At 40.3% G+C, this 144,179-nt stretch overlaps 4 protein-coding genes across 7 annotated transcripts; 3 read left to right on the top strand and 1 right to left on the bottom strand.

Annotated features, from left to right (window-relative positions):
• Positions 1–12,675: 12,675 nt before the first annotated feature.
• On the top strand, positions 12,676–34,386 carry LOC113024645 (arf-GAP with dual PH domain-containing protein 1). Its single transcript, XM_026171861.2, has 11 exons — positions 12,676–12,905; positions 15,838–15,968; positions 16,872–16,963; positions 21,192–21,271; positions 21,358–21,470; positions 22,871–23,017; positions 24,729–24,812; positions 25,002–25,064; positions 27,853–27,924; positions 30,267–30,498; positions 33,102–34,386. The coding sequence occupies exons 1-11, from the start codon at positions 12,818–12,820 to the stop codon at positions 33,128–33,130; spliced, it is 1,131 nt and encodes a 376-aa protein (XP_026027646.1). The 5' UTR covers positions 12,676–12,817; the 3' UTR covers positions 33,131–34,386.
• A 1,067-nt stretch (positions 34,387–35,453) lies between these two features.
• uts2r4 (urotensin-2 receptor 4) lies at positions 35,454–38,106 on the top strand. Its single transcript, XM_026171862.2, has one exon. It carries the CDS (start codon positions 35,596–35,598, stop codon positions 36,667–36,669), a length of 1,074 nt encoding a protein of 357 aa, XP_026027647.2. The 5' UTR covers positions 35,454–35,595; the 3' UTR covers positions 36,670–38,106.
• A 232-nt stretch (positions 38,107–38,338) lies between these two features.
• Positions 38,339–42,024, bottom strand: lgals2b (lectin, galactoside-binding, soluble, 2b). Its single transcript, XM_026171864.2, has 4 exons — positions 41,865–42,024; positions 40,380–40,453; positions 40,082–40,241; positions 38,339–38,752 (listed from the first exon to the last, which is right to left on the bottom strand). The coding sequence occupies exons 1-4, from the start codon at positions 41,865–41,867 to the stop codon at positions 38,606–38,608; spliced, it is 384 nt and encodes a 127-aa protein (XP_026027649.1). The 5' UTR covers positions 41,868–42,024; the 3' UTR covers positions 38,339–38,605.
• Positions 42,025–63,023: 20,999 nt separating this feature from the next.
• gtpbp1l (GTP binding protein 1, like) lies at positions 63,024–78,747 on the top strand. 4 transcript variants are annotated; one of them, XM_026171867.2, is made up of 15 exons: positions 63,024–63,103; positions 63,388–63,578; positions 64,084–64,195; positions 66,435–66,615; positions 72,143–72,326; positions 72,661–72,825; positions 72,949–73,072; positions 73,664–73,778; positions 74,469–74,613; positions 75,673–75,855; positions 76,191–76,326; positions 76,458–76,636; positions 76,752–76,898; positions 77,665–77,715; positions 78,476–78,747. In XM_026171867.2, the coding sequence occupies exons 2-15, from the start codon at positions 63,390–63,392 to the stop codon at positions 78,581–78,583; spliced, it is 2,019 nt and encodes a 672-aa protein (XP_026027652.2). In that variant the 5' UTR covers positions 63,024–63,103; positions 63,388–63,389; the 3' UTR covers positions 78,584–78,747. The 4 variants fall into 4 exon arrangements, with proteins under 4 accessions (XP_026027652.2, XP_026027653.2, XP_026027651.2 ...); XM_026171868.2 differs by having other exon boundaries at positions 63,062–63,171; XM_026171866.2 differs by lacking the exon at positions 63,024–63,103 and adding an exon at positions 63,239–63,260.
• The last annotated feature ends 65,432 nt before the right edge of the window (positions 78,748–144,179 follow it).

The following is a 144,179-nucleotide window of genomic DNA, read 5'->3' on the forward strand; positions in this document are numbered from 1 at the left end:
TACAAAAGTGATAAGCGAAGTCTGGGACGCTTGTTATTCCATAAAAACTGATTAAACAGTTTTCTTATTTTAAGGAAAAAGTCTGAGGGGGGTGGCAAGGGGATATTCTGAAACAGATACAGAAGCTTAGGGAGCACGTTCATCTTTAGTATATTTATTCTACCAATCAGTGAAATTTGGAGACTCGACCATCTCTCCACTGATTTGGATATGTCAGTCATAATTGGACTATAATTATGGTTCACCACCTCTTCCAATTTCGGGACAATCTGAATACCTAGATAAGTAAACTGATTCACATTTCTAAAATGGCAGGTGTATTTAGGTGGATTCATCCTTTCTTCTGAGTTCAAAAGCATTATAGAAGATTTTGATTTATTGATTTTATAACCAGAAATATGTCCAAATTTTCCAATTAGGTCTAAAATGGCTGGAATAGATTTTCCCAGATTTTTAAGAAAGAGGATCACATCGTCAGCATAAAGAGCTATTCGATGGTCGAACCCTCCGATCTCTATACCCGTGATCACACAGTGTTCTCTTACAGCAATAGCAAGTGGTTCAATTGCAATTACAAATAAAAGGGGGGATAGGGGGCAACCTTGTCTACAACCTCTTCCAATCTCAACTGGTTTTGAGATAACATTATTGGTAATTATTTCTGCATATGGGTTATTATATAGAAGCCTGACCCAGTTACAGAATCCCACTCCCAAACCAAAGCGACCAAGAACCTCAAGCAAATAGGGCCATTCCACCCTATCGAAAGCCTTCTCGGCATCTAGTGCCAAGAAAGCTGTATCTGAAGACCCCCCTTGCTCGTGTAAAATATTTAACACTCGTCGAACATTGTGGAATCCCTGACGCCCAACCATGAACCCATTTTGATCTTCCTTGATGATGTCTGGCAAAAGGCCCTCCAGTCTCTTTGCTAGAATTTTACAGAGTACCTTTAAATCTGAGTTTAAGAGGCTAATTGGCCGCAGGTTTTCACATTTATCATTAGATTTTCCAGGTTTGGGAAGAAGTGTAATTAAGGCCCCTCTCAGAGTGGGTGGGAGTATCCCCTTTTGAGCAGATTCAGAAAACATTTCCAAAAGGGGTGCCTTTAATTTGGATACAAACTTCTTATAGATATCAATTGGCAGACCGTCTGGCCCTGCAGCCTTTCCAGAATTCATACTCATTATTGCCTCTGAGATTTCGTCCAGAGTCAATTTAGCCCCCAGTCTCAAGGATTCCTCTTTTTCTATTCTGGGGATATTCATATTGTCAAGAAAAGAGAAAAAATTGGGGTCTGGTTCACCTGGGTTTAAGTCAGAACTGTATAACCTTTCATAATAGGCCTTGAAAGAGTCACTTATTGCAGCAGGGTCAGAGATCGTTTCCCCTTTATCATTTTTAAGTGCAGTGATTGATCTTTCCAATTGGAATTGTTTTATACGCCAAGCCAGAATTTTACCTGATTTCTCCCCTTGATCAAAAACGGACTGCTTAAGTTTTAATAAGTTAGCTGTAGCTTTTGAAGCTGAGATTTCATTATATTGGGTTCTTAATAACAGCAAACTTTGGTGCAGCTTGGGACAGGGGTTCTTAAAGTACATATCCTCAGTAGCTTTAATTTTTGATTCCAATAATTTCAGCTCTTGTCTGGCCTTCTTAGATTTTGAGCTTGTGAAGCTAATTATTTGGCCTCTAATGAAGGCTTTGAATGCTTCCCATCTAATACACGGAGATGTTTCAGAAGTATTGAGCTCAAAGTAATCAGTAATTTGTTTGTCAAGGTACGCCAGTAGGTCTTTGTCCTTTATCCATTTTTGCTGAAATTTCCATTTTGGGGGATCTCGTACTAGCCCTGGATCCAAATAGACCAGACTGGCTGGGGCATGGTCTGAGATAAACCGCACCGGTTTGTCCTCGTAGAGTATTTGCTTTTTGATTTTGGTCGCTTTCAGCACCATTGCCTTATCCCTATCGCTCAGGAATTTCATGATCAGTGTTCTTGGGGGGGCGTTTGGGTCGTTTCTCGGGCCGATTCGATGCGCCCTTTCCAGGAATAGCTTTGATTTCAGCAGAGGGATGTCCAGCGTCTCCGGGATCCAGGTTTCCAGAAATGCGCAAGCATCCGTTCCCTCCACCTTCTCCGGTAAATTCACCAGTCTCAGGTTAGCCCTCCTGGCCCTTGTTTCCAAGTCCATTACTTTGTCCTCCATATCTCTGGTTTTCTTTTCGAGACTCTGGACTTTTCTCTGAAGGCTATCGACCGTGTCCTCAGTGTCGGAAATGCGTGTCTCGACATTTACAATACGCTCCTTACACTCTCCGTGTCAGGCTCAGGAGGGACTCGGAGGCAGACCGTCACTTAAGTTCGTGATTTATTTACACACACAGACACCAGGTGCGAATATATACAGGTGAGGGGGCACAGGAAGAGGGTCTCCGGGAAGCACAGGCACGGGAAGAAGAGGGCTATGTACAAAATCCCCTGAAGCTCAGGTAGCTCGGACTCCGGTTTTAGCTCACCAACGGCGGTCCTCAGGCTGGCGAGAATCCTGGCACAGAGAGGAAAGGCAGGTGAGTAGTGGCACGACAGAAACTCGAAAAACGGCTCAGATAGATGATGACACTGACTAGTGTTACACAATAATCCAGCGAGGAAGCACTCTCAGCAGCCGCCTTAAGAGGTGAGTGAGATGATTGCTTGCAGGTGTCCGAGCCAGGGGCTGGAGCCGTCATGACTCCGCCCCGGTAGAGCGCAGTGCAGGGGAGAGAGAGAGATGCAGCACAACAAAAACACTTGTAGCCGTACAGAGTCAGCCGAGAAGGCACAGGGTCATGACACTCCGACCTCGTTTCTCACTCCCTCAATTGCAGCCATTATTCCGTCAAACCTGTTGGAGAAGTCGGTTTTCAAGTCTTTGATAGCTTCAAGAATCGGAGCGTGACTTGGTCCTTCCTCTTCAGCGCTAATTGACTCTTCCGACATGGCGCTAGCTTTAGCTTTTCCACTTTGTTTAGTTGGTCCGAAATCAATTTTAGGTTGTGAGGGTTTACCACGACCCCTGCCCGATTTACCTGGTGCAGACGACATAAAAGAGTCCTAAGCGCGGATACCGTTAGAGTTTAACTTCAAAAGTTGATTTTACGTTAGGTGTCTTGGCAAAGATTCACGGAGGAGGGAAGTGTGCGTCTAGCTAACGCGCCGCCATTTTAGGAGTCTACTTTTTGCTATTGTAATTGAACCCCTATCTATAGCTTTGAAGGCTCTTCCTCATTTTCGTGGTATTTCCCGGTCAGGCCTTGACGTAAAATTGTCTTTATATGCAGATGACCTGCTTCTATATGTTTCTGATCCCTTATCTAGCATACCATCGATTGTGTCTCCATTAAACAAGTTCGGCTCTCTGTCAGGTTACAAAATAAATCTTCTTAAAAGTGAATGTTTCCCCATAAATTCTTTAAGTCTTACACTTAAACAATCTGACATTCCTTTTAGACTTAGCCCTGCCGGCTTTAAGTATTTGGGAGTTAACGTGACTCGTACTTTGTCTTCTCTATACTCTTCCAATTTCTCCCCTTTAATGACTCAAATTCAATTGGATTTTCAGAGATGGAAATCGCTACCTTTGTCCCTAATTGGTCGGATCAATGCTGTAAAGATGAACATTTTGCCTCGATTGTTATTTCTGTTTCAGAGTATTCCTATATTTTTACCTAAAGTTTTTTTCAAAAAGTTAGACCAGCTAGTTACATTGTTTTTGTGGGGAGGGAAACACCCCAGGGTGAGGAAATCATTATTACAGAGACTGACATTTGATGGTGGTCTTGTCTTGCCTAACTTTTTATTTTACTATTGGTCCTCTCATGTTCACAAATTGACCCATTGGCTTGAATCTCAAGATCTGCTGTGGTGCAAACTGGAACGCCTGTCGTGCACTTCCTCATCCTTAGAAGCTTTATTGTTCTCTCCACTACCACTTAAGCCTTCTCATTTCACCCAAAATCCCGTGGTACAGTCTAGTCTAAGGGTCTGGTCACAATTCAGGAGTCATTTTAAGTACATCTCTGCGTCAGTACACATGCCCATCACGCAGAACCATCTGTTTACTCCTGGCCTCATTGATGGTACCTATGTACAGTGGAAGCATCATGGTATTAATACGTTTAAGGATCTCTATAAAGATGGTACTTTCTTAACTTTTTTAGACCTGTGTTCAGAAACAAATCTTCCGGCTACCAATCTATTCCGTTATTTTCAGGCACGGCATTGCACTTCTGCTCTCTTCCCCTCCTACCCTCTTCTTCCAAATGTCCAACCGTGGGAGGAATTCTTATCCCTTAAACCCAATAAGAAGTCAATTATATCTTTAATATATAAACAACTTATGGATTTAAATGTCCATTCAGTTGCTAAAATTAGGGGGGCTTGGGAGCGGGAGTTAGGAGTAATTTTTTCGGATCAGCAATGGGAGAAGGCAGTATCCAATGTCCGTAGTGGTGGGCCATGTAAAATCATGGCAGAAGGTTGCAGAGGTCACAAACTTTCTGCAGAATCAATAACTACAGACCTCTAAACTTCATGCGGCCTTCAATTATAACATGGCGGCGCGTGTAGACGCAGCGACCTCACGCTCTCCTGAAAATGCGATGTTTTGTTCGTCAAGTAAGTGTCTTTCTGCAAGTGTTTCTCGCCAGTCCACGTCGGAATATGTGTACAGTCGTCAGGCTCTCTTACACATTCGGAGAAGCAAGATTTGCCAAGTTTTGAACACTAACGTTGAGATGCTAAGGGAGATAGGACTTCTGCGACAGCCTGCTAGCTGGCCTAGCAACTCACCGGACTCGCCTGTTAACCCTCCCCGGGCAAGGAGGTGTCGAAAGCGGTGCGCTAGGACAAGGAAGCGGGGCAAGCGCGGAGGTGTCCGAGTCAGGCTTGAGGCTAAGCCAACTCGCCCAGCCATACCATCGATCCTCTTAGCCAACGTACGATCTCTGGACAATAAAATGGACAACATACGACTTCTGAGATCAGCGAATCGCAAAGTAAGTGACTGTTGTGTGCTAGTTTTCACCGAGACATGGCTTAATGACAACATTCCGGAGTCGGCCATACAACTGGAGCAGCTAGCATGCTACAGAGCCGACAGGGCTCTCGTAGACGGAGGCAAGACCCGAGGTGATGGGGTCTGTGTTTACATCCGTGACGAGTGGTGTCGTGATGCCACTGTAGTACGCAAACACTGCTCATCACTGGCGGAGTTCATGATCGTGAAGTGTCGCCCTTTCTATCTGCCCAGGGAGGTAAGTTCGATCTTGTTGGTCGCTACCTATATACCTCCATCTAGCAACAACAGCGATAGAAATGCGGCGCTGAACGAACTGTATCAGGCCATCAGTGAGCAACAAACAGCACACCCAGACGGTTTCATCATCCTCGCAGGAGACTTTAATCATGCTGATCTTAAAACTGTTCTCCCAAAGTTTCATCAGCATGTACATTTTCCAACAAGGGGAGACAACATATTGGACTTGGTCTACACACAGGAAAAAGGAGCATACAAAGCCATCCCCCTCCCCCACATCGGCACCTCTGATCACCTCACTGTTATGCTAATGCCAGCATACAGACAGAGAGTGAAGGTCATCAAACCTGTTATGAAAGAGGTAAGAGTGTGGCCACAGGAGGCCACCTCTGCTCTTCAAGACTGCTTTGGGTCAACTGATTGGGACATATTCAAGGAAGCAGCCACCTACAATAACATCATAGACATCGAGGAGTACACAGACACGGTGAGCTCATACATCACCAAATGCATTGATGATGTAACACAAGTGAAAAGTATCACAACTCGAGCCAACCGGAAGCCATGGCTAACAGGAGATGTCCACAGGCTGCTGAAGGCCAGAGACAAGGCCTTCAGAGCTGGGGATGAAATAGGCCTGAGAACAGCGAGAGCCAACCTGTCCCGTGGCATCAGGAAAGCGAAACAGGACTACACACACAAGATAACCTCCCACTTCAATGATAGCAAGGATGCAAGAAGCCTATGGCAAGGCATCCAGGCTATTACAGACTACAAGCCTGTAGCGCATAGCTGTGAGAGCGACACCACTCTGCTCAACAACCTGAACAGCTTCTTTGCACGATTTGAAGCACAGAACAACACACGCCCACAGAAAACACCACCACCTCCACACGACCAGCCTCTGTGCCTGTCTGCTGCCAGCGTGAAGAGGACACTCATCACCATCAACGCCCGGAAAGCAGCGGGTCCAGATAACATCCCTGGTAGTGTGCTGAAAGACTGCGCAGAGGAGCTGAAGAATGTCTTCACAGACATCTTTAACACCTCCCTGAGGCAAGCCACTGTCCCATCATGCTTCAAGACTGCCACCATCATACCTGTGCCAAAGAAACCATCCCCAGCCTGTTTCAATGACTACCGCCCCGTGGCACTGACACCCATTATTATGAAGTGCTTTGAACGACTAGTCATGTCACACATCAAATCCACCCTACCTCCCACCCTGGACCCACACCAGTTCGCATACAGAGCGAAACGATCCACAGAGGATGCAATCTGCTCTGCCCTCCACCCGGCCCTAACTCATCTGGACAAGAAAGACTCATATGTGAGAATGCTGTTCATAGACTTTAGCTCAGCATTCAACACCATAATACCACAACAACTCATCTGTAAACTGGACAGACTGGGCCTCAGCACCTCCCTCTGCAACTGGCTGCTGGATTTCCTCAGCCAGAGGCCTCAAGCGGTGCGTGTGGGCAACAAGGTCTCAAACAGCATCACCCTGAGCACGGGGGCTCCACAAGGCTGTGTGCTCAGTCCTCTGCTCTTCACCCTGTTGACACATGACTGCACACCAACCTACAGCTCCAACCACCTTGTGAAGTTTGCGGACGACACAACGCTGGTGGGGCTCATCACCAAGGGCGATGAGACCCACTACAGGAAAGAGGTTGAGCTCCTGACCACGTGGTGTAGAGACAACAACCTCCTGCTAAATGTCAGTAAGACCAAGGAGATTATTGTCAACTTCCAGAGAGGCCACACCTGTCACCCCCCATTGACCATCGACGGCGCTGCAGTGGAGAGGGTGAGCAGCACCAAGTTCCTGGGGGTGCACATCAGTGAGGACCTCTCTTGGACCACCAACACAGCATCACTGGCCAAGAAAGCACAACAGCGCCTCTACTTCCTGCGCAAACTCAAGCGGGCAAGTGCTCCACCACCCATCCTGACTACATTCTACAGAGGAACTATTGAAAGTATCCTCTCCAGCTGCATCACTGTGTGGGGCGGTAGCTGCACTGACTATAACAGAAAAGCTCTACAACGCATTGTGAGAACAGCTGAGAGGATACAGTGGGGCAAAAAAGTATTTAGTCAGCCACCGATTGTGCAAGTTCCCCCACTTAAAATGATGACAGAGGTCAGTAATTTGCACCAGAGGTACACTTCAACTGTGAGAGACCGAATGTGAAAAAAAAATCCATGAATTCACATGGTAGGATTTGTAAAGAATTTATTCGTAAATCAGGGTGGAAAATAAGTATTTGGTCACCTCAAACAAGGAAGATCTCTGGCTCTCACAGACCTGTAACGTCTTCTGTAAGAAGCTTTTCTGTCCCCCACTCGTTACCTGTATGAATGGCACCTGTTTGAACTCATCATCTGTATAAAAGACACCTGTCCACAGCCTCAAACAGTCAGACTCCAAACTCCGCCATGGCCAAGACCAAAGAGCTTTCGAAGGACACCAGGAAAAGTATTGTAGACCTGCACCAGACTGGGAAGAGTGAATCTACAATAGGCAAGCAGCTTGGTGTGAAAAAATCAACTGTGGGAGCAATCATCAGAAAATGGAAGACATACAAGACCACTGATAATCTCCCTCGATCTGGGGCTCCACGCAAGATCTCATCCCGTGGGGTCAAAATGATCATGAGAACGGTGAGCAAAGATCCCAGAACCACACGGGGGGACCTGGTGAATGACCTGCAGAGAGCTGGGACCAAAGTAACAAAGGTCACCATCAGTAACACACTACAACGGCAGGGAATCAAATCCCGCAGTGCCAGATGTGTTCCGCTGCTGAAGCCAGTGCATGTCCAGGCCCGTCTGAAGTTTGCCAGAGAGCACATGGATGATACAGCAGAGGATTGGGAGAATGTCATGTGGTCAGATGAAACCAAAGTAGAACTTTTTGGTATAAACTCAACTCGTCGTGTTTGGAGGAAGAAGAATACTGAGTTGCATCCCAAGAACACCATACCTACTGTGAAGCATGGGGGTGGAAACATCATGCTATGGGGCTGTTTTTCTGCCAAGGGGACAGGACGACTGATCCGTGTTAAGGACAGAATGAATGGGGCCATGTATCGTGAGATTTTGAGCCAAAACCTCCTTCCATCAGTGAGAACTTTGAAGATGAAACGAGGCTGGGTCTTCCAACATGACAATGATCCAAAACACACCGCCCAGGCAACAAAGGAGTGGCTCCGTAAGAAGCATTTGAAAGTCCTGGAGTGGCCTAGCCAGTCTCCAGACCTCAACCCCATAGAAAATCTGTGGCGGGAGTTGAAAGTCCGTGTTGCTCGGCGACAGCCCCAAAACATCACTGCTCTCGAGAAGATCTGCATGGAGGAATGGGTCAAAATACCAGCTACTGTGTGTGCAAACCTGGTAAAGACCTATAGTAAACGTTTGACCTCTGTTATTGCCAACAAAGGTTATGTTACAAAGTATTGAGTTGTATTTTTGTTATTGACCAAATACTTATTTTCCACCCTGATTTACGAATAAATTCTTTACAAATCCTACCATGTGGATTCATGGATTTTTTTTTCACATTCTGTCTCTCACAGTTGAAGTGTACCTCTGGTGCAAATTACTGACCTCTGTCATCATTTTAGGTGGGGGAACTTGCACAATCGGTGGCTGACTAAATACTTTTTTGCCCCACTGTAGTTGGTGTACCACTCCCCTCCCTGCAAGACATTTACACCACTCGCCTCACCCGCAAAGCCATCACAATTGTCAACGATGCAACCCACCCCGCGCACTGTCTGTTCAGCCTCCTGCCCTCTGGAAAGAGATACAGAAGTCTCCACTCCCGCACTACCAGGCTCACCAACAGCTTCATCCACCAGGCTGTGAGACTGCTGAACTCTCTTCCCTCCCGGCTCCCAGCCAGCAGAATCACCAGATTGGCAGAAGTATAGGAAGACAGAATTGGACTCTACCCCCCCCCCCCCCCCCACCCACCCACGCACACTCTCCAACAAGGAAACACTCTCTGAACCAAGAACTGAAAACATTCCTGACTTGCATTGCAATTGCACACACCTGCTGCTATATATATATTTTTAGTATTTCTTTTAGCACTATTTATATTATTATATTAATATTTATTACTTTATTGTTAGGGCTGTTTTTGTTGTGCATCTGCACCTTATTGTTGTCAATGTCTACGCATGGGACAGTGTGAAACGTAATTTCAATTCCTTTGTATGGCAAGTACATTTGAAGAAATTGACAAATAAAAGTATTCTATTCTATTCTATTCTATTCTAATTAGCTCAAGAACAGTGCGTAGAGAGCTGCATGGAATGGGTTTCCAAGGCTGAACAGCTAAATTCAAGCCTTATATCACCAAGCTCAATACAAAGTGTTGGATGCATTGATGTAAAGCTCACTGTCACCGGAATCTTGAGCAGTGGAGACGTGATCTTTGAAATAACCGATACCACATCTCCATCTGAGTCTGGGTTTGTCGGTTACCAGGAGATCGGTGATTGTGCAACTGGATGTGCCAAGTGTAAAGTTGTGTGGAGGGGGGATTATGGTGTGTGGTTGTTTTTTAGGACTTGGGCTCGGCTCCTCGGGTCCAGTGAAAGTAACTCTTAATACTTCCGCATACAGGGACGTTTTGAACAATTTCATGCCTCTAACTTTGTGGGAACAGTTTGGGGATGGCCTCTTCCTGTTTCAATATGACTGCACACAAGTGCACAAGTAAGGTCCATAAAGACATGGATGAATGCGCTTGGTGTGGAAGACTTGAGTCCTGACCTCAACACCTTTGGGATGAATTGGAGCAGAGACTCTGAGCCAGGCCCTCTCATCCAACATCAGTGTCTGAGCTCACAAATGTGCTTCTGAAGAATGGTCAGAAATTCCCATAAACACTCTTAAACATTGTGGAAAGCCTTATAGCTCCAAAGAGTTATAGCTGCAAAAGGTGGGCTGCTGTCATTGTAAATGAACTAAGGTGGGATGTTACTCAGGTTCATGTGTGTGAAGGCAGCCAAGTGAATAATTTTGGTAATATAATGCAACTTGAGATTAACAATAATAATAATAATGTTTAACTTTTTATGAAAACTAAGAATTTTTAAAGAAGTAATAAGCAAGTATTTTCATGGAGATGGTGTTCTGTCAACTCCTTTTTGGAAAAAGGAAAGAGTACAAGTAATAAACACTGTTGTATAAAATACAATGACAAATCACAAATAACTCCAGAGATCTTTACTATACTGTGACTGGGTCAAAGAGGTATCAAACATAAAAATAACAGATACGAGACACAACTGTCACTGCTTTCACTCACAATAACAAAATCATCTCCTTAATTAATTTTTATCTGTGAAAAAACATTTGATTGAAGTTGTTCCTCAACACATCTTGTCCTTCACTGACACCAAGTTTACTCCAAATCAATTTGCTGCTGCAAAGCAAACCCAAAACTTGACAGCTTTCAGATTCCAACTCAACAACTGGCAGAAGAAAAAGAAGATTTAGGGACTGAGGCATTAGAAAAATAGACAAACGACTCACTGCTGGAGTGGTGTTGACAAATGAGCTTGGTAAAGGGGCATTAGCCTTTTGCTGTCACAGGGAAAATCCGCCAGTGCAAAATGACATCAAACCCTCACTGACTGTCAAATCGGCCTAACCATTATCTGTCTCACTTAGGGAACCAAATTAGGAGAGTGAACGTTTGGGTGCAAGGGAACTTTTTTTTGTTTCCTGCCATTATATTTCTACAGATTATCATTTCCTTGGGAAGTAATGGGAAGACTACCGAGGTGCTGATTAGTCGTGTAATCAGGCACCCTCCCACTAGCCTAAGCATCTAGCAGGGCTTCACACTCTCTATGATCCAGAGAGTAGGAGAGTGATATTTGATGACATTATATGAGGCTACAAAGGTGCAGCACTGACAGGAGGCATCCTGGTGCTCATATGTGCAGAAGAGTAGTGAGCTGTTGCCATCTACAGGCCAAATACGGAGCTACAATAAGCTATAAAACAAAATGGATGCAATGATAAATGTGTCCCATATATAAATATTAGATGCACATGTTGTTGCTGACTTTTAATTTGCACATGTGGGGATAGACTGTCTGCTTTAACAGCTTTTTGGTGCTTACCTTTTACCAAACCTGGCTGCAGAAATTTCCGATATTCAATTGCAACAACATGAGTGAGAAGACCATTGGTGGTTAATGAGGGTCTGGTCAAATTCTACACATATCTTTATGTTTTTTTCTATTTTTTTTTTAAACATATGAAGATCTGTTGAACAAAGTCAAAAGCCCCTCTCCCCCTCCCCCAAATAGCCACTTGCCACAAACTTAGTCTTTGTATCGTCTTCTCTTAAATAGAATAAAGGGGCAGAATCATGGTTCGAAACTCCTGCTTTCTGTGTTTCCTGTCAGAGACAAGACAACACTTATCTAGAAGGTGAAAAGGTGTTAAAATCAGCTGCACTTTGCTGTGTGCACTAACAACCCAAAACCTATATTCTAACCACATCCTGTTATCTCTACTCTTTTATGCTGGAGTAAAGATAACAGCATGCTTTAATATACATTTAAACTACAGTCCGCAGATTGATCCAACTACCAATAGTGTTGATACCAACTTACGATATTGGTATTTTAGGGGGGGGGAAATGCCTGAACCTTTTCGTGCTAACTGTCAAGTTTATTTTATTTACTGCCTATAGCAGATTTAAACAACAGAAGCTGACCCAAAGACCCTTTAGAGACAGGCACAGTTATATTCCATGTAAGCTGAATTGTGTGTTTTGTTGTATTACTCAGTATTTTGGAAAAATCACAGTGATTTATTGGTCATTAAAATGTGTGTGAATTGATACGTTAATGATGATTCATCTCATAAATCACAACACATTGCTTTTCCATACATAAGCTGCCATTATTAGTATCGGCAATACTGACTCTGTATTGACTTGACATCAGATCCAAATCTGCAGTGATTTACATTATCATTATTCACCGGGTAGGCCTATAATAGTCCGACAGGCGCTTTTTAAGTGAATAAGCCCTGTGTAGTTGGCGCCGGTGCGGTATGCAATCTAACCTCGAATTATGCGGAAAAGCAAGTTTCAACAACCTCTGTATTTCACTTCCTAGTGTAGAGTTTCATGCCATCCGCTCCGCTCAGCCAGTCCCAGACTGAAGACGCACCTGAAGAGTGCCACTAGTGGGCTTTGGGCTCAGCAAACAAAGAGAGATACTGGGACTTTTTGCTGTGGAAACTTTGTGAAGGACATTGAAGTTCACGTTCTTTCTTTTCTTTTTTCATCCCCTTCAATGCGAGGCATACCTCTGCGCTGAGGAGGCCACCTGTGCGGACTTGTCCGCACCCCGAGTAGGGGCGTGAAACCCAAGCAGACACACCTTTCCCTGTTTTTTTGGCTATTCGCCGCCCCAACCCAGTCTCTACCGCTCTCTGAAAGCGGAGGAATAACAGATCAGCTCGCTGAAATGTCCGCAAATGAAAGATCGACCCGAGCTTTCAGAGAGATCCTGCAGAAGCCTGGAAATGACGCCTGCGCAGACTGTGGCGCACCAGGTAGGTTGGGGGGGGGGGGGGGGGGGGGGGGGGGGGAAGAAGAAAGTGGAAAGTCAGACTATGCGGGATCTATGATAACGTTGCTGATAAAGCCGTTTTTTAAAGTGCACCTTAATGTCTCCTTCGTTTTATGCTACAGTCACTACGGCATAGGATTAAATGCTTGCTTAGACCTTTAACATATTTCAAAGGGTTCCAGGCATGCTCGGCGCTGTTCTGACTGTAAGTGTAACAAGGTGAGTTAGGAACGGAGGGAGGAGTTTCCCTGAAGGTGTAGAAGATCGCAGCTGAAGCAGTGAAGCGATGTGGTGGAGCCAAGAGAAGAGAAGTTCAGCGCTGATCATGTCTCGACATGCAGTACAAGGGCCTGCACACACCCTTATCCACTCGAGCTCAGCAGTGGAGGTCTTCTTCGTGATCTTTTTTGTTTTAGTTGGTTATAGGTTTTTTAATAGAAACTACTTACACAATGGGGACATATGGGGAACTCCATTATAAAGAGGCCATATCTGTATATAAGATGTGTAGATAGTGGATAATTAATGATAATAATAACAATAGGTTTTCTTTTGGGCTGTTGTAATGGACTTTTCTTTGTTAAATATATATTTTAGGCTGATTATTTGTGCTAAGAAATGATCAGCAGACAATGTAGGTAAATAATTACCTCTGGCCTCTGCCTTTGGATGATGCAAATATAAAGGTATCTATGAGAAAACCAAGAGAAACTGAAGGCCTGTAAGGCCATCTTCCGTGATTGACAGATTATCTAGTCAGTGTGTGGAATGTGGAGCAGTAGTTTAGGTTATACAAGCTATCCATGTGTGAAGAAATAACCTGCTGTGGCAGTTAAAATGGCACAAAGTTATTTTTGCCCAAACATGCTGGCACTACATTTTGTATGTGTTACAGTATGCTGAGAGCCGTCATGCACAGCACATAATGTGTTTCAGTACATCAGAAGGAAAAAAACCAAAATAATCACTGAATGTATGCCCTGGAGACATGTAAGAGAGATAGTATCTCGCTTCCTAATCTTTGTATAGTGAAAAAAAACAACTATTGAGAAGCCAGGCATGCATTGCTGGAGAGGAACTTCCTTGCTCAAAGACAGGTTTTACCGATTCCCAGCATCGGCTCTGGCTACGTTCAAGCATATTTACTATGTGTCCTCAGTTTTAGAGACTAAAGGGAATCCCTTTATGTTTCTGATGCCCCGTGCGCACGTGGGCTGGTTTCGTTTTACTCTGCTGTGTCTGCCCATTGTGAAACATTGCAAAAAATTAGGCATGAGTATTAACCAGCCAGGCACATTGTATTCCAATCTGCCTTCTATGGTTGGGAAATTAAACACTGCCCTCATTGCTCAGACATCTGTGATTTATACTGATAAGACCAAGCCTCCCTCGCGCTGGTTACTAGGAAATTCGAAAGGTTCTCAGAAAGATAAGACAGGTGTGGCCAGAGCAAAGAAAATGTTTCTCGTATCTTTGAGTTTAGAGGTGAGGCAGATAAATTGCCCTTATAGGTTTCAGGCTTGTCGCTTTGTACCATTTATCTGGTTGGAAGCTCAGAGATTTCAATATGCTTGCCGACATAAGGCTTGTATTGATTTGGACAAAATGCTTTCTCCTGTTTAGTGTGAGCCTTAAGTGTGAGGCATGTTGTAGTGATAACTGGTTTGTTATATGTTCAAATTTTCCAGCTGTCAGCTGTCTAGGTCTTGCAACAGGTGTTGGCTGATATTTGCAGAGTTTATGTCGCCTATGTTTAAAGTGCCTAAATTTACAGTATTTAAAGAGCCAAATATGACTGTAAAACAATGTCTACAGTCTGGCACAAAAGAAAGGGTCTGTAAATTTTCTTTCCTAGCAAATTAAAGGTGGCAAATTCTATTTATTTATTTTTAATAGCTCACGTATTTAGATTTTCTTAATGATTAAGTTGAAGAGTGGCCACATTGAGATTACAAGTGGATGCTGACACAGGCTCTTGTAGCTAATAGCTGGCTGCTAGGCTTTACCTCTGCTAATCTGAGTCACTGAACTGAACCTTACATCTATATTTTGTGCTTTTTGATTTCTTTCTTTCTTTATTTGTCTGTTACTTAGGTAGATGTGTGTACCTGTGAAAAGCACACATATACTTAGAAGCTTGCTAATCAAAGTCTGCTAGCATTAGCTAACTTAGCGCCCCCAAATTAGATTATTTCTTGTCCCAAACCCCCCCAAAAACTACATGGCAAGGCTAAAACACTAATACTGGGGCATCAAATGTCCATAGATTTTCAGGGTGACATCACAGTGGCTATGTTAATCTTTAAATTACTATTAAAATGTAGCAACGCACTGCTAGCTTGTGTTGGTACCTTGAAATATAGTCTGCACATTGGCATACTGAGAATCTATGTCACAACAAAAATGAAAAGGAAGCCCCATCTTCTTATGCTATTAAGCAGTGATGCATTAAAAGTTGTTTGCTACGTTTAAATCTCAAGGAGATAAAACATAAATTATCAAGCTGGAAGAATGAAAATCATGTATGAAAACATTCCACAGAAGACAACTTAAAGACGTTAACCTGGATTTTTAAAATAAATATTTTTTTAAATTTAGCTTTCAAAATGTAAGAATAATGTGCATTTTGGACTGGTTTGTTTTTTACTAGCCTTAAGGCTTCTATTCATTTTTCAGTAAATGTATTGGTTGGAAAAATTGACAGACAGCTAGTCAAGAAGTCATACAAGTCATTTAAAAAAGCCCATGCAGAAAACAAACAAAAGAGCAGTGATGCTGTGTGAATCCAGCTTATCAAATATAGACATACTGTCTCTTTTCTTATATCTGATGAAGCTTCAGATTCGGTCTGTTGTGTCTGACAAAGGTAGTGCCCTACCATACTGTAACTGTTCTCTCCATCTGTCTCTCTGCAGACCCTAATTGGGGCTCCTGCACCCTGGGAGTGTTCATCTGCCTGGCCTGCTCTGGAATTCACCGCAACATTCCTGACATCAGCAAGGTCAAGTCGCTGACCCTGTCCCGCTGGGAGGACCATGAGTTGGAGGTTCTTTTTACTTGTTTTTCTCCAGCCACGGCTGGTCAACCACCTGTTCTCAAGAAACGAAAGTTACCAAGTGGTTTCCTTATTCCTTATATGCTTAGACCAGAGCCTAATTATACATTATTTGTTGTTTTTTGTTTTGTACTCGTGGTTTTTTTTTCCCCCCATGTATATCTCCATGTATCCTGAAACGATCTTAATAATGATACAGTGATTTTTGATCATACCAACCAAGATATCACCTTTTAAAATGAGCAATTGAGGGTTTTATTTACACTGTTTGTGCAGTTATTTGTAATCCTTAATGGAAACCAGTCATTTTTTTTGTCAGAGCTAGGTCGATGCCCATTGTGAAGTAAGGTGAACTTACCTGTGTAGTCTTTTTTCTTAGAGAAGCTTTGGCCTCCAGATCAGGTATGATGCCACAAGTCTTTGATGGGCTCACCTGTGGGCTTTTCACTTTGAGAAGAATCTAACATACACATTTCACAAACCTAGACGACCAAAAACCACATTTTTAAATAGACAAAAAATTAGCTTCAAGAATTTTGCTTCAAAATGCTTTATTATAAATCACTATGATAAATCAGTCCTCGGGAATGTCAAAACACTGCATTCCTGCCCACAACATTTTTATACTGGATTCATGGAAATCAGATAATTAAGGATGTGGGTTCTCTGAACATCTTTATCTTAAAATAGTTGCCACATCTGTCATCTTCCCATAACTGAAATCGGTTCCCAGTAACATCAGTGAAGATTTATTCTAGGAATTCAATGCTTCTGCTGAGGAGATGAGAAAATGTGTCCTTTAGCCGTAAAACTGTCTATAGCTCTGCCAAGATGTCATTCATCCTCAAATAATATGTCTATGTCATGTATGTGTATGTGTGTGTGTTTTCATAGTTCATGGCACAGAATGGCAATGAGCTCATGAAGAGCAAATATGAGGCCGCTGTTCCAGTCTATTACTACAAACCAACCCACAAGGACTGCCAGTGAGTAACCATAGTAACACATATATCACACTTACATAACTTATTTTGGACAGGTTTTTGGAAAAAATGTGCATGCAATGAGTTATTTTTTAGACCTAAGTGTGTTTTTTTTTTTTCTTTAAAGAAAAATCTCCTGTTTTCCAGCCAAACTATAAGTATTAACTATAATTAATTAACTATAATTGACTAGAAGGGGAACACTGATATGCTCAAAACACTCGCCCGTGATTGGATGCAATAAACTTGATAATTACACAGTTTAAACGGTTCCTCCCAATAAATACTTTTACATGGAGCTGACTGTTTACATCCATGTTCTCATTTCCCTGCAAAGCTGACGTGTTGTTACGTTGCACTTTATCCCCACACGCTCAGCTTTGAAATCTTTCAGTGTAAAGTGAACAGCTATTCACTTCCTGTGGCTGAAATCTACAGGAGCTCTTGCAGGGCTCTAGAGTGCGACCAAATTTTTCAGTGGTGCGACTAAAAAAAATATTTGGTTGCACCTGTGCGACCAACTGTTCGGGTAGCAAAAAAAAAAAAAAAAAATCTGCAATCTTCCCTGTGGTCAACAACAGACACACATTTTGCCCCTATCGTGGACTAAACCAATCAGAGATAGTAAGGGGCGGGACCTCTCTGATTGGCCGTGGTCCAGTTGAAAGTGCAGGTGGAAGTGGGAGGTGAGTAGCTTGAATAAAGCGATATCAATTCATTAAATCCTGAATCGACTTTTAAATATAACTGTGTTTTGCCAGAAACGCCAGATTCTCAGATTAAAGCTCACAAAACCATTTCAACAACAACCAAACAGCAAATGAGAGCACGTACACGGATTCCACACGAAGACGTAAACACAGAACGGACCCGACGCATCAGAATCAGCTTTGTCTTTCTCGGGCGGCCCGTAGACGGACACGCTGTCGGAGCTTAGCGATTCTGATGCGTCCGGTCCGCGCTGTGATTACGTCTTTTTGCGCTGATTCTGAGCTGCAGGTTTTGTCTCTCTCCAACCAAAATTCACCGAGCCAGCAGCAAAAGAAGCAGCAAACTGCGCTTCACATTCGATCAATGTCGTCATGAATTTTGCTGTTTTGCTTCCACGACTATTAAAATCACACTTCATGCACAGCTAGCTCTCTCTCTATCTCTCTCTATACTTCAAGAACAGTTTCCTGTCTCCAATCTCTGTTTTCTGTATTATTCATTCGCTTATTACCCACCAGTCTACCGTTGTTTACAGCGCTGCTGTCTTTTTCTTTTCTTTTTTGAAGTAAGTTCAGTACTTAGCTTATGTATAAAACTCAGGCCAGATATTCAGCCTTTAGTTTGACCCTGTTGAGTCATTTTCCTGCGACATATATGGGGTTAAATTGATTTATTTCTTGGACCGGTTGTAATTATCTAATCTAGCCTTTGCTCTGCAGTGATAATCCACAGGATACAGAGAATCCTAACAGCATTTATTTTTATTAGCATAGAATAAAAGTAGGTGGAGAGTCTAAATCCATTTGATCTGTTTCGGTGAATTGTGTAATTGTTTCAGTCAGCACTGCATCAATGTAATAAAGTTATTATGCAGGGTGGTAGTTGCATCAATACTTTTATTTACTTTTGGCTTTGTTATGTTTTTGTCGGCTTTCTGCTGTGAATCAGTTACTCTTGACCAAAATATTGCTCTGTCCTCAGCCTAACACAGACAATATCTCTTAAATAGGTGGTAAATTATTTCCACTCTTTTTGCTGCTATCTTTAAGACGCCTGCGTTTACATATGTTTTCTTCTGTGATTCTAATGTTACAGCGCTTAGTTCTTCATGGGTATCCTTTGACAGTGGGATCTTTGCAAATTCATTATGTCATTTAGAATATAGTGGAAGATAGCGGCTGGAGACCAATCTGTGACCAAATTACTGAAACTCTTGCAGTCTCCTTGCCTTTGAAATGTTGCTTTAAAGATGGAGTCCAAGTCTGAGACCACTCATAGTCAGTTGCTGTCGTCAAACTGACTTTGGTGGGTCAAGATGACGGTGAAACTGGAATAACATGGCAATAAAATGGAGTTAGTCTGCTAGTTTTTAAGTGAACTGGTCAACTTGGCACTTACATTCTGTTCGCAATTATTCTGCAATTAACTAAGAAAAAATGTGTTGCCTTCTGTTCGAATTCTGTTGGCATCTATATCTACAGTCAGTAGCGCTTTACAGGAGCCGGTATGGACTCGTCGTCAGTGGTTATCCACGCTCATGTGTGACTTTCTCAGCCACAGGCTGTGCCAGATTTAAGCTGGGCAAATTTATACATTTATAAACAAACACATGCAGCTAGTTTATTTAAATAATAACCAGATATCTGCCTAGGGAATTCTAAATTTGGTGCTCAAAATGGAGCCAAGTATTGCACCATTTTTCTTTCAAGTATAAATATGCAATGAGGCTGATGTCTCACATCCCATAGTCTAGGCAGGCACTGTGATGGGCTGATAGAGAGGAACAGCCACGCTCCTGAGTGAAACGCTAAACCATAAACTGGCCATCATTCACTGTGGCCCATGATGTTGTAAAACATGTTACAGAGCTATTGTCACATATTTGTTAGTTTTCAAACTCCAAATATCTGCTGTCGTAAATATAACACGATGTCCCATTCCCTATATCGAGATTACTCGAATGCTACACATATGAATTTAACCACCCCTAACATTTTGCAACATTTACACATTATTGTAGCACACTAACACAGACCCATTAATAGCTACAAACATATATTGTGTAATATGCGCCTTTTCAAGGGAATTGAAAGAAAGATGAATGTTGCTCTGTGTTTGCGTTGAGAAAAGATGGGGAGATGTTTTCATTATGTACTAATCTCTGTAAAAATGTGACTAAAAGCCTGAAATACTGGCATCTCTGCTCACTGTGGAAAGGAAAACAGGCTGTATTCTTGTATGCATCTTTTGTCAGGATTGTCCTCCTCCCTCAGACACAGCGTTAACTTCAAATTCAAATTCAAATTTTATTTGTCACGTACACAGTCATACACAGTACGATATGTAGTGAAATGCTTGGACAACTGCTCGTGACCTAAAGAAAAAAAAGGAAAAGGCTATGAATAAGGGTAAATTTAACTAGGAAGGAATAAAATATAAATTAAGGTTAAAAATGAAATAACTTCATTTCAATTCTGCTGTGTTTCAATAAACATTCTGGTATTATTGTTTTTGGAATATGTGGGGCTTGTGCCAAACAGATTATTACAGAGTAAAGGTTTTGGCACTGCGCTCACAACGTTGAGCCATCCAGGCGTGCCGATTGCACATCCTTTTTGATAACTCATTCTAATGCCAAATAAATAAACACTCCTAGTGGGAATTATCACACACATTATTGCTTTTATTGTTTTTAAATTAGATAGCAATTAATTGCAGACCTATCTGAGAGTGACTGTAATCAGTCTGAGACTGACTGAAACAGGCTGGAAATCAGGTGCCCTGTAACCACAAATGTTCGCTCAGTGGTTGAAGCCCTGCAGCCTCATGTTTTGGGCGCTCAGTTGGCAGCTGCAAGTACTCACAATCATTCCCAGCTGCGGAGGTTGCTGTCCTATTTTGACTCTGGTGTGACTGAAGCCTTCGATAGCTTTCTATGATTTATGAGTAAAATGATCCTCAATATTTGGCCTTAGCATTTTGCTAATGGAAAATGCTAACATTTTGCCGATATCCTTTTATGTATTCATTTGGAGATTTTTAGGATGCTTTAACCTGCTCAGTGTTGCTGTACATCTTAAAGTAGCATATGCAAGTTCTAATTGACACTGATGCAGTAAATTACAGTCAGACCAGGATTGATGTTTTCACTCAGGCGTGTGTCTGTTCATGTCTATCAGCCTAACGCAGCAGGTGCAATGCTACTTGCAAAGGCAATAATCTGCATGTAATTTCTGCAGGATATATAACTGCAGGATAGTTGCAATTTAACAAGCTGAAAGAAGATGCTGCCAGAGTCATCTTTCTAAAGACTTTAAATGTCACTGTTTAGGCATGCAGTTCACATAAAGTAGGAATATTAAAAAGGACTGTTTTGTGAGTCTCTCGTGTATCTGAATTGGTTTTCATTTTTGGTGTTGTGTTTACTGTTCACAAAATACACAGGACTATTAGTGTGCTTTTATTGCACAAGCACAAGCTTTGCAAGCGAGTTCTGTTTACACTTCATCTGTGTGCTCAGGGTGTTGAGGGAGCAGTGGATACGAGCAAAGTACCAAAGGAGGGAGTTCTCTGAGCCTGGAAACTTCACTTATGAAGAAAGTGAGTGCACAGGTGTATAATGACACAAACCGCCTCTGTGTTATAACAAATTCAAATTCATGATTGACCTTGTTGGCTTCCTGCAGGAATAAGAGATGGCATGTTGATGAAGAGAGGGCGGGACAACGGGCAGTTCCTCAGCAGACGATTTGTCCTTTCAGAGACGGAGGGGACTCTGAAGTATTTTACCAAATATGATGTAAGAATTTTTTATGACAAGGCTCTTGCAGGTACCAATTCCCATTCATAATACCACAACACAAATGCAGTATTTTGTTATACACACTCTTATTAATTATGTATACCTACCAAGAGAGAGCAAAATAAGTACTTGCACCCTCTGCTGCATTCAAGCGTGCTCAGACAAGCTTAACCAACAGTCTGTCCTCTCTGTCAGTGTGGCTGATTCACTAAGCTGTACACCACCCAAACCAATTAGGCCTTGAAGCACTGGGAGCACTTTGTTTGTCACAGTAAACCAGCTCAGGGGAAGAGGGAATAATATATTTTTTGGGGGGAAAGTAGGTGCCATGCTGAATATGCTATAGCAAACAATTAAAAAACAAATCTCATGCAGTGTGAGAAGTAGTAAAGGTAAAAGTGTCATTAGATTTCTTTTTAGATTTTCTATGCTGTTAGGTTGGTTGGAACTCAGGAAAAGCTTGAGGTATGCAAAATGTTCAGCTCCAACTGGCTGCTCCTCAGCCAGTTTCACATTTCTTGCTGATTTATCATGCTCAAGAGGCAAAACCCAAACCAAGTAGGGAAATTGTCATCAACTGTCAAATCTTTCATAAATAACCATAGCTGTATTTGTTCTTTGTGAAAGGCAAGGACAAAAGAACGGACATAGATTCGGCTTCTAAAGATGCCCATCTAAATTCAAGTCAGGGAAGATTAAAGCACAGCATCCACAAACATGTTTGCTGGGATTAGTGTCGGTCTTAGAGATGATGGTTATCAGTGATGCGGACCGATGTGTAGATAATAGCTTTGAATGCAGTGACACAACACAAAATACAGGCTTAGGGTGTGATGCCAATCAGATACTCACTGCATCAATATACATTTTTTCTGGTTAAGCAGTGATGAAAAAAAGTTATTATTTTTATTACCACACCTGTTCAAAACCGTAAAAGTGTGATTGTCCCAGAGAGAAATGTTTAGTCATTGAAGACCACAAAAGAAAATTGCAGGATTATTTCTTTTTGGAATCTCTGAGGCCTTTTCTATAAAACATGATTAAAAAGAGTGGATTTTCATGTGCTCTATATATTTATGATTTGAGATAGCAACACTTTTTTGTAGCACTTCACTCCCTGAATCCCAAATTAATTTCACTGTAGTAATTTATCAGAGTGTGTCCACAAGATGCATTAGGCATATTTTTACACATATAGCAGGAGCATGTAACAACAGCCTTGGTTAGAAAATCTTATATTTCAATTAATCATGTTAATTATTATGTTAAACAGCATAAAACATGTGGAAATAATAGGTCAAACAGCTCTAACCATGGCTTATTATGAGATCTATCTATCTATGCAAACTGCTGCATTTCATACAAATACACAGTCATTTCCCTCTTGTTTCCTGCAGGCTAAGGAGCCCAAAGCACTGATAAAGGTGGACAGCATCAATGCAACCTTCCAGCCAGAGAAGATAGGAAACACCAACGGCCTGCAGATTACTTACCTCAAAGACTACAGCACCCGAAATATGTTTGTCTACCATGACAATGGCAAGGTCTGCATTTCTGTAATCGCTGTTTTATAATCAATCGGCATGTAGTAAAAGTCCTAAGGAGAAATAGTGAGGAATTTTGCACTGAAGCAGTGTGAACCTCTCAGACTGAATGAATACAATACCTTTCTTACAGAAAATCTAAAGCTTTTTTGTGTATTCTTGACTGTCCACTAATTTAAACAGCAGAAGGTGGTATCGGATATTTGTCATCTGTCACAGAGACAGACGTGTTCGAAACTACCTGGCTCTTGTCATCGGGGGAGAGTCTCCAAACCTTTACAAAACCATCTGTACCAATTTGTGCAGGCTGACGGAATCCATTTGCAGATGACATTGAAGCACGGCATCCATTATTCTGTGTCACTCAGACCACATTGAAACATATGGAGCAGTTCAGAACTGCCATCAGGCCGAGGAGTTATTTGTAGCTGACTCGAGTCTCCTGCAAAATCACATCACTATCATAAAATCCCTTCTGATTTGGAAAGTCATTGTTCCAGTCTATACATAATATTGCACATTTTGGCATAAGAAAACTCATATATTACTCATATATATATTTATATCTGAAAACATATAAAAGATAAAAATTGAAAAAAATAATGATACAAAGTACAAAGAAGGAAAATCCACGTGGTAAACAGTGGCAAACAGGTAAATGCTAGTAAAACTGTCTTCAGTGTGCTTTCCTGAAGTGTTTTACTGATTTCTCTACAGCTATAAAACCTTATAGTGCTTTTATTCCTCATAATAACAAATGTACACATGTCACAACTATGTTTTAAATGGTAAATGGCCTGTATTTATATAGCGCTTTACTAGTCCCTAAGGACCCCAAAGCGCTTTACATATCCAGTCATCCACCCATTCACACACACATTCACACACACATTTTATATAACTCAGCTATTTCATTTGGGTTTTGGCTAACAGGTAGATTCACACAGCCAGTAGCTACCTACTAGCTATTATATATGCCAACTGTCGCTAAACTGAACTATTTGTGCTCAGTTGGTGTATTTTGGATAATTTTAATGCAGTTACAGTTATTGTACTAACAGACAGACATCTGTTCAGTTCAGCTAGAGGCTTTCATCTTTTTAGCATGTTGTAGCTTAGATTATATGCCAACAAGCCCAACTTCACTAATCCTCCAAACATTGCTGGTATTTAGTCTTCTTCGCCTATGTCCAAAGTGAAAGCAGAGCCATAGGTTTTAGGGGGGTTTTGTGGGGTTTTTTTTTTCTTTAGAAATAGTTCAGTCATAACATGGTATATCATCTTTAGGTTAAAACTAGCTAGGTAACCACCTGCTAGCTTCTTACTGCCAGAGTTAGCATTGGACCCAGAAATTGTTGATGACATTAGACTTAACAAATGGATAGGTGCTAACAAAGCTTGCAAGCATTAGCTAAACACTTGCCCCTCACACTCTGCTTCAGACTTGTTCACTTTTGACTCAACACATCAAAAAGGCAAAATCTCAAAGTAGAGGCTTCAAAACTGGATTTGACAAACCATTTCATGTCATAATGAGGGCGATAATCATCCTATAGTCAGTGAGGTTAACATTTTTGGCTTTAACTGTTCCTGGATTTTCCTATAATTTGGTCCAAAAAATAAAAAATGTACCTCCTCTTTTCTAAATGACAACGACAAGAAAAATAGAGTAAGAACTAAATACTGTCTTTTTTATCCTATAACCTTTCAGGAGATTGTAGACTGGTTTAATTCAATTCGTGCTGTTCAGCTTCACTATCTAAAGGTGGCCTTTCCCGGGGCAACCGATGCTGAGGTAAACACACACATGCACGCCCACCTACCTTAAAATAAATATTTACATTGTTTTTAGGTTTCTTTTAATAGGCAGGCTCATGAATATTATGTCTGAAGTGTAGAACTCCATTACACTAAAACAATAATATTCTTATAATATTCTTTATTTTTAATCCCATTGTTTTTTCTTTTTGCTTGTTGCTCTTAGCTGGTACCCAGACTTACCCGAAACTTTATCAAGGAAGGATATATGGAAAAGACAGGTCCCAGGGCAAGTAAACATTTATGGATTCATACCTCTTTTTGCTTTATTTAGCCTTTCCATTTCCTTCTATTTCTCAATGCAGCCACTGACCCTTACAGTGGCAGTCTCAAACACACGGGGATATTTTCCACAAGTCAAAAAATGTAGATTTAGAGATACTGAAAAAAAACCTTACAATTCATTAAAAAAAAACAAGAACAACAAAAGAATAAAAGCAGATTTTGCTAAATATACTTAAAAATAAGGAAGAGCTGTATACTTGGTGTTGGTGGTGTCTGCTGTTTCTTATTTTTTTAACCACATGCTTGCAGTTTTTGTCTCAACAGTGGGTCAATAGACCCGGTTAATAATCTACATTAAATCCACTGTACTTTACTTGTTAATAGCTCTCACGTAGGTAGTAGGAACTGTGCTTTATACCATTACATCAGCCTACAAATTATATACATTTCTCTGAGCCATAATCAGCAAGCCTGCCATTTTGCCAGAGATACAGACAAGGTTATGTAGACGCCCTAATGCATCTGTCTCTGCAATAGCGAGAATACTCTCAGTCCCACCTCCTCACATAGGAAGGTTTGGGAAGCACTCCTTATGGTCATAATGTCACACTCTGATGACCAAGTGTGGGACTTCCCTAAATCTGTCTTTAAAATGGCTTCAGATTTGTCATTGCTATCCAGCCATCATTTATTGCTGATAACCAGACCTCTCCTGGAATCTAGAGAAAGCATGTGATTATGTGCTATGAAGGTCCCAAGAGAGGAACTTCTACTGCATGAGGAAGTCAGGAGTAGCGGAGAGATTTGTTAGGCTGGTGCAGGACATGTGTGAGGACAGCACAGGACAGTAGGAGTGACAGATGGGTTAAAGGTAGGAGTGGGATTACATCAGGGATATTCTCTGAGCCCCTTCGTGTTTGCAGTAATGATGGATAGGTTGACAAATCAGGCCAGGTAGGAGTCCACGTGGACTATAATGTTTGTGAGAGTAGAGAGCAAGTCGAAGACAGCCTGAAGAGGTGGAGGTATGTGCAGGAGACAGAATGAATAAAAAAAGACATTATTAGTGTGACAGATGAGGGTGATGGAGATAGGGTGAGACGGAGGGAGGTGATTTGTTGTGGTGAATCAGGAAACGACCTCCTCTGGAGCTATGCATACATCTTAACACAGAGGCAGGCTCGGTAAAAATCCTATTTACAGCCGGCAAATGTCAGGTGGTGTTCTTTTAGTAGTCATGTAGTAATGATGCAACTGCAGTGCCTAGATGGTTACCACTTTAAAACAAGATTTTCAGTTTAAATAATCTAGAAGAGATCTCTATTATAGATAACTTCTTAATGTGGCAATTCTGATGTTACCTATAAAGGGAAAAATGTTAAAATCCCTTATTTATTGAATTTAGCAAAATAAATACCTCAGCCAAATTTGAGTACTAAACCAGGATCGAGACAAACTTTCTGTTCAACAAGTCAGACACAGTTCCTTCCTTTAAATCTTCAGTGATCCCAGCTCTCACTCTCCCATCGTTAATTGAATAGGAGCTGGGATAATAGGCTAACGAGCTGAGCCGTCAGCGCGTCTGCCTTTCACCTCTGCCTAACAGGCTGAGTGACAGCTGAGAGCACCTACTTGCATCTGTGCGACAGGGAATGAAGGGCTTCCAGCTGAGGCTGGACTAAATTCCCAGGTGTCAAATGCACACATGAAACACAGACGTGCAAAGAGGGGATTTGTACACAGGCACGTACTCACACACGGTTGCACAGACAGGCAGCTGTTGTCACACAGAGGAATCATTCAGACACAAGTACCTGCACAGGAAACAGCAACCTGATCCTCCGCGAAACGAGCGACTCTGCATTCAGAGGCATGCAAACGCAGACACTCGGTTTAATCTTGGTCTGTCGGGCTGAGAGATGAAAGAAGGCACCAACTTGCTGCGTTGGGCTGATTTACTAGATGTCATAATTCATTTCCTTCCTTGTGGAAGGAGTCGGCTTGCAAAATGAGAAGGGAACAGTCAGTTGTTCAGCACAATGACAATATCAAACACTTTTACGAGCACAGTTTGGCAGCAGTCGGGGACCTGAGCGTCCTGATTATTTGAAAAGAGCTCAAGCTGCTTGTGCACTTCAGTAAACTCTCCAAAGGTGCCGTGCTTCGCTTTTCTTCGATAGCTGCTTTCACAGTGGATTTGAAAATGCAGCACTCGTGTAAAGTTTCAGCCGTGACAAGTTTTCAAATTAAACATGAGTGCTATGAGAGAAGTGCGATAAACATTCAGATGGGAGTTGTCAAGAGGAAACCTGTTTGACAATGTTAAGTGCCTAACAATAAGGAATGCTTTCATATCACCGTTGAAATCTTGAGATCAGCTTTAACGCACATTCATGGCTAAATCACAGATACGAAAGCAGGCTACACCCCTCATTCATGAAAAGTAAAATACCCTGCACAGTTGGGATAAAAACAGTCATTGCATGCTCTTACGGTTTCCATCAATTTTCAGTATTTAAATGTTGTATTTGATACAAATTTGTTTACAGCTGACATGATTCGTCTCCAATGAGTAACAGCTCCATTTTTATATATTGCATATCATAGACTATTGGTCGGACTAAATTTGAAGACCTTGTTTTGAAGTGTCGGAACTTACAGTCTTGCAAGACTACACAAACGGGACAGACTCACTTTTCTTATTTAAAAGCACAATGCTGCATTGTATCTTTGTGCAGTCTTTCTCAGTCTTTGTCTGTCTTACTCACTCGTCTGCCTCTTTGTCTACATAGCAAACAGAAGGTTTCAAGAAACGCTGGTTTACACTGGACCAAAGGCGGCTCATGTACTTCAAAGATCCACTGGTATGTCTTCTTTACAAAGACCTGCACACATCTGAAAGACTGCTGTATTTTAGGCATGTGGTTGGTTCACTCTGACCACAAATTGTGGAGCACAGAGGTGCCTTGATGCAGCCTGGAATGTGCTACACTGACACTTCTACACACAACGCTGTGTGCAGACACCCTATTTTATCAGACAGCTGATGTTGAGTAATGCTGAGATGTTGTTTGAGAAAATCCTGAATGATTACAGACAATTTTATTATCATACAGACTTGGCCAAAGACCTTAAGAGGGGGTAGCTCAGATTGCCCAAGTCTGAGTTAAAAACATTAGATAACCAAAGCAGATTATCTAAGTGTTGCTGGTGACGCAATAGTTCAGTGGAAAGGTGTAATAATTATAGACGTATAGAAGTTCCTGAATTGTCCAACTTACCCCAAGAGAGACAAGGAAATCTAGAAGATGAAAGAAAGAGGAAGTCTAGTGATAATCTTGTGCGTGTGTGTGTAGGTGTGTGTGTGTGTGTGTGTGTGTGTGTGTGTGTGTGTGTGTGTGTGTGAGCTTTGCAAAACATGGTAGTTTTAAACCACCATATTTTACAAGCTCAAACTTTGACAGAAGATCACACATTTCAAACACTTTTTAAGTAAAAATGCTAATTTTCCTCAGCCTCAGTTCAAGTGCTTTGAACTGAGGCTGAAATGATTTGCTGCTTTTTAGTTCAGGTGCTTTAGAGCCATCGTGATGTTAAATCCCATAACAAAGCATCTGAAACAGGGTCAGCTTCATTTCAGAAAACTTCTGGTGGTGGCTTGGGGTTCCTAAAGTGGCTAAGATATGCAAATTAACTGAATGTCTTGCAGTTGATGCACATTTTACTCCCTTGGCCTCTACCACATGCTTTCCTTAAAGCATTATGCCGTAATTCAAAGGCTGTATTTGTGTGAATGCAAAGCTTTAAAAACAAAAGCGAAGCAAAATGCCCGTTCTTAGATAGGTGATGAGGAAAAAATAAGATGATGAAGAAAAGAAAACATGCAGATAATAATGAGCTTTTATTTTGAAGAGAAAAAAGAGGAAATAAACTAAATTTGAAATATTCTTCCAATTTTGCATTTTCACATAACAAACATTGCCACTTTATCACTGTTGCTCCCAAAACGAATCACTGAAACCTACAACACAAACACTTGAAAGTGACCAGGTGTAAATATAATCATTGTTTTACTCTTTATATTGTTACTGTGGGGCAAATGCTTGGTTACACAGTATTACAAACCGTTTCGATTTGGAATCATAATAACATACTAAAATAAATAATTTGGTTTATAGGATAGCAGATTATTGTCCTATAGTACTGTGCAAAATCTTTAGTAACTTCACATTTCTTTATATATTATCTTGAGTAATAGTTCTCCGGCTTTCTGAGGGTGTTTCATAGCATGTCTTTGAACTTTTCACTCATTTTCAGGCCAGTCTTTGTACCTGACCATCAGAGTCTTACATTTGAATCATTCAAGCATAAAAAAGGCCTAACTCATAGGATGAACTAACTTTGTGTCCACTCATTATAGAGAACCACATTTCTTCAGTCACTTTTACCTGTCACATAAACACAAGATTTTTTCCAATTTCTTTAACTGAACCCATAAAAAAGCCACAGATAACACAGTTTGACAAGCATGATATTGTACTTTTGCACTAAGAGTTGTTAGGTGTAAACACGACATATCTCAACCGGGTGTGCAGTGTGTCCTTAAAGAAATTGAGGAAACCTGACAAAAGACGAAGCGGCAAGCTACAGTAGATGAACAGCATCTGAAAGTCATGTTGTTCAGGAATAGCAAGAAAACAAGATCTGATGCAGGACCTGAAACATGCATCTGGCCTTTCAGCTGAACCATCTACTTTTTGATGAAGCCTCAATAAAACTGGTCACAGTGTAAATGAGGCTATCAAGAAGGCATTCTTTGGCACAATGCACAAAGGAACACTATTAGTCATTGACTGGTCTCCTCGCAGAGTCTGGTTCTCAACACTGAGGCAATGTGGAATCGCCTCATCAGATAACAGAACAAAAAGCAGTGAAAATAAAGATATTACAATAAAGCTTTGAGAATTCTTAAGAGACTTCAGGCTGTTAATGAATAGAAATATTGACTTTCAAGCTTGTTAGAATAGTAGAAACTCTGTTTTTGCCTTAAATACTGTATTTCAATGTATGTTTGTGCACATTTAAAAAAAAAATGCTGAACCTACTTCCCAAAGAAATAAGGGGTGTATTTCTTAATCAACACTCTCATATACATGATGACAAGTCTATACAGCTGACTTCTTTTTCTCTTATTCTCTACGTGAAGGATGCCTTTGCCAAAGGTGAAGTTTTCCTTGGGAACAAGAACTATGGTTACAGTGCCTCCTCCGGCTTGCCTGCTGGCACCCACTGCAATGGTGCCTTTGAATATGGTATCACCATACAAACACCTGACCGCTGCTTTCTGTTTACTTGCGAGACAGAAAGTGACCAGCAGGACTGGCTGAAGCACTTCAATGATATCATGAGTGCTCAGATGTCCCCACAGGAATATACAAGTAAGACTTTTATATTCTAAGTAAGACTAAAAATCTATTTATTGCTTTTTCTTTTTTTGCAAATGGCTTTTCATGTTATTTAAATGATCGTTATTAATTACAGCACCAACTACAGTTTGTCTGTAACAAACACCACAGTTCGTGAAATCTTCAATTCCCACCTAACAAAACGTTAGCTTTCTGAGGGAGACTGGGGACACTAAGTATGAGCGGACCAAATCTGCACCACCATTGCTAAGTCAATGTAATGTAGCTTTGCAGTGGGTAATGGGACTGAACAGAAACCTGTATGCAGATGGACACCAATCTTGTCCACCTAACAAGATTTGTGCTGAATTAATTAAGGCTCTAGGTGTTGTGGGCCTGTCTTAGTTGACATGTCTCTGAAATGTGTTTGGGGCTGTGGCTCTGGATTGGCAGACTGGGGGTGATGGCTCTCCTTTTTGAGAAGGGTAACCAGAGGGTTGCATGGATCACACTTCTCAGCCTTCCAAAGAAGGCCTATGCCAGACTGCTCGAGAAGGACTTAGATCTAGAGAAAGCATTTGATCACAGCCTCAGGATCTCATCTTTACCATTTGAGGATGATGTGTTTATGTTGGTTTCATTATGTGGCTTCATCAGCTTACACTAGGGCAATTTTCAGCCGTGTGTGCAGTGGCAGGAATGGGAATTACCACCTTTAAGCCCAAGGGTACAGTTCTCACCTGGAAAAGGGTGGAGTACCCACTCAAAGTCTGAGATGAGTTACTTGTCCAAGTGGAAGTACTCCAGGCCAAATTCACATGTGAAGGGAGAGTGGACTGACAGAGAGATTGGTGCAGGATCAGCAATGATGCAAAGGTTGTAATCTGTTATGGTGAAGAAAGAGGTGAAAGCAATTTACCAGTTGATCTATGTTCAACCATGGCCACAATCTTTGTGTAGTGATTGAATGAATGAGACTGCATATAAAAGCTGTGGAAATTAGTTTCCTGTGAAGGTTGGCTGGGCTCAACCTCAGAGATGGGATGATGAGTTAAGTCATGCAAGAGAGAATTCTTCTCTTCTACATCTAAAGCATAGGTGTCAAACTCTGGCCCGCGGGCCAAATTTGGCCTGCAGCCTAATTACATTTGGCCCGCGAAGCCATACCAAATTACTATTAGAGCTGGCCTACTGGTATTATACAGCTAATATATATATATTGTTTAGTATTATGCTTTGCTTGTTCCATATTCAGTTTTTCAGCAAAACATATTTGAGTCCATAAGAAAAGATTCATTCTTATATCTGGAGGAAGATTTTTTTTTCAATAAATATTAATGTTAGCTCGCGACTTTGTTCCATTTTGGATTTTGGCCCACTGTTTATTTGAGTTTGACACCCCTGATCTAAAGGATGTGGACTGGTTTGGGTATTTGACTAGGAAGCCTCATGGATGCCTCCTGAACAAGGTGCTTCAGGCATCTTCATCCATGCATGGATGAATGCATGGATGGATGGATAGATGGACAGCGACGGGTCCCTCAAAAACACCTGCCAAATCGTACATACTTATTTTGTTAAAGGTACATTGCTATAGCCTTTGTTCAATTTCTGTGTTAATTTGACTGTTAACATGCTTTTCCTTGATGCTTGAATGCTTCCCAGACACTCATAAAAAGAGTAGACTAATTATTTTGCATCCCTTTTACATCTGTGTGGGCTGTGATTCTCAGTTTTAGAAACAGTTTTCAGGTAAGCTTATTGGTTTGTATCATTTTTCTAAATCAACTTTGTATTTGAATAAACATGGTGGCCAAATTTTTTTTAACTTTTCTGGTCCGAAATTATTGTTCCAGTCTGCCACATCAGACTTTTTGGCATTATTTGCTAGTGTTTGATTTTACAGCTTGAGAAGGACCAAGCCTTCATTTTAAGAAATTGTGTTTTCTTTACATAAATTGTGTAAAGAAGGTAAAAAACAAAATCCTCAGAAATATTAGTATTAGTAAAAAAGCTTTGTGCATATCACAGATACTCTAGCATTTCATTTATGAAAGTTTCAAACACACTAGTTAGTGTACTCATTTCCACAAATGTATCCTTCTAGTTTATGGATACACATACATGGGTATTTTGTTTAAAAATATCTCCATGCATACAAAAGTACAAAAAGCAGCATCAGGCACAACCAAGAAAAACCAAAGTATAATACAATAATACAATATAATAAAATATATAATACAACATGGTGCACTGTCTGATGTCAACAAGTTTTTATAAAGTTTTGAGTGACTTGTCATTTATATATTGATGAAAGGCCAAAGTGTGTAGAAAAAGCTGAATTTTCCTTAAAGTCCAAAGTTTGTATGTTAACATTAGTAGTCTAATAAGTAGATGTGTTGTCGTGTTAACTGACTGACAGTAATAATAACTGCATATTTACTGTGTTCTTGGGGCACGTGTTAGCATACATGCTAATTAGCGCTGAACATAAAGTACATCATGGCAGTTTACATATGTCAACAACTCAAAGTTTTAATGACAATACCAACAAAAACCAGTCATACAAATTGACTGGTCTTTATGGGTTAACTGAACATCTTCTTTCCTAACTTTGGACTTTCTTTTTTTTTAAGTGGAGGCCACATTCAGGCATAAGCACTGATGGATCAGAAGCCTGAAGAACCACCTCCCCTCTCAGTTCATGACCAGTGCGACAAAAGACCTGCTTCGCTTCTGCGTCACGGACCTGGAGTCTCAGCTTCTTTGTTACTGTGGTCACACTGGAGCTTGCTTCATAATTCAAATGGGATGACAGGATATTAAGAATGCAAATAAGAGAAAGTAATGACTGATAAGACCATTGTATTGTCAATGATATTAGCTTTTATTGGTGAAAGTGGTAAGATAAAATTACTTACGGTTCAACCAAATTTGTAATATTTTTATTTTTTTAACTTACAAATGCATTCTTTGGGCTCATGGTCATGGTGGCCACTGCCCATATAAAATACTATGTAAACAAAATAATACTATCCATTGTTTCTCGTGGACCTGTGGTATGCTATGTAAATACTGCTGTACAAAATAGGGACAGTAGAATTAAACGTATGTCAAACATATATTCTAACAAAAAACACTTTCAAAGTTAGAAGTATTTGCTTTGGTCCTCTTGTATTAAGTATAATGTGTTGTAATGATTGGGTAACGCTAATGAGGTGCAGGTAGTCAAATGTGCCTGTTTTCACTAAAGACATTTTGACATGTCACAGTGAGAAAATCACAGGTGAAAATTATACAGTTAATGACACCTGAATTTCATTTTCTGACTTGGTTTGTTCAGTTACTGCTTGGTGCTTTTGGTACTGTGATAATTCCAAATGTCTGCTGTGAAAAAAGACATAGTCAAACAGGAACATATCATTTATCATCCAGTTACTGTGGGTACAATCAAACTGAGGTATGTGTAGGGTTTTTTGTTTTTTGTAATTTTATTCTTTTAATTAAAAGCAATATAACGTACTTAGGCATTTCTTTAATCATCTATTCTGCAAGCAAAGCAAACACAAATGTATATATTTTTAAAGTCGTCTGTCAAAGATCTGTTGGAAAGACAGTAAAGCATGTTTGCAGAAAAGCTGTTAACACAACAAAACCTTGGATGGTGTAACAGCTCCTTCATGTGGCATAGACAAGAATGCCATTAAGTTATTTTGTCTACATTGTCATCAGTGTCAAAAAACCCCCAAATCAGACATTTGAGTTGACATTTTTTCTTTTTTCGCTTCCTTCATCTGGTTAAAAGGTACTCGTCTATGTTGATATGTGCATTTTTAAGCATATGCTTGACTATGGCTGCCATAGAATATGAAATTGTTGCTGACCATGAATAAAAGAAATGTTTAAAATGTTGTCAAATGATCTCCGCATAGATTTGTGTGTCTTTATTTAACCATTAAACTGTTTTAATTATGTCTGCAGTGACGTGTTAGAGCTTAACACCATCACTTTCTTCAAATATTTCACTAAGGATGAGGTACTTATGAGTAAAAGTAAAATAAATAAGTGTAAAAATAATGTGATGCAAGTTTTGAAAAAATAGATGTCTTTTACATTTAAGCATTAGGCTAAACATTGATGAGGTTTGGTTACTGTGTAACTACACCCTCACTACACAGACTGGAGGTTGAGGCCCATGACGAATACCACATGAATCTATAGGTCCCTGCTATTTTTTCACCGTGGTGAGAATGAGGGAGCACTGAGGAGAGACGGGAGGAGAGAAGTGCAACCCTGCAACTTCAAAGACACAGCACAGCAGTATCAAAACTTGGAGATAAGGGTGGGCTCAATTTTCAGGGAGAAACTGAAGCTTCATCTGTCACCAAGTGGATCCGCAGAGGTCTGGAAGAGCTATGCAGAAAAAATATGGATGACTTGGATAAAACAAAGGATATCTTAAAGCTCTGTATGTCAATCCACATTAGGACAGAAACATAGAAGACCAAAAACACGGAGAATGTGAATGGATGTACTAAAGCTGCTGAGTGAATCTTTCTTTGCACAAGCAAAGCAACTTTTATTTTTAAGAGCCACACAGCACTCTATGCTAATATAGGAGAAAGGATTATTTTTTTGCCCTGCTGTGGAGACTGCTCTGGAGGTGTCAGCCAGTTAAGCCTTCTCAAGCACATCTTAGCACAGGAGGGACTTTCTATCAGGGACTTTGAGCACAGTTTGTCCAGCTAAAAGGCAGTGCTGCTCCCCACTGCTCTTAAATAACCCAGCTTGGATCTGCTTAAGTTCTACGCCCAACTGAAAACATCTCTTAAGTCTGGGGTGTTCATATGACTTAAATCTTTGCTGGAGTCTTTATTGATCACGAACTTATTTGGGAATAAGCACTACAAGTTGGAAGGAACTGTGTTGAATGTTTCATTTTAACAGAAATATTTGACTGTAATGTCCACTGGCATCTTCTTTCTGCAGTTCACCTCACACTGTAATGTTTCCACAGAGATGAAACCTTTCCTGTGAGGTAAGAGTCAATAATCTTGTGTAAACTGGCTCCTCAGTTTTGTAGCCTGACCTCTGACCTCTCTGAACTGCACTGAACTGCATGAACTCAAAATGAACTGCACTTTTAATGCCACCTTAACTCCCCAGCTGGGTCTTGGATTGAGCCCAGGGACAGGAGCTGACGAGTCCCAAGGGAGTGGTACTGGTGCTGGAGGTAGTGGTGGCTTGTGGGTGACATTCCTGCTTGGTACTACACTGATTATCATGTGTGTCGTGGGCATGTCCGGCAACACATACACACTTATTGTTACACGCTCAGCTGCTTTGCGACGCACAGGTTCTATGTACGTTTACATCATTAATTTAGCTCTGGCTGACCTGCTGTACCTCTGCACCATCCCTTTTGTAGTCTGCACCTACTTTGCCCACGACTGGCTGTTTGGTGAGGCCGGATGTCGCATCCTACTGAGTCTCGACCTCCTCACCATGCATGCCAGTGTCTTCATTTTGGGTGTTATGAGCTTGGAACGGTATCGTGCTGTGGCTAAACCCTTCAGTGCACACAAGACCTCGTCCCGCAACCGACGGCTAGTGTCAGGAATTATTTGGGGGTTATCTTTTCTGCTAACGCTTCCCATGATGGTGATGATCCGACTCAGGGAGGGCAAACCCACTGTGGCTGGTTCAGTCAAGAGAATCTGCTATCCAACCTGGACCCCTGAGGCCTTCAAGGCTTATATCATTGCCCTGTTTTTCACCAGTGTTTTAGTCCCTGGATTGGTAATTGTTGGACTGTATGCAGGGCTAGCTAGGCGCTACTGGGTAGCACAGGCTAACTTAGGGGGTAGCAGCCACTCTGCCAGAAGGACACGACTCAAACAAAAAGTCGTATCAATGATCTTTAGCATTGTGGTAGCTTACTGGACTTGCTTCTTGCCTTTTTGGGGATGGCAGTTAGCCAAACTGTTCTCTCCAGAGTCCCTCAAAGCTTTGTCTCCAGCTGCTCATAATTATGTAAATTTCTTTGTCACATGTCTCACGTATGGAAACAGCTGTATAAATCCATTTCTCTACACTCTACTGACTCGGAACTACAAAGATTATTTAGCACAGAAAGGACAGTCATCAGGATCCAGCAGGGCTGATCCCGGGTCAGCTGTGACAACCCCACTGCAGGACTTTTAGTGAATTAGCATTAACTGTTACTTATAGCCTGCGTTCAAGCGATCTTCTTCTGATCAATGTTCCATTTGCCAGAACTGAACTGGGAAAGAGGGCTTTTACTTATGCTGCCCCTTTTACATGGAACATGATGCAAAAAGACTGGAAGATAGCATATCTTATTTCATTAAATGCTTTTAAGTCCAAATTGAGAGAGCCAGAGAAAAATGTTTTTTAAAATGTAATTGTTACTTATAACATGTATGTAACTTTGTAATTTTAACATGTTGTCGCCTCTTGGCCAGGACTCCCTTGAAAAAGAGGTTTTTAATCTCAATGGGACTTTTCCTGGTTAAATAAAGGTTAATAATACTAAACTGTCCAGTCATAATATGTTTTGATTCAGAGAGGCCATTTTTTATTATCTACATTGAGTTGACCCAGCTAAAACCTAACTTCCTCTCCTGTCTTAAAGAGAGAGTTAACTAGTCTTGTTAAGGTTTTGTGGGTTTTGAGAAAGTAGAATTAGCTGAATTAACCAAACTTGACTGAATGCATTTAATAAACTAGACATTTAGCTGAATCAAATGCATTTCAATCACAATGACAAACATGGTTCTGACTCCATTTACATTTCCTCAGTCTGACGAATCAGGTTAGGACGAATCATCTTATCAACTTTGTTCATTTTGTACCAAATTACATGAGATATCTCAAATGTTAAATAATGAATAAAATTATAAGTGCAGAGAGGCATGGACTAAACTGACTAGAATTCACTGTGTTCATTATCTTTCTATTTGTTATGTTCTGTTGAGCAGATAGACATCTATGATTTACTGATATAGAGGTTGAAATGTGAGTATTTTATCTAAAAAGTATTTGAATTGGCAGTTTAGTACAAAACAGAAAAGTTTTGAAGGCCTTTTTTTTGGACAAAATACTGAACACAAGAAAATGACCAGAAAATGTTCTGCAGTACCTTATCCATTTTAAAAAATCATAAATACTCTTTATATACATTATCCACAGTTTCTGTAATTGATCAAATACAATGTGTAGTTTACAATAATGGAAAAAGTTGGTACCGTATTTTCACATATTTTTACTGTGTAACAATTAAAGTGAAACTGCTGTAAAAACAAAACAATAGAAAAGTGAATGAGAACTGTTTTCATATTTTTGTAATGGCCCAATTTGCCAACAGCTTTACAGACAAATACTTTTCATCTCTATCTATGAAATGTCGTTGCACTGTGCCACATTCCTCAGCCTCCAGACGCTTGTCTTTTGAGTCCTCCTGTAAATTGTCTGTATAAGTGTGTGCTACATCTCCCACCTCACCTCCTTTTCCATGTCGACCTTTATTCTTTTTTTAACCTATTTCCTCATCACATATTAAAGATAATGACCAATACAATTCTGGGTTTTCTTTTTTCTCCCTCTTTTTTAAACTTTGCATAACTTTAAAAAAAGAGGCAAAAATAATAATTCTGCTTTTGAATTACAGACATTGACAAAAATGCGTTGGCATCTTCTTTTAGTGTTTTTAAACACCCACTGCTTTTACTCTTGTACGTTACAATGATATAAAAATTAAACCCTGAAACAGGTCTGAAATATGTTTTAGAACATGTAGGTGTAAATTACATGTGGTGTTTCGTATTTCAGAGGAAGTAAATGAAGAAGACTCTTTTCTTTTAGGGTTTTATTAACAAATCCAGCTTTGCTGAGCTGTCCTCCAACCATAGTAAGGTAAGATGTGCCGGGGCTCCATCTTAAGGCCATTTCCTCTAATTACAACATCAGCAATCTAAAGCAGTTGACATTTCCAGAGTTACTTTTCAGATTTCATATTAGCAGTCAAGCCTAATTTCAGCTATTGAAAAACATGAGAATGTTTTAGCAACAAGCAAAACGTAGAGAGGTGAAGGGTTGGGGCTTAAGAAGAGGTCAGCCTCTACTTCAGCTTGAGGCCGATGATTCTCGCATCACCGCTCACATCGAAGTACTTGTACTTGACATCACCCAGGCGGTTGGGGAAGGTAATCATGCTGCCGTCAGGAAGCTTGATGTAAAATTCCTCGTTGTTGAAGTTGATGTAAAACTGAAGAAGTAAGAAAAAGCAAGAGGGAGAAAAAGAGGTGAATGACATTTATCGTTTGGTTAAAAGGATACCTTTGTTTTTTTGAAGCTTGGGCTCAGACACGGACAGAACCTAAGCTGCTGTGGATGCAGTCAACTGCAAATTTATTTTAGCCATCTATTAAAAAAACAAAAACCCAGGTTATAAATATCAATATCATATCAAGGATCAACTAGGTGACATGAGCACGACTGTGTGTGTCATCCAAGCAGATTTTAAAAATACATGTGGACACAAGTGCTACCCCTCAGCCTCCTTGTAGATACACCTATGGTATACACCTATATCGACCCTTTCTTGAGTTATCGCATTTACAGTCTTGGGTGTCCATGCCGCCTGGCACTCTGGCCGCCTCGGTTTAACAGCGCCAACCATCTCCGGTTGTGTACATGGCTGAAGGCAAGCTAAAACAGTAAGAATCTTCAAATTAAAAAACAAAACAAATCAGATGCTGATATTATATCATTTGCTTCTGACTCTGTCCACAGTATACTGCAGTTAGATGCTTTAACTCCTGCCTCTCCCAAACGTGGCCATGCATGCAGCTATCTACTACAGATGATTCACTGACTATAGATAAGTACTTCAAGCAGATCCCCTTCCAAGAAAGTAAACAGTTCCTTGAATTTCATTGTTACACAACTGTAAGAAAGCTGCAGTTTCGACAGAAAATCCTCCTCCAGAAACATCTGGGGCAATCTTTCTCAACAGCTATTAACTTTTATGGGCCCATAAAGCCTGTCGTGATTACCCGTTGACCTAGCAGCTTACAGCGCAGGCACCAAACCCATTAATTACACCCTGATAGTCAAAGAAATGATAACAGCTTGGAAATGCAGTTCATTTACCCAGGGTGTGCTTTACCTGAATACTCTTTAAATTAAAGTGCAGCAGGTGTGTGTGTGTGTGTGTCTAAGAGTACAATTACATTTTTTAAAGCTATCAGCTATAAAACCTTGCCCATAGAGTGACATGCAAAGATGTTATAAATCAAAGGATCAGCAAATCAAGGCCCTGTCTTAGTTAACGTTATCATCTGACTGATATACACAATTGAGACGTTGTAACTTTTATGAGCTTTCATTTATATTGTGAAATTGGCACTCAGTCCAGTAACACAGATGACTTTGTTCTCTGTCGTCTGGAGAACTGTGTTTTAGCATTTGCATTGATGTTAAACTGGTTATGTCAGTGTGTAAAAGCCTTGCTTCTTAAACCATTCGAACCTCTTCAGAGTGTATTGTGTGTTGGTGACTACATTTTTCAGACGCCACACGTCTTCATACAAACCTTGCATTCTTCTCCACGTCTGAAAGGGAAGTTTGATTCGTGGATCTCGTCACCCCAGCTACCCCCGGATAAAGAGTTGAAGACGATGGTGTTGGAGTCTAACCGGGGGTTGAGGTGCATGGCGATGTTCTCACGATCATGACCGATGTTGATGGCAAAACTGCAACAGATGCGGGAAGGAGAGGAGAGGAAGGAACATGAACTCGACTCGCTGCTTCCTGACAGATAACTAAATCGACTTTGCTGTGTGAAATGGACAGGACACTCTCAGCATGAACATCTTAGGAGAAGGTCTCACCTGTCACCACTCTCACCAGGCTTGACACGGACTTTTAACTCCAAGCCCTGCTTGATTGACATATCCTGGATTTTCTGTAAAGGAAAGCGACATAGGAATAGACACATTGAAAGATAAACCAATTCTTGCATTCTTTCAGAGCTTTTTGGTGGGAACTTTAGTTTGCTTCTTAGAAGGAAGACAGGATGAAATAATGATAATAATAATAATAGGAAGATTTCAGTACTCATGCTCATTCTTGGATGATAAAACTCTTCCTTGTAGAAGTGTGTATAGATCTGGTCTATCAGTTTTATTTATTAAATTTTAGGAACTATCTACATGATGGTTTGAGACAGCGGAACTGCCATGAGCAAACTGATGATTAGCGCTTGTCTTATCTTAGCAGTTGATGATCAACCGAGGTAAAACAATGTACCCACGGTTGTAAAATTAACAAAACAGGAAGGTGTCGTATTTGTTCACTGACGTGGTCGCCATAAAAAACAAAACAAAACACCCACACAGTGATCTATAGCTCTTCAGACACTAGTCATGTCTAGCATGTCTTTGTACAATATGTGCCCATTAACAATTATACAAACAGAGAAATGAAGTAAGGCTAAATTGATTTTATGTGTTTAAAGATCGATTTCACATGTATACAAATGAGAAACCCAACATGACATTTAAACAATGTTTAACAAAGTCAGTGAACCTGTTCACCTGATCAATAAAGCAATAAACTGTTCTTCTTTTCATCTAATCTTCCTATTTATGTGCTGGGCATCACCTGATGGGCAAACGAGAAGTTCATCATGCTGGACCCTATATTCCAGTCCTCCACCCACAGATTCCTCGGTTTAATCTGCTCACCCATTTCAGATTCATGCTGGTTTATCACTGACTTCACAGGGAATTTGATGGAAGATCATTAAGTCAAGCTATACATTATTAATCCCTCTGTGGGATTTGAATTATTCAGATTATTCAACTGTGACATATGGTAAATCTTAGAATAGGATTTTTCTTCTGTTACCAGGCTGTGACTTGAGAATTATCTCTTATATACTTATAACTGTAAGGTGAGCACAATCAGTTTAAGGGTTACGTATTTTCTTGACTGTTACTTAAAGCCTAAATTTGGTTATAGCCTCAGCAAAATCAAAATCAAAGGGAGATTCTCTATTGTATACAAAACGCATGTTCACAGAATATATGTAGCCATCATCACTTCTATAAAACACGCTCTATTAATATTACTGGTTGATACACAAGCTTTGAGCTTTTTTATTCCTCAGCCTCATTAATATTGAGTCTATGCGTTTGAAATATATGACTATTTGACTACTATATATGCAACGAGAAAAGTAAACCATGGAATGGCAGAGTATGAGGTTCAGCCACAGAATCAAAGCAAATGGTCACATACATCAGGATAGAATATAATGCCACAACTAAGGTAACAGATGCAGATTATTGTTCACGCAGAGAAAGTCCACGTACCATGGTGATGGTGTTCAGTGGATTGTGCTGAGGTCTGATCTTCAGTGGGTTATGCCTCCAGTGACAAGTCTGCAGGCAGGTGAGCGGTTTATATGGGGCAGGAGGGCTGTAAAAAAAGGGTATGGCAATAACTGCCTGTCACTGAATCCACTTAGTAGTGCTGTGCAGTACTGTGATAAATGCAGCACCAATATTGCTGATACCAGTACCAATAGTTTAAACTCGTAGAGGTAGCTTATGCAGGGGAAAGGAATGTGTCAAGACTCATGAAATTAATCATCATCAATCTGCAAATTCTAAACAGATTTTAATGTTAAATCACTGTGATTTTTACTTTCCACAACAGTTAGTTCATTTAACAAAATGTACCTTATGGTCGAATAGCTGCTAAGAAACCACAACTAAGGAAAAGCAACAAGCAGAAGAGATTTGTTTGGGCTAAGTAACACAAGGAGTGGACATTAGACTAGTGGAAATCTGTGCTTTGGTCTGATGAGTTCAAATTTGAGATCTTTGGTCCACCCACTGTGTCTTTGGGTGATGCAGAAAAGGTGAATGGATGGTCGCTACATGCATGGTTCTCACTGTGAAGCACAGAGGAGGAGGTGTGATGGTGTGGTGGTACTTTGCTGGTGACACTGTTGGAGATTTATTCAAAACTGAAGGCACACTGAACCACCATGGCTACTACAGCGTCCTGCAGCCACATGCCATCCCATCTGGTTCACATTTAGTTGGATCATCATAAAATATTCAACAGGACAATGACCCCAAACACACTTCCAGGCTGTGTAAGGACTATGTGACCAAGAAGGAAAGTGATGGAGTGCTGCACCAGATGGCCTGGCCTTCATAGTCACCAATTGAGATGGGTTTGGAAGAGATGGACCGCAGAGTGAAGGCAAAAGGGCCAACAAGTGTTCAGCATCTCTGGGAACTCCTTCAAGACTGTTGGAAAACCATTTCAGGTGACTCATCGAGCTTATTGAGAGAATGCCAAGAGTGTGCAAAGCAGTAATGAAAGCAAAGGGTGACTATTTTGAATAATGTATAACAGTCATTGTCAAACTGTGGTACGGGCTCCCTCTAGTGGTACGTGGGGAGTCTCCAGAAATTATTTTTAAGATGAAATAATACACCATGTTCTGACTAAGGTATTTCTGAAAATTTAAAAGGTACTTTTCTGCTATCACGTCTGACATAAATGAAGACAGACAACTAAACAGCAGTGACGTTTGTAGGGTTACTGAAGTTGGGCTAGCTGGTATATAATGATGTGCTGTGTGGTGGTTCATACGTCGTCACTTAAAGACCGGATATCCCGCCTGCTGTGAATGTTTTAATACAGTACAGTTGTTATTATTATCATCACTTGTCACATCCTGTTTATGACAGTTAAAATAAATAACATTAATATAAGAAATAAAATTATCTGTGTAAACCGTATATGGTGTTAAATAGGCTTAAACTACTGTACTGTCATGGATCGCTGTGTGGCAAGCAGGAGGAGGACCCAAATGCAAAACTCACAGACACGGGGATGAACTCGAGAAACACAGCTTTAATGCTGGCACGGCAGAACACAGGAAATACAAAACTAAACTGGGGAAAGTAAACCAACACTCGCAGGTAGACACAGGAAGATCCACACAACATGAGGGAGAACGCGATACAGCACTGAGGGAGACGCAGACATAAATACACCAAGGGTTAACGAGCGGAGTGGGAGCACATGGGGAACACAGGTGACACTGATAATAATCACGAGACATGGCAGGAGTGAACACAACACTGGCGGGGAGACGGGCGAGGCGAAACAGGAAGTACAGAGGTTCAGACAGGAGGAGAGAGAGCACGAGTAGAACACCAACATAACGGGCAGGGGAGACACGGAATAAACACGAAAGGGGACGAGGGCTCATGAATACACAGAGGGGCACACAGGGGGTAGAGTCATAAAGGGAAAGCACTCAGGGAACACCACAACAGGGCAACTCAGGAAACAGAGCCTAAACAGGGAACTGAATACAAAGATACATGAGAACTAAGAATACTGGCCCAACATGGCCCAGGACCGTGACATGTACTTTAATGTCGGTCATAAGGGTGGTACTTCCAGAGCCATATATTTTATGAGGTGGTACTCATTGTGAAAAGTTTGAGAACCACTGATCTATAATATAAAACATGTTTTGAGTTATTTCACACTTTTTGTTTACTACATAATTCCATATGTGTTTATTCATAGTTTTGATTATTTCAGTGAGAATCTACAATAGTCATAAAAATAAAACCAGTGAATGAGAAGGTGTGTCCAGACTGGATGTGTATATAGATCTCATTCTATCTATCTATCTATCTATCTATCTATCTATCTATCTATCTATCTATCTATCTATCTATCTATCTATCTATCTATCTATCTATCTATCTATCTATCGAGATACATATGTATATTGATCAATATCTAAGGATAGATATTGATAGAGAGAGAGACCCTACCTAGAAACCACTGTTTTAAGGGCATTAAGTTGCATGAACATTAGGAAATATAGAAAAATAAATCTGGGAAACTTACTGGTGGAGGTTGATATTCAAGCCGTTCCTGAAAAAAATAAACTTCCAGATATAAGTACTTCAAACACTGAATGAAACAAAATATGACGTTTATAACTCAGCTTATTCTATTACTGAGATGTGGCACATGGAGAAGATCTTACACTCTAATGATACTTTTTTTTCCCGTCAAGAAACACAGAGGACAGTATGTTGTCTGTGATGACAGTGAAGACTCAGTGGCAATGGGTGGGCAACTCCAGGCCTCGAGGGCCGGTCTCCTGCAGGTTTTAGATGTGTCCTTGAGCCAATACTGTAGCATCCCTGGCTGAATGATGGTCTCTTATACTGATGCTTCACAGAGGTTTTATTGGAAATGTTTTTATTGAAACATTCAGTGAAGACACCGTAAGAGCTAGAAACAAATTTCTCCTGCTCACATATAGCATATACATCAAATTTACATCACTCAATTCATTATATCACCTCACTAACTTACAACTACACATAAAGGTCAAGGTCAACAACATAAACTCTATTAAACGACATTTTGATTGCATGTAACTTATTCCGTTAAAGGAAACATTAACAAACATTGTGCCACTGTCAGCCAGGTACTAATTGGCAAAGTAAACGTACATATTTTTCACTTTAAGGCACACTATTTTACCATATCCTAAAAGAAAGGTTACTAGCAGCCCTTTAACGGTTTTGTGCCAGTTTCCTGTTTCAAAATAAAAGCATGGATTTAAAAATAAAACCGAAGTGCCTTTAAAACAAACATAAAAATATTTACCAAATTTAAAGGTCATTTACACTCCCACCAAATCATGAGTGTTTTAGCAAAAGGGAGAACTATAACACGAATGATTTTTAAAAACAAATGACCTTAACCACAAGGCCTTTTACATAACGAAAACAAAGAATTATCCATGCATGAGCCTGCAGGTAATGTCCACAAGTCTTCATACAATAAAGGGTATAGTCGTTGTCTTAGACAGCCTCTAAGAGCAAGATCAGTTTCTGAATGGGCCGTTCAACAATGGATGGCTTGCCAGAACATTGACCCTCCCTTTTCATTTTCTGGTCCCCAAGACGAATCTTAACTTTCCTCACAAGCCCATCTTTATCAGCGACTGTTTCTTCAACTCTGGCTAATCTCCACTCGTTCCGTGGCAGATCATCCATCCTTTCGATGACTATGTCACCAACTTTCAGATTCTTTCTAGAAATATGCCAACGTTGTCTAGTGGCAATATTAGAGAGATACTCTCTTCTCCAGCGGTTCCAGAATTGCTCTGCTAGATACTGGATATGACGCCATCTCTTACGAGCATACATGTCTTCTCTGATGAACGTCCCGGGAGGTGGTAAGGCTCCAGTGGGTTTCATAGTGAGTAGGTGATTAGGAGTCAGCGGTTCTGGACCATTTGGATCATTCAGGTTATCCACAGTGAGTGGACGGCTGTTCACAATAGACATTGCTTCGTAAAACAATGTCCTCAAACAGGCATCATCTAATCTTCCAGGTGAGAGTGAAAGAGTGGACCGAAGTACATTTCTTACTGTTCTGATCTGTCTCTCCCAGACACCTCCAACATGGCTTGAATGGGGAGCATTCATAATGAAGTCGCACTGCCTCTCAGCCAAGAATGCAGTCAGATGATTGACATCCATCTGTTTCAGCGCATTATACATTTCATTCTTAGCTCCAACAAAATTGCTTCCTTGGTCACATCTTATTTGTCGTACTGCTCCTCTTATGGAAACAAAACATCGGAGGCCATTAATGAAGGCATCTGCTGACATATCATTCACCATTTCAATGTGAATTGCTCTACAACAAAGGCATATGAAAAGCAGACCATAACGCTTATTCACCTTACGCCCTTGCTTTGTAAAAAAATGGCCCAAAACAGTCCATTCCGCAATAAGTGAAAGGTGGAGATGGATCCACCCGCTCAGATGGCAGGTCTGCCATTCGCTGCTCTTCCACTGATCCCCTGAGTTTCCTGCATTTGACACACTGATGCACATAAGATGCAACAGCTCTGTTCATTCCTGGGATCCAGTATCCATTTGATCTGATCTCGTTGATGGTTATACCCCTTCCTTGGTGTTTAACCTGTTCATGATGATGAGCTATTATCATCCTCGTTATGTGGTGGTCCTTTGGAATGATCATTGGATGTTTCTGAGAGGCAGGGAGAGATGCATTTTTCAGTCTTCCTCCCACCTTGAGGATTCCATCTTTGTCAAGAAAGGCATCCAATCGAAACAGTTTACTCTGCCGTGAAAGTTGTAAGCCATTACTAAGTAGCTGGATCTCATCTCGATACACTCGTCTCTGTAAATCTCTTATAATGATGCGCTGTGCATCCTCTCGCTCCTGAACTGTGCTGTGACTTGTTGACTTGTCACTCTTGGTTCGGCGAAGAAGTCGCGCAACAGCTTGTTTGACCTTACACCATGAAGAAAACTTTGACAAGCGGTCTGAAAGAGTCACTTGTTCTGCAGACTCCAAATTTAGTGCTTGAACCCCATGATAACAGGGTTCATGCTGATCGGCGTTGGCCTAGCCCTGCTTTATCAGAGAAATAAGAGAGCGGAACCGGCTGTTCAAACCCCCACATGGCTGCCCGCTGGATTCGAAGCGCCGGGACGAGGTGCGACCTCTCACAACGAACGTAATATGGTCAACACCTTGGAGACGCTTACTGCTGCTGTGAAGGCTCAAAACAACACCATTGAGCGTATGAGGGGAAACATCAGAGAGAGGCCTGCTCAAAATGACACCCTTGAGCGACAGCTGGAAAACATCGCGGAACGGATCACTGCAGTTGTGAAGTCTCAGAATCAAAAGACTGACAACACCTTGGAACTGAAGTTTGATACCATCATGGGGAGGCGGCTCTCCAACGCGAAGTTGAGGGACCAGTCTCAGAGTGCTAAAATTCGAGCTGCTCACAAAACAGAAATCAACAATATTCAACATTCGGACACCACGGCGCCAGCTGCAGGCCCAAGGCTGGAGCCCACCAAAACAACTCCCTGATAACGACTGTGTGATGACTATTCTTCCCGTCCCATGAAGGCCACCTGGGTTGGCTGGCAGACTGTTTACTTAGCCTGATAGTGCGAAGGACACTGTCTCCGCTGAACTCTGGACACACACACACACACACTTACACTGACAAGCACTCACTCATCCCCCTCCCTTTCCAACGCCTTCGATGCTTGTGCCCTACCGGGGAAGATAGCAGTCAACTGGACCAGCGCAGATGCTGCAGGACCGGATGCGCTGTCTACGCCGGCTCTCTCTTACCCTTTACCCGCCCCTGTTGCTTGTCTCGTGTTTCTATGGTGTATTGATAGTCATGTGCTTTTGTGCTGAGGTGTTTTTTCTGTTATCAAACTGTTCTCCCACCAGGAGCTCAGTCTGAGTGGAGTTTTTTTTCTCCTCCTCTTACCTCATGTAGTGTTTTTTCGTTGTTTTTTCCTATCAGCCTACCTTTCTGACATGTCTCCCCAATGTGATGTTTGTATAAAGTTGGTCAGAAGGTTCCTTTGTGAGTGCGCATGCGCCATTAGCGTGCTGCCTGCTGTAACCCCTAATTTCCCTCGGGATGAATAAAGTATTCTGATTCTGATTCTGATTCTGATTAACTTCAGGGTCCCCAACTGGGATTTCTGGGATTACCTCTACCTCTGGTGATACCTCTTTCTCCCATAAGAACTTGGGTCCAGTAAACCAGTTCGATGTCAGAAGCTTGCTTGCACTAGAACCTCACGAAGCAAGGTCTGCAGGATTCTTGTCAGTAGAAACATATCGCCACTGCTGAGGAGTTGTACTGAGATGTATTTTCTGAATCCTATTTGATACAAATGTGTGGAAGCGACGTGCCTCGTTGTTAATGTACCCCAGTACAACCTTGGAGTCTGTCCAGAAGTATTCGTCAATCCCTGAAATTCCCAGTTCTTCCTTTAGAGTATTGCTTGCTGCAACTGATACAACAGCAGCAGGCAGTTCTAACCTGGGGATGGTCACAGCTTTGATTGGAGCAACTCTGGACTTTGCCATAATCAGAGCACAATGAACAGTTCCATTTCCATTCACATGTCTCAAATATGAGCACTGGCCATAACCATACGTGCTTGCATCAGAGAAGTGATGTAGCTCTCTCTTTGTGACCTTTCCAAAGTCAGCTGGTACATAGCATCGGGGTATGGTGATTTTATCCAAATTTGCCAGATCACTCTTCCAGGATCTCCAGACTGGTTGCAGTTTACTGATGAGTGGGTCATCCCAACCTGTACCATGCCTACACATTTCTTGAAGAACCCTTTTCCCAGTTAGCAGGAAAGGAGCAATAAGCCCAAGTGGATCATAAAGAGAGGCAACAGTGGATAGTATACCACGCCTGGTTTCTGGTTGGTCTTTCAAATGGGCATGAAACCTGAAACTGTCTGACTCAATGTGCCAGTGGATTCCTAAGGCTCTTTCCAGCGATGAATCACTAAAGGCAAGATCAAGAGCCTTTACTTCAGTGGCACGCTCAGATGGTGCTATACTCTCAAGCACCTTCGCATTGTTACACACAAATTTGTGTAGTCGCAGACCACCCATAGCACAGAGCCTTTGGGCTTCTTTTGCAAGCTGAATAGCCTCATCTACATCTGCTATGCTTGTGACACCATCATCCACATAGAAGTCCCTCATAATGAATTGGGAGCCCAGAGGAAACAGGCTCTCGTTCTCCTTAGCGAGATGTTTCAACCCATAGTTGGCACATCCCGGTGAAGATGCAGCACCGAAAAGGTGAACTTTCATACGGAATTCCTGTGGCTCCACACTGATGTTTCCATCCTTCCACCACAGGAAACGTAGGTAGTCTCTATCCGCTTCGCGCACATGAAACTGATGAAACATCCTTTCGATGTCGCACATCAGAGCAACATGGTTCTGTTGAAATCTGATAAGAACACCAGTTAGAGTATTTGTCAAATCTGGGCCCGACAGGAGATGATCATTTAGGCAAGTTCCCTTGTACTTAGCCGAGCAATCAAAAACCACTCTGAGCTTCTCTGGTTTTTTGGAATGATAAACTCCGTGGTGTGGAATATACCATGTTTCACCTTCCTTCTCTTCACAGAGAACTTCTTCAGCATCATTGTTTTTAATTACCTCATTCAAAAACGTTACGTAGTGAGTCTTGTAGTTCTTGTTGTTCAGCAGCTTTCGTTTGAGATGGTTGAGCCGGATGATAGCTAACTGCTTGTTGTTGGGAAGGTAGGGTCTCTCTTTAAAAGGGAGAGGCATCTCATAGTGACCATGGGCGTTCATGTAAATGCTTTCCTTTAGCATATTGAGGAAGAGGATGTCATCTTGAGACACTGTTCTGCTGTCCTTGCTGATGTCCTTAAAGTCAGACTCAAGTACTTTAATGGCATCGGATGGCATCACTGGAGGAAGCTCTTTGACAGTTACTCTATGGCATATGTTGGCGACAGGAGGAGATTCAAGGTGAGGTGGTGAGCAGCCTATGATGCTCCATCCTAGGTCTGTGCGGATTGCATAAGGTTCATTATCTCTTCCTAGGATGACCTGTCTTGGTGCTAGTGCCTGTGAGCAGTTATAACCTATTAGAAGACCAACTTCACAGTCTAAATGTGGCGGAATATCATCTGCTATTGCTTTGAGATGATTCCAATGCCTCGCCGTTTCACTGGTAGGAATGTGCCTTCGATTCGCTGGTATGCAGTCTTTGGTATAGGCAGGAGGGAGATCAATGTGATTTGTGGAGGTATAGCCACGCACTCTGAGACCCGAGACTCTTTCACTGTGTGTTACTGTGTCCTTTCCGATCATGGTGGTTAGCTTTAGCCTTACAGGATAGGTCAAGCTACGACTAACATCTTCATCAATAAACACAGTGTCCCTCTGGGTGTCAAGCAGAGCATAGACAAGCCTTTATATTCCTGGGTTGTTGGAAGAGGAAACCCAGACTGGCAAAATCATGGATGTAGTCGTAGATGTGTGCTCAGTCTCTGTATTGAGAGACAATGTCGTAACTGCTTCGTCTGTATTCTGATTAGAGGCTAACACAGCATTCATGTTGGAATATCTGTCGTCATGAAGGCAAGTTGGGTGTCGTCCCTTACAGATATCACATAAGTGTCTGTGGCGGCAGTCTTTAACATTATGGCCTGGTTTCAGACAACCATAGCAGAGTTTGTTTTCCCTTACATACTTTCTTTTCTCTTCCAGAGGCATTCCTTTAAACTCTGGACAACTATGTAGGCGGTGTTTGTTATCATGACAGAATGTACAAGGGGGCTTTAAGCTTGTCTTGGATGGTACATTCTTCTCATTCTCTGTAAGTGTCTGTGTATGGAGAACAGTAGATTTATTTTTCCTTTCTTTCAGATGATGTTTCTCTGCAGGTAAGTCTGATAAACGTAATGCATGGAGGGAAGTTACTGGGTTACAGGCAATCTCTGCTTCTAATGACATGAAGTTGACAAAGTCCTGAAAGGCTGGAAATTCCTGTCTGTCCTTCATAAACTGGGTCACCTTGCGGTTCCACCTTGAAGCTGCCCACTCAGGTAACTTTTGGACCAGCTTTTGGTTCTCTTCACAGTCATTCAGAATGTCCAGCCCTTTAATATGAGGCATGGCTTGCTGACATGCATGTAGGAAGTCGGCGAATGCTCTGAGTTGTTCTGCATCCTTTGAGTGGATCTTTGGCCAGCTAGCTAGTTTTTCTCTGAAAGCTCTCTGCAAGACGAATGGTTGACCGTACCGTGCTATTAAGGCGATCCCATGCATCCTTATACGCTTCATCATCCTCCCTGTAAAAGACACCATCAAGTGTCTTTCGTGCAGGACCTCCCACATATCTTCTCAAGTAATGCAGTTTGTCAGCTGAACATATGTTCCTTTTATCTATGAGGGATATGAATGAAGATTTCCATTCAATGAACTGGATTGGGTCGCCGGTGAATACAGGTGGCTCTGGCATTGGAAGTCTGTTCATGGCTATGCTGTCTTGTACTGCTTGAGCTAAGTGGGACACATCTGTCTGTGGAGGTGAAGCTGGAAATCTTATGAGATGCTGAACTGGAGCCAGAGACACAGCTTGATGTGGGTGCATATGTTCCTGGTTCCTTAGTTTGCTGTTAGCAGAGCACAAGCTGCCCTCCTGCATTACATCTTGGTTGTAAATTGACAATCTTGCTCGTGCTGCTCTTATATCCTTTTCAGCCCTTAGTCTTTCTAGTTCATGTTTTTGAGCTTCAAGATCCCTTTTCTGTTGCTCTACTAAGAGCTGGATCCTTTCCTTTTGTTTTCCTTCCGTCAATAACAACTCATATTCTGCTTCCTTTGCTGCTAATTCTGCTGCAGCATCTGCTCTTTTTACTGCGACAATGGAGTCTATAGTGTGTTGACTTGGAGGTGAAACTGTGGATCCATATATGGAATGAGCATAGTCTCTGTTAAGGAGCTCACGAAGGCGTTCTTTGACTGCTTCACTATCATAGTCTTCGTCTATGCCTGATATTCTTTCATATGCAATTTTAATAATGTCCTTTGTTACGGCCTCACATGCATCAACACGACGTCTCGTTTCACTGGATGGTGTGAGGTGATCTCTGATTTGTACATAAATGTCCGTAATATCATTCATGCATTTCTCTAAGATATCAATGAGAGCTGCGATTTCACTTTCTGGAATGTCTAGCTTTAGCTGATTTCTTGCCTTACGTGCCTGGATCTTCCATTGATCATAAAGGTGCATGAGCCGCTTCTCCCTTTTGTATGCCTCCTCTCTCTGAAATGTAAGCATCTTCTCCGTGGGATTTCTTGGGCGATCAGATCTGCGAAGTTCCTCATCCTTGCTTGCTTGACAGATGTCTTTTATTTGATCTGAGCCTTCTGCTTCTGCAGTTAATATCTGAGATGCTTCCATTTTGAGCGAGTGTCACATTTAGACCATCACAATGAATCCCTCTTCTTTCATCATAGACTTTGGCAGTCAGGTGAAACTCGTGAGGCTGAAGCTCTTACTGTAGCATCCCTGGCTGAATGATGGTCTCTTATACTGATGCTTCACAGAGGTTTTATTGGAAATGTTTTTATTGAAACATTCAGTGAAGACACCGTAAGAGCTAGGAGCAAAACAAAACCAGCAATATTAATACTATAAGATCAAAGGAAACAAATTTCTCCTGCTCACATATAGCATATACATCAAATTTACATCACTCAATTCATTATATCACCTCACTAACTTACAACTACACATAAAGGTCAAGGTCAAGGTTAACAACATAAACTCTATTAAACGACATTTTGATTGCATGTAACTTATTCCGTTAAAGGAAACATTAACAAACCTTGTGCCACTGTCAGCCAGGTACTAATTGGCAAAGTAAACGTACATATTTTTCACTTTAAGGCACACTATTTTACCATATCCTAAAAGAAAGGTTACTAACAGCCCTTTAACGGTTTTGTGCCAGTTTCCTGTTTCAAAATAAAAGCACGGATTTCAAAATAAAACCGAAGTGCCTTTCAAACAAACGTAAAAATATTTACCAAATTTAAAGGTCATTTACAAATACAGCTACAGATTCAAATGGCTAAATCACCTCCTCAACATTTCTTGTAGTTCTCCAGATGCCTTTTAATGAACATTGACTGTACAAATATAGATGTATTTATTAGTTGTTAATTATCTCACAAGTCGTTGTTGCTCCTTTTAGCCACCACACGAACAAGTTCTTTGTTTACAGATGAGTTATTCCAGGTTCGCCATCAGGATCGCTCAGCGTCTTCATTGTGAGAACTAATTAAAATAAAGGCAATTGCATTTAGAAACATCACCATAAAAATATAATGCTACTTTAGCTTTATATAACAAACCATCATGTGGCATGGTTTGCAATTACACTATTATCAAAATAAACCCAGCCAATAAAAGTGTAGAACCATAAATACCTGTTTATCAGGGTTTCATTGAAAACTCAAATTAACAGAGACACATTAAACGCACCTCACTGCCTGCCATAGCCAAGCGGGCAAGCATTTCATTGCATGGTGTTCTCTGTGTGATTGTGTATGTGACAAATAAAATAAAAACAGCTAGCCAAGCTTGCTAACAGCTATGCCAAAATCTATTTTGAAATCCTGTCAGGCTGAGTTAGCAAATCAACAGATATTTATGTAGCGAAAACGCCTTTTGTTATTTCTATCTTTTTATTTGTATAAATGCATTTGAACTCTTTTATTTTGAAAAATATTTATTTTGAAAAGAGGAAGTATGATCCTTTCTCTAACTTACCTTTAACATAACTATAACAGCATAAATCGAATTAAATCGGGACTTGATGAGACCGTCTGAGTATCACTAGAAATATTATAAACGGTCGTCTCGTACCAGTTTGCTATCGGTAAACACCGAGAGCATTCACTGTTAGCATAGCACATCCATGTTAGTAGTGTATAAACGATAGTTTATACACGCCGACAGCATTCACTGTTATAGCACATCCATGTTAGCAGTGTATAAACGATAGTTCATACACGCCGACAGCATTCACTGTTATAGCACATCCATGTTAGCAGTGTATAAACGATAGTTTATACACTGCTAACATGGATGTGCTATGCTATCAGTAAACGCCGACAGCATTCACTGTTAGCATAGCACATCCATGTTAGCAGTGTATAAATGGATGGTTTAGCATATATTAGCACAGGTATCAATAAACACTTTTACTAACCTCAGGCAGATGGACAGGCGCTCTGCAGGTGGGATTGAGCGCCTGTAATTGGTGTCTAGGCGGGCGATTCTGGGACCAACGCGGGAAAGCAGGTCCTCAAACTGGCCGAGTGACAGACGATGATATCGCTGGAATCTGCCGTCATCCAGGCGCAGCTCCTGGAGCAAATGGTGAAACTCACCAAACTGCTCACGCGTCTGGAGGACCTGATGGACCCAGGTACGGCGAGGACGTCTTTTACGCCGCTGCTCTGCTCTCCACAGTACATAGAGAAGGGAGACTCTCTCTTCAAGCGCTAGCTCGACAGCTGCCATCTTGCAAAGATACCGGTCTGGCACAACTCCCTCCCACATTCCTCCCACATTTCCGGTTCACGCCTGTCAAAATATCATATTTTGACCCGCGATGGATTTTTCTTGGACACGCGTTGAGACGCGAATGTACACGCGTCAAATTAGGGGCGTTTGGGGCGTTTTATTCGCATCCATCGCGTTCGGTGTGAACACACCGTTAGAAGCAGTCCCGCCTTCCAATCATCGGATGACCATCACGCATTACTGGGTCTTTCACACTTTGAAAGTAATTGAGACAAGCGACAGGTGGTCCGTGCTGAACTGTCAGTCGCTTTGGTGAGTTTTAATACAGAAAAAAGGTGTTATAAACAAGTGTTTGCACTGTCCAAAAGCTGACTTGAAAACTTTAATGTTTTAAGTTAACGGGAGCATGAGCTAGAAAGGCCATGTGGCTGTGTTCGTGCTGATACCCCATCTTGGTGAGTTGGGACCACGTGCTTGCTAAAGAAGTATGCTAGTCTCTTGCTAAAATTAGCATTTTGCTAACGATAATTTTTTGTGTTTAAAAGCAATAGAAATGATTTTTGTGTTAGAATCTGTTTTTACCAGATTTGAATTTTGGTTCACAAGGATGTAACGAAGCAACTTTGTTCTTTATATACTATTTGTGGTGAAATGTAATGTTTGTTTGATGTAAACTTTATATTTTGGTGGTTTACTGTGTGAAAGTTGCAGTAAATTCTATGTGATCATACACAGTAGCGGTTTTTGATACGGGCGACCAGTGTTGGTCCAGTTACTTGAAAAAAGTAATCAGTAACTAATTACTGATTACTTCCCCAAAAAAGTAATCCAGTTACTTTACTGATTACTTATTTTCAAAAGTAATTAGTTACTTAGTTACTTTTTAAAAACACAATTTACAACCTGAATAGGTGATAAAGCGATAGATCTTTCAGCCCAATTCTACTTTTTCTGCATAATCCATCATACAATTTTATATTATATATATATATATTTATGTATATATTATTTATATTTATATATATAAAACATACATTTTCCTACACCAGAGGTACACTGCAACTGTGAGAGACAGAATGTGAAAAAAAAATCCATGAATTCACATGGTAGGATTTGTAAAGAATTTATTCATAAATTAGGGTGGAAAATAAGTTTTTGGTCACCTCAAACAAGGAAAATCTCTGGCTCACACAGACCTGTAACGTCTTCTGTAAGAAGCTTTTCTGTCCCCCACTCGTTACCTGTATGAATGGCACCTGTTTGAACTCATCATCTGTATAAAAGACACCTGTCCACAGCCTCAAACAGTCAGACTCCAAACTCCGCCATGGCCAAGACCAAAGAGCTTTCGAAGGACACCAGGAAAAGTATTGTAGACCTGCACCAGACTGGGAAGAGTGAATCTACAATAGGCAAGCAGCTTGGTGTGAAAAAATCAACTATGGGAGCAATCATCAGAAAATGGAAGACATACAAGACCACTGATAATCTCCCTCGATCTGGGGCTCCACGCAAGATCTCATCCCGTGGGGTCAAAATGATCATGAGAACGGTGAGCAAAGATCCCAGAACCACACGGGGGGACATGGTGAATGACCTGCAGAGAGCTGGGACCAAAGTAACAAAGGTCACCATTAGGGCTGAACGATTATGGAAAATAATCTAATTGCGATTTTTTTGCCCCAATATTGCGATTGCGATGCGATATGCGATTATTTTTTAAGGTCTTTGTCTTCTGTATTATTAAACAAAGACAAGCAATACATCATATAGTATGGCCAATACTATATTACATTAATTTTAAACTGTTCTTTCCTGGAAGACAGACCTCTGTTATGATGACATGAGGTGATGCATGAATTGATGACTGACATTTTTATTTAACTTCTTCAATCACAACTGTATATTTGAACATACACAATAGTTTATTTTTAGCTTACAAACATCTGAGCATAAAGTGCTGACAAGGAACCCTGGTGTAAACATTAAAATGAAAGTCAGTACAATGTGCAGATTGCAGAAATATACATAAAAAAAATCAGTGGCTTTACCACACTCAGTTTTTCGACATCTGTGAACTACTAGACAGTCATTCAATTAAAAAATAATATTAAATAAATAAAACTAATAAATAAAAAATACACACATCTTACTGATCTCTGCAGTCAGTAACATTACACATAAAGTGCAAACATAATAGCAATTGTATAAACACACACACAAACACGCCTTTAAAATTTAAAGGCGTGAAATTGGACGGTCTAGCCTTCTGATTAGCGTCACCGCTGTCTCAGTGGAGTTTAATAAACTCGGCCGTCTGCTTCTTGCTATCTAAAATATAACCAGACACTGGTGTAAATTCTCGACTGTCTCATACTTCTGTTTAATAAGTTTTCTATTTGACGTTTAGTCAGCTGTGTGAAAACCAAGGAGGAACCCACCCGTGGGATTAATAAAGTTTTATTTTATCTAATCTAATAACTTTAATCTCAGCCAAACCGATTTACTCACGAACAAACAAAACACTGAAAAAAGCCCAACAATAACATTTTTAGGTTGTCTAAGTGACTTATATATTACGTTTAACCCGAGCAGCGAAACTCCGCGGTGATCTGAAAATGATGTGCCGGGAGTTGTGCCGTTCTCGGCCGCATCAGTAACCCTCGAGCTCCCGGCTAGCTGTCGAGCTGGTGGGTAGCAGACGCCTCTGAAAATGTCGAAGCACTTTTGCAAATATGGGATATCTTGATAAACCGAGCAGATATTTGATGTTTACACAACTACTTTCTCGCCTGAAAATATGTTAAAAGTTTATTTTGTGACCCAGAAAGATTAGTATGAGTAATTTTAAAACTTAGTAGCGGCCGCCATTGCTGGAAACTGGAGTTTGGCTGGGCCGCGCTATGAATTCTGGGATATGGTAGTAATTTGGACAGCCTTCGGCGCGTCGCTGTGACGTAATCGGTCTACAAATGCGGCCTCAGGAGGATGCAGCCCATGAATTTGGACATGTCCAGAGTATAATCGCAGCCTTTGCGGTTAGAAAATTGCACTTGATCATGTCGCGATATTATCGCAAATGCGATATATCGTTCAGCCCTAGTCACCATCAGTAACACACTACAACGGCAGGGAATCAAATCCCGCAGTGCCAGACGTGTTCCGCTGCTGAAGCCAGTGCATGTCCAGGCCCGTCTGAAGTTTGCCAGAGAGCACATGGATGATACAGCAGAGGATTGGGAGAATGTCATGTGGACAGATGAAACCAAAGTAGAACTTTTTGGTATAAACTCAATTCGTCGTGTTTGGAGGAAGAAGAATACTGAGTTGCATCCCAAGAACACCATACCTACTGTGAAGCATGGGGGTGGAAACATCATGCTATGGGGCTGTTTTTCTGCCAAGGGGACAGGACGACTGATCCGTGTTAAGGACAGAATGAATGGGGCCATGTATCGTGAGATTTTGAGCCAAAACCTCCTTCCATCAGTGAGAACTTTGAAGATGAAATGAGGCTGGGTCTTCCAACATGACAATGATCCAAAACACACCACCCGGGCAACAAAGGAGTGGCTCCGTAAGAAGCATTTGAAAGTCCTGGAGTGGCCTAGCCAGTCTCCAGACCTCAACCCCATAGAAAATCTGTGGCGGGAGTTGAAAGTCCGTGTTGCTCGGCGACAGCCCCAAAACATCACTGCTCTCGAGAAGATCTGCATGGAGGAATGGGCCAAAATACCAGCTACTGTGTGTGCAAACCTGGTAAAGACCTATAGTAAACGTTTGACCTCTGTTATTGCCAACAAAGGTTATGTTACAAAGTATTGAGTTGTATTTTTGTTATTGACCAAATACTTATTTTCCACCCTAATTTACGAATAAATTCTTTACAAATCCTAACATGTGGATTCATGGAATTTTTTTTCACATTCTGTCTCTCACAGTTGAAGTGTACCTCTGGTGCAAATTACTGACCTCTGTCATCATTTTAGGTGGGGGAACTTGCACAATCGGTGGCTGACTAAATGCTTTTTTGCCCCACTGTATATACGCTGAACCCTAGAGACTAAGCACGTACAAACTCCAAAACACATTTCTAGCGTTAAGTGAACTTCCAAAACAGAGCTACCTGGATCACTTATATTACACAATTGAAAGCATATGTGTATTGTTTGTGTATTTATACACAAGCATTCATATATATTCAAATAATTTAAAAAATGTTCATTTACCTGTTACTACCACACACCAAATCCGGTCGTTGGTATTTGCTGGCTTGTGTAGCCTCTACGTAACAAAAGCTCAACACTGCGCCCTAGCGTCCTGGAGCACTTCTGTTGTGTTTTGTACGTGTTTTCAAGTTTGTACGTGCTTTGTCTCTAGGGGCCACCGTAAATATACTTTTATTTATTCACTCTACATAAAATGTAATAAATGAATCATGTAATACAAAAAACAACTATTCACATTTAAACTTTTAACTATTTAAATTTTCAGCTTTTACCTTTTAAACAAATTAAAAGGAAACAACACAAAACACTGCAAACCACAACACAATTAAATATAAATTATGAAAACAAAAAGAAGATGCACATTCTCTGTCATATGGACCTGCATGAATAAACTTTCTGAATCCTTTATCATCCGCAACTGAAAATAGTTGTGGATGATTACTATACCTTTCTAATTTGACTTTGTTGTCCCTGGTTGTTGACCCCCAACAGTCGATTATCTTGTTAATAATTTTACCTCCTCACTACATACGACTTCTTATGGCCTCTGACAGTGGACTCATCTCTGTGCTTGTCCTGCTAGACCTTAGTGCAGCGTTTGATACTGTTGACCATAATATCCCATTAGAGCGATTAGAACATGCTGTAGGTATTACAGGTACTGTGCTGCAGTTGTTTGTATCATATCTATCTAATAGACTCCAATTTGTACATGTAAATGGAGAGTCCTCTTCACACACTAAGGTCAATTATGGAGTTCCACAGGGTTCAGTGCTAGGACCAATTCTGTTTACATTATACATGCTTCCCTTAGGCAGTATCATTAGAAGACATAGCATAAATTTTCACTGCTATGCAAATGACACCCAGCTCTATCTGTCCATGAAGCCAGATAACACACACCAATTAGTTAAACTGCAGGAATGTTTTAAAGAGATAAAGACCTGGATGGCCGCTAACTTTCTGCTTCTTAATTCAGATAAAACTCAGGTTATTGTACTCGGCCCTGAAAATCTTAGAAATATGGTATCTAACCAGATTCTTACTCTGGATGGCGTTACCTTGGCCTCCAGTAACGCTGTGAGGAACCTTGGAGTCATTTTTGACCAGAAAATGTCCTTCAACGCACATATTAAACAAATATGTAAGACTGCGTTCTTCCATTTGCGCAACATCTATAAAGTTAGAAATATCCTGTCTCAGAGTGACGCTGAAAAACTAGTTTATGCATTTATTACTTCCAGGCTGGACGACTACAAATCATTATTATCAGGATGTCCTAAAAACTCCTTGAAAAGACTTCAGTTAATCCAAAATGCTGCAGCAAGAGTCCTGACAGGGACTAGAAAGAGAGAGCAGATTTCTCCTTTATTGGCTTCCCTTCATTGGCTTCCTGTTAAATCCAGAATTGAATTCAAAATCCTGCTCCTCACATACAAGGTCTTAAATAATCAGGCCCCATCTGATCTTAATGACCTTGTAGTACCATATCACCCTATTAGAGCACTTCGCTCTCGCTCTGCAGGCCTACTTGTTGTTCCTAGAGTATTTAAAAGTAGAATGGGAGGGAGAGCCTTCAGTTTTCAGGCCCCTCTTCTGTGGAACCAGCTTCCAGTTTGGATTCGGGAGACAGACACTATCTCTACTTTCAACATTAGCCTTAAAACTTTCCTTTTTGCTAAAGCATATAGTTAGGGCTGGACCAGGTGACCCTGAATCCTCCCTTAGTTATGCTGCAATAGACGTAGGCTGCCGGGGATTCCCATGATACATTGAGTTTTTCCTTTCCAGTCACCTTTCTCGCTCACTATGTATTAACATAACGTGAAGATGAAACCAGGAGATGTCCTTACTAAATCATCAGAGCTGAACAGGTGATGGAGAAACAGGTTTACCTTTTAGGTGACATGAATGAGTTGAAGGGAAGTTATGAACCGTTTCTGAGAGACAAATAACACCAGGATCCTTTTCTACATAGCTGACAGCTGGTAACTGTGCAGGGGCGGCTCTAGCAAAGTTTTGTCGGGGGCCAGGTTGGGCATTACCAGGGAAAGGAGGACACAAAGAAATATTTTTCTTTGTTATGTCATTTAAAAACTTTGAATGAATAATTATCTGAATCTTACAACAAAAGTGGTCATCTGATTAAATGTATAGAAATCCATTGTTGCATATAGTAAATAAATAAGTCTAATATACACCCTAGTAAGCTATAGTACTTTTTCTTTTGGGAAGGTACCGTCTGTGCAATCTGCAATTCTGTTGAAGAAAGATGTTGAATCTATTTAATTATTGCAGAAAAATAATTGATTTCTGTGCATTTGTTTTACACTTGCATTAAATTAAAGTTGATTACATCCATTGAGGGCAGGGGATGGTTTCCTAATATTTTTTCTGGGAGTTGGCAACCCTATTAGTTAGGTAGGTAAGTACTATTTAAAATACCAGAATAGGGAGGATGGTGTAGGTTTAAATTTATTAGATTGATCAGTGTTGCTGAACTATAAAATGTTTTGGGTGGAGTGTATTTTTTGCATACAGGTATAACAGAATAGCTTCAGTCTCTTGTTTTTAAAAACTTGAGTATGACCTTATACAAAATGCTGCAAGATATTTATAAAAAACAGTTTTATTGATTACAAAATACGCTATATCGGATTCATATCGGTATCGGCAGATATCCAAATTTATGATATTGGTATCGGACATTAAAAAGTGGTATTGTGCCATCTCTACTGCAAACCCTTGGTGTTCTCTCACTGAGCTTCATGATGTCGTCACCTGAAGTGGTTTTCACATCACAGGTGTGCCTTGTTCACTTGTGCAATTTCTTGCCTTCTTAATGAGGTTGGGACCATCAGTTGTGTTGTGCAGCAGTCAGGTTGGTACCCAGCTGACAGTCCTATGTGACAACTGTTAGAATTCATATTATGGAAAGAACCGATCAGCTGAGTAAAGAGAAACAACAGTCCATCATTACTGTAAGAACTGAAGGTCAGTCAGTCCACAAAACTGCTAAATCTTTCAATGTGCAGTCGCAAAAACCATCAAGTGCTCACATGAGGACACCCAAGGAAGGGAAGACCAAGAGTCACCTCTGCTGCTGAGGATAAAATCATCTGAATCACAGGCCGCAGAAATCGCAAGTTAACAGCCTCTCAGATTAGAACTCAACTAAAGAGAATTGTTAGCAATTGTTAATACTTGTTGTTTTGTTTTTAATGAGGTCAGGGGGTTTGTGTGTCTCAGTGACCCTAAAAGCTAGATCAGCAGAAGCTTAGCCTTCAGATGGGACACCCAAGTTGTTCAGGTCTTAGGGTAGAGACCTGACAAAGTGCAATCCAATTACATGACAAAAACAGTTATCCAGAACACCGAACCCAACCCCCACCCCTTTTCCCACCTCGATTACCGCCATGTGCCCCCTTTACATTTCTGTCAGCTTGCAGCAGATTGGTGACACTGACGAATTCGAAGTTTTCAAAATAAATAAATAAAAGCCTTTCTTTATTTAGAGCGCATATAATTAGAGCGCATAACACGAGCGAATAGGATGCATGATGACTTTAACTACTTTATTAAATATCCGTATATTTATTGACAGCTGTATACTTTTTTTTACCCTCTTTTGAACTGCTTTTTGACACAAGATTATGTGGACTCATTGAACGTCCCCACACCAGACTCTCAGTACCTGCTTGAGCTCATCAGACACAGACACTGGGGAGAGTCTGTGTTAATAGTGGATGTGTGAGTATCTTTACTCACACATCCACTGGATCCAACAGTGGACATCCAACAGTGGACATCCAGTGGATGTCCACTGTTGCTCAGTGCTCATGTTTTTGTTGTTGTTTTAGAGGTGATGACTTTTCTGAAAACATCCTTCAGGCCACGAATAAAGACTAAAACTACAACTGAAACTAACAGAAACCGAACTAAAATGAAACAAATAACTGTATTGTACAAATTTGAAATTACAACACGAAATCAACTCTGGACCATACTCTGCATATTTTGCCTTTTATAATGGATTTCCATGTATGTTTATAGGACTGCATAACTGATTTAACAAATCAGAACATTTTCTTAATACACACAAATTATACGCTTTTTATTTATTATGCATATTATGTTATAGTCAGAGCGTGTGTGTTGATGGCTATGCATGTCTAAGTAGGTCACTAAAGGCGACAAGTTCATGTACGCCAACAGTGGGCGGGGCTACCTATAGTGTAGCCAATCCCTTTTGTTTATTTTTTGATGGGCGTGCCATACAGTCAGTGCCAAGCTAACGAAGCCAACCAGAGTAAACAACTAAGTTAGCCTATCAGCTAGCTAGCAACTTCTGGTATGCCTTCGTTTCTTGAGAGAATGTATTATATAATTCATCTTCATCAACAGTTTAAACGTATAAAAGTATGGACATCTAGTCGTCACCTCGCAGCTGTGTCGATTTATTAAAACCTCGTTTTCCCCTGTTAAGAGTGTTAAATGTTCGATGTTTGGTTAGCATTTACTAGCTGGCTCTATTAACCAGCCTAACTTTCTATCATTGCTAATGTCTAAATGTTAGCCATTGAAGCCATACACATAATTTAGTTGTTTTATTTGCTATTTTCATACTTTTTCTAGAAATGGCGTCGTTAACGGCGACAGAACCAGCGTTACACCCAGGTACAGCGCCAGCAGCAGAGTCTATAGTGCCTGCTTGTATGTTTGCACCGGACCGGGGGTGTGCCGAGGATCAGTCCGGCGGAGAGGGCTTTGAAGACGGCGAGGATACAAATGAAGAGTCCGCGGATCATTTAGACTTAAGTAGCAAGGTGGGCCTCATTGTTAATTGCGCGTTGAGTCGTTACGTTTTAATACATTCCGACTGAGCAGATTGTTCATTGGTTTTCTATATTGTCACCGTGTGAATGAGTGCCACGTAGTATGCCATAATAACTTTACAGGTGCTTAAAAGTTGTACACGGGGCATTTAATGCTCGCTGTGCATCCCAGAGAAAGTGACACGTACAGTATTTTGCACCATATCTAACTGTATCCAGCTGGCAGCATACTAGACATGTAACCTAACTACTGTATATGCAAACTTTGCAGTTCTTTTTGTATTGTTGAATGGAGAATCCTAAATAGTCAGACTGAACCAAAACAAAACACCAACAAAACTTTATTGTGTAAAATTGTTTTTATAAAATGCTGACTACTTGTTGCGGTAGTGACTTGCTGTATGTGCACTCACAGAAGACTTGTTTAATGGTGTTTGCCCTGTCTGACCTTTGCAAATGTTCAGCTATTATCTCATTTACTGTCTCTACCTTTCAGCTGGTCCTTGTGAGTCCAACAGGGGAGCAATATGATTCATTACTGAGACATTTGAGGGAGCGGATAGATGAGGGCTGCGGAGAGACAATCTATGTGGTTGGGATGGGCTCAGGTAAGAGTTAGCAACTTCCAGTGAACTTCATTAATGTATAGTAATTTTAAAATAGGATAATGTGGCAAGAAAACACACACACACACACACACACACACACACACACACACACACACACACAAAAGACAAGAAAAAAGGAAAGAAAGTGTTTTTTTTAAATAAAAGTCTTTTTTTTTAATATAAAATAATGTATTAGCAGTTGGAAACTGTATCTTGTTATTGAATGAGAGGAAATATTTATTTAGGGCTAAAAGTCTGAGATTATCTAAGGCAAGAAAGCTGTGTTTTCAGTCATCTGGTGTGTGTATGTTCAGGATATCCCGTAGGTGGCACCAAAGACTTTTAGCAGGCATATTGTTTTTAGACTAGGCTGAAATCTGTAAAGCAAAGGAAAAAATTGTACAGCTATATTATGTCAGTGCCTGACTTCTAAAATAAAAGTTAATTATTCAAAAACATAAATTCAAACATGTGGCTGTGGGGTATAACACCTATTGCTTCACAGCCATAGTAATTGTTAGGGAAAAGTAGTTTTATTGGTATTTTTCAGTCACTGTTGTGTTGTAGCTGTGTCGTCACTTCTGGGCCTCCCAAACAGCTAATCCCATTTGTTTGCTGTTCATTCTAAAGCTCTACACACAAATGCAGCTGGCCTTTTTGTGCTATTTTCTGACTGTTAAAGCAACTGTCTGACCCAGAGCACACATAAGGGCATGTCACTTTATCCTCGGTCAGCACAGGCACTGTCAGTAGTGCAGTGGTACAGACAGAATATCAGCACCAAAGGCTGTCTGACGAGTCAGACAAAAACTAACAGACTTTCTAATGTGACTGGCTGTAGGGCTGCTCAATTAATCGAATTTTAATCAAAATTACGATCTGGGCTTTCAACGATCATTAAAAATGACCAAGCCGATTATTAGCACCTCCCTCGTGCTTTACTCTTGTGCTGCTCTGTGTGGTAAATCGAGCGCACCTCTCTGCGTTTCAAACACGCGTCACAACAATTAATTGGACCCGAGGGAACCTCGAAAAGCTAAGCAAAAGTTATTTGGAGATGAGAGGATAATGACTGCTGAAGAAAGAATGCCGTTGCTTGAAAAGAGAGGGAAAACAACTTCAGTGATGTGGAAACATTATGGATTCGCGGAGTCAGACGTGGATCAAGTAGACATAGTGTGTAAACTTTGTTAATAAACACTACAAATTCATTCAATCATTTAAAGACCGCTCACAAAGTGACACAAAGTGACACAAAGTGAAGGAGCAGCAACTTTAGTTGGCATACCTTAATGTCAGTTTGATGCAATTGTGCATTGTGTGGCTACACAGATTGTCTTGATGTTTGGTTATTTGTATGCATTAATCCATCCATCCATCCATCTTCATCTGCTTTATCCGAGGCCGGGTCGCGGGGGCAGCAGCCTAAGCATGCATTAATATTATGCAGTATTTTGAAGTTCACTAAATATTAATGTTTACATTTTTCATTTATTTTTTATATTGCAAACATTTGCACTGTCATCAGTATTTGCACACTATTTCATATTATTTTTGACAATCTTTAAAGCCATTATTCAATACATTGTTATTGTTAAATAAATATCGTCAAATAATCGAGATCTCAATTTCAGTGAAAATAATTGTGATTATCATTTTTGCCATAATCAAGCAGCCTTAACTGGCTGTGTTTCTTTTTGTCAATCAATCATAAGCTTTTTTGTTGTTATTGTAATTTATGTGTGCCAGTTCTACTTGTAAAGCAACTGGCAGCAACCAATGGGTTAATACATTTCTTTACCTGTTAAGTGGATGAATACTGTGGGTTTCTTTGAAAATTTAGAGTAATTTGCATATATACAGCCTTTAGAAAATAAAGTCTTCTCTTAAAAGTTGTCTGAAGCTGACTGCTGGTGATTCGTTCATTTTGAAAATTGCTCTGGTCGCAGTAATTTAAATGTTCTCGTCTCTTTACACCTACTCCCATCTTTCTTTTAAAAACCACCTGTTTTACCCTCTTTCATTCTTCTGTGTGGTCTTTGTCCTCCCAGTCACCACCCTCTCATATTACATGTTACTAACATTCCTGTATTGCCCAGTTAGCAGTGAAGATGCCAATTTTCCAAGGGTGTGGCGTCACATTACTGCTGAAATTGCTTTTTCTAAAAACATCCATTAAATTGGTCCCTCACTGTCCTGCATGAGAGTGACTTCTTCCTTTCTCATACGCTTCGTTTAGATGGAGGTGATTATGGTCTGGATGAAAAGGACATGGAGGCGTCGGTAGCCACCGTGCGGTCGCTGTGTGAACAGATTGAGGCTGACTTAATCATGCTAAGAGAAAGGACAGACGCTGGAGGAAAGATTCGAGACTACCTCATCCGTCGACGCGTGGGCGAGCAGGATTTCCTAGAAGTCAGGTAAAAAATATGAGGGGAGGTTCTGGGGTGTAGGCAAAAGAATCATTAGAAAATGTACCTGCATTGTTAACTTGTTAATGTGTGACTGTTGGGTTTGGCTATTATTGAATGCCAGGTTATATGACAATATGACTCAAACATATTCTGTTGCATAAATGAGTTTTGATGTATCACTGGGTTCAGAAAGCTACAGAAATGGCTCTTTGGCCAGCATTGCTGAAGAGATTTATAGGCAGATTTAAAGCACAGGTTCCTGTTGTTGTGATAGTTGTTTCCACCAGGAAGAAGTATGTAATCAAACTAATGCACCTGTCTAACATTGCTTCATTTTTTTAAAATAGTGTTTTGAACGAATCAAATAAGAATTTGCGCTTCCGACAAGTCAGCAAAAAGCTTCTCTCCCAGATGTTCACAATAGCAGAATAAGACGCAATAAAAGACAAAACTGGCCACCAGACTCAAATTTATAAGAATGAAATGCATCGAAACTCAATTCACCCTTAATTAGATTTTATTCTTTTTTTTATTACATATATATATATATTTGTCTCTTTTTTTTGTAATTACAGAAACCTCTTAGCAAAGGAAGCTTACAGTCTGGCTCACACTTATGGGCTGAATTTTTGAAATTCTCTTTGATTACTTTTTTAGCTGCTCTTTGCTGCAGGACTTTTGTTGATCTACATTTCACATTAAAATATTTTAAGGTGCTCTGTTGAATTCAGGTCAAGGGACATGTTGGTAAAATCCTTTCCAGCTAAGCTTTTTGAGCTTGGGAGTTCAATCTGTATTTAGATATTTAGTCTTTGCCACATGTAAACTTCCATTAGGCCGGCTCACCAGTAATTTTGTGAGTCATTTAAGAATTGTTATGTTTATGAATCTGAAAAAAAAATCACCATGCGTTATTGATTTACTCATGGACTCATGACACAGACAGTCCCCCTGCTCTTATTTTAAAAGTTCATTCGCTGTTGATCTTCCTGACACCTCTGTCCCCTTGGCTGAGTCACTGGCCATGTTGTTGTGGTGATCCTCTGTCATTCACCTGCTTCCCCAAAAAGCCTGTCCGACTGCTCCAACTCCACTGTGACCAGAACCTTCAGAATGTGGAAACCTGTTGTCTCATAGACGGCAGAGCAATGTAAGAACAACTGGCACAACCTGTAGCTCAAAACAGAGGAAGTAGAGTTCATCCACAGTAGGGCTGCTCAATTAATCGAATTTTAATCACGATTACGATCTGGGCTTTCAACGATCATTAAAAATGACTGAGCCGATTATTAGCCCCTCCCTCATTTATCCGCGACACCTTAAAGGCCGGTCCGTGAAAATATTGTCGGGCATAAACCGGTCCGTGGCGCAAAAAAGGTTGGAGACCGCTGATTAAGAGGACCCGAGGGAAGCTCGGAAAGCTAAGCAGAAGTTATTTGGAGAGGAGAGTGACTGCCGTTGGTTGAAAAGAGAGGTAAAAAAAAAAAAAAAAACTTCAGTGGTGTTGCACACTATTTTATATTATTTTTTAAAGTCATTGTTAACCCTTTAAAGCCGGTCAGAGCAGCATGCTCCGTTTTGTGTAACTACTTTTAAATCCCTGTAGAATCTGAACCACGTAAGCTAGCGCAATAATTTGTTTTGCATATGAAACCGGAGGAGTTGTACTTACAACTTATGCCATCAGCTTGTCCTCGGTCACGGTTTCCTTCCACATATAGCTTTGCAAAAATTGCATAAAAAGCGCTTGCAGGAACAAAAACATAATATTCCAGAAACATGCTTTGCCGATCCGATCAGCTGTTCATAACACTTCCCACAGTGAAACAGATGTCAGCGCGAACTGTCTCATGTCCGCCATTTCCTGGCCGAAACCGGAAGTGACGTCATTTTCGCGGAAATGTAGTTTTTTACTTGTAGACCTTAAAAACCTCTACTGGTCATGTTTGACTTTTCTGAATAGTTTCTGGGATGCTTAGAACTCGAATTGCACTGCTGGAAATAGTTTATTTTGATGCACCTGCTGTTTTCTTTGCAAATTTGCATCATAGGATTGTTTTTTTTGTTTTACCTGCAGTGTATATAAAAATTGGTGTATCTCCAAAATAAAACTATGAAGACACTCAAAATAAATTTCCTGTTGTTGTAAACTATTTTTTGCAACTTTTTTGTATTTAAAGTTTTGAAGGATAAACCTCTTAAATTTCTCCAAGTAGAAATATATGTAAAAAAACAAAACAAAAACGATTTTCAATTTTTTTGTAGTTTATTGCACTTTTTTGCAATTAATGTAGTTACTATGGACTTAATGCATACATATTATTAAAATATGGGCTATAACAGTTATTTAGCAACTTTAAATGCTCCCACAAATGGCACTACAACATGTAAAAAAATAATATAAGCTCTGGCGGACTTGGTTCTATAGTAGGTCTTAAAGGGTTAAATAAATATCGTCAAATAATCGCGATCTCAATTTCAGTGAAAATAATCGTGATTATCATTTTTGCCATAATCGAGCAGCCCTAATCCACAGGATGAGGCTCACTGGAGAAGTAATAGATGATATGGGTCTGTTATCAAAGCGGCTGGTAAATAAAATAATAGTACAGGAGTAATAGCTGAAGTCTGCAGCTCATGTGCATATATACGTTATAAACCCTAGTAAATGTGCAGAAACCAAATGTAAAGCCAAAATGGTGCATGCATCAAATCTTCTAAACCTTCTGCAGTCTCCAGCTCCATTATTAGCTCACCACCAGCCCAATGTTTCACAGTCAACACTGGACAGTCACTGCAGCAGACCTGATCAGCTTCACATCAGACATGCTGGGCTCTATCTCATCCACACTAGTAATCTTAGTCATATTGGCCGAACCACCTGCTCCCATGTGTGATCTTGCAGTTGTGTGAGCAGAGTTTTTCCTTTGGCAGCGTCCACAGAGGCTTACTTTGTGCATTATCTTTCACACTGCCTTAGCACAGATAACCCTTGTGTCAGAATCATGTACTTGTCTGTGTCTCAGAGCAAGGCAGGAAAGAGGAGTCATTTTTTGATGGCAGTCACTTTCTTTCTGAACCTTCCTAGAAAAGTTGTGTACTGTTGCATTAGACAAAGCCAAGAACCAAAGGCCCAGCTGTGAGAATGCTGTGATGGTGTTTTATAGCCTTGCTCATGCAAGTTAACCCAATTTGAAAATGAATTGCACACTGCACCTGTTTTATGCTGTACTTCGTATTGTTGATGTCTGTGTCAATATTGTATAGCTTGGTTCCATTTGTCCCTGTTTATAGAGCAGCAATAAACCAGAAAACAAATACGCTGGCCTGTTTGTGACAGGTGATGATTTATTATAGCACAGGCCCTTTTGTACCTGATGTTGCTGCTGGGAGTGTTTATTTACTTTTGGCATGTCTTTTCTTATTGTGCGTCATTTGAGTTTCATTCATGTTCGATTGAATTTAGAAGGTTGAAAATGATCTCGTCCTGCATTTGACATAATTTTCCCTTTATTTATTTTGCATGTTGAGCCGAGGATACTTGTTTACTTCCAACTTGTTATAATCAAACGCACAAGAACAGAAATGGACAACACCATTAGTGAAAAAGAAATAAAATATAGATGTAGGTCTTAAGCTGGATTTCTTTTTAGTCTCAATAAAATACCCAGCAGTCTCCATCAGTTTTATTTTTAGAAATGAAGATTGAGAACCTTCATATACTCAATGGGAGGGTTTAGAGGTGGTAGAAAGATTTGTAATGACTTGGCTGTAAAATTGTCCAAAGTGTTGGTGAGGGAGTCCACAAAGTCAGCCGCACGACAGGCAGTCAGCTGACTGGCTCTCTCATATAGGGCTCACTGTTTTAAGCTCCTTTAGCCTCCAACACTGTAAAGGGTCCTGACTGAAGTAACAGCTCTGCATACAGGGAGTGCAGAATTATTAGGCAAATGAGTATTTTGTCCACATCATCCTCTTCATGCATGTTGTCTTACTCCAAGCTGTATAGGCTCGAAAGCCTACTACCAATTAAGCATATTAGGTGATGTAATGAGAAGGGGTGTGGTCTAATGACATCAACACCCTATATCAGGTGTGCATAATTATTAGGCAACGTCCTTTCCTTTGGCAAAATGGGTCAAAAGAAGGACTTGACAGGCTCAGAAAAGTCAAAAATAGTGAGATATCTTGCAGAGGGATACAGCAGTCTCAAAATTGCAAAGCTTCTGAAGCGTGATCATCGAACAATCAAGCGTTTCATTCAAAATAGTCAACAGGGTCGCAAGAAGCGTGTGGAAAAACCAAGGCGCAAAATAACTGCCCATGAACTGAGAAAAGTCAAGCGTGCAGCTGCCAAGATGCCACTTGCCACCAGTTTGGCCATATTTCAGAGCTGCAACATCACTGGAGTGCCCAAAAGCACAAGGTGTGCAATACTCAGAGACATGGCCAAGGTAAGAAAGGCTGAAAGACGACCACCACTGAACAAGACACACAAGCTGAAACGTCAAGACTGGGCCAAGAAATATCTCAAGACTGGTTTTTCTAAGGTTTTCTGGACTGATGAAATGAGAGTGAGTCTTGATGGGCCAGATGGATGGGCCCGTGGCTGGATTGGTAAAGGGCAGAGAGCTCCAGTCCGACTCAGACGCCAGCAAGGTGGAGGTGGAGTACTGGTTTGGGCTGGTATCATCAAAGATGAGCTTGTGGGGCCTTTTCGGGTTGAGGATGGAGTCAAGCTCAACTCCCAGTCCTACTGCCAGTTCCTGGAAGACACCTTCTTCAAGCAGTGGTGCAGGAAGAAGTCTGCATCCTTCAAGAAAAACATGATTTTCATGCAGGACAATGCTCCATCACACGTGTCCAAGTACTCCATAGCGTGGCTGGCAAGAAAGGGTATAAAAGAAGTAAAACTAATGACATGACCTCCTTGTTCACCTGATCTGAACCCCATTGAGAACCTGTGGTCCATCATCAAATGTGAGATTTACAAGGAGGGAAAACAGTACACCTCTCTGAACAGTGTCTGGGAGGCTGTGGTTGCTGCTGCACGCAATGTTGATGGTGAACAGATCAAAACACTGACAGAATCCATGGATGGCAGGCTTTTGAGTGTCCTTGCAAAGAAAGGTGGCTATATTGGTCGCTGATTTGTTTTTGTTTTGTTTTTGAATGTCAGAAATGTATATTTGTGAATGTGGAGATGTTATATTGGTTTCACTGGTAAAAATAAATAATTGAAATGGGTATATATTTGTTTTTGTTAAGTTGCCTAATAATTATGCACAGTAATAGTCACCTGCACACACAGATATCCCCCTAAAATAGCTAAAACTAAAAACTACTTCCAAAAACATTCAGCTTTGATATTAATGAGTTTTTTGGGTTCATTGAGAACATGGTTGTTGTTCAATAATAAAATTATTCCTCAGAAATACAACTTGCCTAATAATTCTGCACTCCCTGTACACTACCCTGTACTGAAACTTGTGTTATTCACTCTTTTTTTTCTTTTCTGTTCTCTTTTCTCTAGAGTGGCTGTTGTTGGAAATGTAGACGCTGGAAAGAGCACCCTGCTGGGAGTGTTAACCCATGGTGAGCTGGATAATGGCAGAGGTTTCGCTCGCCAGAAGCTCTTCCGGCACAAACATGAGATGGAAAGTGGGAGGACCAGCAGTGTGGGCAACGATATCCTGGGCTTTGATCAGGAAGGACAGGTGGGCTGCTGTCAGTTGTGAATGGGCAAAATCACTGGAGAAATGCATTTCTGTAGTGATCTTTCCTTATTTTTTGCATTTATTTAAAAGTTTTTGAGTACCAAATATAAAAAAAAAACACTGCTCAGTGAAAGACTATTCAGATAGTAATTTTTCTTGTTAGCTTTATGGATTTATGTGAAATTATAATTGTGAAAAGTTTGATCACATTTAATTAACAGCATGTATTTTTCCTGCAGGAACATTTTTAAGCTTTCTTTCAAAGTTTCATCCTACCGTTTTTTCTCACGTCCATTATAAGTAGGTTTTCTTTTCTGTCTACTCGCTTCTTTAGGTGGTAAACAAGCCAGACAGCCATGGCGGGGGTTTAGACTGGACCAAAATCTGTGAGAAATCCTCCAAAGTCATCACCTTTATTGACTTAGCTGGGCACGAGAAGTACCTGAAGACCACAGTCTTTGGCATGACGGGACACCTGCCTGATTTCTGCATGCTCATGGTGAGAGAGATTGAAAGTTTATATTTAACTATTTCCTGGCAAATCCTTTGTTACTTTTTTGTTCCTGTTTCTGCCCTCACATATTTAACCACTCATCTCTGTGTTTCTTGTCTCTCCATGTAGGTTGGCAGCAATGCTGGCATTGTTGGCATGACCAAAGAGCACCTGGGTCTAGCGCTGGCCCTAAACGTACCTGTGTTTGTTGTGGTTACCAAGATAGACATGTGCCCAGCTAACATCCTGCAAGGTAAATCCACTATCTCCAGCACAGCTGTATAACTGCTCTGTTCTACATCTTTAGGTCCCAGTTTCTTAACTTCATGCTCAGTGTGAGAGGTTTTGCAAATTCAGCACAATCTCCATTCCCACAGCAATGTTTACAGAAACACAGCCATACCAAAGACCACCATTGTGTTGTTAAAAGCAGTAAATACTTTCACGCTTCATGGCTCTGCTTTAATTATGTTAAGGTAGGAAACTGGGCTCTAACTCAAAAAAAGCCTCTTTGGGAAGAAAATGAATAATATAAAGTAAATCGCTAGAACGCTTTTAAAGTGAAGCAAACTGAGAGAGAAGTTTACAAAAACAACAAACTACTGGAAGAGCACATAAAGGAAGTGATGATAATAATTAAGAAATAATAAAACATGAATAAATATGCTTTTAAAGCAAAAGTAAATTAAAAGCAGTCTTTTTTTCCGTTTAAAGCTTACTACTTTCAGTTTCCATCTCTTTAAATATGTCATTTATTTTCACTCTCAGGTTGTTTTGTTCAGATTTTGTCATGAGTGTTGTTTTTAGGTTTAAGAAACTCAGGTTTGCTTGTGTTTGTCTGCAGAGACACTAAAATTATTACAGAGGTTATTAAAGTCACCAGGCTGCAGGAAAATCCCAGTGTTGGTGCAGAACAAGGATGATGTCATTGTCACAGCCTCTAACTTCAGCTCTGAGAGGTAAGACCAGAGAACAGGTGGGACGATGGGCGTGACTCTGCTGAGAAATAATAACAGAATGGGTGACAGTTGATTGACAGCATACTCACACAGTTAGAAATAATGTTTGATCTTTAAAATGTTCCTGCAGAATTAGGATTTATGAATAAAATGCCAAAGATGTTTAGTGAAAGTAAGTAAAAAAACACTTACGGAGAACAGGATATCATATGCGCACTCTCCAGTATGCCAAATAAATCCGACTACATCAGCTTGACCCTTAATTTTACTTAATCATACGGTTTCCTGCCAAAAATAAAAGCGTATACATTTTGTCTGTGGGGAAATTGCTGGATGAGTCCTCATATGATCTCAGTGCTTTAACGCATAGCTTTTTTCACATGGGTCATCTTGATTCTGTTTTCAAATCGAACCAATCAGCACACTGGTTTCTGTTTTTTGATCGGCCTCTGGTGTTTGTGTGTAGCCACGCCTGGGTGGTGCATTTTTATTTTAGGTTTATAAGTCAAGTGGGTATGCTGTTAAACAGCTTTCCCTTGCCTCTTTAATTTTTTCCTAAGATTTAATGTGTAAATATTCATGTGCTGGTTTATCAGTCCCTTTAAGGAATCTGCCATCCAGCCCAGTCGGTTAAACAGAATAGATTTTTTTTTTCATCATCTCTCTTTTTTTCTCTCTCCTTCTCTCCAGGATGTGTCCAATATTCCAGATCTCAAATGTGACGGGGGAGAACATGGACTTGCTGAAGATGTTCTTGAACCTCCTTTCCTCTCGGACCACCTTTAGCAATGATGAGCCTGCAGAGTTCCAAATAGACGACACATACTCCGTACCTGTAAGAAATAGAGCACACACTCAGTTATACAGCCATGGATGTTCATTTCTTTACAATTAGTGTTTCAGTGCATGAAAAAGTATGCTAGCAAGGGCAACTAGATCAAAGACATTGTAGATAGAGGTAGATTTATTAATGATCTGTGTCAGTATAGTGCCTTTTTTTAGGGTTAAAAACTCAAATATGCAATAACAAATTTGAAACTGAAAGGTGTGGACAAAGTTGTTGTTAATGGTGATTTAATGGTGGTCTTATTTTGAGCATGATGTGGCTGTGAGAGTTGCTTGTCTTATATTTTCTGAGTGCCAGTGGGAGATCTTATCAGAATGAGTGTATCGTTGAGGCGTGTAGAAGGGCCAAAAGCTGGGAGCAAAAGGAGTTGGGTTTCTTCCTGTAGTTCCTGCATGTTTGTATGAGTCCTCAGCCCCAGTGTTAAGAACCACGCCCTGCATCGCCCTGTTTAGTTTCTTTCTGATCAAGCTTTTATTTGCATTTTATTCCTCAGTCCCACCTTTTCAGCCCTGATGTGTTTCTTCTCTGTACACTCTTTTTTTTTTTTTTTTTTTTTTTTTTTTTAAACTTTCTTCTCTTTCCCATCAACTCCCCAGTCAGAAGGCTGCTCTTCCCTGAGCCTAGTTCTGCCAAAGGTCACTTCTGTTAAAATGGAGTTCTTCCTTCCCACTGTTGCCAAGCGTTTGCTCATAGGAAGTAATTAGATTGAGTTTTTTTTCTTTTAATGCATAATTTAGACTTCTGCGGTGAATGTTGTTAATTACTTGTGGTCATCTCCTATTTCAGTTTTCAGTGAGGCACAGTAACAGTCAATTTGATAAATACACAGAAAGGTGAAGGTTTGATAGTAAATAATGTTCTCTGTTCTTCTGTGCTTTCTAGAGAACATTTGCAATACATAGATTTCAGATTCATATGACAGACATGTTTGTAACAAAGCAGCACGTCTCTGAGTATACTGCACTCCACATTAGCTGCCCCAACCTCCAATACTTCACACAGTCCTATCTAACAGAAAAGTCCAAAAGTATCATTTCTCTTTCACAGGGTGTGGGCACAGTAGTTTCAGGCACTACGTTACGTGGATTGATACGACTCAACGACACGCTCCTCTTAGGTCCAGACCCCCTCGGCACTTTCATCCCCATCGCAGTTAAATCCATCCACCGCAAGAGGATGCCTGTCAGAGAGGTTCGCGGTGGACAGACCGCATCCTTCGCCCTCAAAAAGGTCTGTGTGGAAATAATTTAGTTGAAATACAGCCATCATGACATATTTGAATTATTTTTACATATCAGTCCAAAAGACAGCATAAAAATAGCTCAAAGATGACTTGGCAAGAAGTTTTGAAAACTTCTGAGGAGGATAATTATTCAGAAACTTTGAGACGTTATATGCATATGAATTAGTTTCCTAACTTTAGAATCAGTTTTGTAATACATGCAAATCCCAAAGAGTGAAAGCAGGTAGTGTTCTGGCTCTAATTCAGTTTTGTCTTAACCAATCCCCCAGCTTCATTTCTTTTTCCTTTGTTCCTGCTGCTTTTTCCCCTCCTGTCTTCTCAGATCAAACGATCATCCATAAGGAAAGGAATGGTGATGGTTTCTCCCAAGCTGATGCCACAGGCCACCTGGGAATTTGAAGCAGAGATTTTGGTGCTTCACCATCCGACCACGATATCCCCGAGATACCAGGCCATGGGTTAGTAAATACAGACACTCACAAGTTTAAATAGCACCGATGGGCATCTGTGTGTCTTTGACTCCCTTTTCTAAAAGAAAAATACTGTCTGGCCAATCGGTAACTGTGCCACTCTCCCTCTGTATCATTAGTCCACTGTGGCAGCATTAGGCAGACAGCCACAATCCTGTCAATGAACAAAGACTGTCTGAGGACTGGGGACAAAGCCACGGTCCATTTTCGCTTCATCAAGACCCCCGAATACCTGCACTGTGACCAGAAGCTGGTGTTCAGGGAAGGACGTACCAAAGCTGTAGGCACCATTACAAAGGTACTGGGGCTCTTGTGCTTACCTTTCTGGTTCAGTGTAAACTCTTTAATTATCCTATAATTAATGTTATGTGAACACTGGTGTAACAAACACAAGGTTGTGTTTGCAATTTCAGCTTCTCCACTCAGTGAACACCCAGGCAGCTAAGGCCCAGCAGTCCAAATCTCAAGCCAGCAAAAAGAGTTCTAAAGAGGGCACAACCGCTAATGAGGACAGTGGATCAGCAGCACGGCCACCCAGTCCTACCACAGCGCAGCTACCGGTGAGTGAAACAGTGCTCGGGGAATCCTCATGAGTGCATGTTTTACAGAAAACATAAGAAGTGACAAATTTCATCGGGTTGTTTTATGTGTCCAACAGTTAATTTTCCAGTGCTGAACTTTTGTTTTCCCTTCCGGGCACTAACACTGTCTGTATGCACTTATGACATTTGTCCTTGTGGTCTATCCTGTAATTCACCCTCTGAACACTCAGGTTTTGTTTTATCTGGAGCTGCAGAAATTCTGTTTTGGGTGCTTTCTTGAATTTTTTAGCCACAGGCTTCCTGTTGGTCACAGTGACTGTCACTGACTCCCTCTCTGTGGCTGTAGTATTTCACCCTTCAGTTCTTGCCAACCAATTACTGTTGGTTGACACAAAAGTTATCACTACTAGTGCATTAGTGTGGTAATGTCACCACAGACATTAGATTTTCTATTACAGTCAACTTTGTGTTGGAAGACATCTTCTCTCTGCTCTTCAAAGTGCTTAAATCTGCTACTTAATGTCTACAACTTTCACATTATTGTTCCATTATTGTACTTTGACTTTCAATCATTTTATTGCCAACTTGCTCTCCTACCCTGTCCATCATCCTGCCTTCATCGTCAGCCACATGTACCTCCACTCACCCCCTCCTCTGCCCTCTGATCCTCACCCGTCCTCACTGCTGTTTTCGCTCTGCATTCCCGATCCTTCAGTTCTAACACTTTACTCTCTCGCTGTTATCTCTCTCTCTCCTCCCTCCCTGTCTTGGCATGCTGCGTCAGACAGTGGCAGAGGAGGAGGCTCTGTGTCATGATGGCAACAAAGAAAACAAGGTAAAGTTCCTGCAGACTGTGGGAGTGATGATGGCGTCTCCTTAGGTGTGGTTGTTCTGTTCCCTAACCCTCCCCAGGTTCTAAGCAGATGTTTTTTTTTTGCATGCATACTCTGCTTTAGTGCAGTTCTGCTTTATATTCACAAACCTTTCTCAGTCACACCAGGAAGCTGCTGTACTGCAAGTACAAGTGTTTGCTTACTGAACTGGACCCAAGTGGGATTAAAAGCTGTGGAGGTGCTAGAGGAAGGAAAATGAGCTTTTTCCCTAATTGTTCTTCTATTTTTAACTACACCCATTCTATATTCTCCCTGGTGAACGTACCAATTAGAAAAACATGACTTGTCTCTGTTAGCTTTTTAAATGTTACTTGTTACTAAAATGTTACTAAAATTTTATTTTGTCAGACAGAACATTTGTGCAGTTACAGGGTTTCCTGTGACCCCGTTTAAAACAAAGTAATTACACTTGTGTTAAATTCAACAAAAAAAGGGGAAAAGGGCCTGTGTTTGTAAGGTGTTTACCCCATCCACTAAAATATCCTGGGCTAAAGTCTGAACTGTTCACTTTCCTTTTTGTTTGTTCCCCTCAGAGAACCTCTAAACTCGTTTTTACCCTCTTAACCTTTTTAAAGGAGTTCCTGTTGCTCTTAAGTGCATCTTAACTGTTTTGGATCAACAAGCTTTACCTGCCGCCTGTGCTTTATTTCAAACCTGATTTCACCTAACAGCTGGCTCACAGTGCTGTCTGTCCATCCACAGCTCAAGTCAGGAGGCGGGGGACGCAGGAGAGGTGGTCAGAGACATCGAGGGAAAGGTGTGAATGCCACGAATACAGCAGTGCCCACAGGAGCAGCGGGCACAGCCTAAAAGCACAAACATGGGTTTCTTCACAGCCCGTCATCATCATCGTCATCATCATCATCTCTTCACAAAGAGGAGGGAGAGTGACTGTGTGGGCCTCTTGCAGGTGTGCAAAGACTGGCCATGTTTCTTCATATAAAAACAAATAAATAATTAGTGAACAGTCTGAATCAAGAGAGTGACATATTTATCAAAAATGATATATATTTTTCTTGTTGGCTGATGAAGGTGATAGTTCTTTTTTAAATTTGTTTTTCCAGGAGGTGGTTATCTCATTTGTTTTTTCCCAGCTTCTAGCAGATGGATCAGTCACTCTCTCTGCTCTCTCCTGCCTCTAATGTTTTTTGTTTCCCCCCCTCGGTCAGCCTGCTTTTTCCTTATTCTACATTTCCTTGTGTTCTGTCATTAATGGGACTTTCTGAAGGCACCAGACTTGGAGTCTGCTAACATTGGTCAGTGAAGGAGGATTGTGTTCAGTAGTTGAAAATTGTTTTTAAGCTCCTGCTTACTGAAGCCAGCAGTATAAATGTGCATTTGGGATCCATTGAGCTGAAAGGGATTTGATAGCAAGCGGTCGGCTGAAGCTGCTGCTGTGTTAGTTTAAGCTGACCACTGGTTTTGGGGTTTGGCTACAAACTGTTCTCTGGAAACCTACTGATGGATGTAAACTCTGTGGTTGTGTTACCCTGAGACTAGTTATGAATGCATCACTTATAATGAAACATCGGCTTGTACACAAAGTGCTCATGTAGCCGATGTTTAAACATGTTATAGAAGGAAATCTTCATCGACTTTTTCTAAGAGTCCGTGTTTCGGTTTTTCTAGTTTTTCATGAAGCCAAAAGAGAAAATTTCTGAATCATCCTTTTTTAACGTTGGAGTGTTGAGTAGCAAAGTGGCGTTTGTCATGGTGTAATGTACTACAAGTGCTTTTTGAACAAGCAAAGCAGGCAGAGGACCTTTGCACAGTTCCACTTTGATCCAGTATATTAAATGAAAAATCCAAAAGCTGATAAAGTCTTGTGCACAAAAACATCCATCAGGTATTTTACTAATTTAATTAAAAAAAACAAACTCTAATGATGTCAAAGCCAACACAGAACATGTTTCAGTAACTGAGGTTTTGCTGCACATTTTGTGTTTGTTCTTCATATAATTGAGAATTTTCATGTGAAGTCCAAATCAGGTGCAAAGCTTCACAAACAAACGTGGACAATCACCAGATTATGGTACACGTGTGCAAGTCATGTTGCATCCTGCCTTAACCTGACGTATACCCCTAATGACATCAAGCTAAAGTAAGCAACAGTAGACTACACCCTTTTTGCCACAGATGTTTTCCACTGGTTTTTATTAAAGTGGTTTCTCGAGTTGTCTTTATATTGGGAAGGTGACCGTGTTGGCAGTTGTCACAGTTTTGCAGCCCTCTGTTTCTTCTTTGGGGGGCATAGATCTCCCCTCACATTAGTATTAACTTAATGTTGATCAGTCTGGTCTGACAGTCCTTGAGCTACCAGCTTTATACGTCTCATAAGCACAATGAACTAAGAGCATTACTACCTTTCTCCCCCTTTAGATCTTACCAACAGTGCATGGATGTTTATCTGAAGAGACTGTTTGTGTGTACAGTTTGTTACATTTTTGGACAGTGACACATTTTTTTTCTCACTTTTACATCTTTTGAAAACAAGCTGCAATAGTAGAGCAAACCGTTGTGGTTACGCTTTGTTTCAACACCATGACTGCAGCTGTCTTCATAGGTCTTTCTGCCTTCATAGCTGATTCAGGTGATTGACTTAGACACTCCACGATATTGTACCTTTTCACCTTTAAACAGGTTATGCGTTCAGTCAAAGTTATCTTTGTAAAAAAGAGAATGACCTTAGTAACAATTAAAACTGGACCACCAAACTAAAAAAGGTTGTAAAGGTCTGCGATCATCCAGGCAGATGTTCCTACAATAGATTCACTTTGTTCTTTTCGACCACATGTTGTGCCATCTACATTAAACGCCATACTTAAAATCATCTCCAGATCTTCGACAGGCTTCATTTATGAAAACGATAGCCCATGAGTGAATTGTTCAGTCACATTTCAACCTTTAAAGTTAAAGTGAGAGCCTTCGTGTTGTTTCCATCTTAACTGTTGCAGTGGCGCGTGGAGGCCGAACGGTGGGAGAGGTGTCACTGTCCAAAAATCTGTATGTGAGACGCAAGTTGTACATGCCGTTTAAATTAAGTGGTGCCAGTTTGTGTTCTAAATCCTTTTAAATAAAGATGTTATTTAACAAAACGTGTTTTAATAATAAATAATTTAAAATAATGTCTTCAAGAACAAGTTTAGGAGGACTCTTTGGTGAAATTCAGAATTATATTTTATACTTTGTATGCTCAGAGGTGCTCCGTCCAGAATGTACCTTGCCTGTTACCTTTACCTGACAGGCTCCAGCCCCACCGTGACCCTGAGCTGGAGAAGCGGCCGTGGATGGATGGGAGAAATTGCTCAGGGTGAAAGGTTGGACAGCGTCTACACAGCGTAATCGATTTTTGGCTTCTATTACACAACCGTAAAGTTTTGTGATGAATTTGGTTACAAATATTACTCTGCTGACAAAAAAGGATCAAAAAACATTTTCCCATCTTAGGGGATGAACCAGTGCTGTATCTACACACTGTGTCTTATCTTTTGGACACTTTTACCAGCAGCCTGTCACAAAAACATAATTTATCTCATTTCTTTAGTCGAATTGACAGAAATTGCCGAATACAGCACGTTTTACATCAACAAGGTGATCCCCAAACAGCCGTTAGCTGAAAACCTGGCTCATCTCGCCATGCCAGTCGGTGTGGCCTCCTTCGGACAACATCACTGTAATGCCACGAAGAAGAATTTGGATATCCATTCAAGTTTGTTTTCAGCAATGTTTGTGTTTATGTCAGCAAGAAAAGAATTAAAAAATGCAGCATGCAAGTGATAATATACCTGCTGTTGGGGTCAAACATTCAGTGGAAGAATATAAAATAAACATTGTGAAATAGGAAACAGACACTGGTGGTGGGTGTATTGTTCTACTGTTCTTCTGTTTACAGTTTTAGAATATTTTAGTGTTTTACGGCAGTCTGAATTTAGGACATTTGTATTTTCATTTGTTGATTACGCTTAATGCTTATACACATTTGTAGCAGGAATGACCCACGCTCAGCAATGTGACTGCAAAGGTTTATTTACAGTGTGCCTTTCAGTGCTGTTGCGTTACCGTCAGCAGCTTTTCGGCTCCTCATTGCGTGGCAGCGCCTTCCTCTCACTGCTCCTGCTATGGTCTCTCCTCCTCTCTGGCCCCAGCGGCTGCACGATTAGTGTTTTCAGCCTCCCCTGAAACCACACCCTTAACCTGCTGCTCCACCCCTCCCCTGCACCTGAGCCACCAAACACAACATGAAAAATGGCTGAACAGTGAATCAGTTTCTTTGGAAATTGATTAATACTTTTTCAGCTCTTTCAGCCAAGTCTGGTTCTGCTGGCGATTTCTTCCTGTTAGAAGGGAGTTTTTCCTTCCCATGGTTGCCAGTTGTTGGGCTTTTCTCTGATTTGTCTGTATTACTGTCTTTACCTTACAGTAAAGTGCCTGGAGAGAACTGTTGTTGTGATTTGATGCTGTATAAATAAAATTGAACTGAATTTTAGAAAAACAAAAGTTGGTGTTTCGATCACCTTCAGTTTGTCAGTCAGTTTGTCACAAACCAAAACTGAAGCGTTCCATCTTCAAGTCCAGGTTATGTTGGTGAAGGCCCAATTCTACTGTTTATAGCAATTTACACTGCAAGTCACATACATGCATTCATCATTCAGCAGTCATGATATTATCTCACATTCTGTTGTGTAAATTCACTAATTTGAAAATCCACTGCACAGATTATTCTGGTCTCTATTCATGTATTGAGGGAGAAAATCGTTTACATTCTCCATCAATTTACTTTTCTCATTAGGGTGCTTTTTTTGAGTGGCCTCACTGGTTCTCATGAAGGCCTTTTCTTGTTTAACATATACTGTAGAACCTACAGCCAGCATTGTCCCACCGTAAAGCCCTCTTATCTTTCCATACAATACCCAGTGAATATGCACTTGGGCATTTTTTAAATGTGAATTGAAATTAGAACTTGGTAAGTAATACTGTAATACACCGACAGCCTCCTTACACTGTCTGTCATGCTTTCACTGTCTGCTTTAGGCTGGCTTTACTGGGACATAACTGATTTGTTAATTATCAACTAAAGCCAGCCTCCACATCCCCCTTTGCCTTGTGTACTAGCTTTGCACATGTCAGCCTTTTCCCTGTAGGCTATTCCTACTGTGTACCCCCCGCGATGCTGTCCGCTTCACAAATTAACCTCAAGATGTGGTCTCGAAGCTCCTGACAGATAACTCATGTTGGGATATGACCTGTTTTCTTAAATCTAATTTGCCATTCAGTCCACGCCTTTAGCTCTAACTTTTTTTAATTTGTTTTTGTTTTTTTGTTGTTGTGTTTTTAGAACATATTTCAATTTTGGTGCAAATGTGTGTTAGTGCTGGTTACTGTTAAGCTTCAGCAACTAGTAATGCAAACACAGACTGTATCTCCTCATCATGCTGAAGTGAACCTTACACCTGAATGTGACGGTGAACCCGTTCCTGTTCATTTACTGAACAGGCAGATAAACAAAAAGTAAACTGCTCATATCATTAAATAATGCTGCCTTCTTCTGTGCCTTCACGCTTGCCTCGAGCTTATTTTTTGCTTGTCAACACTTTCCCGTTTCAGTCATGTTCCCTGCTGTGCCCGAGAGACTCATTTTGCACATGTAGGAGCCTCTTCTGAATCACTCTTTCAAGCGGTTTACTCCTTTCAGCTTCTACTGTTTTGCTTTGCTTCATGTGGACTAAGCATAGTCCAAAAACCACCCACACCCATTCAGAAGCTGGCTTACATTACCCATCTGTCTCTGTGCTGTCTAAGCCTGTAAAGCCCTCTCCCTCAGGTTCCACTTTTTCCCTGCTGACACTTTCTCTGAAGTATTGTTATACACAGACTCTGATAGCATCATCTCCAGCACTGCTTTAGCATCCTTGTCTTACTTGTTATAGCCACTCCAAACCCCCTTCATATAGTCAAATTCCTAAAAGAAAAAAGGAAAGCCATGAGAAAGTCACAGCATGTCACAGAAACCCTGGCTTTTTTACTTTTTGACATTATTTTGATGTGCAAAGATGTTCGCCCCTTTGAACAGTGCCTACAGATAAAGGTGGTCCTCCATGCAGACCTTTCTTCACTTTTCATGTGTATGCTGGCCATTTCAAATCCCCCGACCACATTTCAAAGGAATTCAGATCTGTTTTTTTTCTCTCTCTCTTTCTTGGCCAATTTCATAACCCTCCATTCCTTCTTTTGATCTTTTTAAATCCCTTGTCAGGCTCATAGGCATCTACAGGCCCTCTTTTTTCTGAAGGCCTTGAAGAACTCTTTAGATCTTGGTATGATGACACCATGAACTTGAGTGGCAGAACGAGTACCATACTCATACTTAGATGTCAGGGGTCTAAATAAGACAGGCACCATCTGTCACTCCCTAAGCACGGTCTTATCATGTGGACCTAACATCCCTGCAGCTGATGCTTTTGAAGATGTGATAAGTGTAGGTGCATGCTTACTTTCTTCATAGCTGTCCTTTTTTCTGATCTAAAAAAGATGAACTGTTTGATTTCTCTAATGTGATCCCATGTGGAAAAGAAATAGTAAAAACATATATGATTTACTCATGAAAGTGGCCACTTTCATGAGTAAATCATATATGTTTTTAGTAAGTATACAAAACATACAAGTTTCATTATATAATTTTTCAAGGGATCTTATATGTGTTTTCACTCTTGTATGATTTTCATACAAGTTTCATACAAGACAGATAAAAACTTTATAAGATTTATATATATCTTTTCCATATGGGATGAGAAAGTTGACAATTTCCCAGGTTTTTAATTTTTAATTTTCAATTCACACCAGTGCTAAATAAACTTGGGATTACATCCACTTATCCAATTCACAGGGGGGCTGGAGCCTGTCCTAGCTCCTATAGGGTGAGAGGCAGGGTGTCACAGGGCTAACACTGACAACGATTCACTCTTGTGGGCAATTTAGAGTCGTCAGTTGATCTAACCTTATTAACTATATGCCTTTGGGTGGAAGCCAGAGAACCCATGCTCCCATGGGAAGAAGACGCACACAGAAAGTCCTGGACCAGATGTTGGATTCAAACCCTGAGCATTCTTCCAGTGTGGCAACAATGCTAACCACTGCGCCTCCGGGCTGCCTATCTTTGGTATTTCAATAAAAACCTTTGAGTTTTTCCACTTTGTATCAGTTACTAATGTTTTTTAATAATCACACAGAGGAAGTTATGGAGTCACGTTTGAAATTCCCTTTTACCAAAACTTTGTTTTCATGGCCTTTGGACTCCTTGCATACTGTTCACCTGCTCTTGATGCAAAGGGCTTTCAATCAATTTTGCTCAATAGTTCATAAAGAGTCAGCATCCCAAACATAATTATTTTCAAACACCCCAGGGTTTAATATTGCATTCGGAAACAACTGATTGTTTTTGTTCCAATCCAATCAAAGTCTTGCTCTCTGAACCTGTCAGCTCATTTTCACAGGTGGTGTTCTCTCAGATGGTATAAAAATGGAAATGCAAACAGGCTTTTGATGCAGAGCCCAGGGTCACTGAATGACTTGATGAATGCGGGTAGGGGCATTTCAGTGTTGTACACTCACAGTTTATGAAAGAATTAAAGTAACTCCTCGCACCGTGTCTCTCTGTTTATTCCCACTCCTCCTTTGTGTATCCATCCATCTCCATGCATAGAATTAAAGCACCAATAACAGTTTTTTACTCTGTGTCCTTCTGATCTTATTGGTTTTCGCACCATGCAGTGTGAGGGCCTCATCACCATCCGCAGGACCATTAGTGTCATCTCAAGCACGATATAAACAGACTTAATTATTTCTTTACTGAAGCGTTTTAAAAGGCAAAGACAGATTCAGGACAATAAAGCGAACCTCACACAAAAAGGTTTTGCCAAGCTCAGACTGAGACCTGAGGACTTTATATTTATACTTGTTAATAAACTATATCTTTAAATGTCTTTTTATACATGAAATGTCAAGAATGCAATGATTTGCAAGTACTATACGCCCATGTTTTACTCACAATAGAACAAAGAAACCATATTATGTTTAAACTATAAGACAGTTTGCATGGGGGCCCAGCCCTGGAGCAGGGTGCCGCCGGTGCATCGAGCCACCTGGGGGGCTCTTCAACTGGTGGGGGAGATTGTCACATCTTGCAGGAGCTTTCCTCTCTTCAGGAGCTCTCTCTGCAGGAGGGGGAGATACAGGAGAGGTGGAGGAAGATCTCAGCCTGGGTGTTTATTGTCTTATGTAGTCTGGAAGATGAGTGGATGGTCGGGTGGGTGCAGTTTTCTCTGTGGTGGGGTTGGGTGGACTGTCCTGGGCTCTGTGGGGCCGGGAGGCGCTGCTGCACTGGGCCCCGGTCTGGATGGGCCTGGGTCCCCTTTCCCTGGCGGGTCGCGGAGTATGGGGATGCCTACTGGGGTCAGCGGGGGAGCTGGCCCCAGGGAGGGGTCACTTGCCCCTCCCTTCCTTCCCTCCCCATCTCCAGCTGCCTCCCTCTTCCCGCTCCACCACAACCACCCACACATGCAGGACCTTGGAGTAGGGGTATATCACCAGGGTGCAGAGGAGGCTACCCCCCCCCCCCCCCCCCTCTGCCTCAATTTTATCCCACAACTTAGACATTCACATTACTCACACTCTCATTACACATACATATAGGATCTTGGGGGTGGGCACGATACACGGAATCCAAAGTACCATCAGGGTGTACACCTCACCCCTGGCGTCGTTGCCCATGATGCACATGCATCAACACTACAATGAGCGGGTAGAGGGAGGTTTGGAGTCTTCTCTCACCCCCATTCTCTGCGACCTGCTGGAGCGGGGGGGCTAGGAGGAGGAGTTGGCCGTCCGACTGCAGTCTGGAGTGTGGGGCCTCCCTGCTGCTGCGGAGTCGGGGCGGTCTGCCTCCCCCCACCGCAGGGAAAAGGGTAACACCACCTGGGTCTGGGTGCAGTTCCCCCTCCAGGGGCAAGGGTACCTAGACCCGGTTTGTAGAGTATGCTTGGGGAGTGTGATCGTGTGTACAGCGTCTCTTTATGTCTGTCTCCACGTTGGTTGAGTGTGGAGTAAGTGCATATGAGAGCATGAGGGTGGGAATGGATGTTTGTATCTGTGTGTGCCTGTATTTCTGTGTCTATATGTCAGGTTGGGTATCAGGCGCCACCTCTCTGGGGACATCTCAGGCCCTCCAAGGTTTGGAGGCCTATCTCCCCCTACCACCACTTCCCCTGCCAGTGGAGGACTCCCTCAGACATCGGTGCGTTGGTGGTTCTTTGTGTCCGGGGGTGGGCGTCCAGGTACACACCGGCTCACTCCTTGGCGGCCGCTTATCGGGGCCTGGAGCCTGGGGCTCGCTCCGGCCATTTCGGAGGTGGGGTGCCCCCGGCCTCTCGGCCTGGGGCTCGGTCACTCAGGCGCGGCTGGCTGCCGGCGGAGCTCACGGGCGCGTCACTGCAACCCCCCCTGGCTTCTGCTCCACAGCTGCTGAGTGACCCCTCATCTGGGACTCTCCTCAGCTCTTTCTGGGACAGTGGCGCGGCTGCCCCTCTGTTGGTCTTCCTTGGTCTCTTGTGTTCTGGGGGCCTCTGGATGTCTGGAGTTTTGATCTCCTCCATACCTGCTTCATGCCCTGGAGGACGGGGCTGTGGCCCCCCCACACCCTCTAGCAGATCATTACATGAAGGAACCTTTTAAAAAAACAAGCGCGTCCATGCTCACAGGTGTACACACGGGTGATCACACCCACAAACTACACCCTTTTTGGCTCCTACCTCAAAGCACACTGTGTTCTGTTGATCTTATGTGCTGCACAATAATGTTTAATATTTAGTATTTACTGTCATATTCCCATATATCATTGTGATGTTGTTTATTCTATTACTCTTGTTCTCTTCTGCTTGTTTTCTTTTTTCTTTCTCAGCAGGTGATCCAGGTGATTGATAGATGCATTTTTTATTTCTTTTTTTTTTCTTTTTTTTTCTGCTCATTCTGTTGGTTTTTGTTTTTTGCCCTTCTCCCCCTTCCCTCTTCTCAGCTGTTTCTCTTTCCCTCTTTCTTTCTCCCCTTCTTTCCCCCAGTCAAGTCTGTCCCGTATTCAGTAAGTGAAAATAAAATAAACAATAAAAGGTGAATCAAATGGACCATTACGGCAAGGCTGGGATGGTCAGTTTGGTAAAGTAAATCCGTTGGGCATCTTTCTTTGCCTTTAGACAACAATTCTGATGGCAAAAGAGCCAAACGGGACAGGCAAAAAAAATAAATAAATAAAAAAAATAATAAATAAACTATAAGACAGTTTACGCTTTCATGAAAAATGGGTATAAAATCATGTATTAAAAATCAGGTATAACAATCCAGCTAATTGGAAATAGCTGGAAAAAGCTGAATGTGCACAGAATGAAATTTCAGAATTATTGTTCCTCAGTGTAAAATTGGGAAATCCTTGCATATCTCATCATCTAGATCAGTGGTCCCGAACCCCCGGGCCATGGACCGGTCCGCGCGTCATTTGGTACCCGGCCACGAGAGATGAGGGCCGGGTGTGAAATTTATGGTTTTCAGGGTTTTTATGGGTTTTTTTAAAATTGTTTTTATCGTTAACTTGCTTTCCCTGAGTCTTTTCTCGTGCGTTATGAATAAATCTTCTTTTTCTTTGTTACCGGTACTGATTTTATTTTGTTGTATTTATCCGCGACACCTTAAAGGCCGGTCCGTGAATATATTGTCGGACATAAACCGGTCCGTGGCACAAAAAAGGTTGGAGACCGCTAATCTACATCATCAAAGAGATTCAAACTGTGTGATGGATGGATCGTTGGGTCCTGAACTGGCACTGCATTAAAAACAGGCATGATTGTGCTGTCATGGTAATCACTGCATGGGCTTGGGAACACTTCCAGAAATCACTGTCTGTGAACACAGTTTGCTGTCATCCACAAATTCAGGCTAAAGGCTCCCTGTGGAAATGGTGGCCTGCACATCTGGAAGGGCACCATTAATACTGAATGTAATAAACAGGTTTTAAGAGCAACATATGCTTCTTTCAAGACTTAAAGGTCCAGACCTTTCACCATCTGAAAACACTGGAGCATCGTGAAATTGAAAACAAGACAAGCAGATCCAGGATGGTTCAGCAGCTGGAATCTAGTATTAGGATGGGACAACATCAGGATGGGACAACTTTCCTCTCTCAAAAGACCGCCAACTGCTCTCCTCAGTTTCTTGGACATTTACACACTGTTCTTTAAAGAAAAAGGGATGCTACACAGTGGTAAATATGTTGCTATTCCACTGTGTGGGAATGTGTGTGTGTTTGTGTTAATGTGTAAATTATGCTGTTGATGCTACTATTCTAGATTTTTTGGTTTTCATGTTTCTTGGTCATCCATTAAAGTCTTTTTTTTCTTTGGTCACCTCCTTTTTTAAGTCCTTTCTTCAGTCCACATCTTGACAGAACGCAAGCTGCAGTTCTGGGGATGCTCCGAAACAGTCATCTAGCAATTCTTACGCTTGCCCATTTTTCCTGCTTCAAACATAAACTTGGACGACAAAATCTTCACTTGCATGCTAATATATCCCACCCACTAACAGGTGCCGTGATGAAGGGATAATCAGTGTTATTCACTTCACCTGCAGTGGTCATAACGCAGGTGATCAGTGTATCTCTGTGTGCATGAAACAGTACATGACAGTACTTGATAATGACATTGTCTTCCTCCTTAAACTGCATAAGACACGTTCGCCTACTCTCTGCAGTAGAAACAGCGAGCTGGGAGACAAAAACTCACCAATATTAACATATGAACAGACTCAGAGTCCTATTGATTCTACCTGGAGTTGGGAGAGTGGATGAATGTTTGAAAGGTGTTCAAATGCCATGATGCCAGTGTTACTTGTAAACTGCAGAGGAAGGTTTGCTTGAGTTCAGTGTTTTGGGAGCGTTGTGTAAAACGTATATGAGGTAAGTTTTAACAAAACAAAAACAAATATACTCTAATGACATGATTAGAATATTTAACACACAATCATATGTAGTTAGTTATGTGTTGGGGGAGCAGTAACAGTAGTCTCATAAAATACAAATCACGTTTTCTTAAAGGTTAAATCAACCCAGTCACATATTTAAACAAAGCTTTTTCCACATAAACACTCTGCAGTGACAGCTTGTACACAGACTTACTAAGAGACTGAAGGATAGCGAAGTGTAAGTGAAAGATACATACTAAAGATTCCAGAGTTAATAACAAAAGCTCCATCATACTACACCGCTGAGTAAGGACAGAAAGCACAAGTGACACTTTGTGTCTAATTTACTCACCATTAAATGTAATTGTGGCAAGTTAATGAAATATAAAGCCCATTAAATTTGTCTGAGCACATGACTAAAGGAGCTTTTCATATTTGTTTTGACAAGAGCACGTTCTGGAAAAGAGAGGCCCACTTCCTTTAATTAGTCCAGGGAGTGTGCGTTTGTGCTCGAGTGCTAAATTCTCTTCAAGAATGGGATCCAATCAGTTATGAACCAACTGGCACTGCTCAGAGCCAGCCTGAGCACTCATCCTTTTGAATGAGGCTTTTGAGTATATAACTAGAAGCTTCCACATTCCTCACCAATAGCAATAGTTTGCAATTTGAAAAAAAAAAAAAGTTTTATAAAATGATTTTCAGCCAGTATTTACTGTTCACATTTACAGGGAAAAGTACAGAGACTGCATGGCGTAGTTTAATGCCTCCATCGCATTATTGCTGAATGACATACACTTTTAATTTAGATTAAAGATGATGTGGTTGCCTGAATATTCCTGCCACAAGGGACAGATTTGCACTTTCCTTGCACAGTTATTTTTGCCTTATCTCATATATTTTTTTAGGTAAGGTGTTTAAATGAGTCATATAATGTGCGTGGCTGTCGTAGTGGAACGGCGCCATAAACATAAAAATGAAGTGAATTGAATGTGAGTTAAGGTTAGCAGCAGTAGTTCACATCATATTGCATTAAGACATCATGCACAGAGTCACCAGTCAGATCTGATCAAATCCACTAAAAACATTTGGTGACTTTGCTCCAAATTAAGGTTTTCAAAGCTTTTTCCCCACGGTAGGTATACCAGGTGATCAAAAAACGCTATATTTTTTAAAGAAATGGACGACAGCAACCACGTGAAATTCACGAATCTGTTCTAACAGTGACCTACTGGTGAACAGCAGCAGAATTAATTCAATTCAGCTTTATTTATATAGCCCAAAATTCCAACAACAGCTAGCTCAATGCACTTTATATTGTAAGGTAAAGACCCCACAATAATTATATTCAGTAATAATAATACATAATAATAAATATATAATGTATAACAAGAATAAGAATGAATATGATTAAAACACTGTGAAATCAAACACCCTGTAATTCTAACACCATCTTTGCTCTTGCAGAATCCTTCCATAGATTTCACCTGATGATTTTGTGAATGTCTCCTTATACAGCTGGATCTGTAAATGCAATGACACACACAACAGCACAGTTAGATCCCTAATTCAAGGAGTTTAACATAAGTGTTGTATTAAATGCACAGGTAATGCAGTGTGTATAGGGAAACACAGCATTTGGTGATGTCCATGGGTCTGTGCAGTTATTTTCATCTATTAAAAACAATTATTATATTTAAAATAATGCTATGTTGTGCAGTTACCTTTGAGCCTCTTGGAAGGGAGAGGGCTGTAGCTCCTAAAGAGTTAATGCAATACTTTAGTTAAAACTGTTTTACTTAAAGCTGAAAGTCTGCACTTCAATCACATTTTGATTGTTTGATTTAAATTAACAGGGGGTGGTCGCAGCTCAGGAGGTAGAGCAGGTCATCTACTAATCCGGTGGTGGTTCGATCCCTGGCTGCTCCTGTCTGCATGCCACATATCCTTGGGCAAAATACTAGACACAAAGCATTTATGCATGAAACCAGTCAATTAACCGAAATCTTGTGGTGGAGCAGTACAGAGACGACACTAATAAAACTGCGTGCCTGGAGAGGATTTTCTCCACATATGTTAATTTATTTTGTATGTCAGAGGAAGGTGTTGTTCTAAAATATCAATTGCCATGGCAGCCTTAATTTGCTGGAAGAAAATCAGAGATGATTTGAACCCCCCAACGAGAAAAAGTCACGTGGGACCCACTCAACCAAAACTTTGTGTAGACTTCATTTTTTGGCATCTGGTTGTTTTCAACAAGTGAAGCAGGACTTCGATAAATTGCCATGGGACTTCATGTCATGTCCTACTAACAAAAACAAAAAAGCAACGATGTTCCTCTTTTCATCGTGCTTTCCCTAAAGTGCTCATTTTGTAAAAAAAAAAAGAATTAAACAAATCAAAAAGGATCTTACGAGCATGCAGATGTGATTTCAGCTTTGTGGGTTACATTAGATTGTGGATAGACTGTACTCTTTTTCATCCTTTTACCTGTCCAACAATTTGTAGCCAGGCTTAAATTTATGCTAAACACTGTACTTGAATCAAAAGTGTCCTGTTGCCTCATTTTGGCCTGCACTGTGTCATGCTCTGTTCTGAGAGAAACATGAGTAAAAATCTATGATTAGACTGTGTTATGTTTGTCACACCGAACTTCAGTTTTGCTTATTGCATTCTGTAATTTCTGCAGCATTTGTGGTGGTCACTATTAAAATGAATTGTCCGTGTTTATAAATGCACACACTGTTTGTAGATCACGCACAGAATTTTCCATTCAGTAAACCCATTCCCAAACTAATTTGCCCCACTTAGTATATCTGACCCTAAATGAAGCTCATCTGAAATCCCGTCAGAACGCAGAGGCTTAAATGAGTAATGGCTTCGGAAACCCAAAATTCTTTGTGGATGCAGGAAAATTGGTTCCTAAAGCTGCCTCGTTAACTAATCACTTCTCCTGCAGCAGTTTTCTTCTGCTAAAGGGAGAATAGGCTCTTTGGTAGAAATTGATTGATTGATTGATTGATTGATTGATTGATTGATTGATTGATTGATTGATTGTGGTATGCCAGACTTAGTTGTTAGTGTTACCTATAGAGCCTCATTCATCTGCCCTGTGACCATATTTTGATTTCCAAAAAAGAGGACACTTGTCCCAGTCATGAAGAACTTTAACAATACTGTTTGCTGTGCAGTTAATGAATGGTGAAATAAAAAATGCCATACAGGCTTTTACAAGTCAACAAGTGTAAAAAAGAGGACGGCTGGTCACCCTACTGTTAGCCCCTGTCTTGGATCCCCTTTCTAAAAGATTTGTAGGAATTCTAGGAGGTGGTTTACTTATACCAAATGTCCCTTTAAAAGCCGGTTGACTGGTCCGGTTTTAGTTCATCCTAGAACCAAACCACTGCAAATATTACTGTAGAAAGGAGACAAAGCAAAGGCAAAACCTGGAAACAAACCCTGAGTCTCAAGGTAGCTACATGCCCTTGTGTTCTCTCAGCCCGAGATGATGTCACTGTCACTGTGTTTGGCAGCATCCTTGTGCCTCCATCATTTGACAGGGCTATTTCATTCCAGAGCATCTTTGTCCGTCTAATATTCCTCTTCCGTCGTGCTCCCCAGGTCATTTATTCCCATCCTTGCTCCTTTACACATCCCACTTTCCTCTGTTTAAAACTTATCCACAACTCAAGATTAGCCTTTTTCATTAAATGTTGCCACTCTTTTGTCTATATTTTAGAGAGAGCATTTGTTTTCTGTTCCCTGTGGAGATCCAGAGGTGCAAACAATCGCTCACGCTGACAGTCACTCAGCTCAGTATTGATCGGCATTGTGTGCTCTGGGCCATCATAATGTAAGTTATTTGTGGATAGCTTTAGCACAAAGCCTCAGGACTTGGGCTCTAGCTCCAGGGAACTGACGCTTAACGCTGTTAGTGGGCCTACCATGCTTCATTTTGATGAAGGAGTTCAATTCTTACACATGGAAGTTTTTGCTTTCCTTGTGAAGGGTACTTCTGAACAGTAAATTAAGAAGGCAGGAGTAGAACATCCTGTCTAAGTGAATATTTACATCAAATGATCCTTAGAAAGCAGTGAAACTGACCCTGATCGTTAAAGGGAATGTAATGGAAATGATGCAACCGAAGAAAGCGTGGCAATATACTACTTCTAAACTTGGGTAAAAAAAAAAAGTACAAAGACAGTAAGTCAGCTCCCATGTTAGCCATTGTAATTTTAGTCCATTGATATTTACAGTCATTTGACTCCATCAAGGTTTAATTCAGGCAATTACACGATTTCTGGCTCCTTTGAAAACTGCTCTCAGTGAATGTTTGTATGACAAACACGACAATCTGCCAGAGATGAGCAACAGAGATGGAAGGTGAGTGAGCCAACTCTGGTATATGTTGTACAGACAGGAAGAACAAACAGACTGATAGACAGATGGAGAGGAATAGGCTGGCAGAATAACAGGCAAAAGGAGTAGTGTATTGAGTGAAAACATGGGTGGGCGGCTAGAGGGAGACAATGAGAAAGTGAATGAGTCAGGAAAAAAGAAAACAACGGAGAGCACTTGACTGTAAAAAAAAATATAACAGAATGTGCTTTATAAAATCAGTCGCAGACATCAGATATGAAATCCAGGGCAAAATGAGTACAATGAGAACAAACTTTAAAAGGAATGTAAGATTTTGGAGGGAAAACATCATGCTACATTATATTAGATTCAGTATAGTACATGCACATGTTACAGTACAGTTTAGCCTATTTGTGATGTTAGATGATGGATGTTGATACAAAGCTTTTATAAGGCATTGAAGGTGCATAAATGCAAGAAATCGCTCATTTCAATTGCTAAGATAGATAAGAACCTTCAGGGGCCCAAGATGTACACGTGTTGGTGGACAAAGATGTCTTCAGTGGTGTAGAGTGTAGAGTCTGATAGGGTCCTCCAACCAGTGTTCATTACATTTATTTAATAGATAAGCTGACAATGACAATGGCAACAACATTATTACTTTTATTGGTAGTAGTAGCAGGAGTATTTACATATAAAATAAGTTTATGCTTTAAAATCAAGCAAATCAAATAAAGTTCATCCAATAATTATTTTCCAACTTTTTCCCCCCAAATGTCTTGTGTGCCATATAATATCTTTTTCAGTCTGTGAGGAATATTTCCTTTAATGTTATGCTGGTTTGCTGTGTCAGTCAATGAATCTAATCTGCTGATTTGAGAGGAATGGCCGATGAAAGGGGATAAAGACTGGGGAAATTAGCCACTCAGCACAAAAGCCAGCAGGAGTCACATTCGCACAGTCAAGGACAGAGAGCTGGTTCTTTAACAGAGAAGGATTTCACAACTTAAGCTCTGTAAACTTTAAGCAGATTTATTGCAAAATTGAATCATCCAGGCTTACAGAGCCGTTAACCTGAGATGAATTTCATTAAGTTTGGGTCTTCCTTTGAGGTCCGTATTTGCTGAAATCCTGTTTTACCAGCTGTAATGAAATATCAACATTTTCCAAATGAATCTCACCATAGAAGTTCAAGAAAGTTCAATCCAAATGGTTCTTAAAGGGTCAATTTGTGTAAGAGATTAAGGCAGTGCATCCAAATGGAAATACTAATGCACTCACTACCAAAGTGATGAAGCTGCCTTTGTTTTTTATTCTACTGTTTGTTAGTTTTAAATCAATATTAATACACCTCACATTAGCACTTATCACAGGCATGCATATGTAATTTCCTCCTATTATCTGGTGGATTACGTGCCAGAAGAAATTTTCTTTGACAAGTGCAACATCTTAAAATAGATGAAAACATACAAACTTAATTAGTGAGGAGTTTCAATAGCTGCCGGGTTGGATGAAATGGTGGGAACATAACATTGACTTGATTCAGAAAAGGTAACGCGTATCTCTAATTTCATCCAGGCCAGATTGTTACATGAGGTCTCGGCTGGCCAGCAGGTGTCATTGTTGCGTTGGGGTTCACTCAAATGCAGCCGCCAGCCAAAGTAATCAGTCACAGGGTATTTGTGTGTGGCTGTAAAGCAACATGGCATGTTTCCATGGAATACCAGGAAAGTAAAGATACTTTTGAATATAGATAACTTTTTAGTGTGTGTTTGTGTATGTGTGCGCTTTCTCAAAGAAGAATGCACTTGCATAAAGAATAAAGAAAAAGGGGTAATGTATTTTGTCTGTTGTATTTATGGAGTTTCATTAGGTGAGCCGGGCCCCGACTTTGGCTCAGTTTCTCCCTGATTCAGCTGTTATCTCCTCTCCCGGCTCGCTTTCCTTTCGCTCTTTCTTTTAAACACACACGTAGAGCTGCCTGCTGTCTCCCTCTCCTCCTCCAGCTGCATGGGTGCATCCAAACACAGGGAAAAAGGAGGGCCAAGAGGACCCAGACGCTCCGGCCAAGATGCAACTCTGCATCCAGTACTGTCTCTGTCCGAACCAAAGTCTAAATGTTTCACTTTCAGTCTTTTCTTTTCCTGCATCCGTCAGCTTGTTTGTCTCGTCTCTCTCTAATATGTCAAGTGCTCTGCTTTTGTTTTTCAAAGATTCCATCTTCAGCTCTCCTCCAGGATTGCTGCACTTCAAAATATTTCCCTTGCAATAAGCAAAACTGAAGTTTCCCTTGTATCCAGGAATCATAGTTCTAGTGCCTTAATACAAAAATAACAGCTTGAAAACTGATTTACTGCACAAATATCCTTCCAACCTCTAACTTCTAAATGTGTCTGGCTCGTCAAAAGAGGACTCTGCATCAAATATTACTGCAGCAGTTTCAAAGGAGTGGCATGTGATGCCCTGGGATGGGAATCAGTTTACAAATTCGTGTGTTACAGGAGAACCTTTAGTAATTGTTATTTCTTTGTGATATTGTTGGTAACATATCTTGTCTAAAACTGAAATATCTCACCTATATTATTTACTGCCACGACCATTTCTTCAGAGGTTCTTGGTTCCCAGAGGGTGAATGCTGCTGACTGCCATGATCCACTGGTCTTTTGTGGATGCTTGAAAGCACTGGATCGTCCATGAAATGTAGCTGTTGTGCCATGTGTGCAGAATACTGACACCACTACTGACAAAATTAATTATTTTTACACAACAGCTATATCCAAAATCACTCGCCTGGTATCCTGTAAATACAATATGGAGCAAAGTCTTGATCACCACTTTTTCCTTTATGTTTTGCTTGGAAAATGGTGAATGGGTGCAGTGATTTATTGAAATATGTCCAGACCCCAATGGAAACACAGGATGTATTGCAAAAACAGAGAGCAGAGCCAAACCGTGACTGATAGTGTTCCACTGTATGTTCTTCTGTCCAGGTATGCTTTTGGGGTATTAGCAATGTTTTTTCACTTTCGTGCTGAAAAATGAATGCTAATCAGATGCAATAAAAGGGGGAAAATATAACTGTATAACTGTAAATCTGAGATAACTGTATATCTCAGATTTCTGTAAAGTTATTTATTTCATATTCTGTATAGTTTTTCATATTTATATCCTGTTCATATCCTGTACATAGCTTGTACTCACTACAGCCTGTACATACCTATAGTTATAGAATATTCACAACATACTTCATACCGTGTACATTATAACATACCATAATAGACCCATTTCTGTAATATACTCACATATCTATACTATTGCTAATATATATTGTAATATATCTATATCACTAAAGCACTTCTGGATGGATGCAAACTGCATTTCGTTGCCCTGTACCTGTGCATGTGCAATGACAATAAAGTTGAATTCTAATTCTATTCTAAAAATGTTTCCAGGTGGTAATGAATGGTGGACCAAACTCTACAGTGCTTCCTGTGCTCCTAATTATATCCATTCTGACAAGATGAAGTAAAATGCAATCTCAAGCCATGGCAGAGCCTCAGCTCTCTAAATCTGGATATATCACTGCATAAGACCTCTTGACACAGATTTTTAAATCCCATATTTGTGTCATTTGGCATGTATCAGTCTTTTCTTCAGGCCTCCATTCCTTAAGAATGGCTTGCTGACAGCCACTCTTTCACTGACCCACAGTTATTGAGGCCTTGGTGTACTGTAGATGGATCAACTTGACTTTCACATAAGGGTCATCTGCTTGATAGTCTTTTAGGCCTGGTACTTCTTGTTTTGGTCTGTACTTATCCAGTTTCCACAATCTTTGAAGTACACACTGCACACATGCTGAGATATGTCACGTTTTTCGGCTAGCAGCTCTTTGGGAATATTTTATTTCTGTCAAACTGCTGAGCTAAAGACATTGGAACAGCTATTGGTGTTTGTACACAATTTTAAACTGCATCTCTAGTCCAGTGCAATTTAAAATCGGTTCTTGCTGTTTGAGTTAGATGCCTTTTGTCTGTTGGAATGACTCATAGGTCAGTGTTAAGTGGTTTAACAAAGAAACAAATAAGCATTGTCCTGAAAATAATCAGATACAAGGACTGGATGGCAGCCAGCGTTCAAAGAAACATTTTGAAAGATCTTCAGAAAAGACTCGAGAACTATTGGTCAAGGCCACAAAAATTACAGACATGTTCGTTTAAGATTTTTACGCAATACTAGTTCACAATAGAGGGTTTGCTATTTTGAAGGGATTTCTAAATGTATACTGAGTATTACTGTAAGCTATCGTCACTCAAAGTGTCACACTCACCTCCTGAATAGTAGTGTCCAACTGAAGGTCAGCATCCATGCATTGTTTGTCACCCGGAAAGAATTCATTATTATCAGGATGTCCTAAAAACTCCCTGAAAAGCCTTCAGTTAATCCAAAATGCTGCAGCAAGAGTCCTGACAGGGACTAGAAAGAGAGAGCAGATTTCTCCTGTATTGGCTTCCCTTCATTGGCTCCCTGTTAAATCCAGAATTGAAAATCCTGCTCCTCACATACAAGGTCTTGAATAATCAGGCCCCATCTTATCTTAATGACCTTGTAATACCATATCACCCTATTAGAGCACTTCGCTCTCACACTGCAGGCCTACTTGTTGTTCCTAGAGTATTTAAAAGTAGAATGGGAGGGCGAGCCTTCAGTTTTCAGGCCCCTCTTCTGTGGAACCAGCTTCCAGTTTGGATTTGACAGACACTATCTCTACTTTCAAGATTAGGCTTCAAACTTTCCTTTTTTTGCTAAAGCATATAGTTAGGGCTGGACCAGTTGATCCTGAATCCTCCCTTAGTTATGCTCCAATAGGTGTAGGCTGCCGGGGGATTCCCATGATGTACTGTTACTTCTTCAGTCACTGTTTTTGCTCACTATGTGTTTATACACCTCTGTTTAATTATTTGTTGTAATTAATCTCTGTCTCTCTTCCACAGCATGTCTTTATCCTGCCTCTCTCCCCAACCAATCACAGCAGATGGCCCCGCCCCTCCCTGAGCCTGGTTCTGCTGGAGGTTTCTTCCTGTTAAAAGCGCGTTTTTCCTTCCCACTGTTGCCAAAGTGTTTGCTCATAGGGGGTCATATGATTGTTGGGTTTTTCTCTGTATCTGTTATTGTAGGGTCTACCTTACAATATAAATCACGTTGAGGTGACTGTTGTTGTGATTCGGCGCTGTATGAACGAAATTGAATTGAATCAAATTGAACTAAAAGAGAGAAGGACATCACTACATGAAATGTTCTCAACCAATTTTTGGACAGATTACTGTAAATTCTGGCACAGACGTTCAGAAAAATTGTAATTACTTTACATCTGTTCAGATTTTTAACTTATCTGAACATCAGTATGTTTCCACTGTGTGCATAGTAGCATGCTGACATTAGCTTTGAGCTCAAGGCACTGCTGTGCATAATTATAGGCTCACAGCAGAACAACAGCAAAAACAAATAAACTTTAAAGTAAACTATTCTTTATAGAAAAAGTAGAAATTAGGATCCCGTTGCTTTTTCTACTAAAGTAATGAGAAAAATGTTGATTTACAAATATAGCAGGTCGCAGGCATGTGAATAATGATCTTACTGCAGCTTTTCTCCACAGCTCACAAAAGGAAGGACGCACCCATTCCTCAGAACCATAAACACCATTCCTCTGTTTTCTCATGTGATGTGAATTCTTTTTTCAAGTTCAGGAACACACAAATCCCTTCATGTGTCACTGACTGCACGGTGGGCTTATTTAGCAAGCATTGGCATTCAAGATCATCAGCTCACGTCATCACAGCTGGAGCCCAGTTAACAATCAATTTCCCAGATGGAAACATAAGCAGTCAGAATCGTTCGCACACACCAATCAGAGCCTCCAAACAGATAGATAAATGAGCCATGAATCAGCTCACCTGTTTCAGAACATTTCCCCCGCTGCCAGGCTGCGGCTCTGATGACAGTCTCTCGAATTAGGCAGACCCGAGGTGGGACACTAAAGTAAAATGAATGTTTTAGCGTATTTTACATTCCTTTGTGAGAATACCTTTTATTACAACATTAACTCTGTTTGCTCAACTGATGATCAGAGACTATCAGAATCAGAATACTTTATCAGTCCCTGATGAAATGATGTTTTACGTATCATGTGTCAGTTTATGTTCATTAAATAAGACAGGCTTAATCGTCCATGTATGTGTAGGTTAACCATGAATTTGATACGCTCGTACCAGTATATGCAGTATCACATACTTTACTCTAAATGACAGTATCATGATTTATTTGACAAACGAACTCTCCTCTCTGATCTCTGCCTACCATATAACCTGGTCGGTACACTACTCAGTCTGTGCCACACAGTGTGCTTTATAGTGACAGGATAATGCAGCAATAACCAACTTTTAAAAAAGCTAAAAAGTTTAAATCTCTATTCCCTCTTCTGATCTTTCGGGAATTGGACCTGACAACAAGCCTTCTGGCTAAAACCCAGTTTGTCCGTCCGTTTACTAAAAATTATAAAAAATATCTCTATTCCATAGGGAACAAGCAGTAAAAATTACTGTTACCCACTACTTTAATTATTCTTATCATAATTATTACAGTCTCCTCCTTGTCATCAGTCTTAATCTGTTTTATGCCACCAGCCTTAATCCTCCCCATGTTAGTCCTTTACTTTCTCTCTTTTCTTTTTCACTCCAGCATTATTTCTTTTCTTTTCTCTCTCTGTCGCACACACGCACTCAGAGCAAAGAAAACTTTTAAAAGTGTGGTGATATTTGCATTTTTAAGCAAATGCGATTGTTCCTGCATATCCCATTTCATTTCACAGTTCGGTTTATTCAGTTTCACAGGGATGGTGCACAACACTCTGCCTCAAATTAGTTGATTCAAACATATTAAAGTAATCTAACAGTAGCATGGCTCAGTCAATAATTTAGTGAATTTCTCTTTGATAAAAATGTGGATGGAAAATCAGCAGGATGCCATCCTGAGGCCCTGCTGCGTGTCCTCAGCCTACAGAACTCTTAACAATGCTGCTCTAAGTTTCCCCGCTCAGTTTTTTTTCTTTGAAATTTATCTTCAGAACCAGATGTTTCCAGTCAGGGCTAACAGCAGAACTCTGCACAAAGTCTTGTTAGTTTAATTAGGATCTGGACGGTGAAGTTATATCTTCAAAGCTTGTATTGTGAGTAATAATAATAGGAAGTATTTCTTGCATTATTATTTAATGATCTTACAGCAGATTCCAACTGCTAAAAACATGTAAAATCCAGACTGTCAAAAATATCAGCCAAACCACACTGACTCAAGGTCCCAGCATGGTGCAGCTTTGGTAGTTGGCACATGCTACAGAGCTCTGTAGACCCATGTGTACATGCTGTAGCTGTGTATGATTTTTCCCAACTTCTTCTTTATGAGGAGCTCCACTGTCATTCCCTGTTCAAGCAATTTTTCCGCCACTCAGCATTCTGCATGTGCAATCGCAAAAGCATTGCTGCGAGACTACTTTCAGGGGGCTGTACGCTGTTGCGTCTCTGTAGCCTCTCAGTTGGTTGAATAATTTGCATAATTCTTCTCCATGTGTAGCCAAAAGGTAAGCAAACACACACAAAAGTGGGATTGTGATCGAAAAGACGTCCTTATTTGATGGTAACCTGTCCAGCATGGATGATGGCTATGCCAACCCTGACATGGACTTTTAAGAAAATGTAAGGATGGTATCAGTATATTATATTTACATGTGCATATACATATGTATTTTATTTGTTCCTTTAAATCTTTAGTTACTATTTGTCCTGTTGGGATAATGGGAATGATTAGACTCTGTATAATGTTACTTGAAAGCTTTGAGTGGTGTGGGTTGATGCTGAAAAGTCAGCTTATAAAATAAAAGCTCTATATCTTCTCTGCAGCAGCATGAGCAATCTCTTGCTTGCAGGAGTTACCGCCATGCTCTCATACACCGTGATGCTGGTTAAGGACAAATCTGCAAGCAAGCATACAGAAAGTACACCCTTGAAGTTAATGAAACAGGAAAAGCTGCATGTGATGGGTACATGCTGTCATTGTACAATGTGTGTGTTGGTGTTCCCTATAGTTTCTTCCTCAGTCTGTTTTTGCTTTAAAAATGCTCAAACTCTCTGGCTGCTGGTGCTTTTGAAGGCACTAAAAAGAAGTGGTTGACTTTTGTTTCTGGCATTTTATGACTATAAAAGCAGGACTTTGAGGAGGCTGCAAAAATGATAGAAAATAGTCATCACTTATCTGTTTTGATCTCGAACTTGAACTAGACATTCTCCTGTTCCAGTCCAGGAGCGAAGGTTAGACCTCTGCAATGTAGGGTGAAACCTCATTACAGCTGTCTGTGTGTGTGTGGGTGTGGGGGCAGCCTGTAGATATATTCAGTGTCTCTCAAAGGACAACAGTTGCTGACTGCAGTTTCCTGCAGATTAGCCAAGACATGCAGTTCACACCACTTCCTGCAATACTTTGGAAAGGTGAAGTACTTAAATGACATTTAGTCTTCCTGAAAGTCATCAAAACAAATCACCAACAAGTGTTTTCTGGATTAAATACAGTGAAAGGGAGCCTTCATCATAATACACTGATGTACTGTATCTCTGATGGATGTTAGAATAAGAACTGTAAATGAATGCTTAATGATGTATCAGTAATAGATGGTCAAATAAAAATATTAGTGTGCTTCTCATATTTGTAGATATTTGATGTTTAATCAATCAACAGACCAATCACCTCATCCATCCCTGTGACTGACTTCACAGCAATGTATCATTAGCACAATAGTTATTACATGGGCATTGTGTTGGTGTAAATATAAACGGGTGGATAAAAGCTCGGAGTAAATTACACACACATTTCCTCTGATGTGTCAGAAATGCTGACTGGGACAAGCTCTTCAGGAGTCATTAACAATCACACTGATACATACAGTCAGCTTTGCTGACAGCGGCAAAAACAGTTTCTCTGCTTGATTGTAGATTAATAAAGAAAATGTTATTGGAGTGAAATTATTGTTGTTTCTCTGTGGGATTGATAAGGTGGGACTGACCCCAGAGTTCTGTGTGAATGTTGGGTAGAGGTTTCACATCCAGCTACATGGTATAACTGCAAAAACCCGAATACACATGCTGAAGGTATCACATGACTCAACATACTTTCAATTTAAAGTACATTTATTACTGAAAGTCAACATTTTTATGTTGTTTGACCTTCGGGCCAGATAGATTGTTTCAGGATTATAAATGTATTCTTTATCTCAGCTATTATTAAAAAACATTAGGAAAGACAAGGACTAGGCTAAGCTCCCATTGGCAAATATCAGTGTGAAAGGTTGTTTTTAGACAGATCCGTTAAGAACACTATGAACACTCAATTCTGATCATACTTATAACAACGTGCCTTTTAGAGTTGATATTTTTTTAAATCCCCATTTATGAAAATTGCTTTTTTCAGAAAATGACCAGAGTCTATACACAAACAAGAGGTGACAAAGATGTGATGGAATCGAGCATGAAGGTTGTTGAGCAACATAGTGAGACGTCCAAAAGCTCAGTGAATGCTTTCCCCCATCACGTTTCTATGTGGCTCTGTGTTTACAAGTCAATAATAGTTGTCTAGGATAGAGAGGATGCCTCGGGATACCACGTCCAACCGGGAGTGCAAGTGCTGCCTGGAGGCCTGGTGAACCTCTCTTGCCCTGTGGGCACTTGTGAGAGATGAGTGGTAGCCGCCCAGATCGTATCTCTGTCCGCCAAGACCGGCTAAGGCAAAACATTTTGCAAGGTGTGCTTCAATACTGCCTCTGGGGCCCTGATGGCATTCCGTAGTTCAAGCATCTGAATCATCTCTAGTTCATAAAATATTTCTCATCTTGTCCCTTTTCTTCTTTACCTTGTTTTTTTAAAACCCATAATCTTTCAACTGTGATTCAGAACAGAACAGTCAGTCTGTAGATGGCCTCTTATTGCAACAAGTCTGTTTTTTTCTTTCCTTTAAAAAAAAGTGTTGTGTAAACCATATTTATTCTCTTACTGTCATGTCAGGCCAGGTACAAAACAAACAAGAGCCCAGACATCTACTGAAAATGTCTCCAAATTCAAATTCTCTGCACAACTGCCTAGAAACTAGTCAAGTCCATTTTTAGTTACTGGATATAGGTTTGTTATTTTACAATGAATGCACCTAAATTTAAATGTTTAAACAAAGGCTGTTTGGTTCACCATTTAGACCTCAGCTTCACAGGCCCAGAGACCAGTGAGCAACCACTGGCTAGGAAAAAACTGTATTCCTCAACTGGGTTTGGTCATTAACCTCACACAGACCATGAGGTTACATCAGGGCTAAACCTATGGTCATAGTACACATCCCCACAATGCTGTAGCATCTAAATTAACATCTATAGAGCTAGCATCTGCTCAAAAACGTCTAAAATGAATGAGGACATTAAATGTAAGCTTTAAATTGCCACACTATCGAACGTCACTGAGCCGCTCTTTACTTCCAAAAACATCTCTTCCCCCCATCCTGTCTTTCCTACGTCTTTCTCCATCTCTGACTGAAGTTATCTCACATCCCTTTCTCTAACCTGGATCTTTCAGCAGCGGGACCTTTAGCTGGGAGACACATTTTGTGAAACACTCTGCTGAAACAATTTATGAGTTTGCTGATATTTGCAGGCTAGAAATGTGGCAATGTTGAAATGACCTGCTGCTTACAAAACCCTGTTAATCCCTTTATGCTCGCTCGTCTTCTGCAGCACTAGCTAGATGCCGAAGTACATCGACTACAACATAAAGACATCAACACTAATAATGCATGGAAAATTGTGGATCATTTGGATCCACTTTAACCCCTCAGCACAGCTCTACAAACTGTGCGTGAATAGTTTGACTCTTTTATTTCTTTTTGTGTACACAAAAAGGTCTTTTCTGTTATTGTTCTCTCCATTCTGGCTCATCTCAGTTTAATATTTAAATGCTCAAATGTTTTAAACTGAAAGCCTGTTTTAAAAGTGTAAAAAGCAAAAACAGTAACAAAGTATTTGTGCTTTGTAACTTATCACCTCTGATGAAATATAGCACCGTTATCACAGAGCTGGTAACATGGCTGCAGCCCAGTTTAAAGACACCATGTGTTTTGATCTGAGGCTTTCTACTTTGAAGCTGTGCGTCCATGACCAAACACCATGACAAAATGATGAAAAATGCTAACAACCTGCATTATGTAAAATGAAAACGGCCATGCTTTCTGGAGCCTGACCAATACTGAAGAGTAAATGTATTGATCTGACAGCGTCTGCATAAATGTTGAGAATTAGTTTTCAAATCTGTCCTTCAACAACTTTACTGGAGTGAAAGGGCTCAGATTAGATCAGGTCTAGCAGCACATTTCACTGTCTTACAGTAAAAAGATGCACAGCAATGTTTCATCTGCTTCTCCCATTTTTAAAAACCCTCTAGTGTGTCTGTTTTTTTCTTCTCAAGGGCACTTTAGCAGCAGACTTTGTAGCTGTTTTTAAATCCATTATGTCTTTTAAAGGATCAAAGCATTGACCTAATCATTATAGTCTGTCCCTTTATGTCCATCTGCTCTTCCCTCAGTTTAATCTTTCTGCGCTTGCATTTATGCTTTGAAAGCATTCTCAATATCTGACAGGAAAAAATATACGCCTCAAGATTAACAAAAATCATGTGTAAATATAAATGTTACCTTTTCTTTGCATTTTGACAACACTGCTGTGCTTTCATATTGACTGGATGTATCAAAAGAGCTACACAGCACATTATATATATTATATATTTAATTCAAGAACAGCCTTTTATCCCCTGCTTCCTAGTGCTCTCTACAGAGGTTCTTTTTTCTTTTCTTTTTTGTCTCTGTTTGATTCAATTCCTAAACCAAAAAAAGAAAATTTGGACCATCAATAACATTTCTCCCTGTTATTACTTTTATTTCTACAGACTGTGGGCATCAGAGTATTTAACTGACTGAATTGCTTGAAATAATGAAAGAATATTCTCAGATATGTCCAAAGGAATTGTCAAGTTTTGGTGTGTTTGTATTCATATTTACAGTATTACAGTATAGGGACATCAGGCTGACAGGCATGCAGTTCATTTTAATTGTATCTATATAGCCCCAAAGCAGTTATATTATAAAGTAAAGACTCTACAATAATACATGACTGTGGGGACAGTGTGTCATAAATGGATGGCGTTTGGTGCAGATATTTAGAGTACCCAGGAGATAAATTCCAGAAATTTTTCATGATCTCCAGATTTAATTCTAGTCCCCCAACAGTCATTGGTTGGATTGCTGTGAAATGAATGATTCCCACATCAGATATACTCATTACTTTTGAGGTCCTTTGACTTTTAAATTAGTGGCATCATCTTACCAGTACAAACAAACTCTCTGTCTGTGCGAGTGTAAAATCAGAAGTTGAGGAACCCAACTTGGCCCACAGGTAAATCCAAGGCACCTGAAGATTTGTAGTTATATCAAATATCATGTCACCATTTAGCCTGGCAACCACCTTACAACAGGTTAAAATGATCCATTTACTTGTAGCATTTTGTAAAAGCATCTTATCGTTTTAATTTTACAACAGTAACAATCCACAAATATATCCAAAAAAGCTGAACCGTGGATGAGATGATGGCACGCCATATTTAGCATTTAAGCATTAAGTATCACCACTATATTTTACTTGCAGATTATCCATCCATCCATTTGCTTCTGCTTATCCTTTTTCATGGTAGCAGGGGGGCTGGAGCCTATCTCAGCAGTGAGAGGCAGGCTACACCCTGGACAGGTTGTCAGTCTGTCGCAGGGCTAACACATAGACACAGACAACTATTCACACTCACATTCACACCTATGGACAATTTAGCGTTTCCAATTAACCTATCCCCACTAACTGCATGTCTTTGGACTGTGGGAGGAAGCCGGAGTACCCGGAGAGAACCCAAACAAACACGGGGAGAACATGCAAACTCCACACAGAAAGACCCTGGCCTGATGATTGAATTGAACTCAGGACCTTCTTAAAGTGGAGCAACAGTGCTAACTGCCATGCTGCCCTGCTTGCAGTTTAATTCAGTTGTATTTATATAGCATCAAATCACAACAATAGCTGCCTCAAGGTGTTTTATATATGGTAACGCAAAGACACTACAATAATAGAGAGAAAAAACAATAATCAGAGAAATTAATGACAAAGAATATCAGTTTGCCCCAACAATCAGTTTGCTAACTGCACAAACAGACCAAATACTGTAACATGAGCACGTACTAGTGATCTAGTAATCATTACTTAAGGGTTTAAGTGAAACCTTGGTCATTTGTAACACCACTGGTATTTTTAAAGCTTGACTTTAGTCTTGGTTTATCACTTAACTGTGGAACATAATAAGACAAACGTGTTTCTGACCTTTTAGTTGATCCAGTTTCTACAGTAAAATAACATGACACCTGTGCAATAACTAAGATCGTGATAAAAAGGCCATGAGATGGAGTGAGTTTGCTATCAGTTTGTATTGGAATGTGGTCAAGTTGGTTATTACATGTTATTTTTACATATTAATTGTGAAATTACAATAATTATCTGTAATAAACCCAAAAAAGCAAATCTGTTTCACTGTACATTCACAAAATTCACATAAAACAGAAATTCATATTAAGACCTTACATTCAGAAATTTGAAATAAATTCAGAAATATCTCCACAAATATTAATACAGGATCTGCAGGATGGTGATTTAACTGCAATATGGCCTATGCACTTAGTAACCTTGGTTTTATTTAGAAATATAACCAGAATACAATTAGTTGGCAACCAGTGGAGTTGATGTAAACAGACACATTGCATATGAGTTGCACGCAACATCGCTGCAAAATGTGTAACAGACACATCGGTCCACTGTGTCCATTTCACGCTTTATCTCCCCAAAGCGTGAAATGGAGATGCCTGCAGTAGCTGCTGTGACAGCAGAAGGATATATTTTATTTTAAGCCAACATGAAAATAATCATGGGAAAGTGTTTAAAGAGACATTAGGTATTTACATTAACATATAAATACATATAACAAATAGACTTTATTTAATCCCACACTGAGGAAATTCATTTGTTACAGCAGCACAGGGGGCAGGAAGAAAAGGTGAATTAGATTTATATTTGAAAACACTAATGTGACAGAGGTGTGGTCTATGGCTCCGCTGCAGGCTCGAAGGGGGAGTGGCGGTGCCTTTTTCAGTGATGCTGGTGACGGTAGAGTGAGATCCCCATAAAAGAAAACAAGAACACTGTGTGGTCCAAGTTGTGTTTAGAGTTCACAAGCCACCTAGCTTAATTGCTTGTGGCAGAAAGGGACCCTGGACTGTACTTCATACCTCCTTAGTGACTTGGCTTTAAATGTATTGTCTCAACTTCCTCATGTACTGCAACTTCTGTGTCCATTTCACACTTTGGAGAGGCAAAGTGAAATGGGCACAGTGGATCGGTGTGTCTATTACACACTTTGCCATGATGCTGAGTTGTTTTTTTCTATCCACAAGGAGGTTGGTGTACTATTTTTGCTCTAGTGTGTGAGCTACAAGACACATTCTACTCTACTAATAACCCTGATAACTGTGTGCTGTCACACTTTGCACAGGTTATGTGCAAACCTGTATACATGTAAATTTGGTGCCACAGAGATTAAAAACTAGTTATTAGGTCAGATAACTGAAATACATGACCTACAACCTGTCTTAATGAGATGGCATATCTAATTTTTCATATACATCTATTCTATTCCTGCAACTTAGGCACAAAAGAGAAATGTTCTAGTGGTGACACCATTTTCAGTGTATGTATGCCTACATTATTCAGGAATGCAGATTTGAAATATGAATGTATTTCATACACTGCAAAATGGCCTGTGGTGTAAAAAATGGATTCTTTGATGAGGCTGTAAGACAGTCAGGCGAAACAATGTGTTGGCAGACACATGTTGTTCTGGCTGGATTAAATTCTATGCCTGCAGGGATATGCTGTAGTTGGGAGGTTAAAATCCTTACAAATTGTTTTTTTCTAAATAAAAAAAAAATATAAACCATGATTCTCTGTAGGCTTTCGAACTCAAAAAGTCCTGTGAAAACCAAATCAAATTAAAAATATATATTTGTGACCAGTTTTTGCACAGTTATGGGTGTTTTCTGTGCCCTAAAAAAGCAGAATTTTTGAAATGAAGACTCATCTCAGATTAGTTGCCTTTGCATCACAACAGTATCCTGAGTGAACCTGAAACTGATAATGAGGAGAAGAAGAGTGAAGCTGGGTTGTCAGGAGGGTTTATCTTCTCTGCTCTTAAAGCTTCAGTAAATGTGGAATTAATGGAAGCAGAAGTGGCAGATAAAGGACCGTTGTCATTATATATTATGTGAGAGAACTTAAACTTTACATCAACTAAAATGGAAGTGAGACAAAGAATATCGTTTCTGTTTATATGTGCTATTTGGATTTTAATTTATCACTGTCAGTGCACAAGGTTTCCAACATCAGAGATAAACCATGGCAAAAAGACTGAATCTCTACTCAGCTGTGCACCACATTAAGCGAGATGAGAGCCTTTTTGTGTGGCTGCAAGCAGTAACAGAAGACTAATATGGGTACTGATATAATTCTTAGTGTCAGCAAAATACTTGTTGGGAGTAGCTCCTCGGGGTCTATGTATGGACCTAAATTGACTTGAACTTTAAAACAAGAAATGATATATGTTCAGTCATCTTCAGAGTATAACAATGTAATTACTCTGGGAACAGCGCTGTAGGAATATCAAACCATCTTATTAACACTTTCCCTGGCCCAGAATATTGTTTTGAGCCTGATTCCTTACTCATTCAAGAATCTCACATTGTATACCAAATACTGCTGTTCCACCTGCAGGAGCGAGTGGGGAATTGGGGGTCACTGCCCCGAGTGCTACTGTTGCCTTCACCCTGCACATCTTCTCGAGCTCCTTTTTCACCCCTTGGTATTTTTCAAGCTTCTTGTGTTCCTTCTTCCTGATGCTGATATCACTCAGTACAGCTCGATTATCACTACGCCTTCTTCTGCTTGTCCACTACTGCTATGTCCAGTTGGTTAGCCATCACCAGTTTGTCTGTCTGTATCTGAAGTATTACATCATCCTCATCCACCCTAGGGGGCATACTCATTTTCACCTCCATCCTATACTCAGCACAAATAGGTATACTGTGCCGACCACTTGGTTATAGCATTCGATGCATGCCCTGCCTAATAGCCTCCTGCTCTTATTTGCTGGATTGTCTCAGGGGCATCTTTAGACAGCCTGCACCTGGGGTCTTGCCTGGTGTGGTAGACCCCAGGGTCTATTGAGCTTGTTCCTGTGCCACCATGATTAGTGCCTCTTTGCTATCTTTCAGTCCAGCTTTGGTAGGATTTCTCAATATCAGCGATCATCCGACTACACTTCTCAAAATGCTGACACTTTGGTTTTAATAAGGGTCTATTTTGTATTTCAGTGGAATGCACTGCTTGCCTTGCTTTCCCTGATATCATTTTGGCTGACAGAGGAAAGATAAGACGAAAGTCCACCTTTAGAGGTAGGCTCACACAAATAACAAGGATCAACCCAACTGCAAAACCACAGAAACACAACTGAGGAAAAATAATCATGTCAATCATGGTTTGGGTTAAAGTACACCTTTTCACAGTGTTCCTGTCACATTGATGACAGGGCACTGCTCTAGGCTACCTGGCATACTGAGAAATGATACTACAGGATCACCTACTTCATTCTAACATACACACATTCATCAGTATATGAGGATGGTGGAGTGAGAGGAGCTTGTCCATCCCAGAGCTGCCAACTCTCAGACTTCTGGCATGTGACACATGCTTTAACCTTTATTCTCATGGCTTTATTGTCCAAACAAATGCCATACCAAATAACAAGGAGCCCCTTAAAGCCAGTACCTATCAAAAATATGTCAGCTTTTTAGTCTTATTATCAGATTTTTTCAGCACCTGATCCACAGATATCAGAGAATCCTAAATATAGTTTACATGTTTTGTTTGTGAGTCATCAACAAATGCAATAATTAGGCTCCCAGATGTTCCAGAAGATTTCTGTCTCTGTTCTGTTCAAGTGTGTTCATGCTCAGTGGAAAACTCCTCTTCCATTGTCTAGAGGAAGTTGCTCAATAGTCACCTGGAAAAGTCACCTGCCTATCCGATATTCCCTCGATGCAAACCTGAGCTCCAACGCTTCACTGGCCACAAGTTCCTTTTGTTGCTTTCAGAGCATTTTTGTTAATAAACCTTTTAAAACTGCAAAAGCTGTGAACTTATTAACAAGAATTTAAACCAAAACATTGGGATTCATGCCTCCATAAGACCTATTGCCACTGAATTTTTGTTCAGTTCTTTTGTAATTTTGCATACCTCTACGTTTTTTCTTGTTTCTCTCCCTTAAGAATGGCATCTTGACAGCCAGCAGTCCCAGCGGAAGAGTGGCTGGGAACAAATTGTGTTTGTGTGACAGGCTGCAAGTAACAAAGTGCCTAAAGATATCATTTAAAATGGTTTCTTCATCTGTTATGTGTGAATAGAAAACTGGTTCATCCCTTCAGTTAGATGCAGTTTCTACGCTTGAATGATTTATAGTTTAGTGGTGTTTTCAAAAAATATTGAAAGGTAAATGGAAAGCTCTGAAAATAAAGTGAGCCAATATCAAAAGAAAAACATTGAAAGACCTCCAGAAAGCCTGGAGAACTACTGAGCAGAGACCTATGATGTAGTGCTTGGAATCTGCTGGAGCCACTCTTCCGGTTTCAAGGTTAGAGCTCCCAATGCTCCTATTACCACTGGGACCGCTGTCATACCATTATCTGGCTTCAGACGGGACACCTCTACTTGACAACCATTACAAATTTATTTATTTAGTTTAAAATAATTAGTGAATTCTTTTTTTAATGAATTCTCTCAAAGTTCTGTGAAGAAGACCTTGTCTTATTTTCACTTACATCATTCATCAAGAAGTTCTGAGTTTTCTGACAGCCTGTTCCAGCGCCTACAATGATGAGAAATAAATTTGTTCAGAATGTAACTGATGGAAATTTATTTGACAAATGACAGCATGAGTGATACACAAGGAAAGCAGTGATGAGGTGACAAGCACTCTGTATGACTGCTGTAGAGCATTAATTTTGATCTGTAGGGTTAATGTCAGAATTTACATATTTAAACCTATCCGGTCTTTAAGTGATGACATGATGAATCCTGCTTCCGGTCCCAAAATATTCTGTGTTTAATATGGCGGTTGTGTTTTTAACATGTTTTAATGCTTTTGCATCTTCTATCCATCCATCCTATCGATTCCGCGTATCCTCTTCAGGCAGAGATGGGCAGTAATGCATTACTTGTAACGAGTAAAGTAAGGGATTACTATTGCAAAAATGGTAATTAGATTACCTTTACTTTCCCGTAGGAACGCTGCATTACTGTGTTACTAAAACCGTGATTTTTTTGTGAGAATGTCTCATGACAGTGACGTACGCGAGTGCGACGTTCGTGACAACAGCTGTGTGCAGATCAACAATGGATAATATACTGAGTGCGGGAGAGAGTATGAGCGTGCAGCATTTAAAGCGTGGAAGTACTGACCTTACTTTGAGTTTGATTCCATAAAAAGTGACAAAAACATTAGTGTCCGTTGTGTGTGGGAAGAAAACTTCTTTTTACAGCGAAAAAACCCCCCTAAACTTCCGAGCAAGCACCGAGTGCGCTACCACGTAATGGGAAACTCACAGAGAAACTCGCAGATTCTTCAACTGACCGCTGCGGCTCACCTTCACCAGGGTAAACCTCCGCCTACCCCACTCCTGCTTTACAGGTGAAAATAGAGCAACAGGACCGCTAGTCTTTGATGTTATTTCTTTTCTGCTGTGTTTTACTTGCATCTATTTGAAAGAGTGAGTGTAAACACACAAAAAAAAATATTTTATGTGCTGGAATGTGCAGAAAATAAGTTTAAATGTTAAACAAATTTCTTCCAGTCAGAGAATGTTGCATATAATTAAATTTTTGCTTGATGCATAAAGTTAAAAGATTAAAACTAATAAAACAAGTTTTAAAAAGAGACTTTTGATTACATTTGATTACATTTTGTATGATGGATCATGCAGAAAAAGTAGAATTGGGCTGAAAGATCTATCGCTTTATCACCTACTCAGGTTGTAAATCGTGTTTTTAAAAAGTAACTAAGTAACTAAGTAATTAATTACTTTTGAAAATAAGTAATCAGTAAAGTAACGGGATTACTTTTTGGGGAAGTAATCGGTAATTAGTTACTGATTACTTTTTTCAAGTAACTTGACCAACACTGGTCGCGGGGGGCACTGGAGCCTATCCCAGCTGTCACAGGGCGAGAGGCGGGGTACACCCTGGACAGGCCGCCAGTCTGTCGGAGGGCTAACACACAGAGACAGACAACCATTCGCACTCACATTCACTCGCACATTCACACCTATGGGCAATTTCTCTCTCGGTTTTTATTACCGCTATTCATTTTAAAGCTCAGTTTTTAAAACCTTACGATGTAACTACATCCCAGGCAATGCAGTAGTATATTAATGACTAACCTCGTATTGTTGTTCTGCTGACTGAAGTTTGGTCCGTTTACAACATCCTGCCATGCAATAGCATTTGTCCCTTAACCATCGGGAACCCTCACGTTAACTTTTATCGAGTGGAAAAAGTTAGCGTTCATCCTCCAGCTTCACTGTTTAATAATGCTCACATAGCTGTGTCACTAGCGATCACGTAGCAGATCATTATACACCAGCTAGCCAAACTTCGGTAACCCTACAAACGTCACTGCTGTTAACTTTCATGTCTTCATTAATGTCGGAAGTGATAGCAGAGCTGTACGTATTAGTTTGCTTCAGAAATCTCTCAGTCAGAACATGCTATAGTATATTTAGATGAAAACTAGCTTGCTAACTCCCTGCTAACTTATATCTCCGTTAAATTTCATAAATTTGGTTTTCATGGATGCTTGGATGTTAAACTTAATTGTTACACCTGTTAGAGCAGCAAAGCTGCACATTATATTACAGATGAAAGAATTTAGACAGTTTTGAACTGTCAGTGATGCCACAGTGATCGTTTGACTTTCGGACCTGCAGCGGAGTTTGGGTCCAGACACAGCTAATGACGTCAGATTTAAAGACCGGATATCGCAATCTTTTTCTCCTAATCAAACCGAGCTGTTTTTCTGCCTGACCCTAAGCAAATAGTGAAAGGGAAAAAAACTTGGAAGAAACAAATCTCCCAAACAGGAGATTACAGAGTATGAAATTCTGAAGTGCCGCAATATGCCCACATGTTCAGTTCACACCTCATGTATAATTTTAACCTGCAAATGGTGGTGAAATCACAGTTTCTGATGCCCTGGCTGTTTAATGAATCCAACTATGGTTCCAGTTTCGAATGTAAACTTTCACACAGTCACATTTCTTAGCAGCTTTCAATCAAAACAGACCTAATGAATTAAGTGCATGCAAGACAACATACACACAACTGTCCCTGTCATCTGCTCAGTATCACTAAATTCCCTGTTTCTATGTCAAACATAGTGTTTTACCTTCTTCCAGGCCCATAAATAAATGGAAATACCCAACACCTTTTGGATACATTCTTTACATTTCTTCCTAATATGACACTAATATATCAGCAGCCTGAGGCACTGGCAGGAAACGTTAAGGGAAAAGTATACTTCAGTCCAGTAAAAATGCACTCCCCAATACACTTTTGCATGTGTGTGTAACTTTAGATTCATGCAAGCTGCATCTAACAAGTATTTTGGTGTAGCTGTGTGGTCATGTGCATCACTGCCAAAGCAGAATTATGAATAGTCACTGCAACTTATTGGGAAGTGAAGGGGAAGACTTTATGAAAACATAACTTTCAATCATCTGCCACAGCTTTCGAGGTGCACTTGATAAACACTAATCTCCCGGCTTCGCCTCCATGCCTCCCAAGCAGGTGGTGTGCTTTAAAACTCATTAAATGTTGCAGACTTCTAGCAACCAACATTTAATGGACACTGTCAGATTCTTCTTCCACAAAAAGCAGTATGTCATTTCCCAGTGTGCATATTTCATATACGTCCTGTATTTTAATTACCCCACAAGTAATAGTCTAAGTAAACTAGCAGTGTGACTACAACACAACCTGCGGGCCTGAAAAATGAAGCCAACAAAAGTGCCCAGTATTAGCCAGCATGTTATTTTAAGGGTTGAGGTTCGTGTTTGTAGGGTCACTACAAATAAGCTTTACCCCCTCAAAGTCAACCCTCTGCACCTGTCAGCTGTCTTTATACATTATCTGTCAAATAACACAGACTGCTATATGGTACAGGTGATGGTACAGGTCCGAGATGTTTGTAATTCTTTTTTTTGGGTGTCAATTTTTAGTATTTTGGTTTTAATTAGACAGTAGTAGCCTATCTATATCTGTTTAACAAGATCATGTTGTGTTACTTATACTTATAGAAACAGGATGTGTTATTTTTCATAAAATAATCAAATTTTTGGATTAACATCTGTTCTTTCTCACAGCCAAAATGTGGTGCAAATAAAATCTTTATGTAAAATGCATTAGTAGTTCACACCATCCTGCCCCATTTTCTTAATGCACCTTCATGCACCCTTTAATGTCTGCATGGAACGTTTTTGGAATTTAGTTGAAGCTCTATGAAAGAATGACATAATGAAGACCTGGTGATGATGGCAGTGACAGTTCACACAAAGTTCAAATAGCAGCAAAGGTATTTCTATGGAAATCTTGTATTTATTTGTTTTTATTAATAGCCGCTTGTATAAACCTGCATCTCAAGTAGTAGAAAACAGAAAACTAAAGTTTTTGAGTACACACTCTACATAATTATGCTACTGTAACTGATATTTGTACCTGTTATGCTACTGACAGAACAACGGCTCTGTGAATATTGAATAATATCAAAAAGGAAGCTTCAAAGTGACAGGCATTCTTTGATACTACACTGCTGAACATGTTTTATCCTGAATGGGGAAAGTAAGTAAGTCTCCTCACAGTTCATACTGAAAGTGTATCATTTCTTTTTGCAAAATGCTAACTGTTTCATTAAAGCAGACCTTTTCTGTTCATGTGTTATTGAATAACACTGAATAACTAACATGTCCCAACTTCCCCCCCCCAAAAAGGTAGTCACAAAACCAGTAGAGAATACAAGTAGAACAAAATAAAAACACCCTAAAGTTCAAACTCCAAACTCCTTCATGGGTGACTGCTTAGAAAATGGGTAGAAGAGGATATGACAGATTTAAAGAGAGGAGACAATATTAATGTGCTTCCTTTACCTGTCGGCAGTGCATTAGCTAGGCAGTGTAAATCAAAGCTGGCTGAGTTATAATGCCTGCTCAGTCGGTAACAGGGATAATATTGGGATGATGGTTTAAAAGCACATGCTGACACACACACACACACACACACACACACACACACACACACACACACACACACACACACACACACACACGCACACACACATATTATAGTGACCTCATTATTGCTTTCATTATAAAAACTTGAGTCATACACATCAAAAAAAATTGACAGTATTTCCCAACCATTGTGCTGTGAGAAATGATCAGGTGTGCTGTGGAAGATTATCTGGTTCCACCTGATTAGTACTCCAAGTGTGAGTAATGGGCAGAACAATTACATTCTCTTCCACTAGAGGGCAGTACAACTACCTGCTCTAATTATATGAGTTGCCAACTGCCAGTAAAACAGAAGAAGATGAAGAAGCAATTACATTGTAGTTATGCTGTGAGATGATGCAGTGCATAATAGCTATAGATACATATTTGAAAAGAAAAAGGTAGTCAGTCTGACCTGGTCCTGGAGAAAATTCCGACTCAGATGAAGGCCCTGGCATGAGTAGTGGTCAGAAGAAATCAAAAAGGGTGTAATAGAGACAAACCAAGCCAATACCTGGTGTGCGGGGAAAATTTATCAATATGCTTTTTGTGACATTTTTGTTTGTTTGGTGGTGTTTGGTATGATTTTTCTAATGTGACATATGTGCTGCGGCTCCAAAAGGTTGGTAAACACTACCCTAGGAGATCAAGACTGGTTAGACTCAATTAGAACATTTAAAATTTGTTTTCACCAACACATACAGCCTCACATGCACACAAATATATCTGAAGTCAATAATGAACTGGTCATGCAAATCTCAAATCTGTATTTAGTGCATTTCACAGATTGATTCATCTTTGCCATCACCTTCCTGCTCCACTACACCTACCTCACACCTCTACAGTCTCTCTCTCTTTCTCATGTTTAATCAGTCCACCGTGCGGTTGCCTCCACAGGGGACTGTGAATTATTGATGCCAGGGCCACGAGGAAAAGGAGGAGAAACAGCAGGAAGAAGGATAGAGGGAAAAATAGTGAAAGGAGAGACAGAACATTTCCCTGAGTTGCCTAGTGCTAATGTTGATGAACAAGAGCTGAGAAAAGAGAAAGGGAAAATAGAGGCAGAGAAAGAGAGAAGACTGAAAAAGAAGCTGACAGGAGATTTCAAGTATAATGAACTTGACAGGCGATCTCAGCTATCTTTTAAGCCAATGCCCAGAGATGAGGAGTCATGCTGCGGGAGAGTGATGGAACTTCAGCATTGAAGCCCAACTTCTAGCATCACAAAACCCTTGAAAGTAGTCAAACTGAGCAGCCTTAAGTGATTTATTTATCTTATAGTACAAAAGAGAATATGGAGTAGTTTCCCTCAAGCACCATACCTCTGAAATTTATGATTACATTAGTGTAAGCCACACCTTATGATTTACATCCAGAGTTTAATGTCACGAATCTAGTGTGCCATTTATATCGCTTGGTAGACTAAGTGAGTAAGGGTGTGCAGGACTAATGGGAAAGACCAGAATTTGTGTTTAACAGTGTAATGACTTTGTGTTTTAGCTGCCTGACATTAATCACAGCTTTACAGTTATTTAAAGTAACTAAGATGCATGCAAATGTTCTTTCCCTCTAAGCTTTGGGGTGTGATAACACCACAGTACTCAGTAACTAAATTACAATCTAGCATATAAGTATTAAGAGCACTGTCTCTTTAATCTTAAGGATGTGTTTAGTCTGACAGTGACTTTTACTAGGATGGGTTCTGAGCGATGAAAATGTTATATATCGTCACAGAGCTGAACAACTTTTAAGGATTTTAAAAATGACAGATAAATGTTTAGGCTTTTTTCCTTTAAACTGCATTCGTGATTTATTTTCTGGGATCTGGATGGTGTGGTTAGCGCTGTCGCCTCACAGCGCGGGGTTCGAATCTAGAGTCTCTCTGTGTGATTTACATGGTCTCCTCATCTCTACATGGTAATTATGTTAACTGGAGAGTCTAATTTGGCTGCTGGTGTGAATGGTTTTTGTTTCTTTGTGTTGGCCCTGCAATAGCCTGTGCCCTGTCCAGGGTGTACCCCGCGACACCTGAGACAGGCTCCTGGAACCCTGAATTGGATAAGTGGAAGAAAATAGATGGAATCTTAAAAGCCTTGTTTTCTTTCATTCTCTTTATTAAGAGAGGTTTAGGAATATACATTTATAACATTCTATACTAGGAAAGACTCAGTTCAAATAAAGACTGAGAACTGATGCCAAATTATGTATTGGGGTTACTTTTCTATGGTTTTCAGTGATTTTTAATTTCATACAGCCCTAGTGCATATCAAGAATCATCTCAAGGCAGAGAGAAAGCCTCAACATTCCCCTGTGAGAAGCAGTTGTTGACTGTGAGGATGACGAAGGTACTTTTATGGTTTAGTCACACGAGTCACTTTGAAGACAGCAACTGACTGCAAGTGTTTGCAGGCCCGGTCCCCAACAAAAACAGCCAACAAGATTGCAAGTGCATTGCACGCAGATGCAATAACTTTGTTTGTGCTGCACTCTCCATGCATAGTTTTCCCTGGTGTGACTGTAGCAGTAACAGGAAGAGACTTCCAGTAGAACAACACTAAGGGAGAGAAAGTCATCTCCTGGAACTGCTTCTGGCATGAGGGAAAAATGTGAAAAATAGTTTCTAGCATACAACATGACTTTTTTTTTTGAGACAGCACTTTCTTTATTTGAGCTCTACAACAGTATATGACTTCACAATTACACAAAAAGATGAATATACTTCAGTAGATTTCCATATTGACAATACTGACATCAGCATAAAATGTCAGTGTTTGGAGTAGCTCTTGCCCTTTACAGAGAGTTGGGCTCTCGTTCTGCTATTTTTAATGTGCAACTGTACTTTTGATTAATAATATTTTTAAAATTTCTTTCTGTGAAGCTCTTTATACCCTGGTTAATAAGAGTTCTAATCATGTCCAGTAACTCCAGTTCCTCTATTTGTGTTTGTGCATTACATGGCAATTATTTACTAATCTTTATCAAGCTTGCGATGGAAAGCATATACTATTATATATTGTACATATATTTATTAGTTTCAGATGTAGCCATTCTTGTATTTTGCTTGTTTACATTATTGTATTTTGCACAACTCTGTTGCTTGTGAAGCTCGCACACAAGAATTTCACTCACATGTGCTGTACCAATGTACCTGCACATGTGATGTGACAATAAAAGTGATTTGATTTGATTTGAAAGCAGTAGCTCAGAAGTGGAGGGTGCTGCACATTCAGCCTTTTCGGCCACCAGTTGGTTGCCTCAATTACTTGGAACTGGTCCCAGACCAATTCGGTGCATTGACTTACCAACCACTCATTTTTCCTGGTTTTACTCCGATACGCTGTGTGACTGATACCCTGTACTAGAAGAAAGGGGTTTAATCTCATCAGTCTCTTTCTCACAGATGTAGTTAAGAACTGAGGTGCTAACACCTTATGCACACTGTCTATTTACTGTCGCGGCAAAATTTTAAAGATTATGTATAATTAAACAAATTATTAGAAACGGGATACTGATCTCTTATAAAGACATTATTTCAATTGAACTTTCAAGATAATAAGGTGAATTTATTCTCAGGAATTGTGGTCCATTTGTCTTTTTCTTTCTGCCTCAGTTGGACATGAAACAAGTTCCTCTTCTGCCTCCTTTCTAACTCTGGTCTCATGTGTGTGAAACTCCTGAGTTGGGTGGGGGTAATACAATAGATATGTTGCCTTGTTTTTGTTTTTTACATACATCATGACTACTAACAATGATGCTGTATGAAAGATACCCTGGATATACTTTCACCTGTGTGATATGAAAGGTAACCATCAGATAAAATGTTTTTAAACCTTATGCAGTTGAGTAGCCATCAGTGAAGCACACTGGGGATGGTTGAAGTTCCTTTGCTAATTGTCTTGCCTTTTTCCAAATTTCTCCTCCATTGTATGCTTTGATTTTGCTGTTGTTGTGGTCTGATATGATTTATTGCTTTGTTTTTGTTAACCGTGTTGGGACAGTAGGATAGAAAAGGTATGTCTTGAATTTGAGTATTTCAGTATGCTGCTTGAAAGGACTTTCTCCGTTACAGCACCCCCCCTCTCAATCAAACCTCCCCCCCACCCTCAAGCTGGAAACTAAAGATAATCCATGAGACTCTTAATAATTGAAGAAATTCAACCTAAAGCTCCTCTACTAGGACTAAATGCAGATTGCAAGAACACATGATGAGAACAGGAGTTACAATACATTTCAGTCCAAACAGCCTTAATTGAGCATAACAGCAGATTGCCCTTAATTTAGTTTTGGATTGTTTGTATTTTTTTTCTTAATGGAAGAAAACTACAACTAATTAAAATCAAAATAATAGAAGCAGCAGATAATAGCTTTGGACAAACAGACATCATATCTGTCAGTCCCAGACAGCAGCAGGAGCAAAGGCAGTCAATGGCTGAAGGCAAATAAAAACAAACTGAGGCTCCGTGCAGGGACAGAGAGAGTTGTTCGTGTAGTTATTGAGCTGGAAACTAACCTTGTATGTTGGATGTAATGTCTTAGAGATCAAGCCCTCGAGAGCAGACAAAGTTGGATGATAGTAGCACCACCTAATCTGGTGACTAATGCATTACAAGGCCATCAACAATAACTGTCGTCTGCAGGAGAAGAATGGAGGTAATTCCTTTCTTTTTTGATATTGTTTTTTGTCTGGATTGAGCAATCAATCACTAGCCAAGAGCATTTCATATTAACTGAAAATGATTTACCCTAAACTTTCATTTGAGCGTTGGTGATTTGGGATCACAACAAGTCTTATACAGCACAGGCTGAAAAATGGGAAATGTGCACAGTAGTAACAGGTTTTGTTGTCTTTACTGTTAACATCTACTGCCAACATTCAAAACTGCAGCAGTGTTAAGGTACTGTGGGACAGTTCAGAGTTTAGGAATTAACACAAATCTTCATAGAAGGCCCAAATCTGATTTGTATGAAGCAGCTGCTCTGGTACGCTATATTGCCAAAAGTATTCGCTCCTTCCTTCACACGCGTAGGAACTCGAGCGACATCCCATTCTTAATCCCTTGGGTTTAATATGATGTTGGCCCTCCCTTTGCAGCTTCCCCCCAGGTTTAGGAGTGTTCATGTGTTTATTTGACCGTTCTTCTAGAAGTACATTTGTGAGATGAGATGTTGATGCTGGATGAGGAGGCCTGGCAAGTTCCACACCAAGCTCGCTTATCTATGCCTTTAATTACCTTGCTTTGTGCACTGGTGCGCAGTCATGTTAGAATGGGAAGAGGCTATCCCTAAATTGGAGGTCTGTATTGACTGACTCATTAAAACCCATTGTTACAGCCAGGGAGTGGGCTGAGTTTTACTTTGTATCCTTATTTTCCCCTGAGGTATTTGTTGTTATTAGTTAACATAAAGTCTATTGACCGTAACCAACCAAGCTCATGTTGGCTAATTTGTAAGTCAGTGACTTAACTTTGTGAGACAGAAGAACCCCAAGTTTCACAGCCCTTTCATAGTTAAAAATGCATCTTTCTTTCAGTACTTTCACTTTTGTCATTTGCAAGAATGGGGTAACTTGTTGTGTATGTTAGGCTGTAGCCTGGACACTTCAGCTGGTGAGTTTTTCATCAGCCAAAAGTAAGATTAGCTAAATAAACACAAGCTCATTTTAAGCTTCCTCTTCTGATATCGTTAACTAATCAGAGTTGCTCATAATTTCATGTTAACAGTAATCTGAAGTGAATTACAAAGAAATTAAATGGTGCGTTAATGTTAGGCGTTTGCCAATCTGGTCATAGGTTTGATTTGAGAGTTGTGCAGTTCAGGATGCAGGAAACACAAAAACAATCTTGCCAGGTAGAAGACTGTGAAGTTGATTGTTAAAAATAATATGTGACGGACTGTAAAATTTTCAACTCTTTGCTCTTTACCTTTTGGTGTTTTTTTTCAATTAAAAAAACAACAAAACAAAACTGTTGTTTATTGTTTTATTGACGCTCTGCCAGATTTTCTTTCTTAACAAAGTTACATGATGCTTCATGGAAACTCTAATAAAAAAGTCTAATAAATAGTTACTTATTTTTTTCTTTTTGAAAAGAAAAAAAAATGGCACAACTTTATAAAAGGTTGAAAAACATGGAGGTAGTTTTGGATTAACAGAATGGAGTGCCTATTTGAAATTAGCTTAAAAAATATGTCCAATTTAGAGAAAGCCCTGAACACTTATGACATGGAAAAAAAATCAGCCTGCGATATCTGCATCCAGTCTGTCTCTGCCCAAACTCATGGAAGCTGCAGCAATGCTCTCTGGCTAAAAGGAAAGCAAAACAAAACAACAATAAAAAAAATATTGCCTGCATTGATCAGAGGCGTACATAGTCCTCTGTAAAATCACCAAACAGAGACCAACTCCACTGGACTTAATGTGGTGATATGTAATAAATTCAAAGCAGGGTAGACATGGTAAGTTGCCTCCTGTTGTTTTTCAAGACTGAATTACTAACTATTTGGAACTACTAATCTTTTTGGTTGTTTAGAAATGTCATTTGAGTATAAGCTTCCCAGATTACAATACTGTGTGAAAGCCTTTAGCCACCCCTCATTTGTATATATTTTGGTAGGAAAATGGGAAACAGGTGCAGCAATGTCTTACAAAACATATCCAACCACACATAGACATACAAGGCAAAACCAGAGTTTGTACAATTCAATTTACAATTCAATATATCAACCCATCCCATCTCTTGCAGACAAGCTTTCTTCTGTTTTCTTGAAGGACTTTCAAAGCTCTTTGTTGGATGTTGGACTAATGCCCCAGATGACACCGGATGGTGGATCAAAATATGATGGTACTTGTCTCTGTTCAGAATTTTATAATAATGTTATATTCATTTTTTCAAGATCTCCAATAGTATTTGGCTGAAATCCAAATAAGAAATCACTATGAAGACATGTTGCAGCCCAACTCTTCTGTAAGTTTGCATACCTTAGCCTTCTCTCACTCAAGTCCTTTTCTGATGAGGCCTCAGTGACCAGTAGATGGACCAACAGATGGTCAAGAACAGACTGTCCTGTCTCAGGTCTTTGCTGGATTTATTCCTATTTCGTAAGCACACAGAAGTAGTGAGGCCTACCACTTCTTCTTTTTTCCTCCACCTGTCCAGTTTCCGCAGTTGTCAAGAACATACTGTACACCATGCTGACATATGCCAAGTTTTCGGCTAATAGCTCTTCAGGAATCACCTTGTTGGTGCAAAAATACTATTCTGTGCTCGTCAAATTGTTGTCTTTTTTCGTAGATTCAACAACAGCAAGAAATGGGAACAAATCATGGGTTTTTGGAACAGGATACTTGTAACAAAGTGCCTAAAGATGCAATTTAAAAGTAGATTCTTTGCTAAGTTGTATGTTCTGTGCAGAGACAACACTGGTTCATCTCTCGAGTTACGTGCCTTTTTAGTAAAACTGCTATAGTTGAAGTTACTGTAAAGTATTTAAATTAAAATTTACAGTGACTTTACTGTAATTAAAATTTACAGTAAGACAGTAAATTAAATTCATAGTTACTAACCCAATTTTATTTTTTTTTAGTTATTTATAGTTATTGTAAACACTTTTTACACAAATTTACTGGCATCCAGTAACCTGTTTACAGTGTAGGATTTCTTGACGTCAGCCACTTCCTCTGTTTTTTGATGGTGCACTCCATGCAGGTGCCTGCTGGTCCATGATAGCTCTTCTTCCTGATCCTCATAACTGTCTGTCTTCAGCTGTCAGCTTCAGCTCTATCCTCCTGATGTATGTCTCCATGTTTCATCCTGATTGTGGCTCTGACACTCACTAACGTTTGCCCTCCCTCTTTCCATTGCTCATAGAACCTCAGGATGCTGGACTTTGGGTGGAGACTCTGTGCATTGTGACGAATTTTTCAAAACATTGGCTCTGGAAATGAGGATGCACCTGACGTCACCAGTGGTGAGAAATTGTTTTTTGTGCCAAATATTTTGATGACCAGAAAAGATTAAAGTACTTCAAATTAGTAGTCACAAGAAATGTTGGACTAACTGTTGAAGGAAATTTCTTTAACTGCTTTGACAAAAGTGTAAAACTTAGGTTACACTTGAAAAACTGGAAATACACTCTGAGCTTCTGTGAGTCGAGCTGGGGGAAAGGAAACAGGTTTCAAACAGCTAACGGATGTTCTCAAAGTGTTTATGTTCTTCAGAACCAGAGCCACTTTGATGAACAAAAAAGAAAAAACCCCGGCAAATTTTCCATGCCACATTCACCATTCATTCAATTTAATGGATTCAATTGTGCACCGGTGCAAAACAGGGCAGCACGTAACTAATGACATTATCAGTATTCAGCAGTGACTAATGTGGTTTCGGTTGGTGTCGGTCTGAGACGTTACAGCAGACTGTGTGCAAAACAAGATAATATAATTAATAGATAAATTTGAATTGTTTGTCTGATGATTTTTTCCACATTAATCAGTTTTATAACAGATTTCTGTGTTGGTTATTGTTATTTTCTCTGAAAGATTACAGAACATTACTTTAATATATGTATTAATAAATCAACCCATGCTTTTACACGTTGCTGCTAGTCAAAACACCTGTGCATGATCAAAGGTTTTGCTATAGAACAAGTTGTGTCTGTGTCTGCCTGTGTTAGCTCTCGTTTCGTTGAGGTGTGGTCATTTGACCAGACCAGTGTGGACTGGTTCATTGAGCTTGTTATGACTGAATGGGGGAGGAGAGTAAAACTCCCCAGCAGGCATCAAGTGACAGCTGGGAAAATACTGCATGAGCAATAATGCTCTCGTTTTGCTTGAAGCAAGTGGATACAGAGACATTGATGAAGGAGGGGTGATGAACAAGTTGAAGGAAGAAGAGGTAAAATAATAATGCATTGATGAACAGATGAACAAAGAGTGTTATTGAAGATGTCTGCACTGAGCACTTATACGTATACATCACAAGCAAACTATGTGCTGAGGACATTTTTCCCTGTATAACATTTAATAGTTGACAAGAAACACCACTGAACTAATCTGTGACACATGGCTGTGTGGCAGGCAGAGTTAGGACCCAATCAAAGGATTCAGAAACAAAGGAGGCATTTGCTGTTAAATGAGACTCAAGAGTACAAACATAAAAAAAACCCTCAGGAACAAGAAACAAATAACTAGGATTAAATAGTAAATACTGAATGTTACTGAGCAGCATGCAAAACCAACAGGGCATGGTATGCTTTGAGGCAGCAGCCAAGGAAGATATAGTGTGTGTCTGTGAGCACCTGTGAGTGTGAACGTGCTTCTATTCAAAAGGTTTCTCCATGTAACGATCTGCTAGGGTGTCGGGAGCCATAGCCCTGCCCCCCAGGGCATAAAGGAGATCCGGGCCCTATCCAGAGGCCCCCCAGAGTGCGAGATCCCCAGGAGGGCTACCTGGGGGCAGCCGCCCCACCCACCTGGAAAGAGCTGAGGAGAGCTCCAGACGTGGGTGTCACGGATTGCCGGGGCAAGCCATGTGGAATTGTAGAAAGGGACCAAAAGGCGGCAGCTCTGGTGCAGGTGAGTGTTTATTCACAGAGGTGGGTAAGTACAAACAACGGTGGCGACAAAACATGAAACTGGAAACCTAAACTGGGTAAACTAATAAGACAAACCAGAAACGAGGATGCAGGGAGGTCCGGAGAAATACATACAGGGAGACCGAGGGGAAACAACACAGACGAACCAGCAATTACTATGACAGAAGACACAACTTAAATACACTCAGAGAACACAGGGAGATTACATACAGGTGGGAACACAGCTGGGAGTGATCACGTGACGAGAGTAGGGAGACAAACTGAAACACTCACATAAGACGCAGACCTTCACAATAAAACAGGAAACACATACACGCAATGACATAACACACCAACTTAACACAGACTGGGGGACACAGAACATAGGAACATGAACCATGAAACAGAAGAGTATAAACACCCAAGGTAACCAAAACCACAGAATACTAATAAATTAAACAAACACGGAGTCGCAGACTCCGGATCATGACAGTGGGGTCACCCAGCAGCCATGGAGCAGAAGCCACAGCGGGCTGCAGTGACGTGCCTGCATGGACCATGTCAAAATCACTGATCACTATCAAAACGATCACTGTTCATATAGCAGTGAACACACAAGTTATCAATGACAGGACTTTACATTTTATTTGGAAAAATAAACCTGCCATCATTCACCATATATTATAGAATCACAGATGTTAATGGTTATTAGAATCTTTCAGTATTTGGAAAATACGACTTCTGAGTGAAGTCTAAGTAAAATGATACTGAAATCATCTAGTATTTACAAACAATACCTGTCATTGCCTCAGTGTTATTATAATGAGGAAATAATATTATTGTACAGCCTGAGTAGTTTTTTTTTAATTTTTTATTTTATCTAGGTTGAAGCTGTTTTTAATATTTCCCTAGTCTCTCCAACAAAATCACAACACTGTCTAAACAGGCAGAATAAAAATGCTAATCTTTGTGGGACCCTGTGTCTCCTTGGAATTCACTGAAGTCAGTCCTCCAGATGAAGGATGTGTCTGTCGGCCCCCCCACCCAGGATTTCCAACAGCTTGTTACTTTGATTAATTCTCTCTAATCAGTCAAGTTCATTCGCATGGGTTGGAAATGAAGGCAATCACCTGAAGAACATGTGCATACTGTCTGTAAGCGTATACATGGCTCCATGTGGATGGTTTAAGCTGATTTTCACGGAAACACTCATTAACCTAGTGCTTTGATAGCTTTCTAATTAATAGTATTTATAATGTGGTATAAAAATCAATTAATTTCTGCAAGTATGAACTGATTCTATGATGAATAAAACAAGCTGTTATTAATAAAGGTACCAGAAAGGACAAATGGAGTCAAGAGGAGGATTTTCTGCTAACTCAATTTAAAAGTTCGACTTAACTGAAAGCTTTCCAATCATTTTGCTACGATATAAACTCCATATGAACCTTGGAACCCTGGAAACTTTCCAACATGTTTGTTATGCAAAGACGTCTTTAAACCTAAATCATAAGCTCAAAGAAGTTCATTGCCTAGACCCAGCTAAATGTGGATAACAGTGAACACACCTCATGTTGTTTAGGAAAGTCTGCATAGGTTGTATCCAGAGGTGCCACCTATACATGTTATTAGTTTTCATAACCTTTACTTTCTCACTTTTACTTGAGTAACAAAGTGGAATCTTATTTTGCCACCTCTAGTTTTGTCATGTGATAGAAATATACAACTGAGTCAGTCACTTTGTTTGAACTTATTAAACCTGAGGCATTAACATAGGAGTTATGGGCCTGGGTCTTTGTTGTGTTCCTTAAGCAATTTTTGTCTTGCTGCAGGGAAGCAGCAGCAGGCAGTCGCTGCCCTCAGTTAAAACTGCTGGTGTTGTTGTCAAAGTTACATCAGGAATCAATGCCAGGAATCAAGTAGAACATTGCATCATAGCGAAATGATTATCTGTGGTTTTAATATCGTGGTTGAGGAGAGGAATAAAGGAGCTAATAAACTTCTTTTTCCCTTTTTCTACACATGTGGCCCTCAGGACCTGAAGAAAACCTTTGATTCTTACATTGATGAGAAACCTCTGTGGTCCTAATTAAATAGATACATGATGTGGTGCAAAGAGGCCCTGCTGAGAGCGCTCTCGCATGCCAAGTTTGAGTAGCAATTATGATCATATAGTGAATATTCTCTGCACTTTTCAAATGAAGGTAATTTTTGACCCAAATGAGGTGTTCTTTTACAGTATTTAGAGTCATGATATGAAGCATTGTAGCTGCAACCAGTGAACTTCTTTCACTTCTGAACAAACTTTCTAAACATTAAAATCGGGCTCCATTAATCCCTTATTAACTACAGTGCCTTTGCTCTAATGACCAGATCCCTAAATAGCTCAGCTAAGCAGTATTTTGTTTATTTTCTCTTTTTTTTAATAAATGTGCATTTTAATTAAAGCTATGGATGGGTGTCCAGAGCTAATAAGCCGTATGTGAATGAGACCCCACCTTAGAGGGCATATTCTCAGCTGAGAAAATCCATTTCAATGTGTTCCACAGCTGATTACACGGTATTAGAGATTTAACCTGTGACTGTGAGGAACAGGAGTGTTTTTTTTTTCAGGGCAGTTCTTTACATTAATAGCCTTCATCCTTATTTAAGTATGAGTTGTAATTTGATATAATGACTCGTGAGTTTAAGCTCACCTTAAGGAATTTCTTCTCCCCTGATATGGACTCTAATTATGTCGTATCATTTCCACCTCCTGCGAAAGAGATTAGAGAGATTTTCTGTGTGTATTTTTTTTCTTACTTATCCACTTAAAATGTAATTATAGTCACATTTTGCTAATTATGTTGTTTATTTTACCTTCTGTGTGCTGATATTCCAGTTCCAGAGCTGAATTAGTCTTTTGATGATGCTAATGTCTGCATGGATGAAAACAATTTGCATCGGAGCTTTTAAACCCTGAGTGTCTGACTATCCCTCTCATTTTGGATACTCAGCAAAATGGCATCATATTACATCAGCCATGCAAGACATCCTCCTCATCCTCCCTGCTCTGCGTTTTATCTCCAAAATTAGTGAGGGCGTCACACTCATCCTGAGGTTGGGAAGTTTTTGAGATTACTTTATCAAAGATCAAACTCTTCCTCCACTTTTTTTTTTCTCTCTCTCTCTCTCTTTTTTTTTTTATCAGGGAAGAATTAGAGAGGAAGTCAGAGGACTGCATGTCACACGTAAACCTACAACATCAGAAGCATATAGCACAGAATGCTTCCTTGTGTGTTGATCCATCAGGGCGCTCCACTGAGCCAGGGAATTAAATATTCCTTCACCCCTCACCAGGCACAACAAACCTTCAGTAAGTTTGTCATCGGTGTCATGTGCGCGGCGACGTTATCGGCACCTTAGATAGGAATGCAGCACATAGTGACACACATGGGAGAGGGAGCATATAATGAGGTCTGCATTACACATGATACATGCATTACATTCAGCTCTATAATAAGACCCAGTGAGAAAACTGCAAAGGAAGGAGGCCTTGGTGGCTGCAACTGGAGACTCTCCTCGGCATACTTTGCGTTCTAATTTCTCCTTTCTTTCCGTGCCCTGACATCTTCACTTTCCTCATTTTCCTGTATCGAATGTCTCGCCATATTCCTCTTGTCTCTCTCTTTCTAAATGGTATAATAAGCAGATCTTTTATTGCTCTCCTCCCGCTCCCCATATCATTTCATCTTTTTTCTCCTTTTCTCTTTACACCTCTCCCTCCTCATTTTCTCACAGCTGTCACCACTATTGTCTGCTCCTCTCTAATTTTGTGCTCTTCCCTTCGACTCTTCTCTCGTTAGTTATCGCTCTTCCTTACCCAGTTTTCATCTTCTCCAGTAACCGCGGTGCACAGTACCAAATTTCGACACACTAGTCTCTATTTAAGCAATTGGAAGCAGTGATTGGGTTAAAATTGCTGTGTAGTTCGGCAGTTCTCGTTGACGACTGAGTTTATTTGCCCAGGCTGTGCGTGAAAAATGCAAGCGTCCAGGACATTCATTTAGTGTTTGTAAAGTGTCGCTGCAGAGAATGCTGGTTAATGTTTGGCATTCATCCTTTTTCTTACTGTTTTATAATTTAAAGGTGGCATTTCTTCACAAATGCTGTATTGGCCCAATGTCCTTCTACCAGATTTTTTCTAGGTTCAAAGGTATTTGGATAATTTCTTTAATTATACCTCTGTGCATTCCCCACAGTGGTTTAAAAGCAACAAATCAAACAGTCGAGCTGTGCTTTACTGACAGTTCCTGTGAACAGCTACCAAATGCAAGTCTAATTCCAAAATACTGCAGTACTCTTTGTCATTCAGTTGCTTTTTCTGAAAATGGTAGATCTTTTGCTTGTAAGCAAAAATTTTAACCACTCCACAATGGAGCCACTGCTTGGAATTCCTTTGTATATCAACAGAACATCAAGAAGATAAAGACTATGTATGTATTCTATAAAAATATGATGAAAACAGCTTCAAAATTAGGTCACTTTGCTAGAAATAAGGTTTCCCATATGGAAAAGATATATATAAATCTTATAAAGTTTGTATCTGTCTTGTGTGAAACTTGTATGAAAAGCATATAAGAGTGAAAACAGATATAAGATCCCTTGAAAAATTATATAATGAAACTTGTATGTTTTGGATACTTACTAAAACAATGTATGAAAGTAATGAGAAAGTGGCCACTTTCATGAGTAAACCATGTAAGCCTTATATGATTTACTCATGAAAGTGGCCACTTTCATGAGTAATCACATATAAGTTTTTACTATTTCTTTTCCGTATGGGTTAGAAAGCATAATTACATTACACATTTGCAAACTGAAACAATGCCAGGTACAATCAAGGTGAGCACTGAATTATACAGACATCCCTCCTGAGCACTGAATTATACAGACATCTGAAGCCAACAAGAAGAACAGTAACACAGTTTCAATGGTTTTCATGTGTAAGTGCAACAACCTGACTGACTCATGTTTCCTGTTCCAAGTTTTGATTGGCTCTTTTGGGGGCCAGCAACTTTACCATTAAAGAATTTTCTCATACAGTTTTATTCAGGATTCTTTGTCTCTGGTTTAATCTGCTGTGAAATCTACAGAAGACAACAGAAGAGCTGAAATTGGGCAGAAATGCTTCCTCGGTCTTGGTCTGTGCCCTTTATTGTAGTATGAAAAAAATTGTGTCTGAAAATACAGAAGCCTATTCTTTCCTTTTTGCACTTGTGGACAACACGAAATGTTACTAAGGGCTGTCACTCGTCTGGGCAACACTTTGATGAACCTGGATTTTGTAGAAAGCGTGAAGTGAAAGTGCTAATCTCCGGAGACGACAACAACTACAGTTAGTGTCCAACTGATGCTGGCACCAGTCCTATATTGAAATGTTCCGTTTTATAAGATTTAAAAGCATGTTTACCATGTTATAAAGAACATTTTGGAACATTTTCTAGAATTATTTGTGAAATATCTATTACTTGATGTGTGGTACAGCCCATCCAAGAAGTCAATGTTTCAGTTTTGGTGAAGTTTCTGGATTTTATCTGTCTGTTACTTAGCCCTAATTAGCATATATGTATGCTGTTTAGCTCACAGCAAGAAGGTCCTGAGTAAGACTCCACCATCTGGCCAGGCCTTTCTGTGTGGAGTTCTCCCTGTGCCAGTGTGGGTTCACTATCAGTTTTCTGTCTTCCTCCAACAGTCCAAAGACATGTAATTAATCTTTGTCCATGTCTTTGTCCATGCAGCTCTTGTGGGGTGTTCCCAGTGTGGAGTGGACATATCTATCGGAACAGTGGTGAACCAGTGACAGGGTCAGCGGTTGGCAACATTTGTGGGGAGCAATAAACAATGAATAAGTAGAAAATTGGAATTTCCAAGTTCCCAGTGAATCTAGAACATCCTTTGGATTTCCTATTTAGAAAGTTGGAAAAGCACCAGCAACGCAAGTTAATGATCTAAGATTGTGACAATGAAGGTAAACATTAGTACAACTGTAAAACTGCACTGACCAGTCTGTATCCAAAAATATACGGTGTTTCATGCTGTATTGCTAGTTGTACCTGTATGATTTTATGTTTCTAAGAACCATGTCACGTGACGTCACTCTCATTTTCAGTAACCGAGTTGTGTAGTACCTGGAAGCAAGACAGAGACGTCATGTCTTTTTTTATAAAACGCAAAGAAAAAAAATGCAAAATATAAATAAGGTTTAAAAAATGGGTTTAAAAAATCATAAAAGTTAAGACAAAGCCACACAGCTAACTAAACTACTGCGCAAAAGCCAGGGAAAATGAGCTTTTTATTAAAAAGAAATCCAAAAGCAGGCACAAACCAGGGAAGACAGGTTGCGGATAAAGGTGAATTTAATGAAATGGGGAAGGCGGTGATTGGTTGGGTGAAGATTCCAGCTGGAAAGCTGGAAGAACAGGTCTGGTGAGTATTGCAGAATTCCTCTGGACGGGGCGTGAGGAGGGCAGAGCAGGAGCTGCAGCTACAGCTGCAAGAGGCAGAGCTGAACAAATTCAGGATAAGAAAGCAAATTACTAACAGCAAGACTTTTTGTAATTTGTGATAAGGGCAAAATTGACTGGCCTCAGGTAGTGGAGGCCACAATCAACCATGGTGGAACAGGTAGACCTGGGTGTTTTTAGATGCTTGATAGCTGAGATAAGGGGCACTGACATGAGAAACACAATTCTTCAAATAATGTCCCTCTGAGTCAACTCTGCTCTAAGCACACTGACTCCAAACTGATGGAGAAAGAGAGGTTTAAACTGTCAGAGCAGTTACGTGTCTGATTTTAAGCTCTTGGAAAAGTAAGAGTTTGAAATAAGGAGCCACACCCCCGTCTGATGTTATTCAGTAGCTGGAGTTCAAGTTAAAACACACAGTAAATATAACTGCAAGTCAGCTACTTATCCGAACCACATTATGTAAGGCTTTTTCTGATGAATGATTTAAAGCTCGCACACAAACACTTCCAGTCTGGTGTTTTTGTTGGTTTGTTTCAAAGAAAAGAACAAAACATTTTTTGAGCATCAGACGGTAAAATTACATCAAATAAAAATATTAAGCCATTGGGATTTTAACTATCATCATTTGCTATTTCCCATTATTGCCTATGGTTAATCATGTGATGAAACACTGTAAACACTGTTTAAAGTTCATCATCCATCCCCACGAGTAGACTGTACTGTTTCTGAATATTTTGCTGACTTGTTTTTATCTCTACCCATCTGAACAGGAGTTTTTTTGTTTGTTCATTAGTTTGCTTCCCTTGTTGTAGTGATTTGGTGAGCATCTGAGTGCCTTTTCAGTATCACTGCTTTTCACTGTAATTCCAGCTCCTTTGATTGAGGCTGCGCTGAACAGTAATTACAGTCTACTGCTGCTTTTGTGCTATAAGACCGAACTCTCTAGTCAGAGATAAAACCTGGTGATATTAACAATTAATAAGAACTTGCTGTTCTTGTCCATGGAAGTTGTTTTCCTTTTAAATCATGTTTTCTTGCTGTTGTTGAGGCGAGAACACAAACCTTTTTGAGTCAGAAACGGGTGGGTATCATTCCTAAGCGCTTTGCTCAAAGGCATTTCATCTGTGGCTGCAAACAGAGAAGAGTATGTGCATTATTGAGCCACCCAGATTTTCTCAGCATGTCACACCTGCTGCCACATAGCACTGCAGTGGATCAGGTGTAGCGAGGTTTTATTTACCAGCTGTGACAGTGTATTGTTTTCAGCTTGTGCGTGTGTGTTTATACGTGTGTTTTTGTGTGTCATCGGGACAAGATATGGCACTTATGACATCTCCTATTGTGGGAACAAGTGAGGTTTAAAGAAGTTTGGCAGATGTCGCTCTGATTTTATGTGGTGTGTAAACATGATACAAGTCCTTCTGGAAGACAGTTTTACAACATGGCCAAATTCGAGTCAGTCAGCCAGTTTTTTGATACTGATGGAGGGTAAGAGCCAGTACTTTAGGTTGTACTTGGACTATGTTATTCATACTGTGCTGAAGAGTGCTTGCCCCCCAGAGTCCAGTTCATTCAACCAGTGTGACCACTGTGTGCCGTTCTCTGATTGGCTTAAAGAGTTAGATATGGGTGTGGTTTACTTAAACTTTTGCACTCAAGTAATCTGGTCTTTAAGTCTGACATCATTAGCTGTGTCTGGGCCTAAACGCCGCTGCAGGTCCATAAGCCAAACAATCACTGCAGCATGACTGAGAGTTAAAAACTGTCTAAATTCTTTCATCTGTAATAAAATGATCAGTGTTGCTGTTCTACCAGGTGTAACAATTAAGGAATTTATTAAACTTAACAGAGTTAGAAGTTAGCAAGGAGTTAGCTTGCTAGTTTCTACCTAAATATAATATAGCCTGTCCTGACTGAGAGATTTCTGAAACATATAATATAATATACTATAATATACTGCTGCATGGGCTGGGCTGTAGTTGCATCATAAGGTTTTAAAAACTAAGCTTTAAAATGAATAGCGGTAATAAAAACCGAGAGAGGGCGACAGTGATCACTGACTGTTTTTAGGGGCTTTTTGAGAATAAATAGAACCAGATACAAAGCATTAGAACATATTAAAAACACAAAAGCCTTATTAAACGCAGGTTAGTTTGGGATTCGTCATGTCATCACTTAAAGACCGGATATGATTGCTAACTCTGCCTGAGCATTGAACTGCCTCTGTGAAAATCATATTGTTGTAAAGTAAATAACAAATCTAAGACACATGTGAGTGGACTGTGTGTCCTGTAGTAAGACACTGAATGCATAAAATCATTTACCTTGTTGTGCTTCAAAGCACGCGTGTGAGATCCTGAGAAAAAAGTGTGCATTCTCAGTAACAGTAATGCTCGGGAGAGGCTGGACAGTCAAGCCTCGGGCACTGTGCAAGGAAACCATGCATAGTATCTTTGATTACACTGATCACCAGGATGTAAAAGCTACAGATCATCAAAGGTTTGGTGACTTTCCCCAACAAGATTTAAAAAGCTGTTTTTGTCCCTTCAGCTTGTCACACATTAGGACTTTACTAATGGCTTAATACAACATCTGTGGCTCATCCTATCAAAACTCAGAGTGAAAGCTGTGCAGATTCACCTCTATCATAGACTACGCAAAGAAAATAAAAACTGATCCATGTCTTTCCTACAACACCAACCAGATGTGCCTGTCACTGCACAGCTTAAACTTTCATGGACCTCAACTGTGCACATGCACCAGTGCAAAAATACTGCTGACTTGTGTGTTATCTGGTTCACCTGCTTTTTCAGCTCTTTGAGGGCACTGCTGTAGCTGTCCTACCAATGAGCTCTATTTGGGATTTTGGGGGCAATCACTCTCTTATTTTCTTTTTTCTGCAGCATGTGTGGTGTGACATGCCATTCTTTCTGATTTAATATCATCTGAAGATGACCTAAAATGAATTATCTTTAAAAAACCCAACAGCTGGTGATGCTGATGCTGCATAAAACTGTTTAATTGAGCGATAATAAAAAAAACTAAATGATCTACCAGGTCACTGCAGGTGAGTATCTATGCAAAGTTCTGACACTAAGTAAACTTTTAAATATTTGTCATCTAATTGTTATTATGGGGGGAAACAGGGAAAACAGTATGTGTTATTTACAAGAAGAAAGGCAAAACTATAAAATCAAAAGCTGTTCTTTTAATAATAATGGATTGCATATATATAGCGCTTTTCGAGACCCTCAAAGCACTTTACAATTCCACTATTCATTCACTCTCACATTCACACACTGGCGGAAGCAAACCACAGTTGTAGCCACAGCTGCCCTGGGGCAGACTGACAGAAGCGAGGCTGCCATATCGCGGCATCGGCCCCTCTGGCCAACACCAGTAGGCAGTAGGTGAAGTGTCTTGCCCAAGGACACAACAACTGAGACTGTCCAAACCCGGGGGTCAAACCGGCAACCTTCCGATTACTGCCAACTCTTGAGCCACGATCGCCCTTTTAGTGAGTTTTTAACTAGAAAAAAATTATTTTACCAATAAAATGTCCAGAACTATTATTGCTACATTTTAAAGCATACCTACCTTTAGATAAAAACTGTTTCCGCTTGAAAACATGCAGTAGCCCACATGACAAACTTAAATCTGAAAGTTAAACCAGAATTGATCTGGACACCAGCGAAATCAAAATCCTAACGTCCGAGCCAACAGTGGCTTGAACAGAAAACTTTAGTTTATTAACTGCATCACACCATCTACTCATATATAACCCTGTGCACAGTATAGCACACTTATGGTACTGTTAGGAAACACTTGAGAAAACAATTTAATTCATTTACTAATTTTAAATATTATTTAAAAAAACTGAATCAAAAGCCATCAACATTCAAGTTTTATCCCATCCCCTGTCAGTGAAAATTACAGTTTAGTTAGTGGATAGTAGGTAGGTATTCATGTCATACGTTGTGTGATATGTGGTGCACAGTATGTATATACAACACTCTTAGCTGAATTAGTCTCTGACCTCATCACTGGCCGAGAAAATACGAGCCTACAGGAGGAGGTGGAGAGCTATAGTTGTGAGCTTCTAAGCTTCCACTAAGTTTACATTGTGCCATTGCCATTGTTTACATAACATGGCAATAAAGACCTTAACACACATTAAGAGCCTGAGCAGGCTTCACACTGTTTGAAACAAATGCTTTCAACGCAAAACTTAAGCGTCTGCATACGTTTCACAACTAGCTCTAAAAACAAGAACTCGGATCAAAATGATTAATTAGATAAAATAAGACATGCCTGCTGTTATCAGAGAGCACAAGCACTTTCAATTATAATCCTCCTCTGAAAATAAATAAATAAATAAAAGCTGCATGCATCCCCACAGCCAGAAATAAACAACAACAGCGAAAATGGAGCTTAGAAATTTGAGGGGAAATGATGTGACAAGATGTAGACGTGTGCATTTCATCACATTTTTCTTTACATACACACACATGCAAACACTTTGTTCTCTCATCTTAAACAGTCTTCCGGCGCAAATTTCAAAGGCCTAATGAGGCTGAAAATACCATACTTTGCTTTTAATGAGAACGCTACTCTGCAAATTAAAAAATGGCCTCAAAGATTGTCAGATGTCTGTGTTTTAGCAGGAAGTCAAGGCAGTCTGATGATTACAAGTGTACAGTCAGATTTTAATCTTACAGTGAGTTAACTTAGCATCAAGTTTCTCTCTGGCTTTAATGAGCTATATAGGTGTGTCATTATGAAGTATAGCAGTTATAATGAGATCAGCTTTATCCTTGTGCAGAAATAGCACACATAGTATTCAATGTACTTACATAGATGAGTGTAAGGTTTCAAGGACAAGAGCTGCACACACATGTTACAGCAACCATGCTCATTCAGTTGTAAAGTTTCCCTTCCGCAGAGAGCCCTCTTTATATTATCCTCCAGACAAGTGCTCACATTGAACTTGTGCACCTTTAAAGAGCAGCTGTTGCAGGTTGTCCATGAGGCCTTTCGTAGAAGCAAAACAAATGATGCCAAACGGCCTCCGTGCCTGAAAGGGCTCCAGTGGAAATAACCTTTCATTTACATTATGGGGCATATGTGGCTGTAACTCAAGCGGTAAAGCAAGTAGAGGATAGGTGGTTCAATCCCTGCTTGCTGCAGTTTCAACAGAAGATTCAGTTTCAGAAACATCGCATTAGGCACATTTGTACTCCTGATAATAAGTCTGTGTAGTGAACTGTAGGTCTATCGCTACAGATCCAGTCAGAAAACTACCAATTTACTAATTCAAATGAAAATGACTGCTTACTGTGCCAGCCTAAAGGGACCCCAAAAAAAGCTTGACTCTTCTCGTTTACAAAGTGCTTGCTTTGAATTCGGCAGCAGTATTGAGGGGATGAGTTTTTGATTAACTTAACAGGAATATTTCCTGGGAGTCCTTTGGCAGATTAGCTCATCTACAGGCAAATGTAATCAATGTAACCAATTAGAATAATTTTGACTTGCTAAATCAAACATGAATGTTGATTAGAGTTTCAGGGAAAGAGTTTATGGAAGTATTTAGACTTGTCATGCCAATATACTGACATGTGGAAAGAGGCTGCCACGAGCCAAATGATTTTCTACTTTACATTTGAGACGGAACTCGAGAAAGTGTTGACAGAGGTGACTGATGATGCATGAAGAATTTTGAGTGACAATAATGTATACGTTTCACAACAGATTGGGTGTAACTAAAGTCGCTGTCAGGGGTGGATCTATGACCCAGAGCTTTGTCTTATTTTATATTGTTGATTTCTTATGTTAATATTATGTAAAAATCATGTGCTATTCTTAAGTTAAGGGTAGACTTGAGTTATTTTGTATTTTGTATTACTTATGAGATAACGTTAACTTCTTGTATTTTTCTGGTTTGGTCTGGTGTATATTTTTCCCTATGCTTCCTCGTCTGTGTAGGTTCCCCTTGTGTCTTGTGTCTCTCTCCCTCTCTCACTCCCTCTCTCACTCCCTCTGTCTCTTGTGTCACGCTTGCATGTCCCAGTTCATGTCTCTCAATGTTTCCTGTTTTATTTTGAAAAACTTCTATGTTCACTGTGCTTAATTTTACTTTTCCCTTTGGCATCATGATTATTTGAGTCAGCTGTTTCCCCATGTGTTTTCACTTCCCCTGATCACCTCCTGTATGTATTTAGTCTGTTCTGTGTGTTTTCATTCAGTCTTTGTCAGGTCATCTGTTTACCTCCCTCCACGTCACGCCAAGCTCAAGGTTTTTTTTCATGATTCTGTTCAGGGGCATGTTCATAGTTCCTCGCATGAACCTGCTCAGAATTGTGTTCATGTCACCTTTAGTCATAGTCGTCACAGTTTTTCCAAGTTCTAATTTTTGTTTACTCCACTTGTATGATTTACCTTGTTTTTGTACTCATGTTCAAGTAAATGTCTCGTTTTTTTGCTTAAGACTCAGTTTCGTCTCCTTCCCTGTCTGCGCTTGGGTCCTCATGTCAGAGCTCCGGCTGCGGAGCCGTGACAATTGCATTACATTTTTGTGTAAGTTATCAATATAACGTCTGATTGGCAACTTGTCCAAGGTGTACCCTGCCTCTCCTCCAGTGGTAACTGGGATAGGTTCACTAATGAAGTTATTGTTACAATTAGTTTTATATCTTCACATAGGTGGAGAGAAAGAAAAATCAATGAATCCATCTGTTGACTTCAGGTCTTGTGCAATGCACTTCTTTTTTGAGTAACCACTCCAATACTGTGCATCAGTTCAGACTAATCCCAAACAAATAAGCTTTTCTGAGTTAAATCAAGTTGTTTCCCACAAAGCTGACAGCTGATGACAACTCAAAACTACCATTCAGTCAATCAGTGAGAAATGAGCGGGATGTTTTTCAGATCTTTTGGCATCTAGATATAAAACAAAGAATTTTATTTCCCAGTAAACCAAAGCCCTCTATTATTTGAGTCCAATGAATTTTTAGACCGGTACAGATTAGAATATTCTTGATAAATGATTACATTTAATGATCATTGAATTACTTTGTTAAAAGAAATGGAAAAAATAAAGAAAGACTCAACTCCAAATGATTTTTAACACATAAAATATACCTGCTGCTTCTGTAACAGCTTTCAATTCCAACAATGTCTCTGAAAATGCTGTGAACATCACGTTGGTGGAAAACAACAACAGTAGTTTAGAGATGGGACAGAAGCGTGAAAGTGGGGACCGGGAAGGAGGAAGAGATGATTTGCAATTTCAAAGTGATTCCTCCCTCTTTTCTCAGTGCTCCATCTCTCTCTTATGACACTAACTTTGTAAGAGTAATGAGCCTGAAAATACCAAGCTTTAACTTTAATTGGAAAGCTGCTGTTTGTTGAGACAGACTTTGAACGAAAGCTGGTCCCTAATCAGTATCCATCAAGGCGGTGTTTGTGACAGATGAAGAAAAAAACCCATGTATTTAATTTGAAAATCCACAGCAAACCAAAAGAGATAAACAAAAGCCACCTTGCTAGCGGAGTGATCTGATAACGTGAAGTTTCTATCAATTTTAAATCAGGATCCATCTTACTAACAAAGTAATTGGGTGAGATGGAGCTCTCTGTGTTTTTGAATATACATGATTTATATAATCTTTTGGCACCAAACTCTTCTACACTGATGCATGAAACTTTTCCTTTTTCCTCTCTGCTATCTTACTCAAGGAAACAGATTTTTATCTATAACCTGAAAATAGTTCCCTTGGACTTTGCCGCGTATATCAGCAGATAAGACTGCACCAAATTTGCATTAAATGAAATTTATGTAACAGAAGAAAACACATCTCCTCTTGTTGTTATGAAATGACGTACCTGTTTTAAACAGTTTTGTGCATTCTGGAGCCAATCACAGAGTGAGATACGATAAAGACAGTGTTTAGTTGCAAACATTTTTGTGGCTGTGTTTCCAGTGTTTCAGATGGTTCATGTTTGCAGGTACCCAGCATACATACATGTGCGGGCTCATGGTAGGTTTGTGTGCATGAACTGTGGAGCTGTATGGAGCAAACCCACACAGGAGTGGGTTTGCCCATACAGGTCATGCAGCAGTTTTGTCCTATTGGGGCCCATGAGGCTTTTCTGTGGGCAACCGATGACTTGCAGGTTAGTTTGGAGTACTGGCATAACATTTACAGCAATGCATCGTGTTGGACTACACATCTAGGTACTGTTGCAAGATTAGCAGGAGACATTAATGTACATTTAGCACGATAATGCTGATTAGATTCTCTCACTGAATGACTGTCCTTTTTATAAGAAAAAAACAAAAAGATCTGTTTTATTAGAAAGAACAGATGTCCAAGTTTCCACTAGCACTTGAATGCAGCTTACTCTTCTAATAGTATTAGCTTGTTGCCAAGTAAAAAAGCAAAACATGCCTTCAGTCTTTTTTTTAAGATTTAAACTTCAATGTTTTATTTTGTTTTATTTTATTTTATCTACCTCACTGATTCCCAATGTGATCTTTCACATGAGCAAGTATTTTAGCGTAGGCCCCGCTAGCTGTTCCCCGGCAGGTCCCAAGCAGCTGGGGAATCAGGGCGGCTGGGTCACGGTGAGGAGGAAGCATAGTCCTAAACAGAAGCCCCAGGTACACCACCAACCCGTTCATGTGTCTAACCGTTTTTCCCCACTCGGCGACACACCCGCCGGGGGTCAAACTCTGGTAATTGGCGATTCTGTTCTCAGACATGTGAAGCTAGAGACACCGGCAACCATAGTCAATTGTCTTCCAGGGGCCAGAGCAGGCGACATTGAAGGAAATTTAAAACTGCTGGCTAAGGGTAAACGTAAATTCAGTAAAATCATAATTCACGTCGGCAGTAATGACACCCGGTTACGCCAATCGGAGGTCACTAAAATCAATATTGAATCGGTGTGCAACTTTGCCAAAACAATGTCGGACTCTGTAGTTTTCTCTGGTCCCCTCCCCAATCAGACCAGGAGTGACATGTTTAGCCGCATGTTCTCCTTAAATTGCTGGCTGTCTGAGTGGTGTCCCAGAAACGATGTGGGCTTCATAGATAATTGGCAAACCTTCTGGAGGAAACCTGGTCTTGTTAGGAGAGACGGCATCCATCCCACTTTGGATGGAGCAGCTCTCATTTCTAGAAATATGGACAAATTTATTAAACCCCCCAAAATATGACTATCCAGAGTTGGGACCAGGAAGCAGAGTTGCAGTCTTACACGCTTCTCTGCAGCTTCTCTCCTCCTGCTACCCCCCCAAAAACCCATCTCCATAGAGACTGTGTCAGCTTCCAAAAAGACAAAAAACAAACTAAAAACCAGCAACAAACAACTTAAACATAAACAATCACAAAGAAAGAACAATACAGTATCCACATCTGAACCAAAGAGTAAAACAGTGAAATGTGGATTATTAAATATTAGGTCTCTCTCCTCCAAGTCTCTGTTAGTACATGACTTAATAATTGATCAACAAATTGATTTACTCTGCCTTACAGAAACCTGGTTGCAGCAGGATGATTATGTTAGTTTAAATGAATCAACACCCCCGAGCCATTCTAACTACCAGAAATCTCGAAGCACAGGCCGAGGGGGCGGTGTGGCAGCAATTTTTCACACCAGCCTATTAATTAATGAAAGACCAAGACAGACTTTTAATTCATTTGAAAGCCTGATGCTTAACATTGTCCACCCCAGCTGTGAAACTCAGAAACCAGTCTTACTTGTTATCATCTATCGTCCACCTGGGCCTTACACAGAGTTTCTATCTGATTTCTCAGACTTTATATCTAATTTAGTTCTGAGCTCAGATAAAATAATTATTGTGGGTGATTTTAACATCCATGTAGATGCTAAAAATGACAGCCTCAACATGGCATTTAATCTGTTATTAGACTCAATTGGTTTCTCTCAAAATGTAAAAGAACCCACCCACCACTTTAATCACACTCTAGATCTTGTTTTAACATATGGCATCGAACCTGAACATTTAACAGTGTTTCCTGAAAACCCTCTCCTGTCTGATCATTTCCTGATAACATTTACTTTTACAATAATTGATTACACAGCGGTGAAGAGTAGACTTTATCAAAGTAGATGTCTTTCTGAAAGCACTGTAACTAAGTTTAAGAATATAATCCACCCACTGTTATCATCTCCAATGCCCTGTACCAACATAGAGCAGAGCAGCTATCTGAACGCTACCCCAACAGAGGTCGATTATCTTGTTAATAATTTCACCTCCTCACTACGTACGACTCTGGATACTGTAGCTCCTGTGAAAACTAAGGCCTCAAATCAGAAGTACCTGACTCCGTGGTATAATTCTGAAACACGTACCCTAAAGCAGATGACTCGTAATCTGGAGAGGAAATGGCGTGTTACAAATTTAGAGGATCATCATTTAGCCTGGAGAAATAGTTTGCTGCTTTATAAGAAAGCCCTCCGCAAAGCCAGAACATCTTACTATTCATCACTGATTGAAGAAAATAAGAACAACCCTAGGTTTCTCTTCAGCACTGTAGCCAGGCTGACAAAAAGTCAGAGCTCTTTTGAGCCAACCATCCCTTTAACGTTAACTAGTAATGACTTCATGAACTTCTTCACAAATAAAATTTTTATCATTAGAGAAAAAATTACCAATAATCATCCCACAGATGTAATATTATCTACAGCTACTCTTAGTACCATTGATATTAAGTTAGACTCTTTTTCTCCAATTGATCTTTCTGAGTTAACTTCAATAATTACTTCCTCCAAACCATCAACGTGTCTTTTAGACCCCATTCCTACAAAACTGCTCAAAGAAGTCCTGCCATTAATTAATTCTTCGATCTTAAATATGATCAACCTATCTCTAATAATCGGCTATGTACCACAGGCCTTCAAGCTGGCTGTAGTTAAACCTTTACTCAAAAAGCCATCTCTAGACCCAGCAGTCTTAGCTAATTATAGGCCAATCTCCAACCTTCCTTTCATATCAAAAATCCTTGAAAGAGTAGTTGTCAAACAGCTAACAGATCATCTGCAGAGGAATGGTTTATTTGAAGAGTTTCAGTCAGGTTTCAGAGCTCAGCACAGCACAGAAACAGCTTTAGTGAAGGTTACAAATGATCTTCTTATGGCCTCTGACAGTGGACTCATCTCTGTGCTTGTCCTGCTAGACCTCAGTGCAGCGTTCGATACTGTTGATCATAATATCCTATTAGAGCGATTAGAACATGCTGTAGGTATTACAAGTACTGCGCTGCAGTGGTTTGTATCATATCTATCTAATAGACTCCAATTCGTGCATGTAAATGGAGAGTCCTCTTCACACACTGAGGTTAATTATGGAGTTCCACAGGGTT

The sequence above is a fragment of the Astatotilapia calliptera genome, chromosome 6 (assembly GCF_964374335.1).
Source record: "Astatotilapia calliptera chromosome 6, fAstCal68.1, whole genome shotgun sequence".
Lineage (NCBI taxonomy): Eukaryota > Metazoa > Chordata > Actinopteri > Cichliformes > Cichlidae > Astatotilapia > Astatotilapia calliptera.

What these genes read in the sequence shown, in the direction of transcription:
- LOC113024645 (XM_026171861.2), top strand. Translation starts at nt 12,818, where the DNA reads ATGTCCGCAAATGAAAGATCGACCCGAGCTTTCAGAGAGATCCTGCAG. An exon ending in CCAACCCACAAGGACTGCCA is followed by an intron (nt 16,964 to 21,191) that starts GTGAGTAACCAT and finishes CTGTGTGCTCAG; the next exon opens with GGTGTTGAGGGAGCAGTGGA. An exon ending in TGGAAAAGACAGGTCCCAGG is followed by an intron (nt 25,065 to 27,852) that starts GCAAGTAAACAT and finishes TTGTCTACATAG; the next exon opens with CAAACAGAAGGTTTCAAGAA.
- uts2r4 (XM_026171862.2), top strand. Translation starts at nt 35,596, where the DNA reads ATGAACTGCACTTTTAATGCCACCTTAACTCCCCAGCTGGGTCTTGGA.
- lgals2b (XM_026171864.2), bottom strand. An exon ending in CCTGGTGAGAGTGGTGACAG is followed by an intron (nt 40,242 to 40,379) that starts GTGAGACCTTCT and finishes CATCTGTTGCAG; the next exon opens with TTTTGCCATCAACATCGGTC. An exon ending in GACGTGGAGAAGAATGCAAG is followed by an intron (nt 38,753 to 40,081) that starts GTTTGTATGAAG and finishes TTACTTCTTCAG; the next exon opens with TTTTACATCAACTTCAACAA.
- gtpbp1l (XM_026171866.2), top strand. An exon ending in TGTGGTTGGGATGGGCTCAG is followed by an intron (nt 64,196 to 66,434) that starts GTAAGAGTTAGC and finishes CGCTTCGTTTAG; the next exon opens with ATGGAGGTGATTATGGTCTG. An exon ending in CTGTAGGCACCATTACAAAG is followed by an intron (nt 76,637 to 76,751) that starts GTACTGGGGCTC and finishes TTGCAATTTCAG; the next exon opens with CTTCTCCACTCAGTGAACAC.